The sequence below is a fragment of the Bufo bufo genome, chromosome 5, assembly GCF_905171765.1.
Source record: "Bufo bufo chromosome 5, aBufBuf1.1, whole genome shotgun sequence".
Lineage (NCBI taxonomy): Eukaryota > Metazoa > Chordata > Amphibia > Anura > Bufonidae > Bufo > Bufo bufo.
Genome location: NC_053393.1, coordinates 551,247,541 through 551,391,719, shown reverse-complemented (window position 1 = coordinate 551,391,719; position 144,179 = coordinate 551,247,541).

The following is a 144,179-nucleotide window of genomic DNA, read 5'->3' as shown; positions in this document are numbered from 1 at the left end:
GCTTATGCCGCTGTACAGAACACTGGTGAGACCTCACTTGGAGTATTGTGCGCAGTACTGGAGGCCATATCTCCAGAAGGATATAGATACTCTAGAGAGAGTTCAGAGAAGAGCTACTAAACTAGTACATGGATTGCAGGATAAAACTTACCAGGAAAGGTTAAAGGACCTTAACATGTATAGCTTGGAAGAAAGACGAGACAGAGGGGATATGATAGAAACTTTTAAATACATAAAGGGAATCAACTCGGTAAAGGAGGAGAGCATATTTATAAGAAGAAAAACTACCACAAGAGGACACAGTTTTAAATTAGAGGGGCAAAGGTTAAAAGTAATATAAGGAAGTATTACTTTACTGAGAGAGTAGTGGATGCATGGAATAGCCTTCCTGCAGAAGTGGTAGCTGCAAATACAGTGAAGGGGTTTAAGCATGCATGGGATAGGCATAAGGCTATCCTTCATATAAGATAAGGCCAAGTGCTATTCATAGTATTCAGTATATTGGGCAGACTAGATGGGCCAAATGGTTCTTATCTGCCGACACATTCTAGGTTTCTATGTTTCTATGTAAAAATATAAATTACAATACCAATGGCAGTGGCAGGAAAAATAATGTATTTGTGACTCAATACAGTACAGAGTATCTCCAAATCTGTCACATTATAAACAAGCATTTTCCTGTCCTGGCACATAATAAAGAATGGACTGACATAGTTGCAGATGGGGTTAAATGTGCAGCCAGAAGAGCGCCCACCATTGCAAACTATGTCAGCCCCAGCCTGAACCAGGAGGAGAAAAAATCCCAACCAGTCTGGCTTAAGACCAAAGGGAGCTACAGGTGACGACACCACAGGTATTTGCTGTACACATATGTTAATAACTAAGACCTTTGTATCAGCATCAAATAACAGAGTCTTCCCAGTGACAGCGAACCTTAACTGCAACACAACCCACGCTGTTTATTTTATCACATGCAAAAAATGTAAACTGCAATACGTGGGCTGCACTATTAATGCAATTAAATCCAGAATACGCAAACACATCTCTCACCATGGCAGTCGCAATGTATCTGCAGCCAGTCTGCACTTGGCTGTTTGCCATGGTGGGGACACATCAGATATGGTGGTACAAGGTTTTTTGCCTAAACGTGGAGGAGACCACAGAAGAAAATTATTAAACACAGAGTCTTTCTGGATTTTTGCATTGAATACGCGCCAACCAGACGGCCTAAATAAACGTCTAGATCTGATCCTGCAGCAATAATCTACACACTATAATCCAAGTATCAAACCCCCCCCCCCTTTTTTTTTGGGAACACTTTTAGGGGGTTTCTTTTCTCCCCTCTTCTTTTTTCCAATTTGACTTTTATTATACTCCATTATATTCCAGCAAAATAATTTGTGTACATCTAGCATATACCTTATGCGTATCCTGTTTTTCCTTTTGCATAGTTATTTTTTACTACGTATATCTATGGTTTAATGCTTTTTTGTGTTTTTTCTTTTTTATTTTCATGAGAAGAGCTATTTGAAGGTGTGGCACCTTTTCTTGGGGGCGTTTGCAGGTGAAGACAATTAGTGAAAACAGGTGCACCTTCCCCTTTAAAAGGTCTCTTTTTTAATGTCTTACTGTGTCATGAGGAAGGGCTGGAATTGTCTCTGGTAGCCCGAAACGCGTAGACAAGACTGCTATTTTTGTAATTGATGGATGAGATTTTACCGCAAGCAAAATAAATTGACATTCCTTTATCAAAGTGGAGCTGGATTTCTTCAACCTCTTTTTTGCACATAACCGCCCCACGCTGCCTGACTCGGGTCCTCCGTGCTCACAGCTGAAGGAGGGGCAGGTGATTGCTGCTGGACTTTCCCTTTTCTTCACAGTTCATTATAGGAGCAGAACAACGGAAGTAACGGAAACTAGAGAAAACTGCAGCAAGCCGAGCTGAACAGACTCCACTGACTACAATTGCAGCACGCCAGACCTGCAGGGTATAGCGACAGTGAGGTCATGGTATGGGCAATCGAGGGTTACTCACTTTTCTGAGGAGAACCCTGGGCAGGCATGCGGCAGTGAATGAGAGGCAGACACTAGTTCCTCTGGGGCACACTCTGTAGATAGGGACCAGGCCTGATGGTATGTGAGGTGCCCTGGATGTTGTAGGTGTTTGGAGTGCCTTAGGTAAGGTCCCTTTAAGGTTCGTGACGCCAGTGCCTGTAACGGTGGCACACCGATTTATAGGAGTAGTAAATGAGTACACAGTTGGTGAACTAAACGTTGCTTTACTTGGTGGAAAAACAGTCCAACTTTGTACAGACAGTTACAGTTGATAAAGATGATGCAGTCCCTTGAACAATACTCCACAAGTAGGTTCACTTTCAATAATGGCAGGTATTAATCATGCAAGATACTTGGAGGGCAAACTGTTAATGCTTTGCAGTACAATGCTGCTCTATCCCCTTCAGCTATTCTAGCTGGCTGGATCCCAAGGCCCGGATGCCTAATTGCTGGCTTTAATCCTTGGTATATAAATCCTTCATCCAGTATAGACCCTTGCTCTTTACTTTATAGATCCTCTGCCCATCAGGTTACTTATCTGACTTGTATTATCCTTGCTTGGTAGGGAAGCTGCAGGTTTCTCCCAGGAGGTTCTGTCCTACTACTGGGGTATCCCCACTGAGCTATTCCTAGCCTCAGGAGCTTCAGGTTGACTAAGTGACTCCTCTGGTCCCCTGGAATACACTAACTCTCCCCTGTCTGGGCCTACCTATATATAACTAGGGCTCTCTAGCTCCCTCTAACGCCTGGGAGGCTAAACTGTACCCTGACAGGACTGACACCCAGATAACACAGGGAAATACAACACATGACAGTAAATGCAATAAACACATTAACCCTTGTGTAGTGCCCACCTTTACCTAGTGGGACACTACATACCCCCACGCTATGACGTTGCCCGTCCTCGGCGCAACATGGAGGATCCGCCCATCTGGAAGCGGCGACCTGAAAGACAAATGAGAACATGCACATACAGCAATCACCACAGTAACAATATAAAAATTGACAAACAGTGTCACTGAAAGGAGTGGTGAAAAGGGGCGTTGTTCTCTTCTCTCAGGATATGTAAGGGAACATGGGCGCTGACCTGGTGCAGCGTATCAATAAACCAGGATAGTCCATATAATATTTTAAGTGCAAATTGTCCATAATAGAACAGTAGTAAAATGCAAAACAATTAAAAGTTCTTGGAGGCTCAAAGTATCATGAGTCCGCACCCAGGCTTGCGAAGGGTTAAACAGGGGTTTCCCATGAGGGGCTACCTGGGCCCATAATGTAGTCTCCAAACCTCACAGGTGGGTTCCCCCCTGGTAGAACGGGTGGACCTCCTTACTGGCAGTGGTTCTTCCTGCCTGGACTCAGGAAGGTCAGAGGAGCCCACCGCCTCTAGGGCCACTTCAGGAGCTCTCTGGGGTAAGATGTCCTGAGGCGGAGGACCAACAGGAACGGGAGCAGGAACCATTAAGTTCAACCAGGGTGTGAGAAACCAGTGTAATGGCTCTTTGTCATGGATTAAGTTCTCCACAGCCTGCATAGGGTCCATAGGTGGAGCCGGCAACTCCGCTTCAGAAGGCTCAGGCTCCATATCCTCTGCCGCTGGTTCTCCTTCTATACAAGGCTTGAGACGGTTCCTATGAACGATTTGGGAACCTTTTCCTTCTCTGGAGACTTGATAAATATGTGTTTCAGCATTGGGGATGGCAGAAATAATATAGGGAATCCTTTCCCATTTGCTGTCCAACTTGCTGGTCCGGTGGTTGTTTTTCAACCACACCTTGTCTCCAAGAGCCAGGGGTTCCGCATGGGCAGCCTGGTCATAGTCTTTTTGCTGCCTTTCTCGAACATTTTCCATGCGTTCCTGGACGATCTCCTTAGCATTGAGGAGACGTCTTTGGTGTTCCACTACCCAATCCGTCCTTGGCAGTGGGTTGATCACATCCGGTACTTGCACACCCAGGGAGTGATCCGCAGGCAATCTCCCTTGTCGGCCAAACATCAAATAGAACGGGGTGTAACCGGTGGAACAATGAATGGTGTTGTTGTAAGTGTACATGAGCTGTGGCAACAGAGTAGGCCAATCACCCCTCGTCTCAGGGGGTACTGCTCTCAGCATTTCAATGAGAGTCTTATTCATTTTTTCGCAGAGTCCGTTACCTTGCGGATGGTAGGCAGTGGTCCGGACTTTCTGGCAGTTATGCAGCAGGCACATCTCATGGAACAGCTGTGACTCAAACGAAGACCCTTGGTCGGTGAGGATCCTTTCTGGGCAGCCGTAGGGCAGTAGAAAATGCTTCCAGAACGCCTCTGCTTTAGTCTTGGCTGTCAGGTCTTTCACAGGCACTGCTACGACAAACTTGGTGAAGTGATCAATAATAGTCATGGCATAAGTATACCCTGAGCGACTCGGCTCCAGCTTCACATGGTCAATAGCAACAAGTTCTAAAGGAGTTTTACTTACGATAGGATGGAGAGGCGCCCTCTGGTCATGGCGTTCAGTTTGCCCCACAGCACAGGCAGTGCATTCTCGGCACCATTTCTCGATATCTTCTCTCATCCCAATCCAATAGAATCTTCTGCGAATGGTAGCCTCAGTCTTCTGCACACCGAAGTGTCCAGACTGGTTGTGATACATATCCAGCACCAGGCTGGCATCCCGACGTGGTAGGAGAATTTGGTACACTCTATCACAGGACACTGGATCCAGGCTCCTTCTGAGCAACAGGCCTCTTTGAAGGAATAGTTGGTGGCGATGTCTCCACAGTCTCGCTAGTTCTGGGTCTGCACTCTTCCTGCGGATTCTCTCAGGGATTTTTCCACTGGTAAGGAAGTCGAGCAGTTCACCGAGGACTCTACTTTCGGACTGGAGCTTAATCCACCTTTCTTGATCGCCTCTGGACTCAGGACCATCTGATGAGGGAGGATCAACAGCAGGGAGATCCTCAGTACGGATATTATCCTGCTGGGCAAATTTATTGTAGAACGCTGGAATTTTCACTTCTTCCGAGGCATCTTTTGGTTCATCTGGGGCCGCTGTAGTAGGAAGCCGCGACAGAGCATCAGCGTTATCGTTGGAGCGGCCTGCCCGGTATTTCACAGCAAAGACATAGTTGGCAAGGCGGGAGGCCCATCCAGTGCCCCTAATTTGGCTGTATTCAGATGCGCCAGGGGATTATTGTCCGTGAAGGAAACAAATGGTGTGGCAGCGAGATAGTCTTTGAACTTTTCGGTCACAGCCCACACTAAGGCAAGAAACTCCATCTTGAAAGAACTGTAGTTCTGGTCGTTCTTTTCAGCTCCCTTCAGGGATCTGCTGGCGTAGGCAATTACCCTTTCTTTGTTATCTTGCACTTGAGCCAACACGGCCCCCAGGCCATTTTTACTGACATCGGTGTAGAGGTGGAATGGCTTCTGATAATCTGGGTAACCCAGAACAGGGGGTTCAGTCAACTTCTTCTTTAGGAGTTGAAAGGCAATTTCCCGTTCTTCGTTCCATTCAACAGGAATAGGAGTTTTTGGGCTCTTATTTGGATGCCCCCTCAGGAGTTCCTGGATGGGATCCGCAATTTGTGCGAAATGCGGGATGAAACGCCTGTAATACCCTGCAAAACTGAGAAAGCTTCTCACCTCTTTCACGGTCGTAGGAGTAGGCCAGTTGCGGACAGCAGCAAGTTTTTCAGGATCAGGCTGTACTCCTTCGGCACTGACAACGTGCCCGAGGTATTTGACCGCTGGTTTCAGCAGGTGGCACTTGGATGGCTTGATTTTGAGGCCATATTTAGTAAGAACTTGGAACACCTCACCCAGGTGTTCTAGGTGGTCCTCATACGTCTTGGAGTATATAATAACGTCATCCAGGTATAATAGAACAGTCTCAAAATTCCTATGGCCTAAACAACGTTCCATCAGCCTCTGGAACGTTCCTGGAGCGTTACACAGTCCAAACGGCATATAATTGAATTCAAACAGGCCCATAGGTGTAGTGAAAGCAGTCTTTTCTCGATCTTCTGGGGCCATAGGTACTTGCCAGTACCCACTAGTTAAGTCCAAGGTGGAGAAATAGGTTGATGACCCCAGGGCAGTCAAGGACTGCTCGATGCGTGGTAGTGGATAAGCATCTTTGTGGGTGATTTGATTAATTTTTCTGTAATCCACGCAGAACCTTATGCTGCCATCTTTTTTTCGGACAAGAACTAGGGGCGCAGCCCAGGGACTATGACTGTCCCAGATTATATTAGAGTCTTTCATCTCTTGTATCATCTCTTTCACAGACTGATAGGTAGTAGGTGGTATGGGCCTGTATCTCTCCTTAATAGGAGGATGAGAGCCAGTGGGTATGGTGTGTTTGATTACACTGACCTCTCCATAGTCCGTGGAGTGTTTGCTGAAGGCCTGGTGGTGCTCCTTCACCAGCTTCAGGACTCCCTCTATTTGCTCTTTTGGGGTGGATTTGTTCCCCACATGTAGTTCTTCCCACCAGGATGTCGTAGGGAGGCTGCTGCTCTGTGTGGTCTGGAACGCCTCCGTGGCAGGCAGACGGATCACATCCTGGAAAGACACCTGAAAAAGCTGAGCAACGGGGCAGTGTTTAAGGAGAGTCACGGGATGATCACCAAAGTTAATTAGACGGACAGGCACTTTACCTTGAGACACGGTCACCAGGCTCTTGGCTGTCCGTATGAAGGGATGATTTTCAATGGGAATAGGTTCCACTAAGGCCTGATAGTCCTGGCCCTGGATCCCTAACACAGCACGGCACCACAGGATGATCTGGGAATTTGGAGGCAGAATTACCAGCCGGTTATCCCGGATCTGGACAGTACAAATTTCTCCTTTCTTGTTGGCGAACCTTTGTTGAGCACACAGCACACTAATAGTCTTTTGAATAACTCTTCTGGAAGCAGGTGAGGCTGAAGATATAGTTTGATTTAATGCGTCAAGCACTTCAGAGTAACAATTTTTTAGAACGTTAGTCCCTAAGATCACAGGGTGTCCTCCTTTATCTCCTGCTGGTACCACGATTACGCCTTGCTGTGTCAGGGTGGCATCTCCCACTTGAAGGGTAGGTTTCCAATACCCATGCACTTTCACTGGCTTACCGTTGCTGGCAATGATATCTAGCCAGGACTCTGGTGGCTGGGTGAGGAGACTTGGATCCCAGAACTTGTCAAAGGCAGTATGGATTGGTGGCCGTTGAATGGTGGTGACCTGTGACCCAGTGTCCAACAGGGCTTCAAAGGATATCCCGTTGATACATATATTAATTTTCGGACGGGATCCTACATACTTAGGCATCCAGCTTGGATCCTTTGGACCTACTGTTCTACCTCCCGAGGGGCGGTCCTCTGCCTCAGGGGTTGCCCGTTTAACTGCCAGCACATTGATTCACTATGTCCATATTTCTTACAATGGTGGCAGACAGGCTGCTTTCTACTTCTGGACCGGTAACTCGGTCGCCCATCAGGTTCTTTTGGATATACATCCCTATAGGCAGGTGGGAGCCTTGGAGGAAAAGGGCCTTCATCTTCCAGTAACAATGGTCTCTCCCACTCTATTTTCTTGCACACTTTCTCTAAGCTTAGAGTAAGATGGTTCACTTGCTCCATTAGTGCTGCCACTACATCTTTGACTGGAGCCTGGGTGGCTTGACTGACTCCAGTGGGCCCATTAACAGTCTTTCGCTGACAAGCCTGAGGTTCAGGGAAGGCTGCTGACCCTGCGGCAGGGTTCTGGCCTAGTATACTGATGGCCAATTCTTTAAAGTCCAAAAATGTACAGTGGGGGTGTTGAGCTGACAACATCCGTAGCTGGCCCTTTAAATGCTCGGTACTTATGCCCGCAACGAACTGCTCTCTAAGAGTCTGGTCCTGGTCCTCAGCTTCTTTGAGATCCACTTGGACTACAGCTCTCAGTGTCTCTTGTAAGGACAGGGCAAAATTGCGGAGCGACTCTCCAGACTGCTGCTTTCTACTGAAGAAACGCATTTTAACTTCTGACACCGTTCTGGCCTCAAATGTGGTGCCCAAGCGATCAAAGATCTGTTCCAGGCTACTCTTCTCAGAGCGGGGCCACGACATGACTTCCCTGTGGGCGGCACCTTCTAACTGAGCTAGGAGGATCTCCATTTGCTGTTCGGCAGTTATGGGATAAAGCCGGAACAAGGCCAGTATCTGCTCCTTAAAGTCCTTTAACTTGTGGGCTTCCCCTGAATAACGGGGGAACCAGGGGGCCCCAAAATAATACGGCATGGTTAACGGCATCAGGCTTGGCGGTGCCGCGGCGGCAGGGGCCCTAGAGTCGGCTGTGGGTACTTCAGAAGGCACGACTGGGGCCGCCTGCCCGATTTCCTCAGGTGCGGACATGGCGTTAATATGTGGGTATGGCCCTTTAAATGTAGCGGACCGGAGCGGCAATGGTAATAACTTTTTCTAAGTAAAGTCTTTGGTCACTAAAGGGATCCTCTCCGGTGCCCTGGCAGGGGTCGGGAATGCTCCGGTAAGGTAATTGGAAGAGCCGGCAAAAGTTTAAAGTCTGTACTTACTCTGGTGATGCTCGCTCCAGATCTCGCGAAATGCGTGGCTACGGGCGCCGAGCGTTCTGCGTACAGCGTCAGCAGGTGGGCGCGGTCTCTCGTAGCTCCGGGACTCAGGTAGGCGGCACCTTTTCTTCCAGACAGGGCGGCGTTCTTCCTCCTTGTTCTTTTTCGCGCCAAAGTCCTCTTTTTCGCGCCAAACGGTTCCACAAGGCACACTTGTAATCCAACTCAGGTGAAGTGGGCAAAATCGCTGTCGATTCAATGACAGCAAGCGGTCGCTTTACAACAGTAAAACAGTCCATAAAAAGCACAGTTTCACACCGCAAATTATTACAGTTCTTTGGCCCAGCAATTTTCAATAAAGCAATTAGGGCTTGGTCACTTTAAGGCATATAATAGCACACAGTTTTTATATCCGCAATGGCGTAGGAATGATCGTATCCTGTTCGTGACGCCAATTTATGCAGCACGCCAGACCTGCAGGGTATAGCGACAGTGAGGTCACGGTATGGGCAATCGAGGGTTACTCACTTTTCTGAGGAGAACCCTGGGCAGGCATGCGGCAGTGAATGAGAGGCAGACACTAGTTCCTCTGGGGCACACTCTGTAGATAGGGACCAGGCCTGATGGTATGTGAGGTGTCCTGGGTGTTGTAGGTGTTTTGAGTGCCTTAGGTAAGGTCCCTTTAAGGTTCATGACGCCAGTGCCTGTAACGGTGGCACACCGATTTATAGGAGTAGTAAATGAGTACACAGTTGGTGAACCAAACGTTGCTTTACTTGGTGGAAAAACAGTCCAACTTTGTACAGACAGTTACAGTTGATAAAGATGATGCAGTCCCTTGAACAATACTCCACAAGTAGGTTCACTTTCAATAATGGCAGGTATTAATCATGCAAGATACTTGGAGGGCAAACTGTTAATGCTTTGCAGTACAATGCTGCTCTATCCCCTTCAGCTATTCTAGCTGGCTGGATCCCAAGGCCCGGATGCCTAATTGCTGGCTTTAATCCTTGGTATATAAATCCTTCCTCCAGTATAGACCCTTGCTCTTTACTTTATAGTACCTCTGCCCATCAGGTTACTTATCTGACTTGTATTATCCTTGCATGGTAGGGAAGCTGCAGGTTTCTCCCAGGAGGTTCTGTCCTACTACTGGGGTATCTCCACTGAGCTATTCCTAGCCTCAGGAGCTTCAGGTTGACTAAGTGACTCCTTTGGTCCCCTGGAATACACTAACACTCCTCTGTCTGGGCCTACCTATATATATCTATGGCTCTCTAGCTCCCTCTAACGCCTGGGAGGCTAAACTGCACCCTGACAGGCCTGACACCCAGATAACACAGGGAAATACAACACATGGCAGTAAATGCAATAAACACATTAACCCTTGTGTAGTGCCCACCTTTACCTAGTGGGACACTACACAATCAGGGCCGTCCAGTGTCCTGCAGGATCTGTGATAGAGGCTCCAACAATGCAGATGTGATAGACCGGATCAGGTCCAAGTTTCATACACAAATACAGCACCAGAACCAAGACCAGAACATACCAGGGGCGGACACAGGCACCAAAGGGCCCCTGTGCAAAGGATGTATCTGCCCCCTCCAAACCACACATACAAATATAAACATATATGTTCAAATATAAAACATCTTGTGAATATGTATATATAATCTTTTCATACTAGGCCACGCCTCTAACTCTGCCCAAAGCATAACTATACACACCCAGTCCCCTTAATGCCCCCACATAGTAGTTATCCCCCCTTCGTGAAAGTACATAGTAGTTATGTCCAGATATGTGCCCCCCTCACAGTAGTAATGGTCAGATATGTGCCCCCCTCACAGTAGTAATGGTCAGATATGTGCCCCCTCACAGTAGTAATGGTCAGATATGTGCCCCCTCACAGTAGTGATGGCTAGATACGTGCCCCCTCACAGTAGTAATAGTCAGATATGTGCCCCCTCACAGTAGTAATGTTCAGATATGTGCCCCCTCACAGTAGTAATGGTCAGATATGTGCCCCCTCACAGTAGTCATGGTCAGATATGTGCCCCCTCACAGTAGTAATGGTCAGATATGTGCCCCCTCAGAGTAGTAATGGTCAGATATGTGCCCCCTCAGAGTAGTAATGGTCAGATATGTGCCCCCTCATAGTAGTAATGGTTAGATATGTGCCCCCTCACAGTAGTCATGGTCAGATATGTGCCCCCTCACAGTAGTCATGGTCAGATATGTGCCCCCTCACAGTAGTCATGGTCAGATATGTGCCCCTCCTCCTCATACACAGACCAGCAGTGTGATGGGTGACACTACCTCCTGCTACTGCTGTGGAGCCAGGGCCATGTTTAGATTTGATGCTGCCCGAGGCACTTTAGTGCCAGCTTGATTTGATGCTGCCCGAGGCACTTTAGTGCCACTGCAATTCTGTGATTTTGTTTTATATGTATTGAATGTGCCTTCATCTGGCAATTGAACATTCCTTTGCACCTGGAAACCTCCATCACATGGTCTGATATGGGTGTGGCTTACAGTCTTGCTTTGTTCACATTGCACTAGTTGTCCTGCTAGGCGGTTGTATGGAAGCTTGGCTGTGAGCTGGATTACATCACCTTCAGACCGTGTTCACACCACAGTTAGCGTAGTGGTAGGACCCCGTGCCATGCTGAGTGACCGTGACGTGGTGCATGATGGGCTCCGATATTTTCCTGACAGGAATATATTGGGAAAAGTCTCAGCTTTTAATATCTGCTTGTATGACCAGCCAGTATAGTCAGTGGCATATCCATTTGGAGCATTTTCTTCAGTGATTTATATAATTGTATTTTCATCCGCACAATGCTCTGGTCTGTGTAGGATACTTTTGCGGTGCATGTGGAACTCGCTGGCGTCCTTTGTACGCATTAATTGCTGGGGATGGTCGTTTGCTGCAGTCCACATGCGGTGGGACTGCTCCCCCAATGAGAAACACGCTACAGTGTTTGGGGTTTAAGCAGCTCCCCCATATCTGCCACAATATTTCTGTGGTTCACATGCGGTGGGACTGCTCGCCCAATGAGAAACACGCTACAGTATTTGGGGTTTGAGCAGTTCCCCCATATTGGCCACTGCAATTCTGTGATTTTATCCCTCAGGACTCCACCATACACTTGGACAATTAAAGGACTGACCTGTTCCGCGTGCGCTCGGCAGCTGAAGGCGTCTGTGTTGGTCCCATGTTCTTATGTGTCCGCACTGCTGAGAAGGATGATGTTTTATTATATACAAACTGAGGCGTTACCATTACACCTAGAGGCTCCGCCCTCTCTGTAACTGCCACGCCCTCTGCACTTTATCATGACCGGGTGGGATGACGTGTTCACTGCCAGGCCCTGTCAAAGCAGCGCCGGCTGTATACACAGTGTGGTCCTCAGAGTGCCTGATGAAGGGCGATTATTAAGCCTGAAACGTTGCAACTGACATACCACCTATTCCAGCTGAAATAACATGAAATAAAATTGTGGGATTTTACAAATTTATGACGTAAAGTCAGGATTTTATGAAAGACACGGAGGCGAGTATTGCTTAACTCTTTCTTTACTCGAAACAGCAGCAAAGAAGACAATCAGAAAAACATTTCTCCAAAGAGAACATAAATCCCTCCCCCTTAGTCCCACATAAAGGGACCTCCTTCACATCTCCACTTCCTCTTTCTTTGGTAACGGAATTGCAAACCGAAACTGGAAACGCCAAGAATCAAGAAGAAACACCGGCGTGACTTCAAACGATGCCAAAAAACTGAACAATCCCCAAACGAACTCCTGGTAGGAAGTGACAACACTGGGGAACATCATTCACAGACTGCTGGGCCCTGGAATCAACCTGGAAAGAAATATAAATATAAATAGCAAGGAGCCGAGGATGAACTCCAAATAGTCGTACTGATACAGTAACAGATAATGTAAAGGTAAAAGTCGACAATCTCTATAGCATACAGAAATAGCACAAAAATATATATAATGGGGAGGGTGAAAAAAGTGGGTGGGACAATACTCGCCTCCGTGTCTTTCATAAAATCAAGACTTTACGTCATAAATTAGTAAAATCCCACAATTTTATATCAAGACACGGAGGCTCATATTGCTAGTTCAAAGCCGATTCACAATGGACGAAAACACATGCGGACCCGGTCTGAAATAGAATTCCCTGAAAGTAGAAACCCGAGACCAGTCCGCCAATCTCATGACGTCCTCCAATTTAGCCCCCGACAGGGTCAGGGACGTGGCCGAGGCTCCTCGAACCGAATGCGCCGTGAAGATGGAGGTGTCAATGCCAGACAGGGATAAGATCTATTTCACCCAACGCGATAAGGTGACACTGGTGACCGGAAGGTGAGGCCGACGGAAAGAAATGAACAGTTGCGAATGAGAAGTAGTCCGCAGAGGCTTTTACAGGAGACGAGACAAAATAAAGTAACTAACTTGGCCGACAGTTGGCGTAAAGAGAGCTCCGGATTGACCGGCCAAGTCGACAGAAAAGATAAAACTGTAGAAACGTCCCATGAACTCGAAAAACGAGGATGGGGAGGACGGGTAAGGCGAGATCCTCTAAGCAAACGACAAACAAGGGGATGACGCCCCGCCGGGCAGCCCTCGAACCCCCTATGGCCAGACGAAATAGCCGACCTAAAAACATTAATGGTACGATAGGCCTTACCATCCTTGTACAAAGAAGAAAGGAAAAGGATAATATTATTCACTGAGGCCGTAACGGGATCCAGGTTCCTGAGCAGGCACCAATCAGACCATGACTGCCATGCAGACTTGTAAGCTCTTCTGGTCCCGGGGGCCCATGCGCTCTCCAGTAGGAACCTAGCCGTTTCCGAAACATCTTTGGGTAGATTGGGGTTCCCGAAATCCTGCAAGCCAGCAGGCGTAAAGAGTCTGAGACTACTAGAGGGTGCGGTTGACCCAACGGCCCCTGTAACAGAGTCGCCGATTGAGGCAATAACAGGGGATAGTCCACCAACAACTCCAGGAGTTGCAGGAACCAACATTGAGTGCTCCAAAATGGGATCATTAAGACCATGTCCGCCAACTGGTAACGCACCATGGCCAGAACCTGTGGAATCAGGGAGAAAGGTGGAAAGGCATACATCAGGCTCCCCGACCACTGTTGTAGGAATGCATCCACCGCCTCCGCGGATGGGTCCGGCCTCCAACTGAAGTATCTGGGGAGCTGGGCGTTCTATCGAGACGCAAAAAGGTCGATGGAAAACGGACCCCAGAGGGATAACACAGAGGCGAAGGTTCCCTCGTCCAATTTCCAGTCGCTGGAATCGGACATGAAACGAGAACTCCAATCGGCCCGAGTATTGTGGAGCCCTGGTAAGTACTCCGCTACCACCGACACATTGTTGGAAAGGCAAAATTCCCAGAACTCCTCGGCAGATGGGTTAACATCCTGGATCGGGTACCTCCCATGGAGTTGATATACCGGACTGCCGAAACGTTGTCCATCCGTAGACGCACACACGCCCTGGCACTTCCGTTGACGAAACTGCGGATCGCAAAGGATCCCGCCAGGAGCTCCAGGGCATTGATGTGCAGAGTCGACTCTGAGAACGCCCAAGGGCCTCCGGTGGATACCCCCTCACAATGGGCACCCCATCCCAGGAGGCTGGCGTCGGACTCCACTACCAGGTCCGGACGAGGGCCAAAAATGGCCCTTCCATTCCAGGCTGATAGGTTGGCAATCCACCAAACTAACTCGTCCCGAGTGTCCGAGTCCAGAAGGATGAGGTCCGCATAAGTTGCTCCCACCTGCAGGTGGGCAATCTTTAGGCGTTGTAAGGCCTGATAATGCAGTGGGGCTGGAAAAATCGCCTGGATGGAGGATGATAAAAGGGACACCTGAGGTAAAGACAACGTGCGACGCAATTCCTTGCGAATCATACGCACTTTCACTGGGGGAAGGCTGAGAGTCAAAGACTCTGAGTCCACCAGGAAACCCAGGAACTCTAAAGTCCTGGACGGGACCAAGCAGGATTTTTCCCGGTTGATAATGAAACCCAAGCTGGTGAGAAGGGACATCGACAAATGCAGGTGATTCAGGATGGTGGAATAATCCCCGGCCATGATCAAGATGTCGTCCAGATAGACTATGAGCCTCACACCCCGGCTGCGGAGCCAGGCCATGACCGGGCGTAGTAACTTTGTGAAGCACCATGGGGCGGACGACAGGCCAAAAGGAAGGCACGTGAATCGCCACAGGGCGTTCCGCCAACGGAACTGTAACAGGTCCCTTGAGGATGGAGCAATCGGTACTGTAAGGTACGCATCTTTTAGGTCTAGTTTCACTAGCCAGTCGCGTGGGAGGAGCATATCCCGAAGGAGGTGGATGCCCTCCATTTTGAAATGATGGTATTTCACGAAGGAATTTAAGGCCTTTAGATTTAATACTGGCCGGAATTGACCCCCTTTTTTCTGTACGAGGAACATATTGCTGATCACTCCCAGAGGGATCTGGGAAGCTGGCTCTATGGCTCTCTTTAGGAGCAATTGGTTTAATTCCTCGTCTATGAGGGATTGGGAGGACAGTGCCGCACGAGTGAGCGGAGGAGCCATCAAGAGATATGGGTCCGACACCAGTTCTATGTGGAATCCTTGTATTGTGGACAAAATCCACGGATCCGAGGTGATCGTGGCCCACACATGGGAAAAGAACCGGAGTCTGCCCCCTACACATTGATCCAAAAAAGGGGGAAGAAACTGTTGACTTACCAAATGGACGTCGAAGGTTCGGCTGTCCTCGATAGGATCTACCTCGTCCAAAGGAACCCCGCGATGGGAAGAAGGACAAAGGTTGTCTTGGGTCCGGACCAGAGGACCGGAAAGATGATGACGAGAGGCCTCGTCCCGAACCACGGGACTGATAGGAAGAACGGCCGGCCAGACGGCCCCTTGAACTGCCGGCCCTGGAGGAAACCCGGTTACTGAAAACCTTGCGCCTTATCAAGGGCAGTAAATGTGCCCACAAATTTTCCCAGCTCCTTAATAAAGGGGTCACCAAATAGGAGCCCTTGGGCGTCTCTGCCCGACTCAGTGAGGGCCATGTTGGCTAATTTAGGTTCCATCTTAATCAAGATGGCCTTCCTGCGCTCAATGGCAATAGAGGTGTTGGCATTGCCCACCAAGCATATGGCCCATTGGACCCAGCCTCTAAGCTCCTCGGGGTCCACCAGTCGGCCCTCAGCTTTCGCCGTTTCTGCCAAATCAAAGATCTTGGCCAGTGGCCCCATAATGTCCAATAACTTGTCCTGGCACGCCCGAAGGGCTGAGTCCAGGCCTCTGCGGGGACTAAAACCCGATTTGGATAAAAATTGCACGACCTTAGGGTCGACTGCGGGAGTTTCACAAACTCTGTTTGGTATTGCCGGATGGGGGCATTCGGCCCGCAGTTTGTTCCGAGCCTCCTTGCTAAGGGGCTTGCGGGTCAAGGACTCAATGTAGCTAGCGACATGGGGGGCCGGTAGCCACTCGGATGACCTGGGGTGATGGAGAGAGTCCGGGTTAAATAAAGGGGAACCGATTGGATTCGTAAGGGATGCCTGCGCATCGGTCGTCGCAGACGACTTAGTCGCAGTCGGGCGGGTAACCGGTCTAGGTTGCCCCTCATCCAAATCAAACTCATCTCCCTCAGAGTTCACTGGGGAATGTAACTCAACCTCCTCCTCAGACTCCTGAGAGTCAGATTCTGGTTGCGGCTGGGATCTAGCCGTTTTCCAGTTCTGTGCACGTTCTGCCTGGCGCGGACAGGCTCTTTAGCGCGACCGGAGTGCGCTGTCAGATGATGGAACGAGGCCATCGGTCAAGGAGTTTCTGGAGGTATTAGGTAACGACACCGTGGTATCGTGAGTCATAGTAACTGTCTGGGCGCAGAGGACCTGAGACAGGGAGCTGGTGAGGGCTGAGGAAACAGAGCCCATAGCGGACAAAATGGCGTCCGAAATGGATTGCTGTAAAGCCCTAGCATGGGCATCTGCCGTAGAAGGAACGGCTGTCCCAGGAGGGGGCACCGCCTGGGGAACAGCACGGTTAGCCTCCAGAGTGGGGCTGCTAATTAGCAGAGTAGAGGGGGTTGGGACCAGGGACATGATGTAGATGACCCTAATGGCGTTAGGAAGAAAAATGGGCAACAAGTAACAGTACCTAGAACTAGAAAAACGCAGGAGCCAGAGGTTACTAAGCTAACCGGACAGGAGTGCGGCAAGACGAGGTGACCGTTGGCAATAGGCACTAAAGCGTCAGAAATCTCGCGTGATCTCGGACGCTGAAGGAGACCAGAACACAGCCGGGAGAGAGAGCGCCCGAAATCCCGCGATCGCGAGACTTCAGGCGCAACCCAAGATGGCCGCCGAACTCTCGCGATGCCAGGAACGCATAGAAGAAGAAACCTGAGGAAGAATAAAATGGCGCCCGGAATGCGACCGCCGATAGAAACAGGAGAACCCTCAGTGGCCGGTAAGATCCGGGAGCCGGAAAGGCTGCCAGCGACCACCAGAGGGAGGAAAACTTTCCCCGACAGAAAGAAAAAGGGGGTCAAATAGAAACTGGAATAAACCGGAATAGGGTATAGATATAAAATAAGGAAATAAGAGGGTAATAACCCAAAAGAAGAAACTAAGGGGAAAAAACACAACCCACAAAGGCACAATCCCTAAGGAAGTGTAAAACAGTAGAAAAAAGGCAATATAACATAAGACTATTCAATATATATAGACAAATTCCCACCCACAGCCCAGAGGACTGTGGTGGGGTACTTAACTGAACAGCAGCAGCAAAGAAAGAGGAAGCTGAGATGTGAAGGAGGTCCCTTTATGTGGGACTAAGGGGGAGGGACTTATGTTCTCTTTGGAGAAATGTTTTTCTGATTGTCTTCTTTGCTGCTGTTTCGAGTAAAGAAAGAGTTAAGCAATATGAGCCTCCGTGTCTTGATATAAAATCAGATGATTTTCCTATTTCATGACGTAAAGTCATGATTTTATTAAAGACACGGAGGCGAGTATTGCTATTCTCCTTCTTTACTTCTGACCAATAGCAGACAAGAAAACATTAAAATATTGAAACATGTCATCAGCCCCTCCCCATAGTCTCTCTATATCAGGCCACACCGCCTGCAGAACCTCCTCTTTCTTTGTAAGTCCAAACCGAAAAAGTCCAACAGAACCGCCAACCAGGAACCGGAACAGCCTGGAACCAAAAGCGCCATCCATCCGGAAGCGAACTGGAAATGACAGGAACAATTCTGAAGAATCTCCTGAAGCTGTCCACATCACACGATCGGCTGGAACCAAACTGCCGACCCGCCGAACCAAGATGTAGACCACAGGATAACGCCCATTAGGCCGATCTCAACCTGAAACAAGGTGAAAAACAGAACCATGATAGAAGCAAATTGTGACATGTATTCACAAAACAAATGGTTGCGACAAACCTACTCAGGAAAAAAACTCATAGAGTTAAAGCAATATGCAAATAATATACAGTCCAAATCATGTATATTTTAAAAACCCCAACAATAGGGAGGGAAAACCTAGGGTGGGCAATACTCGCCTCCGTGTCTTTAATAAAATCATGACTTTACGTCATGAAATAGGAAAATCATCTGATTTTATTACAAGACCCGGAGGCTTCGTATTGCAAGTTCAAAGTTCTCAATAATCGCTGAGAAAACGTGAGGACCTGGCCGAAAATAAAATTCCCTAAACGTGGATACTCTGGACCAGTCCGCCAACTTCAAAATGTCTTCCAGTCTGGCACCAGAAACCGCCAAAGAGGTAGCAGATGCCCCCCTAGCGGAATGTGCCGAAAATATAGAAGTGTCCACGCCCGCCAGCTCCATGATCCACTTCATCCACCTAGCCAGCGTGGGAGTGGTCACTGGGGCAAAAGGACGAATGGTAGAAAGGAAAAGCTGGGGACACTCTCGTGACCGATGAAGAGAAGTATGCGCTTCATATTCTTTGAGGCACGCTACGGGACAAAGAGAAGGCGATGCCGGGAAAGCAGGATAAGCGACCGATCGTATGTGGGTCTTAGTCCTCCTAGAGATGTCAAAGGAGACCCCCTCCGGGGTGTACGAGCGTGCATCATAGTCCAAAGCCCGGACGTCTGAAACCCGCTTGCAGGAAATAAGACAAAAAAGAGTGACTAGCTTCGCCGACAGTTGCCGCAGGGAAAGGTCCGTATTCTGAGGCCAAGAAGATAAAAAGGAAAGGACACAAGATACATCCCAAGTGGCAGAAAATCTAGGCCTAGGAGGACGAGACATCCGAGAACCGCGCAGGAGACGACATACTAAAGGATGTTGCCCCGCAGGAGTACCATCGAAACCTTGATGGGAAGCAGAAATAGCCGACCTGAACAGGCTGATAGTGCGATAGGCCTTGCCCTGGTCAAACAAAGAAGATAGGAAATGTAAGATCTCCGTTACAGGTGCCGATACGGGATCCAAGTTCCTAGCCACGCACCAGCGAGCCCAAGATCCCCAGGCTGATCTATAAGATCTTCTGGTGCCTGGGGCCCATGCATTTTCCAAAAGGACTCTAGTTGTTCCCGAAACACCTGGGACCTCCCAGGGTCCCCTGAAATCCGACATGCCAACAGGCGCAGGGATCCGTCCAGGAGAAGAGGGTGTAATTGGTGATTCGGACCTCGGAGGAGAGTCTGAGATGTCGGGAGCAGGTACGGGATCTCTATCAACATCTCCAGAAGGTGGGGAAACCATGACTGGGAGTTCCAAAACGGAACCAGTAGCACTAGATCCGCCGAATACCGTCGTACTTGAATCAGGGTCCTGGGAATCAGTTGGAATGGAGGAAACGCGTAGAGTAGATCTCTGGACCAATCCTGCAGAAACTCGTCCACCGCTTCGGCTTCCGGGTCCGGGCGCCAGCTGTAAAAGCGGTCTAGTTGTGAGTTCAGACGGGAAGCAAAGAGGTCGATGCAGAAAGGGCCCCAAACTGACATTAATGAACGGAAAACCGTTGGATCTAACTGCCAGTCGCTGGAATCGGAAAGATATCGAGAACTCCAATCCGCATGAATGTTCTGGACCCCTGGAAGATATTCCGCCAAAACCACCAACTCCTTGTCTAGGCAGTAGTCCCAGAAATCCTTCGCCAAACGAGACAAGATGGTGGAACGGGTTCCGCCCATGCCGTTGATGTACCTCACCGCTGACACATTGTCCATGCGTAATTGGATGCAGGATCTGGCCGTGTCCCTCGTGAAGCTCTTGATCGCGAAAGATCCCGCCAACAGTTCCAGCGCGTTGATATGGAATCCTGCCTCGGCCTCTGACCAACCGCCTCCAGTTGTAATCCCTTCGCAATGAGCTCCCCAGCCTGACAGGCTGGCATCCGAATCCACCACGAAATCCGGACGATGGCCGAAGATAGCCTTGCCATTCCAAGCCTGCAGATTGTGGATCCACCAGGAAAGCTCCTCCTTGGTCTCCTCGTCCAGTGAGATCCAATTCGCGTAGGAAACTCCCGCCCGTAGGTGGGAAATCTTCAGGCGCTGAAGGGCCCGATAGTGAAGCGGAGCCGGAAAAACTGCCTGGATAGAAGAGGCCAGCAGACCGATGATCCTGGCTAGTTGGCGTAAAGGGATCTGGGCAGATGACCTGGCTTTGCACAATTCCTTCCGTATTGACCGAACTTTGGCCGGAGGTAGGCTGAGAGTTCCCGCCGTGGAATCCACCAGAAAACCCAAGAACTCCATCCCGTGAGACGGGATGAGGCAAGATTTCTCCTGATTGATGAGGAAACCCAGATCCGCCAGAAGATCCATGGTCCAATGCAGATGATTCAGCAGTACTGACCGATCCTGGGCCATGATCAGGATGTCGTCCAGATATACGATGAGACGAACTCCTCGACTGCGTAACCATGCCATAGCCGGGCGCATCAGCTTGGTGAAGCACCAGGGAGCTGAAGAGAGGCCGAATGGGAGGCATGTGAACCGCCAAATCCTGTCCTGCCAAGAGAAACAGAGAAGATCCCTGGACGCGTCCTCTACTGGGACAGTAAGATAAGCGTCCTTCAAGTCCAACTTGACCATCCAATCGCCCATCTGTAGAAGGTCCCGAAGGAGATGGATGCCCTCCATCTTGAAATGGCGGTATCTGACAAACGCGTTGAGGGCGCGTAAATTGATTACGGGGCGAAGTTGGCCCCCCTTCTTTGCCACTAGAAATATGTTGCTGATCACCATGTAAGGGGACACAGGAGCTGGTTCTATGGCCCCTTTGCGGACAAGATCCCACAGTTTTGAGTCGACCAGTATGCGGCTTTCCGCTGACAGCACCACAGGATGTGGATGTGGGATGGACAGCGGGGAGGATGTCAGCTCGATGTGGAAACCCCTGACCGTGGATAGGACCCATTGGTCTGAGGTGATACGGGACCAAGCTGGAGAAAAAAGACGTAATCTGCCCCCTACACAAGCATCTAAAGAACTGGAATGAGTTGGTAGACTCACCGTAGGGGCGTCTGGAATTAGGATTTCCTCTGTATCCTCTTGGACGCCAGGAACCACCTCGTGAAGGGAAAAAAGATGACGGCTCCCGTCTGTGCTCCTGGAAGGTAGATCTCTGCGAAAAGGAGCCTCGGCCCGAACCTCGGGACTGAAACTGGGCACGGCCGGACAGGCGGCCCCTAAAGCTGCCGGCCCTGGTAGAGACCCTACCGTGAAAGACTCTTTTCATGGAGCTTTGGGCCTTGTCAAGGGCAGTGAAAGCCCCAACGAACCTCCCAAGATCCTTAATAAAAGGTTCTCCAAATAATAGGCCCTGGGCCTCTTTACCAGCCTCTGTAAGAGCTAGGTTTGATAGCTTGGGTTTGATTTTGAAAAGAATGGCTTTCCGCCTTTCTATAGCCAGGGACGTATTCACGTTACCTGCTATGCAAATGGCACGTTGTACCCATTCGCGTAATTCCACAGGGTCAACCTGTTTGTTCTCTGCCTTTGCTACCTCCGCCAGGTCAAATAGTTTGGCTAGCGGCCCAAGTATGTCCAGTAGCTTGTCCTGACAGGACCTTAACGCCGACTCCAGACCCCTACGCGGGTTCCAGCCGGTTTTTGCGAGGAACTGCGTCATTTTGGGGTCAACAGCAGGAGTCTCGCATACCCTGTTAGGGATGACGGGTCTGGGGCATTCCGCCCTAAGCTTATTGCGAGCCTCTTTGGAAAGAGGACAGCGCACTCTAGCCTCCAAATATTTGGAGACGTGCTCCAATGGTAACCACTCAGCCGAGCGGGGGTGGTGGAGCGAGTCTGGGTCGAACAAGGGTTCCCCAGAGGGGTCCGTTAATGATGCAGGCATACCTTCTGCAACGGACGTTAGGGAGCTACACCCGGGTAGGGGGTTATCATCTATGACCCCTGATGGGTCCTCCTCTGCCTCATCAAAGGCATCATCCATGGCCTCCTCATCGGATCCGATATCAGAGTCGGAATCCACATCCTGTAGTGCTCTAGCACTTTTCCAATTGCGCGTGCGTTCTGCCTGACGCGTACAGGCTCTCTTGCGTGGACCAAGCGCGCCAACATTGGTGGAAACATCATCACCTTTACTACGTTTTCTGGAGGCAGATGGCCCTGGCCCGGTGGGTGAGGACACCATGACGGGCTGCGGGGTTTGGGAGGTAGCAGGATGGGCAGCAAGGGCCTGAGCAATTGTTTGGGAAATGACCGAAGTCATAGATCCCATGGCCGCAGCAATGGCGTTTGACAATGACGCCTGAATATCAAAGGACTGATTACCAGGGGTCAGAGTATGACCATCCTCCCCCGAAGGGGTTAATTCAGCTAGAGGAATTTCCTCCTCTGCAGGGCCCTGGCCACTATGCACATTCTTTGGCATATTGACCTTATTGATGGCAAGATATGGCTGTGAAACTGTATCAGTGAACAGCCCCGTTATATGCTGCGATCGGGGAGTAGAGGGTTAATAAGCCGATGTGGAAAAAGTACTGGAGATGGGGATTTGCCCCAGGCCAGTAAGAAAGGGGATAAAAGCAGAAGGAACCTGAGAGGAGACGAGCCGAGGGACGGACCGAGGTAGCAGGCAGCTCCGATCAGTCCAGACACAGAGCGGAAGCGGAAGCGCCCGAGATATCGCGAGATCACGGGCGCGCCTGCAAGTATGAGGGGGGGAGCCGCCGCAGCCGCACTGAGGCAAGAAGCGGCGGGAAAATGGTCCGTCCGGCAATAGGAACAGGAGAAGGTCACAGTAAGGCTAGATAAGATAAGGGTGCAAGCGCTCCACATACAGAGCGGGGGGGGGGGGGGGGGGGGCGCCGAATTAACGCCTTGGTAACCCAAACAGGCGATAAAAAACCTAGTAAGAACACAGGGACAAGAAAACCTGTGTAATATACATTCTGTAACAGCCCCAGAAAGGGGGGAAAAGATAAAAATACTGATAAAATGCACCTTAAAACACTAGATATGTGGGTAACAAATACAGCTCAATAAATCACAATACTTATCTGCGGTCAGCAGCAAAGAAAGAGGAGGTTCTGCAGGCGGTGTGGCCTGATATAGAGAGACTATGGGGAGGGGCTGATGACATGTTTCAATATTTTTATGTTTTCTTTGCTGCTATTGGTCAGAAGTAAAGAAGGAGAATAGCAATACGAAGCCTCTGGGTCTTGTAATAAAATCATTAATTATCACTACTTAAGGAGTGCTGTCTAAATATTTGTGTCAAAGTAGAGACAGCAGAGCCTCTAGGTGTAATGGTAACGCCCCCGTTGCTCCTAGAGGATCATTTGCATATATTCAAATATTCTTTTTTTCCCACAATAATGCAGGCATATATGAACATGGGCCCAACACAGACCGGCACTGATGGGTGGCTTTAGCGCTGCCCCAGCCATTTTATAGGCTAAAGCATGTCCATTAGTGCCAGTGACATCACCGGGCTCACTGCCAGGAGGAAGCCTCCCCCAAATAGTATCCTCAGTGGTAATAAGGCTCCCTACAGTGCCCTCAGTACTAATAAGGCCTCCCTATAGGGCACCTCTTATAATCTATAGGGCACTTCTATAGAGCCCTCAGTAGTAGTAATGCCGTCCACCACTGCCCACAGCATTTATAATGCCTCCTGCAGTGCCCCCTGTAATTATAATACCCCCCGGAGTTATAATCATCTCTGTAGTGCCCCCATAAATTATAATGCCCATCCTCTCCCTCCAGTCTTCTATACCATGCAGTCCCATGTAAATAGCACCAGTCGTCTCCTACCAGTCTTCTATATGGTACAGTCCCATGTAAATAACCTATCTTCCTTACAGTCTTCTATACCATGCAGTCCCATATAAATAACTTCACTCCTCTCCCTTCAGTCTTCTATACCATGCAGTCCCATGTCAATAACACCAGTACTCTACCTCCTGTCCCATGTAAATAACTTCTCTTCCTTACAGTTCTCTATAACATACAGTCCCATGTAAATAACTTAAATCCCCTCCTTCACCCCCCTCCAACACATAGTCCCATATAAATAACATCGCTCCTTAGCCTCCAGTCTTCTAAAACATCCAGTCCCATGTAAATAACACCAGTCATCTCCCTCCAATCTTCTATAACATTCAGTCCCATGTAAAAAAAACATATCTTTCTTATAGTCTTCTATAAACATACAGTCCTATGTAACTGACACCCCTCCCCTCCCTTCAGCCCCTCTAACATACAGTCCCACTTAAATAACATATTTCCAGGGATCTCCAGTCTCCCGGAGGTTCAGGGAGTCTCCCTCTATTAGATAGCGGCTCCCTGACACCTGCATGTGAAACAATATATCCAGGAAAGGTTCACTGATAGCAGAGCAGAGAGATAAGAGAAGTGACAGGACAGAGTTTAGATTACAGGTTGAATTAACCCTTTAGGGTCAAATTGGCTTCTCAAGAAGATATAAAGGCATCCCTTCTTCTGTCTCATTCAGTAGCTATATAACTATTGAGAGAGATATATTTTTTTTAAATACATTTACACATTTAACCCTCCATTTTAATTCTATTATTTACCCCAGTGTTAAATTCACACCCCCTGGATGCTTGTATTTTTCCTACAGTGGGGTAGATAATTACACACAGGGTTTTAAAGAATAAACTTCCTGACTCAGACCAAGAGCCGACTCAGCGAGTCAGCAAGTGAATCCAAGCATCCGCGCATGCGCATTGCGCAACCTAAGCTTCAGTTCACTTGCTTCTTGTCAGCTCAGCGAATGAACCGATTCTTGTGAAAGATCCAAACTTCCCATCTCTAGTTTACTCGCAGTAAACCTTTCCGGCAACCTGTAGCAGTGTCCCCTTCTGGGCGCGTGCGCACATTGCAAGAAGAAGCCAATGCCAGCAGTCCGCAACGGCGCATCAGGCTGAGCCTGTGCTCATGCGCGGGATCTCAAAGCGGGAGGAGGGAGAGTGAGGGAGAGGCGGCACTGAGGAGTAGAAGGCGGCGCTGGGCACGAACGGCGATGTGTGCGGCCGGGCACCATGCATCCACAGACCTCCTCTGCTTGGGCACCTTAATTCAATGATTGACAGGTTAGTAAAAGCTGTTTTTCCGCAGAATAAAGCCACAAATAGCTTTTTCTAAGACCACCTTAGAAATCAGAATGCTACCCTGGACATGAGCATATGTTTAGCTCACAGGGCTTCTAGGTGGTGACAGAATCCCTCTAATCATATACATAAATAGGATAATTTGGGGCAGGATAATGAGCCCAGCCCTCCACACCATAGAGCAAAGTGTTTTGGAAAATGTAAAAAAAAGTTTGTGAAAGAAAAAAAAAGAAAACCTCCCTGAAATGAGAAGTGCAGCTCCCTGAAATGAGTTTTTGCAGGTTGGGATGTCTGTATTTCCCTCCCACTAAGCAGGGAGGAGGTATAATGGGGAGAACCACATCTCCCAGCATTTCTCTGACACTTACGTTCATTCCATGGCATCACAGGTCTCCACTGCTGAGCGCTGCCTCTTTCTGCACTGGTCACATGACGGTGACCTCATCACAGGTCCTACCTCCACTTCCACTGCTGAAAACATCACATGACTATGATGTCATCGAAGGTCCTTCAGCTATGGAGTGTAGACACAAATGGGCAGCAGATTCGCAGTAAGTGCTAATCAGGCCCCCCCACCCACCAAAACAGCTGAACCAGCTGCACAGGCAGTATGTCGGCCCCTGCTACATACATACAGCAACAGAACCAGGATCACTACATAAATACAGAACAAGAACCCAGATCACTACTTACATACAGCACCAGGACCAAGACCAGTATATACATACAGCACCAGAACCAAGACCAGTACATACATACAGCACCAGGACCAAGACCAGTACATACATACAGCACCAGGACCAAGACCAGTACATACATACAGCACCAGGACCAAGACTAGTACATACATACAGCACCAGGACCAAGACCAGTACATACATACAGCACCAGGACCAAGACCAGTACATACATACAGCACCAGGACCAAGACCAGTACATACATACAGCACCAGGACCAAGACCAGTACATACATACAGCACCAGGACCAAGACCAGTACATACATACAGCACCAGGACCCAGATCACTACTTACATACAACACCAGAACCAGGATCACTATATACACTCACCTAAAGAATTATTAGTGCCCCCATACTAATACGGTGTTGGACCCCCTTTTGCCTTCAGAACTACCTTAATTCTACGTGGCATTGATTCCACAAGGTGCTGATAGTATTCTTTAGAAATGTTGGCCCATATTGATAGGATAGCATCTTGCAGTTGATGGAGATTTGAGGGATGCACATCCAGGGCACGAAGCTCCCGTTCCACCACATCCCAAAGACGCTCTATTGGGTTGAGATCTGGTGACTGTGGGGCCATTTTAGTCCAGTGAACTCATTGTCATGTTCAAGAAACCAATGTGAAATGATTGGAGCTTTGTGACATTATCCTGCTGGAAGTAGCCATCAGAGGATGGATACATGTTCTCATTCTGTTTACGCCAAATTCGGACTCTACCATTTGAATGTCTCAACAGAAATCGAGACTCATCAGACCAGGCAACATTTTTCCAGTCTTCAACAGTCCAATTTTGGTGAGCTCGTGCAAATTGTAGCCTCTTTTTCCTATTTTTAGTGGAGATGAGTGGTACCCGGTAGGGTCTTCTGCTGGTGTAGCCCATCCGCCTCAAGGTTGTGCGTGTTGTGGCTTCACAAATGCTTTGCTGCAGACCTCGGTTGTAACGAGTGGTTATTTCAGCCAACGTTGCTCTTCTATCAGCTGGAATCAGTCGGCCCATTCTCCTCTGACCTCTAGCATCCACAAGGCATTTTTGCCCACAGGACGGCCGCATACTGGATGTTTTTCCCTTTTCACACCATTCTTTGTAAACCCTAGAAATGGTTGTGCGTGAAAATCCCAGTAACTGAGCAGATTGTGAAATACTCAGACCGGCCCGTCTGGCACCAACAACCATGCCACGCTCAAAATGGCTTAAATCACCTTTCTTTCCCATTCTGACATTCAGTTTGGAGTTCAGGAGATTGTCTTGACCCGGAGCCCCCCCCTAAATGCATTGAAACAACTGCCATGTGATTGGTTGACTAGATAATTGCATCAATGAGAAATAGAACAGGTGTTCCTAATAATTATTTAGGTGAGTGTACATACAACACTAAAACTAAGCATAGTCTATAAATACAGCACCCGACCCAGGATCACTACATAAATACAGAACCAGAACCCGGATCAATACATAAATACAGCATCAGAACCAGGATCACTACATAAATACAGAACCAGAACCCGGATCAATACATAAATACAGCATCAGAACCAGGATCACTACATAAATACAGAACCAGAACCCGGATCAATACATAAATACAGCATCAGAACCAGGATCACTACATGAATACAGAACCAGAACCCTGATCAATACATAAATACAGCATCAGAACCAGGATCACTACATAAATACAGAACCAGAACCCGGATCAATACATAAATGCAGCATCAGAACCAGGATCACTACATAAATACAGAACCAGAACCCGGATCAATACATAAATACAGCATCAGAACCAGGATCACTACATAAATACAGAACCAGAACCCGGATCACTACATACATACAGCACCAGAACCAGGATCACTACATACATACAGCACCAGAACCCAGATCACTACATACATACAGCACCAGAACCCGGATCACTACATACATACAGCACCAGAACCCGGATCACTACATACATACAGCACCAGAACCCGGATCACTACATACATACAGCACCAGAACCCAGATCACTACATACATACAGCACCAGAACCCGGATCACTACATACATACAGCACCAGAACCAAGATCACTACATACATACAGCACCAGAACCAGGATCACTACATACATACAGCACCAGAACCCAGATCACTACATACATACAGCACCAGAACCCGGATCACTACATACATACATACAGCACCAGAACCCGGATCACTACATACATACAGCACCAGAACCCGGATCACTACATACATACAGCACCAGAACCCGGATCACTACATACATACAGCACCAGAACCCGGATCACTACATACATACAGCACCAGAACCCGGATCACTACATACATACAGCACCAGAACCCGGATCACTACATACATACAGCACCAGAACCCGGATCACTACATACATACAGCACCAGAACCAAGATCACTACATACATACAGCACCAGAACCAGGATCACTACATACATACAGCACCAGAACCCGGATCACTACATACATACAGCACCAGAACCCGGATCACTACATACATACAGCACCAGAACCCGGATCACTACATACATACAGCACCAGAACCCGGATCACTACATACATACAGCACCAGGACCCGGATCACTACATACATACAGCACCAGAACCAAGATCACTACATACATACAGCACCAGAACCAAGATCACTACATACATACAGCACCAGAACCAGGATCACTACATACATACAGCACCAGAACCCGGATCACTACATACATACAGCACCAGAACCAGGATCACTACATACATACAGCACCAGAACCAAGATCACTACATACATACAGCACCAGAACCAAGATCACTACATACATACAGCACCAGAACCAGGATCACTACATACATACAGCACCAGAACCCGGATCACTACATACATACAGCACCAGAACCCAGATCACTACATACATACAGCACCAGAACCCGGATCACTACATACATACATACAGCACCAGAACCCGGATCACTACATACATACAGCACCAGAACCCGGATCACTACATACATACAGCACCAGAACCCGGATCACTACATACATACAGCACCAGAACCCGGATCACTACATACATACAGCACCAGAACCCGGATCACTACATACATACAGCACCAGAACCCGGATCACTACATACATACAGCACCAGAACCCGGATCACTACATACATACAGCACCAGAACCAAGATCACTACATACATACAGCACCAGAACCAGGATCACTACATACATACAGCACCAGAACCAGGATCACTACATACATACAGCACCAGAACCCGGATCACTACATACATACAGCACCAGGACCCGGATCACTACATACATACAGCACCAGAACCAAGATCACTACATACATACAGCACCAGAACCCGGATCACTACATACATACAGCACCAGGACCCGGATCACTACATACATACAGCACCAGGACCCGGATCACTACATACATACAGCACCAGAACCCGGATCACTACATACATACAGCACCAGAACCCGGATCACTACATACATACAGCACCAGGACCCGGATCACTACATACATACAGCACCAGGACCCGGATCACTACATACATACAGCACCAGAACCCGGATCACTACATACATACAGCACTGGAACTACACGTGACACTACAACTACACTACACTGGACCAGAATCAAGCGCAGTACATATATACGTCACCAACTTAAAGAACTCAATACAGATACCGTGTGCTTAGCTGTTCTCATATAAGTATGTACAGTGTGAGACTACAGCTCCCAGTATGGCCTGAACAGTAGTAAAGGGATGCTGGGAGTTGTTGTTTCACAAAACACAAGGCTACCCCCCATCATCAGCTGTAGGCCATCCAGGTGACTACAGCACTCATCAGATACAGTCAGCAGCAGAATAAACATTTCCGTTTAGTAACTTACAGCCGACGTCTCCTCCGGAGTTCTTCCCTACCTTCTGGTTCAGACCGCCATGATGACTTCTCCCAGCCTCTACAGAGTTTGCCGCCGCAATGTCTTCAGCTTCTCGCTTTGCCAACTCCTGTTAGTGACACGCTGTGCCCTGAATAGTCATGGCACACTACTATGCCCCTTGAAAATGAAATGGCACATGCTGTGTGCCCTCTGCATGTAGTGCCACATTCTTGGCACCCCCTAAAAGAGTGCCACACACTTTGTGAAACTCATATATAGCGCCTCAAGCTCTGCGCCCTTTATATATATTGCCTGTATATTGTGTCTCTATGTGCCCCCTTAATATACTGTATATCCAGTGCTTCTTATGTACCCCCTTAATATACACTCACCTAAAGAATTATTAGGAACACCTGTTCTATTTCTCGTTAATGCAATTATCTAGTCAACCAATCACATGGCAGTTGCTTCGATGCATTTAGGGGGGTGGTCCTGGTCAAGACAATCTCCTGAACTCCAAACTGAATGTCAGAATGGGAAAGAAAGGGGATTTAAGCAATTTTGAGCGTGGCATGGTTGTTGGTGCCAGACGGGCCGGTCTGATTATTTCACAATCTGCTCAGTTACTGGGATTTTCACGCTCAACCATTTCTGGGGTTTACAAAGAATGGTGTGAAAAGGGAAAAACATCCAGTATGTGGCAGTCCTGTGGGCGAAAATGCCTTGTGGATGCTAGAGGTCAGAGGAGAATGGGCCGACTGATTCAAGCTGATAGAAGAGCAACGTTGACTCAAATAACCACTCGTTACAACCGAGGTCTGCAGCAAAGCATTTGTGAAGCCACAACACGCACAACCTTGAGGCGGATGGGCTACAACAGCAGAAGACCCCACCGGGTACCACTCATCTCCACTACAAATAGGGAAAAGAGGCTACAATTTGCACGAGCTCACCAAAATTGGACTGTTATAGACTGGAAAAATGTTGCCTGGTCTGATGAGTCTCGATTTCTGTTGAGACATTCAAATGGTAGAGTCCGAATTTGGCGTAAACAGAATGAGAACATGTACCCATCCTCTGATGGCTACTTCCAGCAGGATAATGCACCATGTCACAAAGCTCCAATCATCTCACATTGGTTTCTTGAACATGACAATGAGTTCACTGCACTAAAATGGCCCCACAGTCACCAGATCTCAACCCAATAGAGCATCTTTGGGATGTGGTGGAACGGGAGCTTCGTGCCCTGGATGTGCATCCCTCAAATCTCCATCAACTGCAAGATGCTATCCTATCAATATGGGCCAACATGTCTAAAGAATACTATCAGCACCTTGTGGAATCAATGCCACGTAGAATTAAGGCAGTTCTGAAGGCAAAAGGGGGTCCAACACCGTATTAGTATGGGGGCACTAATAATTCTTTAGGTGAGTGCATATAGTGCCCCTTAGTGTATGTACCCCCTTAATATATATCTAGTGCTTCTTATATGCCCTCTTAATATACTGTATTTAGTGGCTTTATATACCCTCTTAATATATAGTGACTATTATGTTCTCTCTTAGTATATATATATACCGCCTCTTATGTGTCCCCATAATATATTTAGGGCACTTTATATAGTGCCTCTTATGTGCCCATTATATAGCGCCTCTTACTGTATGTGCCCCTCCTAATATATAATGCCTCCTATGTACCCCCTTAATATATATATATATAGTGCCTTTTATGTTCTCTCTTAGTATATATAGATACCACCTCTTATGTGTCCCCATAATATATAGACTCATTACTACCTTTAGACCCCCCACTACTCACACTGACGCTCATGCTGTCACATTCTACCCTACTAAGCGGTCTACTAGATCTATAGTCCCACCTAAAAGCACATGCTGCGCATCTTCATCTTAAACCACTTCCCTGCTGTACGCCATTGCAGAGGACTAGTCATAGTGACAGTACCCAGATTTGCCTTCTCAGTAGCCATCCCAGCGCATGCGCCGCGTTACAGCACCAGTCATGACATTGTCTGACACTATCCTTCCCCATGGGCCGTTCTGCGCATGCGTGAACAATACGCAAGCATGTGCCGTTGCCTCACAGCACTCCGTCCGCCATCTTTACTTATCCCTAGCGATTACCGGAAGTACGCCAGCTACAGCCTGCCCAACTACTTCCACCGCTACGCTAACCCTATTTAATCGGATCGGACACCCACAACATCATGGCGCCTTTTTCCTTAGGCCATAGCCTTACTACAGCACTCGCCACACAGGGCCACAGAGCCCCTGATCATCGCAGCATCCTGCTACCCACTGAGGGCTCATTTAACTCCATGCTTTTTTCCACTCATCTATGCGGCTAAAACCGGGTAAGGCCTCATGCACACAGTGGCAGTTCCGTTTTCTGTGATTTTCTGCGGACCCATTGACTTTCACCTGAGGGGTTAATTGTGCGGATCACAGCCCCCTGTAAGAGATCGGGTGCTGCCAGGCAGCAGGGGGCAGTTATTACACAGTTCTTAGTATATTCTAACTTGAAGCGTCCCCATCACCATGGGAACGCCTCGGTGTTAGAATATACTGTCGGATATGAGTTTCACAATCTAACTCAAATCCGATGGTATATTCTAACATAGAGGTGTTCCCATGGTGATGGGGACGCTTCAAGTTAAAATATACCATCGGATTGGAGAAAACTCTGATCCTATGGTATATTAACTCCTGACTTTACATTGAAAGTCAATGGGGGACGGATCCGTTTGCAATTGCACCATATTGTGTCAACGTCAAACGGATCCGTCCACATTGACTTGCATTGTAACCTGTTTGGCTCCGCACGGCCAGGCGGACACCAAAACGACTTTTTCCTTCATGTCCGTGGATCCTCCAAAAATCCACGGAAGAAAAAACGGACACGGATCACGGACCTACGGACCCCGTTTTTGCGGACCGCAAGAAAAAACGGTCGTGTGTATGAGGCCTAAGAATCACTATGTACCCTTCATCCTGTACTGTCATAATTATGCAACCAGTACCCTACTATATTATGCTTGACGGCCACCACATCTTTCTAGCACTACTATATAGCTTATAAGATAAGGTGATATCAGAAGAGGCGTACACCCAGGTAATGAACTATACCTAGGTGCTCTTGAGCTATACCCTCACAGATACTGTATAATAATGTGTATGAACACCTTTCCCAGGACATACACCTGGACACTGCTGTTTTGTATATCTCCTGTAATGTATCCTTGAGTCAGACGTGAAGTCCTGCATGCTTGTTTTCTCTCCTTAACATTACCTACCCCATCCGGAATCTGCCTATCCGCATACACTGCGACTGGAAACAACGATCTAAGGCCAGCCACTTCCATCCATCATTTCCCGCAAAATCCTTGGATCATAGCTCCTCCCCCTGGATTTTCTGTGATTTTTCGTTATTCTTTGTGACAATTATTGTCAAGGTCCAATCCGGACGGACTTGCATTCTTTGCCATATGTTATATCGATATTGCCATTTTTTCTTTTGTTTAATATTGTACCGATATACTGTGTCATTAATTATTTAATCTATGACCACTGCTGTGTACTTATTGTGATACTCTTATATGCCCTTCCAGTTGTACTGAAGAAGGCGATAAGCCGAAAAACGTTTTTTGACTGGTACCGCACACTAATAAAACCAAGTGGAGTACAGGAGTCTAAATTCTATCATTATCTGGTTTGGGAACCATCTCCTATTGCCCACGCAATCAGATTGGAGTACTATCCAACCTAATACTACATAATATATAGCGCCTCTTACTGTATGTGCCCCTCCTAATATATAGTGCCTCTTATGTACCCTTTTAATATATATATTAGAGGTGGGACGAATCCAAATTTTTTCGAATCCGAATCCGAAAAGGTTCTCGAATATATCGAATCTTTCGAATCTCGAATCCTGTACATAATTGTGTGAACGCACGGTGTAAGAAACAAAGTCAGACCGCGTCAGTTTGTCTGAAACTCCACCTCCCAGTCACGGTCACACCCTATATGACCCCTGCTATGACCCCTGCTCCTATCACTACAGAACATACAGGGTAATACAGCGCCCCATACCTCTTACATTCAGTGACGTCTCTTGTAGATGTTCTCTTTCCTCATCTTCTCCTTTCAGACCTTCAGACCAGACACCAGTTTTCAGCCATTTTTCATCTCTGCAGTTTGACAAAAAAAAATCTTAGTTTACTACTTTTCCATCATCCTCCCATCTTCTGGACAAATCATCCTAACACCCCCAATACTGTCCCGCTGTGCTCCCCAATACTATACTGCAGAAACTACCCCTGATAATACTAGTACCACACAGAGCCCCCCATATAAAATACCCCTTCTTTGTGGCCTCAGTAGATGCCCCCACAGTGCCACCCAATAATGTGCCAGTAAGTGTCCCCATAGATGCCCCCCTAATCATGTGCCAGTATCAAGTGCGGAGTGCCTCTCTCCTCCCCCAATGTGCCCGTATCATAGTGCCACCTCCCCCCATAATGTGCCCGTATCATAGTGCCATCTCCCCCTATAATGTGCCCGTATCATAGTGCCATCTCCCCCCATAATGTGCCCGTATCATAGTGCCACCTCCCCCCATAATGTGCCCGTATCATAGTGCCACCTCCCCCCATAATGTGCCCGTATCATAGTGCCACCTCCCCCCATAATGTGCCCGTATCATAGTGCCACCTCCCCCCATAATGTGCCCGTATCATAGTGCCACCTCCCCCCATAATGTGCCCGTATCATAGTGCCACCTCCCCCCATAATGTGCCCGTATCATAGTGCCACCTCCCCCCATAATGTGCCCATATCATAGTGCCATCTCCCCCCATAATGTGCCCGTATCATAGTGCCACCTCCCCCCATAATGTGCCCGTATCATAGTGCCATCTCCCCCCATAATGTGCCCGTATCATAGTGCCTCCCCCCAATGTGCCAGTAGTATCATAGTGCCTCTCACCTCTCCCCCTGGCATTCACAGACCCCCCCCACCCCATAACGGTGCCATCCACAGAACCCCCCCCCCACCCCATAACGGTGCCATCCACAGACCCCCCCACCCCATAACAGTGCCATCCACAGACCCCCCCCCACCCCATAACAGTGCCATCCACAGACCCCCCATCCTATAACAGTGCCATCCACACCCCATAACAGTGCCATCCACAGACCCCCCCACCCCATAACAGTGCCATCCACAGACCCCCCCCCACCCCATTACAGTGCCATCCACAGACCCCCCCACCCCATAACAGTGCCATCCACAGACCCCCCCACCCCATAACAGTGCCATCCACAGACCCCCCATCCTATAACAGTGCCATCCACACCCCATAACAGTGCCATCCACAGACCCACCACCCACCCCTTAACAGTGCCATCCACAGACCCCCCCACCCCATAACAGTGCCATCCACAGACCCACCACCCACCCCTTAACAGTGCCATCCACAGACCCCCCCCCCACACCCCATAACAGTGCCATCCACAGACCCCCCCACCCCATAACAGTGCCATCCACAGACCCACCACCCACCCCTTAACAGTGCCATCCACAGACCCCCCCCCCCACACCCCATAACAGTGCCATCCACAGAACCCCCCCACCCCATAACAGTGCCATCCACAGACCCCCCCATTGCCGCTCCAGTAGTTATATAATGTATAATTGTGATTAATAATCATGCTGCCCCCTCTGTCTGTAGTATTACATTCAATAAATCTTACTTACAGGGCTACTGCTATCGTAAGAGGCCGGCCGGGCAGACGAGCGGCAGCGTCACTGACTGACGTCACCTGCCTGAGCCGCCTGCTTTATGAATGAAGCGGCGCAAGCAGGTGACGTCAGTCAGTGACGCTGCCGCTCGTCTGCCCGGCCGGCCTGTTACGATAGCAGTAGCCCTGTAAGTAAGATTTATTGAATGTAATACTACAGACAGAGGGGGCAGCATGATTATTAATCACAATTATACATTATATAACTACTGGAGCGGAGGGGCCGGAGCACAGTGAACGCACCGGCCCCCAGCTCCGCCTCCCAGTCCCTCCCACCGGATTCGTAGGATTCGTTTCAGGCAAATTACGTCTGGATTCGAGTCCACGAATCCCACGAATCCAGCAAGATTCGAGGGATTCGTGGATTCGACGAATCCCCCGTCCCATCTCTAATATAGATAGTACCTTTTCTCTGCCCCGTAATTTATATAGTGCCTCTTATTTGACTCCTTAATATATATATTTTGTCTTTTATGTGCCTACTTAAATATAGTGTCTCTTATATGCACTCTTAAAGGGAACCTGTCAGCGGCAAAACCCCATCCCAAACCGCCAGCAGTACCTTCAAGAAGCCGGCAGTGAGTTTCGAATGATGATTTTCTTACTGCATTCTGATGAGGCAGAAGTATGAAAAACGTTCTTTCATCCTCCTGTGACTGACAGCTGGCTGTCGGGCATAAGCGCGGTCAGTCACAGCGAAGGGGCAGGGAAGGGAGCGCGGTTACCTTGACTTCAAGCCTGACCGAAAAATAGCGCGGACGGAGGATAAAAGAACTTTTTTCATACTTCTGCCTTTATCAGAATACAGTAAGAAAATCATCATTCGAAACTCACTGCCGGCTACTTGAAGGTACTGCTGGCGGTTTGGGATGGGTTTTACCGCTAACAGGTTCCCTTTAATGTATATAGTGCCCCATTTATATATCTAGTGCCTCTTATGTGCCCGAGTGCCCCCTGCCCCCAGTAATGGTGCGCTGTGGGGCCTGGAGCACTTGCTGAGGGGCCCTTAGTACAGTAATGGAGTTTGGTGGCAATGATGAATCCGTTCTTCATGCCAACCTGATGCATAGTGTTGATGAATCAAAGTATCTGAAGTGGACTTTGATCCGAATTTCTGAAAAACTTTGATTCGCCGAGTAGCTGAATTTCCTTGTGCTTCATAGTAATGAATCGGTTTTCCCTGAAATGGTGATAGAATAAAATAAATATCTTACTCACCTCATCCAATTGAGAGCGAAGAGACCGCCGCGGCCATCTTGATCAAAGATCCCATGCAAAATCTCAAAGACCTACAGTACAGACCAAAAGTTTGGACACACCTTCTCATTTAAAGAGTTTTCTTTATTTTCATGACTATGAAGGCATCAAAACTATGAATTAACACATGTGGAATTATATACATAACAAACAAGTGTGAAACAACTGAAAATATGTCATATTCTAGGTTCTGCAAAGTAGCCACCTTTTGCTTTGATTACTGCTTTGCACACTCTTGGCATTCTCTTGATGAGCTTCAAGTGGTAGTCACCTGAAATGGTCTTCACTTCACAGGTGTGCCCTGTCAGGTTTAATAAGTGGGATTTCTTGCCTTATAAATGGGGTTGGGACCATCAGTTGCGTTGAGGAGAAGTCAGGTGGATACACAGCTGATAGTCCTACTGAATAGACTGTTAGAATTTGTATTAGGGTCCATTCACACGTCCGTTTTTTCTTTCCTGATCTGTTCCGTTTTTTCAGGAACAGATCAGGACCAGATCTGGACCCATTCATTTTCAATGGGTCCTGGAAAAAATCGGACAGCACAATGTGTGCTGTCCGTTTCCGTTGTTCCGTTCCGCATGTCCGTTTAAATATAAAACATGTCCTATTCTTGTCCTGAAAAATCGGATCCTGGACCAATACAAAGTCAATGGATCCGCAAAAAACGGAAGACATTCGTATGTCATTACGTATGTCATCCGTTTTATGCGGATTCCGTTCCTGGAAATTAGGCTTCCTCCCCAGTATTAAATGTGCCCCCCTCCCTCTATATTCATTGGTGGCCAGTGCGGCAGTGCGGATTCCCAGTAAGTTTTCTACAGATCTGATTTTTTACTTCGTGAAAAACTCAGATCCGACAGTATATTCTAACACAGAGGCGTTCCCATGGTGATGGGGACGCTTCTAGTTAGAATATACTGAGAACGGTGTACATGACTGCCCCCTGCTGTCTGGCAGCACCCGATCTCTTACAGGGGGCTGTGATCTGCACAATTAACCCCTCAGGTGCTGCGCCTGAGGGGTTAATTGTGCATATCATAGCCCCCTATAAGAGATCAGGGGCTGCCAGGCAGCAGGGGGCAGACCCCCCTCCCTCCCCAGTATTAAATGTGCCCAGTGCGGCCTCACCTCTCCCCTCCCCATCATCGGTGGCAGTGCGGATTCCCAGTATTAATAAATGTGCCCAGTGCGGTCTCACCTCTCCCCCCCCCCTCCATCATCGGTGGCAGTGCGGATTCCCAGTAATAATAAATGTGCCCAGTGCGGTCTCACCTCTTCCCCCCCCCCCCATCATTGGTGGCAGCGGAGAGTACCGATCGGAGTCCCAGTTTAAATCGCTGGGGCTCCGATCGGTTACCATGGCAGCAAAGACGCTATTGCAGTCTTGGCTGCCATGGTTACTTAGCAATAAATACTGGCATTATACTTACCTGCGACTGCGAGCTGCGATGTGTGTCCGGCCGGGAGCTCCTCCTACTTGTAAGTGAAAGGTCTGTGCGGCGCATTGCCTATAGACCTGTCACTTACCAGTAGGAGGAGCTCCCGGCCGGACACACATCGCAGCTCGCAGTCGCAGGTAAGTATAATGCTTGTATTTATTGCTAAGTAACCATGGCAGCCAAGACTGCAATAGCGTCTTTGCTGCCATGGTAACCGATCGGAGCCCCAGCGATTTAAACTGGGACTCCGATTGGTACTCTCCGCTGCCACCAATGATGGGGGGGGGGGGGGGAGAGGTGAGACCGCACTGGGCACATTTATTATTACTGGGAATCCGCACTGCCACCGATGATGGGGGGGGGGGGGAGAGGTGAGACCGCACTGGGCACATTTATTAATACTGGGAATCCGCACTGGCCACCGATGATGGGGGGGGGGAGAGGTGAGGCCGCACTGGGCACATTTAATACTGGGGAGGGAGGGGGGTCTGCCCCCTCCTGCCTGGCAGCACCTGATCTCTCACAGGGGGCTATGATTCGCACAATAATTGTGCGGATCACAGCCCCCTGTAAGAGATCGGGTGCTGCCAGGCAGCAGGGGGCAGTCATGGACACCGTTCTCAGTATATTCTAACTAGAAGCGTCCCCATCACCATGGGAACGCCTCTGTGTTAGAATATACTGTCGGATTTGAGTTTTCACATGTTTCCGTTTTTTGCGGATCCGCAAAAAACGGATGACATACGGAAACATTTTCAGGAACAACGGATCCGCAAAAAACGGACCGAAAATCGGGATGTAGAAAAAAACGGACGTGTGAATGTAGCCTTATGGCAAGAAAAAAGCAGCTAAGTAAAGAAAAACGAGTGGTCATCATTACTTTAAGAAATGAAGGTCAGTCAGTCAGCCGAAAAATTGGGAAAACTTTGAAAGTAAGGGTTATTTGACCATGAAGGAGAGTGATGGGGTGCTGCGCCAGATGACCTGGCCTCCACAGTCACCGGACCTGAACCCAATCGAGATGGTTTGGGGTGAGCTGGACCGCAGAGTGAAGGCAAAAGGGCCAACAAGTGCTAAGCATCTCTGGGGACTCCTTCAAGACTGTTGGAAGACCATTTCAGGGGACTACCTCTTGAAGCTCATCAAGAGAATGCCAAGAGTGTGCAAAGCAGTAATCAAAGCAAAAGGTGGCTACTTTGAAGAACCTAGAATATGACATATTTTCAGTTGTTTCACACTTGTTTGTTATGTATATAATTCCACATGTGTTAATTCATAGTTTTGATGCCTTCATAGTCATGAAAATAAAGAAAACTCTTTGAATGAGAAGGTGTGTCCAAACTTTTGGTCTTACCATCCATCTTGTCCAGCCCCCATTGTACTGTCAGAGAGGATACCCCGCACAGCAGGTGATGTCATCACTCCCAAGAGTTGAGAAGAGTACATGGGAAAATCAATCAGGAATGGAGCTGTGAGGGTTTTCACACATCTCTGGCTGATGCCAATAAATCCATCTGCTACTGTGGACAGTGGCTATTTAGAAGGGGTCGTTCTGCCACAGCCGTTCACTTTAGAGGTCAAGGACCCGCTTGTGGCTCAGCTCCATTGAATGTCACTGAGCCACGGCTGACAGCTGCCACAGCTTCAAGTGATGGCTGTCCGGAACTGCGCAAAGAAGGGACACATCCCTCATGGAGCGGTCCAAGCTTTTAAACCCCAAACTATAACCTGCAGCACTGCCTCCCATTGAAAATAATAAGAGGCAAAACACACTGTGTCACGCCAAAATGTCATATGAATGGCCCCTAACCATCCCAATGATGTCGCTGCCACTGTCTATTTATCACGTTCCACGCGGTTCTGCTGCTGCCACTATTATTGCACCTACTGCGAGGACTACTACCCCTAAACAGCTGCACATCTCCTGCTTTGGTCATCATCATGTTACATACTGTACTGCTGCTACTAATTCCCTTACACAACCAGGCTCGGACTCGCCCACCGGGGAGGAGGGGGATTCCTCGGTGGGCCCCCAGTCTCCTGTGCCCGAGATAAGATGAAGGAGTAATTATTTCTCCTTTCTCAGGAGAGATAATTATTGTAGCCACTAGGTGGCAGTATCGCACAGTGATGCAGCCTCCTACTGGTGTACATCGTACAGGAGGGGCAATATCTTCTAGACTTCTGGTGCTGCTGGCAGTGAAGGAGGAGAGAACATGTCTGGTCATCCTCCTGCCCTCCCTGCTGTCAGAAAACTGTAGTTGCTGGAGAGAAGGACTCCTCTGCGGTGCTGAGCTGATTTCTCAGGTGTGTGACAGTAGTGAGCTGTAGGAGACTGTAAGGGGGAAATAGGGGATTTGTTTATAGTAGACTCAGATCTGTGTACGTGTGCTGCTCTCTGCAGACTTTAGAGTGGCATTGGGGGGACTCTGCCCTAGGTCCTCCAATGCCTCTGCTTTAGGTGCATCCCCATTAGTGCCACAGCTCCAGATGCCCCCCCAATGCCCCCACTCTAAATGCACCCCTAATATTGCCTCTTCTCCAGTTGCCCCCCTAATTCCTCTGCTCCAGGATCCCCACTATTACCATGCCTCAGGCGACCCTAATGCCTCTGCTTCAATTATATCCCTCCGTTTGTGCCCTTTGCTCACGTTTTTTCCTCTAGCACCTTTGCTTGGGCTTTCTTAAAGGTTGTGATCTGCAAAGGGGTTTGGACTTATGACTGAAAAACTCTCCAGTATTGACACGTATGGTTTACATGGCGGCAGTGATGATATTCCGTATTTACAGGCATCACTGCTGCCATGTAAAGAGATACTGGTGGTGGAGTGGTGGAGGATTTAAAGGGGTTGTCCAGGTTTTCAAGTTATCCTCTCCACACCATAGGGCATAACTATATGATTAGTAGGGTCCGATTCTGCGACCCCCCACTGATCCCAGGAACGGGTCCTGTCCCCCCCCCCTTTTGATGATGAGGCAGGCCACACAAACGCCCTGCTGCTCCATATATTCTCTTTGGGACCACTGGAAATAGTCAGCGCTGTACTCCGCCATCTCCAGCGACCCCATAGAGAATGGAAGGAGAGGCAGGGCATATGCTCGATCTGCCACTCAATCAAGAAGGGGGATCAGTGGGGGCTCCAGCGTTCAGACCCCCACGGATCACTTAGTTATCCCCGATACTGTGGATAAAGGACAACTAGAAAAGTGGACACTGGCCCTTTAACAGTCGAGCATTTCTATTTTAGTTTGACAAATATTTTGCGCCAGATTGTAAATTTTTATTAATATTTTTTTTTTTTACACCCAAAGAAAACCTTTAGGCCCCTTTCACATGGGCGAGTATTCCGCGCGGGTGCAATGCGTGAGGTGAACGCATTGCACCCGCACTGAATCCGGACCCATTCATTTCTATGGGGTTTTTGCACATGAGCGGTGATTTTCACGCATCACTTCTGCGTTGCGTGTAAGTCGCAGCATTTTCTATATTGTGCGATTTCCACGCAACGCAGGCCCCAAAGAAGCGAATGGGGCTGCGTGAAAAACGCAAGCATCCGCAAGCAAGTGCGGATGCGGTGTGATTTTCACGCACGGTTGCTAGGAGACGATTGGGATGGGGACCCGATCATTTTATTATTACAGAATACAGAATGCATAGTACAATAGGGCAGGAGGGGTTAATACAGAATGCATAGTACTATAGGGCTGGAGGGGTTAAAAAAAAATTAAAAAATAATTTAACTCACCTTAATCCACTTGATCGCGCAGCCGGCATCTCTTCTGTCTCCTTCTTTGCTGATTGCAGGAAAAGGACCTGTGGTGACGTCACTCTGGTCATCACATGATCCATTACATGATCCATCACCATGGAAAAAGATCATGTGATGGACCATGTGATGACCGGAGTGACATCACCACAGGTCTTTTTCCTGCAATCAGCAAAGAAGAAGAAGAGAACAGATGCCGGGCTCTGCGATCAAGTGGATTAAGGCGAGTTAAATTTGTTTTAATTTTTTTTAACCCCTCCAGCCCTATTGTACTATGCATTCTGTATTCAGAATGCTGTTATTTTCCCTTATAACCATGTTATAAGGGAAAATAATACAATCTACACAACCCCGATTTCAAACCCGAACTTCTGTGAAAATTTCGGGTTTGGGTACCAAACATGCTGATTTTTCTCACGCACGTGCAAAACACATTACAATGTTTAGCACTCGCGCAGAAAAATCGTGCATTTTCCCGCAACGCACCTGAATCTTATCTGGGCCAAAAATATGACGCCCGTGTGAAAGAGGCCTAAGGGTAGGGAATGTGAAAAGGTGAAACAGCTATGACACGACAGATGATAAGTGTCTGATTGGTGGGGGTCTGACTACTGGGACCCCTATGATCAAGGGAACGTGCTCTTAACTCCTTAAGGACCGGGCTTATTTTCACCTTAAGGACCAGGCCATTTTTTGCAAATCTGACCAGTGTCACTTTATGTGGTGATAGCTTTGACTTATCCAGGCCATTCTGAGATTGTTTTTTCGTCACATATTGTACTTCATGACACTGGTAAAATGGAGTAAAAAAAAATCATTTTTATTTATAAAAAAATACCAAATTTTGAAAAATTTGCAAATTTCCAAGTTTCAATTTCTCTACTTCTATAATACAGTACATAGTAATACCTAAAAAAAAAGTTATTACTTTACATTCCCCATATGTCTACTTCATGTTTGGATCACTTTGGGAATTACATTTTATTTTTTGGGGATGTTACAAGGCTTAGAAGTTTAGAAGAAAATCTTGAAATTCTTCAGAAATTTTCAAAAACCCATTTTTCAAGGACCAGTTCAGATCTGAAGTCACTTTGTGAGGCTTACATAATAGAAACCACCCAAAAATAACCCCATCTAGAAACTACACCCCTCAAGGTATTCAAAACGGATTTTACAAACTTTGTTAACCCTTTAGGTGTTCCACAAGAATTAATGTAAAATAAAGATACAATTTCTAAATTTTTTACTTTTTTGGCAGATTTTCCATTTTAATAATTTTTTTCCAGTTACAAAGCAAGGGTTAACAGCCAAACAAAACTCAATATTTATGGCTCTGATTCTGTAGTTTACAGAAACACCCCATATGTGGTCGTTAACCGCTGTACGGGCACACGGCAGGGCGCAGAAGGAAAGTATTGCCATACGGTTTTTGGAAGGCAGGTTTTGCTGGACTGGTTTTTTGACACCATGTCCCATTTGAAGCCCCCTTGATGCACCCCTAGAGTAGAAACTCCAAAAAATGGACCCCATTCTAGAAACTACACCCCTCAAGGTATTCAAACTGATTTTACAAACTTTGTTAACCCTTTAGATGTTCCACAAGAATTATTGGAAAATAGAGATACAATTTCAAAATGTCACTTTTTTGGCAGATTTTTCCATTTTTTTTATAATTTCTTTCCAGTAACAAAGCAAGGGTTAACAGCCAAACAAACTCAATATTTATGGCTCTGATTCTGTAGTTTTTTTCAGAAGGAAAGGAATGCCATGCAGTATTTGGAAGGCAGATTTTGCTGGACTGGTTTTTTGACACCATGTTCCATTTGAAGCCCCCCTGATGCACCCCTAGAGTAGAAACTCCAAAAAAGTGACCCTATTTTAGAAACTACAGGATAAGGTGGCAGTTTTGTTGGTACTATTTTAGGGTACATATGATTTTTGGTTGCTCTATATTACACTTTTTGTGAGGGAAGGTAACAAGATATTGCTGTTTTGGCACCGTTTTTATTTTTTGTTATTTACATCATTTATCTGACAGGTTAGATCATGTGGTATTTTTATAGACCAGGTTGTCACGGACGCGGCGATACCTAATATGTATACATTTGATTTTATTTATGTAAGTTTTACACAATGATTTAATTTTTGAAACAAAAAAAATAATGTTTTAGTGTTTCCATAGTCTGAGAGCCTTTTTTCCGATTTTGGCGATTATCTTGGGTAGGGTATGATTTTTGCGGGATGAGATGACGGTTTGATTGGCACTATTATAGGGTGCGTATGACCTTTTGATCGATTGCTATTACACTTTTTGTGATGTAAGGTGACAAAAAATGGCTTTTTTTAGACTGTTTTAATTTTATTTATGTTTTTATGGTATTCACCTAAGGGATTAGGTCATGTGATATTTTTATAGAGCAGGTTATTATGGACGCGGCGATACCTGATATGTATACTTTTTATTTTATTTATGTAAGTTTTATACAATGATTTCATTTTTGAAACAAAAAAATAATATTTTAGTGTCTCCATAGTCTGAGAGCCATAATTTTTTCAGTTTTTGGGTGATTATCCTGGGTATGGTATGATTTTTGTGGGATGAGATGACGGTTTGATTGGCACTATTTTGGGGCACATGTGACTTTTTGATCGCTTGCTATTACACTTTTTCTGATGTAAGGTGACAAAAAATGGTTTATTTAGCACAGTTTTTATTTTTTATTTTTTATGGTGTTCATTTGAGGGGTTAGGTCATGTGATTTTTTTATAGAGCTGGTCGATACTGACGCGGCGATACCTAATATGTATACATTTTTTTATTTATGTAAGTTTTACACAATAACAGCTTTTTTACAACCAAAAAAAATGATGTTTTAGTGTCTCCATATTCTGAGCCATAGTTTTTTTATTTTTTGGGCGATTGTCTCAGGTAGAGGCTCATATTTTGCGGGATGAGGTGACGGTTAGGTTGATACTATTTTGGTGGGCAAACGCCTTTTTGATCGCTTGCTGTTGTACTTTTTGTGATGTAAAGTGACAAAAGATGGTTTCTTTAGCACAGTTTTTATTTTTTACAGTGTTCATCTGAGGGGTTAGGTCATGTGATATGTTTCTATAGCCGGTCGATACGGACGCGACGATACCTAATTTTTCTACTTCCCCCCCACCACCCTATTTTTTACCAATTTTTTTTAACTTTATTTGGGGAAAATGACGTTTTGTTTATTTTTACTTGAAACTTAAATTTTTTTGGGGGGAAACTTTATTTTTTCACTTTATTTTTTGTCCCACTTTGGGACTTGAACTTTTGGGGGTCTAATCCTTTACAATGCATTCCAATACTTCTGTATTGGAATGCATTGGCTGTATGAGTAATACTGTGTGTATTACTCATACAGCTTCCGGGCTGTGAGATCCAGGGGTCTGGATCTCACAGGTTCGTCAACGGAAAGCAGCGCCGATGCCTAAGGAAGGCATCGCTCTGCCTTCCATGCCATCGGGTCCCCCCTACAGCCCCACGGGGACACGATGGCACCGCCGCCCGCCGCTGCACCATGTAAAAGCCGCAAACCGCAGGTCTGAATTGATCTGCAGTTTGCGGAGATCGCCGACACGGGGGGGGGGGGGGGGGTCACGTTGACCCAAGGTGCCTGCTCAATGATTTGAGCAGGCACCTTGCTCCAAGCGGCGGGCGGCGGTGATCGGATTGCAGGGTGGTCTGTAACCATGGAAACGAGCAGTGTATAATGTGATGTAAAAATTAATCCAGCCAGTAAAGGAAGCAATATGGAGAATCCCAATACATTAGCAAGTGCCTTGTATTACCTTTCTCTACATGATAAATGCCACTTACTGAAGTGAGAGGACCCCTTTAAGACCCTTGTGTACATAGAATGGCGGCAATGTAATTGAATGTCTCAGGACCCCTTTTTTCATGATCAGTGCCGGGTGTTCCAGCAGTCAGACCCCAGCAATCTGATATTTAGCACCTGTCCTGTAGATAGGTCATTATGGTAGGACAACCCTTTTAACTACAGTGGGATGCGAAAGTTTGGGCAACCTTGTTAATCGTCATGATTTTCCTGTATAAATCGTTGGTTGTTACGATAAATATATCATATAGGAGACACACACAGTGATATTTGAGAAGTGAAATGAAGTTGATTGGATTTACAGAAAGTGTGCTATAATTGTTTAAATAAAATTAGGCAGGTGCATACATGTGGGCACTGTGTTGTCATTTTATTGATTCCAAAACCTTTAGAACTAATTATTGGAACTCAGATTGGCTTGGTAAGCTCAGTGACCCCTGACCTACATACACAGGTGAATCCAATTAGGAGAAAGAGTATTTAAGGGGGTCAATTGTAAGTTTCCCTCCTCTTTTAATTTTCTCTGAAGAGCAGCAACATGGGGGTCTCAAAACAACTCTCAAATGACCTGAAGACAAAGATTGTTCCCCATCATGGTTTAGGGGAAGGATACAGAAAGCCGTCTCAGAGATTTCAGCTTCTGTTTCCACAGTTAGGAACATATTGAGGAAATGGAAGACCACAGGCTCAGTTCAAGTTAAGGCTCGAAGTGGCAGACCAAATCTCGGATAGACAGAAGCGACGAATGGTGAGAACAGTCAGAGTCAACCCACAGACCAGCACCAAAGACCTACAACATCATCTTGCTGCAGATGGAGTCACTGTGCATCGTTCAACCATTCGGCGCACTTTACACAAGGAGATGCTGTATGCGAGAGTGATGCAGAGGAAGCCTTTTCTCCGCTTGAGGTGGGATAAAGCACATTTGGACAAGCCAGCTTCATTTTGGAATAAGGTGCTGTGGACTGATGAAACTGAAATGGAGTTATTTGGCCATAACAAGGGGCGTTATGCATGGAGGATAAAGAACACAGCATTCCAAGAAAAACACCTGCTACCTACAGTACAATATGGTGGTGGTTCCATCATGCTGTGGGGCTGTGGGGCCAGTGCAGGGACTGGGAATCTTGTCAAAGTTGAGGGACGCATGGATTCCACTCAGTATCAGCAGATTCTGGAGACCAATGTCCAGGAATCAGTGACAAAGCTGAAGCTGCGCCGGGGCTGGATCTTTCAACAAGACAACGACCCTAAACACTGCTCAAAATCCACTAAGGCATTTATGCCGAGGAACAAGTACAATGTTCTGGAATGGCCATCTCAGTCCCCAGACCCGAATATAACTGAAAATCTGTGGTGTGACTTAAAGAGAGCTGTCCATGCTCGGAAGCCATCAAACCTGAATGAACTAAAGATGTTTTATAAAGAGGAATGGTCCAAAATACCTTCAACCAGAATCCAGACTTATTGGAACCTACAGGAAGCGTTTAGAGGCTGGAATTCCTGCAAAAGGAGGATCTACTAAATATTGATTTCATTTCTTTTTTGTGGTGCCCAAATTTATGCACCTGCCTAATTTTGTTTAAACAATTATAGCACACTTTCTGTAAATCCAATAAACTTCATTTCACTTCTCAAATATCACTGTGTGTGTCTCCTATATGATATATTTATCGTAACAACCAACGATTTATACAGGAAAATCATGAAGATTAACAAGGTTGCCCAAACTTTCGCATCCCACTGTATACTATAGATCAGGGGTACTTAACTTGTTTTATTAAAGGTCCTCATACCTGGGTCTGCAGTCAGGTGAAGGTCCGAGCTGAACGCCAACAGTAAAGATGCCATCTTTTAAATGTCTTGCAAACTTTGTAGAACTATTTACATTCAGATTTATAATTGTTTTTAGTGTGAAAATTGGCATTTTTTCTCTTTCACCAGGCCTTTGAAATTTGGTACAAAGGGGGTAACTGCCATTCGAACACACTGGTGCAAATGCTCGTCTGTGATCTGAGTGCGGTATCTGTTCTTCACCAGATTCATAGTGAGGGTGCATAGGGTGCTTTCACACTTGCTTCGTGAGGATCCGGCAGGCTGTTCCGTCCCGCTGGATCCGTCACACCGCATGACAACTGAAAGCATTTGTAGACTGATCCGGCTTGCGGATCTATCTAAAAATGCATTGCAAATGCGGATCCATCTCTCCGTTTGCCGTGCGGAGAGACGGATCCGTCTTGTATATTTTTTTCACTGTTTTAAAGGTCTGTGCATGCGCAGACCGGATGGACGGATCCGTCCTTCAGTCTTTTCTTAATGCCGGATCCGGCGTTCAGTCATGTGTTCCGGCATTTCAGGACGGAGATAAAACCGCACCATGCTGCGGTATTATCTCCGTCCTGAAATGTCAAAAAGACTGAACTGAAGACATCCTGATGCATCCTGAACGGATTTCTCTCCATTCAGAATGCATGGGGATAATCCTGATCAGTTTCTTTCCGGCATAGAGCTGCAGCACGCCAGACCTGCAGGGTATAGCGAAGTGAAGTCACGGTTATGGGCAATCGAGGGTTGCTCACTGTATTGGAGAACCTTGGGCAGGCATGCGGCAGTGAAGGAGCGGTAGACACAGTTCCTCTGGGGCACACTCGGTATGTAGGGACCAGGCCTGATGGTGGATGAGGTGCCCTGGATGTTACTGGTATTTTGAGTGCCTGAAGCAAGGTCCCTTTTGGATTCGTGACGCCAGTGCCTGTGACGGTGGCACACCGATTTATAGTTGGAATAATTGAGGTACACAGATGGTATAGTGAACCAAACGTTGCTTTACTGAACAGTCCAACTTTGTACATATAGATGGTAACACAGTCCTTTAGATTACAGCTTTACAAGCAGGCTTACTCCACAAGATGGCAGGTATTGATTATGCAAGATACTCAGAGGGTAATTCCACAATGCACTCAGAATCAGGTTGTACCTTTCCTCAGAAATAGCGTACACTGTTCCTTTCTAGAACTCCTGTCTGGTTTCAATCCCAAGGCCCAAATGCCTAAATGGTGGCTTAAATCCTTGGTATATATATCTCTTCCTCTCGTATTAAATCCTTGCTTTTCTTCCTAAAGCATCTGCCTATCAGGGTTACTTATCTTTGCCTGTAGTATACTTGCTTTATTGCTGAAAGGCTGTGGTTTCTCCTAGGAGGTGACGTCCTGCAAATGGGGTGTCTCTACTGAGCTAATCCTAGCCTCAGGAGCTTCAGGTGGACGAAGTAACTCCTCTAGTCCCCTGGAATGAACTACCACTCCCCTGTCTGGGCCTTCCTATATATATCTAGGGCTCTCTAGCTCCCTCTAACGTCTGGGAGGCTAAACTGCACCCTAATAGGCCTGACACCCAGTTAACATAGGGAAAATGCATACACATGACATTAAATACAATTCAGACACATTAACCCCTTTTGTGCAGTGCCCACCTTCACCTAGTGGGACACTACATACCACCACGCTATAACGTTGCCCGTCCTCGGCGCAACATGGAGGGGCCCTGCCCGGCTGGATACTGCAGCCTGAAAGACAAAATAGAGACCCGGCATGCATGGTAATAATCACAGCAACAATACAAAGATTAATAAACAATGTAACTGCAGGGAATGGTGAAAATGGGCGTCGTTCTCTTCTCTCAGGATAATGTGAGGGAACAGGGGCGCTGACCTGGTGCAGCGTATCAATAAGCCAGGATAGTCCATAAGTGCAAATTGTCCATAATAGAACAGTAGAACAATATAAAACAATTCAAAGTTCTTGGAGGCTCAAGGAACAAATATGAGTCCGTACCCAGGTTTGCAACAGGGTTAACCAGGGGTTTCCCGTGAGGGGCTACCTGGGCCCATGATGTAGTCCTCAAACCTCACAGGTGGGCGTCCCCTGGTAGAACGTGTAGACCTCCTTAGTGGCGGAGATCCTTCCTGCCTGGACTCAGGAAGGTCAAGGGAGCTCACCGCCTCTGGAACTTCTTCAGGAGCTCTCGGAGGCGAAGTCTCCTGAGACGGGAGACCAACAGGAACAGGAGCAGGAACCAGCAAATTCAGCCAAGGCGTGAGGGCCCAGTGGAGTGGCTCTTTATCGTGGATCAAGTTCTCCACAGCCTGCATAGGGTCCATAGGTGGAGCCGGCAATTCTTCCTCAGAAGGCTCAGGCTCCATCTCCTCCGCCGCTGGTTCTCCTTCTTTACAGGCCTTGAGACGGTTCCTGTGAACGACTTGGGGACCTTTTCCTTCTCTGGAGACCTGGTAAATGTGGGCTGCAGCATTGGGTATGGCAGTAATAAGGTAGGGAATCCTTTCCCACTTGCTGTCCAACTTGCTGGTCCGGTGGTTGTTTCTCAACCATACCTTGTCTCCCAGAGCCAGGGGTCCCGCATGGGCAGTCTGGTCATAGTCCTTCTGCTGCCTCTCACGAACAATCTCCATCCGTTCTTGGACAATCTCCTTAGCATTGAGGAGACGCCTTTGATGCTCCACTACCCAATCGGTCCTGGGCAGTGGGTTGATTACATCCGGTACCTGGACACCCAGGGAGTGATCCGCAGGCAATCTCCCTTGTCGGCCAAACATTAAATAGAACGGGGTGTAGCCGGTGGAACAATGGATGGTGTTGTTGTAAGTGTACATGAGCTGCGGCAACAGAGCAGGCCAATCACCCCTCGTCTCAGGGGGTACTGCTCTCAACATTTCAATGAGAGTCTTGTTCATTTTTTCGCAGAGTCCGTTACCTTGCGGATGATAGGCGGTGGTCCGGACTTTCTGGCAGTTGTGCAACAGACACATCTCCTGGAACAGCTGTGACTCGAACGCAGACCCTTGGTCCGTGAGGATCCTCTCTGGGCAGCCGTAGGGCAACAGGAAATGCTTCCAGAACGCCTCCGCTGTGGTCTTGGCTGTCAGGTCTTTCACAGGCTCTGCTACAACAAACTTGGTGAAGTGATCAATTATAGTCATGGCATACGTATACCCAGAGCGACTCGGCTCCAACTTCACATGATCAATCGCGACAAGTTCTAAAGGAGCTGTACTTACAATAGGATGGAGAGGCGCCCTCTGGTCATGGCGTTTAGCTCGCCCCACAGCACAGGCAGTGCATTCTCGGCACCATTTTTCGATATCCTCTCTCATCCCAATCCAATAGAATCTTCTCCGTATGGTGGCCTCCGTCTTTTGCACACCGAAGTGTCCGGACTGGTTGTGGTACATGTCCAGTACCAGGCTGGCATCCCGACGTGGCAGGAGAATTTGGTAAACTCTATCACAGGACACTGGATCCAGACTCCTTCTGAGCAACAGGCCTCTTTGAAAGAACAGTTGGTGGCGATGTCTCCACAGTCTTACTAGTTCTGGGTCTGCGCTCTTCCTGCGGATTCTCTCCGGGATTTTCCCACTGGTGAGGAAGTCGAGCAGTTCACCGAGGACTCTACTTTCGGACTGGAGCTTAATCCATCTTTCTTGATCGCCTCTGGACTCAGGATCATCTGAGGAGGGAAAATCAGCAGCAGGGAGATTTTCAGTATGGATATTATCCTGCTGGGCAAATTTTTTGTAGAACGCGGGCATTTCCACTTCTTCCCAGGCATCTTTTAACTCATCTGGGGCCTCTGTAGTGGGAAGCCGCGACAGGGCATCAGCATTATCATTGGAGCGGCCTGCCCGGTACTTTACAGTAAAGTCATAGTTGGCAAGGCGGGAGGCCCATCTTTGCTCCAGTGCCCCTAATTTGGCCGTGTTCAGATGCGCCAGGGGATTATTGTCCGTGAAGGCAACAAATGGTGTGGCAGCAAGATAGTCTTTGAACTTTTCAGTCACAGCCCACACTAAGGCAAGAAACTCCAGCTTGAAAGAACTGTAATTCTGATCATTCTTTTCAGCTCCCTTCAGGGATCTGCTGGCGTAGGCAATTACCTTTTCTTTGTTGTCTTGCACTTGAGCCAACACGGCCCCCAGGCCTCTTTTACTGGCATCCGTGTAGAGGAGGAATGGCTTCTGATAATCTGGGTAACCCAGAACAGGGGGTTCAGTCAACTTCTTCTTTAGGAGTTGAAAGGCAATTTCTCGTTCCTGGTTCCATTCAACAGTAATAGGAGTTTTCGGGCTCTTCTTTGGATGCCCCCTCAACAGTTCCTGGATGGGATCCGCAATTTGTGCAAAATGCGGGATGAAACGCCTGTAGTACCCTGCAAAACTGAGAAAGCTTCTCACCTCTTTCACGGTCGTTGGAGTAGGCCAGTTGCGGACAGCAGCAAGTTTATCAGGCTGTATTCCTTCGGCACTGACAACGTGCCCAAGGTATTTGACCGCTGGTTTCAGTAGGTGGCACTTGGACGGCTTGATTTTGAGGCCATATTTAGCAAGAACTTGAAACACCTCACCCAGGTGCTTTAGATTTTCCTCATACATCTTGGAGTATACAATGACGTCATCCAGATACAAGAGTACAGTCTCAAAATTCCTATGGCCTACACAACGTTCCATCAGCCTCTGGAACGTTCCTGGAGCGTTACACAGTCCAAGCGGCATATAATTGAATTCAAACAGGCCCATAGGTGTAGTGAAAGCAGTCTTTTCTCGATCTTCTGGGGCCATGGGTACTTGCCAGTACCCACTGGTTAAGTCCAAGGTGGAGAAATAGGCTGAAGACCCCAGGGCAGTCAAGGACTCTTCAATGCGTGGCAATGGATATGCATCTTTGTGGGTGATTTGATTAATCTTTCTGTAATCCACGCAGAACCTTATGCTGCCATCTTTTTTTCGGACAAGTACTAGGGGCGCAGCCCAGGGACTGTGACTGTCCCGGATTATATTAGAGTCTTTCATTTCTTTTATCATCTCTTTCACAGACTGATAGGTAGTAGGCGGTATGGGTCTGTGCCTCTCCTTAATAGGAGGATGAGAGCCAGTGGGTATGGTGTGTGTGATTGCACTGACCTCTCCATAGTCCGTGGAGTGCTTGCTGAAAGCCTGGTGGTGCTCCTTCACCAGCTTCAGGACTCCCTCTATTTGCTCTTTTGGGGTGGATTCGTTCCCCACATGTAGTTCTTCCCACCAGGATGTCGTAGGGGTGCTGCTGCTCTGTGTGGTCTGGAACGCCTCCGTGGCAGGCAGACGGATTACATCCTGGAAAGACACTTGAAAAAGCTGAGCAACGGGGCAGTGTTTAAGGAGAGTAACGGGATGATCACCAAAGTTAATTAAGCGGACAGGCACTTTACCTTGAGACACGGTCACCAGGCTCTTGGCTGTCCGTACGAAGGGATGATTCTCAAAGGGAATAGGTTCCACTAGGGCTTGATAGTCCTGGCCCTGGATCCCTAACACCGCACGGCACCACAGGATGATCTGGGAATTTGGAGGCAGAGTTACCGGCCGGTTATCCCGGATCCGGACAGTGCAAATTTCTCCTTTCTTGTTGGCGAACTTTTGTTGAGCACACAGCACACTAATAGTCTTTTGAATAACTCTTCTGGAAGCAGGTGAGGCTGAAGAGATAGTTTGGTTCAATGCGTCAAGCACTTCAGGGTAACAATTTTTTAGAACGTTAGTCCCTAATATCACAGGGTGTCCTCCTTTATCTCCTGCTTGTACCACAATCACGCCTTGCTGTGGCAGGGTGGCTTCTCCCACCTGAAGGGTAGGTTCCCAATACCCATGCACTTTCACTGGCTTACCGTTGCTGGCAATGATGTCTAGCCAGGACTCTGGTGGCTGGGTGAGGAGACTTGGATCCCAGAACTTATCAAAGGCAGGCCGTTGAATGGTGCTGACCTGTGACCCAGAGTCCAACAGGGCTTCAAAGGATATCCCGTTGATACATATATTGATCTTTGGACGGGATCCTACATACTTAGGCATCCAGCTTGGATCCTTTGGACCTACTGTTCTACCTCCCGAGGGGCGGTCCTCTGCCTCAGGGGTTGCCTGTTTAACTGCCAGCACATTGATTCAGTATGTCCATATTTCTTGCAGTGGTGGCAGACAGGCTGTTTTCTACTTCTGGGCCGGTACCTCGGTCGCCCATCAGGCTCTTTTGGATATACGTCTCCATATGCAGGTGGGAGCCTTGGAGGAAAAGGACCTTCATCTTCTAGTAACAATGGTCTCTCCCACTCCTCTATCTTCCTGCACACCTTCTCTAGACTTAGAGTAAGATGGTTAACTTGTTCCATGAGGGCTGCCACTACGTCTGTGACTGGAGCTTGGGTGGCCTGACTGACCCCTGCAGACCCCACATTCACAGTCTTGGGCTGACAAGCCTGGGGTTCATAGGACGCTGCTGGCCCTGGAGCAGGGTTCTGGCCCAATATACTGATGGCCAATTCTTTAAAGTCCAGAAATGCACAGTGGGGGTGTTGAGCTGACAACATGCGTAGCTGGCCCTTTAAATGCTCATTACTTACGCCCGCAATGAATTGCTGTCTAAGAGTCCGGTCCTGGTCCTCAGCTTCTTTAGGATCCACTTGGACTACAGCTCTCAGTGTCTCTTGTAAGGACAGGGCAAAATCGCGGAGCGACTCTCCAGGCTGCTGCTTTCTGCTGAAGAAACGCATTTTAACTTCTGACACCGTTCTGGCCTCAAATGTGGTGCCCAAGCGATCAAAGATCTGTTCCAGGCTACTTTTCTCAGAGCGGGGCCACGACATGACTTCCCTGCGGGCGGCCCCTTCCAACTGAGCTAGGAGGATCTCCATTTGCTGTTCAGCAGTTATGGGGTAAAGCCGGAACAAGGCCAATATCTGCTCCCTAAAGTCCTTTAACTTGTGAGCTTCCCCGGAATAACGGGGGAACCAGGGGGCCCCAAAATAGTACGGCATAGTTAGCGGCATCAGGCTTGGCAGTGCCGCGGTGGCAGGGGCCCTAGGGTCGGCTGGGGAGACTTCAGGAGACACGGCTGGGGCCACCTGTCCGATTTCCTCAGGGGTGGACATGATGCTGCTAGGTGGGTATGGCCCTTTAAATGTAGCGGAGCGGACCAGAGTGGCAATGGTAATAACTTTCTTTTTTTTTTTTTTTTCAGGAAACTCTTTTATCACTAACGGGAGTCCCTCCGGTGCCCTGGCAGGGGTCGGGAACGTTCCGGTAAGGTAAATAGAAGAGCCGACAACAGTTCTACGTTGGTACTCACTCCGGTGGTGCTCGCTCCAAGTCTCGCGAGATGCGTGGCTACGGGCGTCGGACGTCCTGCGTACAGCGTCAGCAGGTGGGCGCAGCCTCTCGTAGCTCCGGGACTCAGGTAGGCGGCACCTTTTTCTCCAGACAGGGCGGCGTTCTTCCTCCTCGCCAGCTGGGTGATGACTCCGCCTGGTTCTTTTCACGCCAAAGTCCTCTTTTTCGCGCCAAACAGTTCACCGGGCGCACTTGCAATCCACCTCAGGTTTAAGTGGCAAAATGGCTGTCTATTCACTGACAGCAAGCAGTGGCTCAAATAAGCAGCAAACAGTCCAGAAAACACTATCTTCACACCGCTAATTCTTTTTAGTTCTTTGGCCCAGCAATTTTGAATAAAACAATAGGGCTTGGTCACTTTAAGGCAATTTTCAGCATACAGTTTTATATCCGCAATGGCGCAGGAATGTTCCGTAAATCCTGTTCGTGACGCCAATTTATGCAGCACGCCAGGCCTGCAGGGTATTGCGATGTGAGGTCACGGTTATGGGCAATCGAGGGTTGCTCACTGTATTGGAGAACCCTGGGCAGGCATGCGGCAGTGAAGGAGCGGTAGACACAGTTCCTCTGGGGCACACTCGGTATGTAGGGACCAGGCCTGATGGTGGATGAGGTGCCCTGGATGTTACAGGTATTTTGAGTGCCTGAAGCAAGGTCCCTTTTGGATTCGTGACGCCAGTGCCTGTAACGGTGGCACACCGATTTATAGTTGGAATAATTGAGGTACACAGATGGTATAGTGAACCAAACGTTGCTTTACTGAACAGTCCAACTTTGTACATACAGATGGTAACACAGTCCTTTAGATTACAGCTTTACAAGCAGGCTTACTCCACAAGATGGCAGGTATTAATTATGCAAGATACTCAGAGGGTAAATCCACAATGCACTCAGAATCAGGTTGTACCTTTCCTCGGAAATAGCGTACACTGTTCCTTTCTAGAACTCCTGTCTGGTTTCAATCCCAAGGCCCAAATGCCTAAATGGTGGCTTATATCCTTGGTATATATATCTCTTCCTCTCGTATTAAATCCTTGCTTTTCTTCCTAAAGCATCTGCCTATCAGGGTTACTTATCTTTGCCTGTAGTATACTTGCTTTATTGCTGAAGGGCTGTGGTTTCTCCCAGGAGGTGACGTCCTGCAACTGAGGTGTCTCTACTGAGCTAAGCCTAGCCTCAGGAGCTTCAGGTGGACGAAGTAACTCCTCTAGTCCCCTGGAATGAACTACCACTCCCCTGTCTGGGCCTTCCTATATATATCTAGGGCTCTCTAGCTCCCTGTAACGTCTGGGAGGCTAAACTGCACCCTAATAGGCCTGACACCCAGTTAACATAGGGAAAATGCATACACATGACATTAAATACAATTCAGACACATTAACCCCTTTTGTGCAGTGCCCACCTTCACCTAGTGGGACACTACAGAGCCCCGAGGACAGATCTCTACGCCGGAAAGGAAAAACGCTAGTGTGAAAGTACCCTAAGGCCTCTTTCACATTGGTGTTGTGAGGATCCGGCGTGCACTTCCGTCGCCGGAAATGCCCACCGGATCTGTCACAACGCCACACACCTGAAAGCATTTGAAGACTGATCAGTCTTAAAAATGCTTTCAGTGTTACCATGGCAGCCAGGACGCTACCAGGGCCGTCTTTACCAAGGGGCAAAAAGGGCAGCTGCCCCGGGCCCAGTTGCTCCTGGGGTGCCCAAGGCAGCTGCCTCTTGAGCCCTGCTAGCCACTGCCCCGGGTGTCAGGCTGTCAGCTCTACCAGGATTCCAGGCATCATGATGGTACTGTGATTTAGGACCTTAATGACATCATCACCATGTGACCAGTAACCTAGCAATTACTGGTCACATGGCTATGAGGTCATCACAGGTCCTGTGGAGTGTTGCAGAAGATTACATCAGAAAAAGGTGACAGGGGCTGTTATGTTAATATACTGTAAACTACTGTATAGTGGGGTGCTGTATACTGTGGGGGGCTGTATACTGTGTGGGACTGTATACTGTGTGGGGGCTGTATACTGTGTGGGACTGTATACTGTGTGGTGGGCTGTATACTGTGTGGTGGGCTGTATACTGTGGGGGGCTGTATACTGTGTGGTGGGCTGTATACTGTGTGGTGGGCTGTATACTGTGTGGTGGGCTGTATACTGTGTGGGGGCCTGTATACTGTGTGGGGGCCTGTATACTGTGTGGTGGCCTGTATACTGTGTGGTGGCCTGTATACTGTGTGGTGGACTGTATACTGTGTGGGGGCCTGTATACTGTGTGGGACTGTATACTGTGTGGTGGGCTGTATACTATGGGGGGGGCTGTATACTGTGTGTGGGGCCTGTATACTGTGTGGGGGGCCTGTATACTGTGTGGGGGCCTGTATACTATGTGGGGGCCTATATACTGTGTGGGGGCCTGTATACTATGGGGGGGGCTGTATACTGTGGGGGGGGGCTGTATACTGTGGGGGCCTGTATACTGTGGGGGGCTGTATAGTGTGGGGGGGCCTGTATAGTGTGGGGGGGCTATACTGCTGTACTGTATACTGTGGGGGTCTTTATAATGTATACTGAGGGTGTGGTATAGTGTGGAGTGCTATACTGCTGTACTGTATAGTGTGGGGGGCTGTATCGTGTATTGTTTGGGGTGCTGTATACTGTGAGGTGTTGTATACTGTGGGGTGCTGTATACTGTGGGCTGCTATACTGCTCTACTATATACTGTGGGGTACTGTATAGTGTGGGGTGCTAAACTGCATACTGTGTGGTGCTGTATACTATAGGGTGCTATACTGCATACTGTGGGGTCCTGTATACTATAGGGTGCTATACTGCATACTGTGGGGTGCTGGGGTGCACTGGAACACTAGGGTGAGCCGAGCCCCGGTCTCCTTCCTGCAGAGCGGTGCCCACTTCCAGCCTGAGCCCAGCTGCCCAGAGCACTGATCCTGAGCCGCTGGAGTCTTCAGAACTGGAAGTATTTACAGTCATTCACTGGACTCTACCAGGTGTGTGGATTTTTTGTGTGTGTGTTGTGGTGGAGGGCGTGATTGCCTGCTAAGGTGTGGGAAAGCGGGATCCAGGGGGCCCAAGTAAATTTTTGCCCAGGGTCCAATCAATATTAAAGACGGCCCTGGACGCTACTAAAGTAAAGTAGTGGGGAGCCGGGGGAGAAGATACTTACCGTCCGTGCTCCACGGGGTGCTCCACAATGGGGTGCTCCACAATGACGTCACAGCGCCTCCTACGTCGCACGGATCACGTGATCCATGCGATCATGTGATCCATGCGCGTGGGGTGCACTGAAGTTATAGTGGAGCGCCCCGGGTAAGTCCCAGAATTAGTAATGGCCACATTAGTGCCCCAGTAAGAATAATGCCCCCAGTAAGAATAATGTCCCCATTAGTGCCCCCAGTAAGAGTAATGCCCCCATTAGTGCCCCCCTTCTCTGCTTTTGCAAAAAGAAATAAAAAAAAAATTAGCATTCACCTGGCTGTGGTGAACATTCGCTGCTGACTGCAAGCTCAGGACCGGTGCTCCAACGTGATGACGTCTTGTAGGTCCTGTCCTGAGCTTCTAGTCAGCAGGGAGTGTTCTCCACTGCGTCAGCAAATGGAGGTGGAGGTACCGTAATTCTATTTATTTTTTTACTAGCACAAGTAGCGGTGGAGGTAAAGGCTGTACTAATGGGCGTTCCATGATGGAAGCGCTCATTAGTAAGGGTACTTTCACACTTGCAGCAGGATGGATCCGACAGGCTGCTCACCCTGTCAGATCCATCTTGCCACTACTTCGCCGTGCCGCTGCTCTGTGCCCATCGACTATAATGGGGATGGGGGCAGAGCTTCGGCGCAGCACGGTGAGAGGCCGCCAGATTAAAAGTACTACATGTCCGACTTTTTCGTCTGGCGGCCTCACGCCGTGCACTGCCTTGCTGGTGAACTACTGGCCGGGGGGCAACCCAAGCCACAGAACAGACATATGATAGTTTTGTTCCACATCCAATTCCCATTATTGGGGGATTGGATGCTGTAACGGATCACCTTCCGTTAATGGACGCTTCCTAGCTTGCGCCGAGGACCACAAGCACCGCACTGGACACCACAACCACCGCAGACTCCACAACCGCCGTAGCTTAACTGGAGCCACGCCGTCTTCCTTCCACCCTGAATGAACCTCAAGCATTCAGGACCGTGTGGGAAAGATCTCTCCTCCAGGGAATATGCAGAGCATAGCAATCCCCAGCGTGATACAGCAATTCCCTCCAATAACGAGACGAGGCTCCGTTTTGAAGGGTTAGAAAAACATGAACTGAGCTGGACTCTTTATTGAGGGCTACCCGCCCGTATTTATGCAGGTCCCCACAATGCATCATGGTTTCATCCTCTCTTTCCTGGAGACACCCGAAGTGCAATTCAATTATCTCCCAGGACAAAGGGAGATCACCAATACACATGTGGGAACAATAGGAGAGGAATCCCCACCCGAATACACAAAATCCTCCCTTCTGTCTGGGATATAATTATGGATTAACATAACTATCACAGACAGTAAAAATACAGTTTTTAAACATACACTGTAACTTTAAAACCATACATTCCATCTCCATACATATTTAAACTCAGCATACATCAAACATAAACACTTCCAAAAATCACACAAATCCCTCCAGCGGATCAAAAGTTAAGTGGAAGTCCTTTATGACCGACCGCAAGCACAATTTCCTGCCCAAAACAGTTCCATAGATTTGGGCTGTGCGGTCGGTCAATTTCATGCAGAAAAACGACTAAGTCCCATCTTCGAACGGGACTTAGTCTCTGGAGCTGAAAGTTCCGTATGGAAGAAGGTAAGGGTCAGCGGTGTTCGTGTATCTGCGCATCCCATTCCAGCTCCACAGAATCCCCAGCATACACCGCTGACCGCGTTCGGTCCCACCAACAGTCCAGACATGCGGCACAGTTCTGTCACACTGTTCCTGAAGGGCAACATGTCCCGGGCCATAGTCGTAGGGCAGGAGGCTAGCCATAAGTCCTCTACAATGCCCAGTGGCAAATGGCAGTTTGTCACACATCTCCCCTTTGGGGGGAAGACTAACCAGGCACCTGACCTTCTGTCGGTCAGTGCCTCCATTAGTCGATCCACCAACCCACAGTAACCAGATGCCCGAGTAGCCCACCCACAACAAACAGGTACAAGGGTGACCCACCCACAAGAAACAGTTACTGCACCTGGGTATTTTGCTGTGGTGATGGGGCAACATGCTGTGGGGACTTGAGGGAGGGCAGAGGCCGACTGCACTGTGCCCAGCTGCCAGCTCTTCTGCTGGGGTGCTGAGACCATAGTCCGGCTCAGTAGTCAGAGGAACATGGGAGTCAGCAGGGGTTAACATCGCCTCTGTTAACCCTGAGGCCAAGTTAGGAGTTAACTGGGGGGGGGAATTTGTACTTACCCCCTCCTCCTGTTGTCCTGGTGAGGGTAGTGGGGGATCTGGACAGGCTGTCCAGCATCCCGGTAGGTCAAGCGCAGAGACCACGGTCCCATCTGCGCCGTCTGGGCGATTGGTGTCTCCCCTTGTTATGGTAAGCTGCCGCTGGGAGAGAGGGTGGTTCGCTCCTCTCCCTGAAACACAGGCTGCCGCTGGGGAGGAAGGACGACACCTTCAGCTCCCTGGGGTACACACTGCCGCTGGGGGGGAAGGAGGACACCTTCAGCTCCCTGGGGTTCACACTGCCGCTGGGGGGGAAGGACGACACCTTCGGCCCCCTGGGGTACACACTGCCGCTGGGTAGAAAGGACAACACCTTCAGCTCCCTGGGGTACACACTGCCGCTGGGGGGGAAGGACGACACCTTCGGCCCCCTGGGGTACACACTGCCGCTGGGGGGGAAGTACGACACCTTCAGCTCCCTGGGGTTCACACTGCCGCTGGGGGGGAAGGACGACATCTTCGGCCCCCTGGTGTACACACTGCCGCTGGGGAGGAAGGAGGGCATCTTCAGCTCCCTGAAACACAGGCTGCCGCTGGGGAGGAAGGACGCCACCTTCAGCTCCCTGGGGTTCACACTGCCGCTGGGGGGGAAGGACGACACCTTCGGCCCCCTAGGGTACACACTGCCGCTGGGGGGGAAGGACGACACCTTCAGCTCCCTGGGGTACACACTGCCGCTGGGGGGGAAGGACGACACCTTCGGCCCCCTGGGGTACACACTGCCACTGGGGGGGAAGGACGACACCTTCAGCTCCCTGGGGTTCACACTGCCGCTGGGGGGGAAGGACGACACCTTCAGCCCCCTGGGGTACACACTGCCGCTGGGGGGGAAGGACGACACCTTCGGCCCCCTGTAACTCACGTTTTTGCTGGGGAGCAGGGACGGAATACTTCGCTATCTCTGCCCGATATTCTGCTTCCTGCTGCAGATACTCCGCCAGTTCTCTCCTCACTTCCGGTACAAGTTCCTCTGTTAGGTGGGGCCCGTAGATAGCCAACCGCCTCTTCAGCATAGCGTCAAACCGTACGTGACTATACCAATAATCCAGCTCTGCTTGGTGTTCCCAGGATGCTGCTCCTCGCACTAGGGAAGCCATCCCACCGCTTGCCACCAATGTAACGGATCCCGTTCCGTTGTCGTCCTTCCTCCCCAGCGGCAGCCTGTGTTTCAGGGAGAGGAGCGAAGCACCCTCTCTCCCCAGCGGCAGCTTACCATAACAAGGGGAGACACCAATCGCCCAGACGGCGCAGATGGGACCGTGGTCTCTGCGCCTGACCTACCGGGATGCTGGACAGCCTGTCCAGATCCCCCACTACCCTCACCAGGACAACAGGAGGAGGGGGTAAGTACAAATTCCCCTCCCCAGCTAACTTGGCCTCAGGGTTAACAGAGGCGATGTTAACCCCTGCTGACTCCCATGTTCCTCTGGCTACTGAGCCAGACTATGGTCTCAGCACCCCAGCAGAAGAGCTGGCAGCTGGGCACAGTGCAGTCGGCCTCTGCCCTCCCTCAAGTCCCCACAGCATGTTGCCCCATCACCACAGCAAAATACCCAGGTGCAGTAACTGTTTCTTGTGGGTGGGTCACCCTTGTACCTGTTTGTTGTGGGTGGGCTACTCGGGCATCTGGTTACTGTGGGTTGGTGGATCGACTAACGGAGGCACTGACTGACAGAAGGTCAGGTGCCTGGTTAGTCTTCCCCCCAAAGGGGAGATGTGTGACAAACTGCCATTTGCCACTGGGCATTGTAGAGGACTTATGGCTAGCCTCCTGCCCTACGACTATGGCCCGGGACATGTTGCCCTTCAGGAACAGTGTGACAGAACTGTGCCGCATGTCTGGACTGTTGGTGGGACCGAACGCGGTCAGCGGTGTATGCTGGGGATTCTGTGGAGCTGGAATGGGATGCGCAGATACACGAACACCGCTGACCCTTACCTTCTCCATACGGAACTTTCAGCTCCAGAGACTAAGTCCCGTTCGAAGATGGGACTTAGTCGTTTTTCTGCATGAAATTGACCGACCGCACAGCCCAAATCTATGGAACTGTTTCGGGCAGGAAATTGTGCTTGCGGTCGGTCATAAAGGACTTCCACTTAACTTTTGATCCGCTGGAGGGATTTGTGTGATTTTTGGAAGTGTTTATGTTTGATGTATGCTGAGTTTAAATATGTATGGAGATGGAATGTATGGTTTTAAAGTTACAGTGTATGTTTAAAAACTGTATTTTTACTGTCTGTGATAGTTATGTTAATCCATAATTATATCCCAGACAGAAGGGAGGATTTTGTGTATTCGGGTGGGGATTCCTCTCCTATTGTTCCCACATGTGTATTGGTGATCTCCCTTTGTCCTGGGAGATAATTGAATTGCACTTCGGGTGTCTCCAGGGAAGAGAGGAGGAAACCATGATGCATTGTGGGGACCTGCATAAATACGGGCGGGTAGCCCTCAATAAAGAGTCCAGCTCAGTTCATGTTTTTGGAACCCTTCAAAACGCAGCCTCGTCTCGTTATTGGAGGGAATTGCTGCATCAGGCTGGGGATTGCTATGCTCTGCATATTCCCTGGAGGAGAGATCTTTCCCACATGGTCCTGAATGCTGGAGGTTCATTCAGGGTGGAAGGAAGACGGCGCGGCTCCAGTTAAGCTACGGCGGTTGTGGAGTCTGCAGTGGTTGTGATGTCCAGTGCGGTGCTTGTGGTCCTCGGCGCAAGCTAGGAAGCGTCCATTAACGGAAGGTGATCCATTACAGATGCGGACCCCTTAATTACAATGGGGCCACAAGAGATGCAGACAGCACATTGTGTGCTGTCTGCATCTTTTTCCGCTCCATTGAAACTAAGGGGTCCGCATCCAATGCCCCAATAATGGGAATTGGATGCGGAACAAAACTATCATGGTTTGATGGGGCTTAATCACTTTATTTAATCAGGTTACCTTTAATTTTAAGAAGATGGCCCAGGAGAGATGGGAACACGACACTGACTGGAGTCCTTTCCTGCAGTCAGTGACGTGTTCCCGCCTCTCTGTAGCCCTCTCCATGCCCCTCTTCCTTCCCAAATGTGACATTTATTTCATTGGTGGCAGTGATGTCCCTCCCCTCTCCAGCAGCAGGTAAGTGTCCTTTGGAGCTTGAAGCTCCCTTACCTGCTGCCGCTGCTGCCGGGGAGGAGGGACCTGTGAGCGCACTGAGGGAGAAAGCACTGGTGCCTGCATGTGGAGGGAGCCGTCTCTCACTGCGCCCCTGGGGCAGGAAGAAGTGCGCCGGTGAGCTCCGCCTCCTGCACGTACCAGCGTGTGCAGGAGAGGAGGAGCGCTCTGAAGGATGGCCGGAGTCCAGACAACTGGCAGCCGTGGTCCGTATTTGGACCGCGGTCCGCCAGTTGAGTACCCCTGCCATAGATTATGTGCAATCTGAGGAGGATATGATCTAATACATTTCATCCCCAGACATTTATGCTTAAAGGAGTTAAAGGGGTCCTCTAACTTCAGTAAATGGCATTTATCATGTAGAGAAAGTTAATACAAGGCACTTACTAATGTATTGTCATTATCCATATTGCCTCCTTTCCAAAACATTATACACAGCACGTATCCGTGGTTACGACCACCCAGCAATCCAGCAGCGGTGGCCGTGCTTGCACACTATAGGGAAAGGCTGGAAGTGTGCATAGGCCAACACCTTTACCTATAGTGTGGGCCCTAGGTACCCCAGTCCAACACCCCAGTCCGAGCATTTTCATAAAACACAAAGGGGTTAGGGTTCTTCTCAGCCCCTACTACACCTACTGGAGCCGATGGACAGGTGAGGCTGAGGATACCTTCACCTGCAGAAAGGGTCCTGTGCAATAGACCATATACATGAACAACCATCAAATACATCCTTGGCCTAATCCATATGTAGGCGGTGTGCCCCCTTATGTTGGACTCAGGCCCTTTACCGGCATCACTTGTGTCAAAGTCATATCAGTCAGGCTGTTGTATAATGTAGTAATTAAGGCACTCATCTAATACTGCCTCTAATCCCTCCATGTTTGATAGGCACATGTGCGGGACATTATGAGGGTTCGGATGAAGGTAGTATGAAGTCGCCATGATACTCACAAGAAAATATATCTTAGTGGAGAGTTCGAGTCAAAACCTTTGTTAAGCCGACCTCATAAACTGGGTTATAAAAGGCCATTAGCGTAAACAAGAGCCTCTCCATGACACCAGAGGAAGGGGCTAGTAGTGGAGTCTGCAGACCTTCTTAGTATATCTGTCTCGTTAGCAAATCGTCATTTGGGTGAGGGACAAACCGTTTGATGATCTTACCGACTTTTATGCAACCCCCAGGGAACCAGACATCTACGACTTGTAACATATTAAGTGCTGTTTATTTTATCCTATTTATTTATTTCTTACAATTGTTACATTGTATTTGCTACATTGTATTTGCATGCCCTTGTAGTTTTACCTTCTGGTAACTGGAATTTTTACGCACTTTCCTGTGGATATTAAAATTTCCCTTTAATGAGAGCTTTTTTGCCTTCTTTCTATGTTAACCCTGTGAATACTGTAGAGCATAGAGAGAAAGAGCTCAAGTTCTCGCGGGAGAAGGAGCTGCGATTCTCGAGAGAACTTGAGATCCTCCTCCCTGGCTAAGAGCGGGGCGCTCTGATTGGATGCGCTCACAGCCTGGGAGAAGATAACCACGCCCAGGAGAAATACAAGTCCACGCCTAGTATAACCAAGTCGCCTCATTAGCATATGAGGCGCCAAAAGAGATGGGGACCACAGCGGACGAACGGGGGGTTCTTTAGAAAAAAAAAAGTGCCAAGACATTAGTGGGGAAAAAATGCGTATAGCAGCACAACGAAAAATTAAAGTCTTATCTTGTGGTGGTGCCAGCCGTGTTGGGAGCCAGTCAGAAGTTCCCCCTTGGATGCGTCATATAGAAGAAACCGCAGCACTCTCCTGTCTTCAATTCAGTGGAATTTATTTCACCAGCAAAAAAATGCGACGTTTCGACCGTAAAGGTCTTTCTCAAGCAGCTTGAGAAAGACCTTTACGGTCGAAACGTCGCATTTTTTTGCTGGTGAAATAAATTCCACTGAATTGAAGACAGGAGAGTGCTGCGGTTTCTTCTATATGACGCAAGACATTAGTGGGGGCCGCACTATAAGGAAGGATAATAATCTGATTAAGGGTATCCAGGTGAAAGGTCTTCTTTAAGATCTGGATGACCCTTCAAGTTCACATCCTGACAGGAAACATACAATTTCCAGACAGAGAGCGCTCCATGTAGAGAAGATACAATGCCACATAAAGAACATACAAACTTCATGTAGAGCACATAAAGCACATGTAGGGGGCGTGACTTAGAGAAAATGGGGTGTGGCTTAAGAAGTGCCACGTATAGCCAAGAACTTTTAATAATTTCCCTCGAACAAGTCCAGTTGTAGATATGAATAATTGATATGTAAATCACAGCTCCATAGTCATAGAATGTAACACGTGTAAATTATAATATATTGCGACATGATTAATTGGAATTTATTGTGGGAGGATTCTCACATTGCGACAGAACCTCTCCAGTAAATGGACTACTCCCTAGAATGAAATAGCAGGAAGACAGGCGCCGTATATAAAGAGATTACAGCCTCCGACTAAACACAGGAACCATCTCCAGCGAGAAGAAGACATGCAGGCCCATCACAGAGGGACATCTACTGAGCGTCTCCACTCACAGGGGAACCAGAGCACTCAGCAGCAGGTAAGTGCTCTCAGGTATCACATCATGTCTCTGTGTCAGTGTGCTACATAACCAGGGACCTACCTATAGGGGGTAGAGGAGGCAGGAGCTCTCAGATATCACATCATGTCTAGGTGTCTCACGGCTCCCAGCTCTAGGGTGGCAGATGGAGTCAAGTGGGCAAAGTTCTACTGATCTCACATGAGGAACCAGCTTGGTAGTTATAGTCTTATGGGAGGCACTGGGCTTGCTGGTGTCAGTCTCTCATTGTAGGCACACTCTTAGAGGCAACAGGCGTATATGACACTGTTCCTACAAGAGGCAAAAGCTTCCTCGTCCTCTGGCTTGTTTTGTAGCCAAGTCCCTGAGTATCGATGCTCTGGTTCCAGTCTCCTCAGAGTGGCAGCAATAAAAGCATCACCACTAGGGGCGCACTGCAATTAGGCGAGGTGAGGCGATTGCTTCAGGTGACATGTGGGAGGCCATAGAAGCGCTCATCTCTCTACAATCAACTGTATCGCCATCCTCAGGACAGCAATACAGTTGAAAGCTGCTGCGGGGCACAGGAGCGATGTATCCATGCCCCACCATTCCCTTGTCCTACTGCCTGTAGCCACTGGAGGCCACTGCAGGCCAGTACAGGCAGCGTGATGACATCATCATTGCGCCATCTGAGCCACGCTGCAAAACAGCTCAAGAAACATACATTACATTACTTATCCTTTACTGACCCTGAGTTACATCCTGTATTATACTCCAGAGCTGCACTCACTATTCTGCTGGTGCAGTCACTGTGTACATACATTACTTATCCTGTACTGACCCTGAGTTACATCCTGTATTATACTCCAGAGCTGCACTCACTATTTTGCTGGTCCAGTCACTATGTACATACATTACTCATCCTTTACTGACCCTGAGTTTCATCCTGTATTATACTCCAGAGCTGCACTCACTATTATGCTGGTGCTGACACTGTGTACATACATTACTTATCCTGTACTGATCCTGAGTTATATCCTGTATTATACTCCAGAGCTGCACTCACTATTCTGCTGGTGCAGTCACTGTGTACATACATTACTTATCCTGTACTGATCCTGAGTTACATCCTGTATTATAATCCAGAGCTGCACTCACTATTCTGGTGGTGCAATCACTGTGTACATACATTACTTATCCTGTACTGATCCTGAGTTACATCCTGTATTATACTCCAGAGCTGCACTCACTATTCTGCTGGTGCAGTCACTGTGTACATTACATTACTTATCCTGTACTGATCCTGAGTTACATCCTGTATTATACCCCAGAGCTGCACTCACTATTCTGCTGGTGCAGTCACTGTGTACATACATTACTTATCCTGTACTGATCCTGAGTTACATCCTGTATTATACTCCAGAGCTGCACTCACTATTCTGGTGGTGGAGTCGCTGTGTACATACATTACATTACTTATCCTGTACTGATCCTGAGTTACATACTGTATTATACCCCAGAGCTGCACTCACTATTCTGCCGGTGCAGTCACTGTGTACATACATTACTTATCCTGTACTGATCCTCAGTTACATTCTGTATTATACTCCAGAGCTGTACTCACTATTCTGCTGGTGCAGTCACTGTGTACATACATTACTTATCCTGTACTGATCCTGAGTTACATCCTGTATTATACTCCAGAGCTGCACTCACTATTCTGCTGGTGCAGTCACTGTGTATATACATTACTTATCCTGTACTGATCCTGAGTTACATCCTGTATTATACTCCAGAGCTGCACTCACTATTCTGCTGGTGCAGTCACTGTGTATATACATTACTTATCCTGTACTGATCCTGAGTTACATCCTGTATTATACTCCAGAGCTGCACTCACTATTCTTCTGGTGCAGTCACTGTGTACATACATTACATTACTTATCATGTATTGATCCTGAGTTACATCCTGTATTATACTCCAGAGCTGCACTCACTATTCTGCTGGTGGAGTCATTGTGTACATACATTACTTATCCTGTACTGATCCTGAGTTACATCCTGTATTATACTCCAGAGCTGCACTCACTATTCTGCTGGTGCAGTCACTGTGTACATACATTACTTATCCTGTACTGATCCTGAGTTACATCATGTATTATACTCCAGAGCTGCACTCACTATTCTGCTGGTGCAGTCCCTGTGTACAGACAAATGATGCAGCATGGAGAGTCTGATGCTGTACTGCACTCGGCTGATGTAAGGCGAGAGATGAGACACAGCGCAGCCTCCTCGCCTCTCATGGACACTTCCTCAGTTATGTATGACATGGTTAATATTACATTCTTTATTTTACAGCCACATCGCGGGTCATTTACATCTGGAGGAGACCAGGGAAAGAGCAGAAGATCTGAAGATGGTGGAAAGTGGTATGAAGATCCACAAGGCGGACATTCTGCTAATCTGAACCGCGATCTCCCAGCGTCTCCCGGTCAGCGGGTCTGCGCTGCGACGACAGAGACACCAATGTACCTGTATTATAAATCTGTGGTAATGAGCAATCAGCAGCAGGACGGGAATAGGGATTACGGCATCCTAGGTGGAGGTGGTGTAATAGATGATATGTTGTGTAGACTTAACCCAAACTGCAAGCCTAGGGTATAGAGGCTGCCCGCTATATACCTGTCTGTACAGTGCAGTGCCCGCTATATACCTGTCTGTACAGTGCAGTGCCCGCTATATACCTGTCTGTACAGTGCAGTGCCCGCTATATACCTGTCTGTACAGTGCAGTGCCTGCTATATACCTGTCTGTACAGTGCAGTGCCCGCTATATACCTGTCTGTACAGTGCAGTGCCCGCTATATACCTGTCTGTACAGTGCAGTGCCCGCTATATACCTGTCTGTACAGTGCAGTACCCGCTATATACCTGTCTGTACAGTGCAGTGTCCGCTATATACCTGTCTGTACAGTGCAGTGCCCGCTATATACCTGTCTGTACAGTACAGTGCCCACTATATACCTGTCTGTACAGTGCAGTGCCCGCTATATACCTGTCTGTACAGTGCAGTGCCCGCTATATACCTGTCTGTACAGTGCAGTGTCCGCTATATACCTGTCTGTACAGTGCAGTGCCCGCTATATACCTGTCTGTACAGTACAGTGCCCACTATATACCTGTCTGTACAGTGCAGTGCCCGCTATATACCTGTCTGTACAGTGCAGTGCCCGCTATATACCTGTCTGTACAGATGCAGTAATCTAGCCAAAATGAATAAAATACTTTGGATATTACAGGAAACATTGTATATTATTGTGGAACTTAAAGAAATATAACAATGTAACACTCATGAACTGTTTCCATCAGGGAAGACTTTTAACCCCTAATCCGCTGTTACAACACAACCATTTACATGTTTGTTGTTACCGGATGCTTATACAGTAGATTTTTTTCTTTTGCTGAGGTGTTAACATCCGAATGCACTTCTTAATATTTACTCTGATGATGGAAACCCTTGCTGATTGTTTCCAGGTCACATCTGCAGTCGTTGGTAAAACTGATTAGAGATAATAAATAGTTTCCACCATTTTACAGACCTGAAGACAGAGAAGATGTAGAAGGATCACAAGCCCCCGAGCCCAGAATGCCCTGCGGCGCCCTCAGCTGGTGGTGAGGGGTTACAGCTATCTATCTCTGTCTAGTGCTGCCCAAATTTTACATATTGTACTGTAGCTTCAGGGGAGATATTACAGAGCGCTGCACCATTCCTACCCCCCTTCCCCCCCCCCCCCCCCCCCCGGAGTTAGGCTTTACCGCTCGGCTCGGTCACACAAGCGTTTTCACAATTCATTATAGGAGCAGAACAACGGAAGTAACGGAAACTAGAGAAAACTGCAGCAAGCCGAGCTGAACGGACTCCAGTGACTACAGTCAGGGCGTCCAGTGTCCTGCAGGGTCTGTGATAGAGGCTCCAACAATGCAGATGTGATAGATCGGATCAGGTCCAAGTTTCATACACAAATACAGCACCAGAATCTGGATCACTACATACATACAGCACCAGGACCCGGATCACTACATACATACAGCACCAGAACCCAGATCACTACATACATACAGCACCAGAACCCGGATCACTACATACATACAGCACCAGGACCCGGATCACTACATACATACAGCACCAGAACCCGGATCACTACATACATACAGCACCAGAACCCAGATCACTACATACATACAGCACCAGAACCCAGATCACTACATACATACAGCACCAGAACCCAGATCACTACATACATACAGCACCAGAACCCAGATCACTACATACATACAGCACCAGAACCCGGATCACTACATACATACAGCACCAGAATCTGGATCACTACATACATACAGCACCAGGACCCGGATCACTACATACATACAGCACCAGAACCCGGATCACTACATACATACAGCACCAGAACCCGGATCACTACATACATACAGCACCAGAACCCGGATCACTACATACATACAGCACCAGAACCCAGATCACTACATACATACAGCACCAGAACCCAGATCACTACATACATACAGCACCAGAATCTGGATCACTACATACATACAGCACCAGAACCCGGATCACTACATACATACAGCACCAGAACCCGGATCACTACATACATACAGCACCAGAACCCGGATCACTACATACATACAGCACCAGAACCCGGATCACTACATACATACAGCACCAGAACCAGGATCACTACATACATACAGCACCAGAACCAGGATCACTACATACATACAGCACCAGAACCCGGATTACTACATACATACAGCACCAGAACCCGGATCACTACATACATACAGCACCAGAACCAGGATCACTACATACATACAGCACCAGAACCCGGATTACTACATACATACAGCACCAGAACCCGGATCACTACATACATACAGCACCAGAACCCGGATCACTACATACATACAGCACCAGAACCAGGATCACTACATACATACAGCACCAGAACCCGGATTACTACATACATACAGCACCAGAACCCGGATCACTACATACATACAGCACCAGAACCAAGATCACTACATACATACAGCACCAGAACCAGGATCACTACATACATACAGCACCAGAACCCGGATTACTACATACATACAGCACCAGAACCAAGATCACTACATACATACAGCACCAGGACCCGGATCACTACATACATACAGCACCAGAACCAGGATCACTACATACATACAGCACCAGAACCCGGATCACTACATACATACAGCACTGGAACTACACGTGACACTACAACTACACTACACTGGACCAGAATCAAGCGCAGTACATATATACGTCACCAACTTAAAGAACTCAATACAGATACCGTGTGCTTAGCTGTTCTCATATAAGTATGTACAGTGGGAAACTACAGCTCCCAGTATGGCCTGAACAGTAGTAAAGGGATGCTGGGAGTTGTTGTTTCACAAAACAGAAGGCTACCCCCCATCATCAGCTGTAGGCCATCCAGGTGACTACAGCTCTCATCAGATACAGTCAGCCGCAGAATAAACATTTCCGTTTAGTAACTTACAGCCGACGTCTCCTCCGGAGTTCTTCCCTACCTTCTGGTTCAGACCACCATGATGACTTCTCCCAGCCTCTACAGAGTTTGCCGCCGCGATGTCTTCAGCTTCTCGCTTTGCCAACTCCTGTTAGTGCCACACGCTGTGCCCTGAATAGTCATGGCACACTACTATGCCCCTTGAAAATGAAATGGCAGATGCTGTGTGCCCTCTGCATGTAGTGCCACATTCTTGGCACCTCCTAAGAGAGTGCCACACACTTTGTGAAACTCATATATAGCGCCTCAAGCTCTGTGCCCTTTATATATACTGCCTGTATATTGTGCCTCTCATGTGCCCCCTTAATATACTGTATTTAGTGGCTTTATGTGCCCCACTTAATATATAGTGACTATTTTGTTCTCTCTTAGTATATATATACTGCCTCCTATGTGTCCCCATAATATATATAGTGCCTCTTATGTGCCCCTTATATAGTGGCCCTTACTGTATGTGCCCCACCGAATATATAGTGACTCTTATGTTCCCTCCTGATATATTGATACCACCTTGATACCACCTCTTATGTGTCCCCATAATATATATAGCGCCCCTTACTGTATGTGCTCCTCCTAATATATAGTGCTTCTTATGTACCCCCTTAATATATATATATATAGTGCCTCTTATTTGACTCCTTAATATATATATATTTTGCCTCTTATGTGCCTCTTTAAATATAATGCCTCTTATATCCACTCTTAATGTATCTAGTGCCTTTTATTTGCCCCATTTATATATCTAGTGCCTCTTATGTGCCCGAGTGCCCCCTGCCCCCAGTACTAGAGCGCTGTGGGGCCTGGAGCACTTGCTGTGGGGCCTGGAGCACTTGCTGAGGGGCCCTGAGTACAGTAATGGAGTTTGGTGACAATGATGAAATAGTTCTTCATGCCAACCTGATGCATAGTGTTGATGAATCAAAGTATCTGAAGTGGACTTTGATCCGAATTTCAGAAAAACTTTGATTCGCCGCGCAGCTGAATTTCCTTGTGCTTCATAATAATGAATCGGTTTTCCCTGAAATGGTGATAAAATAAATAAATATCTTACTCACCTCATCCAATTGAGAGCGAAGAGTCCGCCGCAGCCATCTTGATCGAAGATCCCATGCAAAATCTCAAAGACCTATACAGTTTGTTAGTTTTTTTACCGGATTAGCCCCTCATTTTTCATCTCAGATGCTGCGATCAGTGATGAACGCGGCATCTTAGGGGTTCAATGATGGGGGGTGGCACAATCGCCATTCCCAGTCATTGTGTCTACTACTTATAAAGACATGCACTTTGTGACAAAAAAAAAAAAATCTCGAAACGAACTTCTTTGTGAAATTTGGCGAAGCAGCTGAATCAGATTTTTGTAAACTTCGCTCATCTCTACTGACGCACATGAATAAATAGATACACATCCCCTGAGGATCTAGGCTCAGCCAAACCTGGACTGTGCCCTTTGTCTGGAAAATACCCTGAGCCGAGACCCTCAGGACTTCTGGGTCAGCAGACTGGAGCAGTGGCAGGAACTGGTTTCGTTTACCATCCATGTGCCATCTTGTCCAGCCCCCATTGTACTGTCAGAGAGGATACCCCGCACAGCAGGTGATGTCATCACTTCCAAGATTCGAGAAGAGTACTTGGGAAAATCAATCAGGAATGGAGCTGTGAGGCTTTTCACACATCTCTGGCTGATGCCAATAAATCCATCTGCTACTGTGGACAGAGGCTATTGAGAAGGGGGCGTTCTGCCACAGCCGTTCACTTTAGAGGTCACGGACCCACTTGTGGCTCAGCTCCATTGAATGTCATTGAGCCACGGCTGACAGCCGCCACAGCTTCAAGTGATGGCTGTCCGGAACTGCGCAAAGAAGGGACACATCCCTCATGGCGCTGTCCCAGCTTTTAAACCCCAAACTATAACCTGCAGCACTGCCTCCCATTGAAAATAATAAGAGGCAAAACACACTGTGTCACGCCAAAATGTCGTATGAATGGCCCCTAACCATCCCAATGATGTCACTGCCACTGTCTATTTATCACGTTCCACGCGGTTCTGCTGCTGCCACTACTATTACACCTACTGCGAGGACTACTACCCCTAAAACGCTGCACATCTCCTGCTTTCATCATTATCAAGTTACATACTCAAAATAATAGTTGAAATGGCTGCAGCTCTCACCTCTGACTTAAATCCACGAAGCACGGAAAAAAAGCCAGAACTGGGCCTTGTAGAATATCCAATAGAAAGAGAAAATCCAGCTTCTAGTGGAGTAAAAATAATTCTTTATTGGCTCATCGTATAAAATCCACCAAAATCACAGAAAAAATATGTACAGTAACGCGTTTCGGGCTACAGAATCCAGCCCTTCATCAAGACACTGCTGCTACTAATTCCCTTACAAAACTGCACATTTCCTGCCTTTTTCCTTAGATTCTATATTGTACTGCTGCTGCTGCCACTACTACTACTCATACACAACTGAAAATCTCATGGTTTGTTCATCATGTTCCATACTGTGCTGCTGCCACTACTACTACCCCTACACAGCTATATATCTTCTGCCTTCTCCATTATGTTCCATACTGTGCTACTACTGCCACTACTACTACCCCTACACAGCTATATATCTTCTGCCTTGTTCATCATATTCCATACTGTGCTGCTGCTCATGCTGATGCTTACTGTTACTACTAGCTCAAACATCCACACATATCCTGCTTTGTCGATCATTTTCCATACTTTACTGCTGCAGAGAACCCTACCTAGAATGATATAAAAAACCTTAAATTGCTCCCCCAAAAAAGTATAATTTTATTATATATTTTTCCTTAACATAACACCAATCTGTTGCTACTCCACCAAAAGGGCTAGTTTTTGGATGAAAAAAAAAATCATAAAAAAATCAAAAAGTGTAATTTGTTAATTGATAGGCTATTTATCACCACTGGTCTATAGCTATATATGTCACTGTCACTTTGACATTGGTGCTAAAGACCTTGAAAGGGGCTGGAAACAGTCCTAGGAGACCCAAGAGTGTGGTACATGACTTTTCAGGGCACTCTCAGCACTTTTAATTTGTATCAAATCAATTCTTATGGCAGATTAAATAATAATTAGCAATTATATCAACTCGAATAATAACATTCTGCTGCCTGCAAAGACTACTAGAGAAAGCATAGAAGATTACTGCATAGAGATATATAACGCCAATACTAAAGGGAGCTTGGGAGCTAACTGAATAAGGATTTACACCATTACAGAGAGATATGAAACATGCGGATACATACATATATGTATATATATATATATATATATATATATAAGGGGGATTATGAGCTCACTGCCTACAGATACATACAGCCACTAGTAGTCAGTACTAAAGGGAGATCAGGAGTTACTAAATACAGATATATACAGCCACCACTAGAGAAAGTTTAGGAGATTACTGCATACAGATATATACAGCCACCACTAGGGGAGCTCAGGAGCATACTGCATAAAGATATATACAGCTACCACTAGAGGAAGCTCAGGAGATTACTACATACAGATATACACAGTCACCACTAGAGGGAGCTCAGGAGATTACTGCATACAGACATATACAGCCACCACTAGAGGGAGCTCAGGAGATTACTACATACAGATATATACAGCCACCACTAGAGGAAGCTCAGGAGATTACTACATACAGATATACACAGTCACCACTAGAGGGAGCTCAGGAGATTACTGCATACAGATATATACAGCCACCACTAGAGGGAGTTCAGGAGATTACTGCATACAGATATATACAGTCACCACTAGAGGGAGCTCAGGAGATTACTACATACAGATATATACAGCCACCGCTAGAGGGAGCTCAGGAGATTACTACATACAGATATACACAGTCACCACTAGAGGGAGCTCAGGAGATTACTGCATACAGATATATACAGCCACCACTAGAGGGAGCTCAAAAGATTACTACATACAGATATATACAGCCACCACTAGAGGGAGCTCAGGAGATTACTACATACAGATATATACAACCACCAATAGAGGGAGCTCAGGAGATTACTACATATAGCTATATACAGCCACCACTATTGGGAGCTCAGGAGATTACTACATACAGATATATACAGCCGCCACTAGAGGGAGCTCAGGAGATTACTACATACAGATATATACAGCCACCACTAGAGGGAGCTCAGGAGATTACTACATATAGATATATACAGCCACCACTAGAGGGAGCTCAGGAGATTACTACATACAGATATATACAGCCACCAATAGAGGGAGCTCAGGAGATTACTACATATAGCTATATACAGCCACCACTAGTGGGAGCTCAGGAGATTACTACATACAGATATATACAGCCGCCACTAGAGGGAGCTCAGGAGATTACTACATACAGATATATAGAGCATCACTAGAGGGAGCTCAGGAGATTACTACATACAGCTACATACATCTACCACTAGAGGGAGCTCAGGAGATTACTACGCACAGATATATACAGCCACCACTAGAGGGAGCTCAGGAGTTACCAAATACAGTTATATACAACCACCACAGGGGGATGCTCAGGAGATTATTATATACAAATATAAAGATCCAACTCTTGATGGAGAATAGGAACTTACTACATAAAGATATATACAGCCACCAATAGGGGGAGCTCAAGCGATTACTACATACAGATATATACAACCACCACTAGAGGGAGCTCAAGAGATTATTACATACAGATATATACAGCCACCACTAGAGGAAGATCAGGAGATTACTACATACAGATATATACAGCCACAACTAGAGGGAGCTCAGGAGATTACTACATACAGATATATACAGCCACCACTAGAGGGAGCTCAAGAGATTACTACATACAGATATATACAGCCACCACTAGAGGGAGCTCAGGAGATTACTACATACAGATATATACAACCACCACTAGAGAGAGCTCAGGAGATTACTACATACAGATATATACAGCCACCACTAGAGGGAGCTCAGGAGATTACTACATACAGATATACACTCACCAAAAGAATTATTAGGAACACCTGTTCTATTTCTCATTAATGCAATTATCTAGCCAACCAATCACATGGCAGTTGCTTCAATGCATTTAGGGGGGTGCTCCTGGTCAAGACAATCTCCTGAACTCCAAACTGAATGTCAGAATGGGAAAGAAAGGTGATTTAAGCAATTTTGAGCGTGGCATGGTTGTTGGTGCCAGACGGGCCGGTCAGAGTATTTCACAATCTGCTCAGTTACTGGGATTTTCACGCACAACCATTTCTAGGGTTTACAAAGAATGGTGTGAAAAGGGAAAAACATCCAGTATGCGGCAGTCCTGTGGGCGAAAATGCCTTGTGGATGCTAGAGGTCAGAGGAGAATGGGCCGACTGATTCAAGCTGATAGAAGAGCAATGTTGACTGAAATAACCACTCGTTACAACCGAGGTATGCAGCAAAGCATTTGGGAAGCCACAACACGCACAACCTTGAGGCGGATGGGCTACAACAGCAGAAGACCCCACCGGGTACCACTCATCTCCACTACAAATAGGAAAAAGAGGCTACAATTTGCACGAGCTCACTAAAATTGGACTGTTGAAGACTGAAAAAATGTTGCCTGGTCTGATGAGTCTCGATTTCTGTTGAGACATTCAAATGGTAGAGTCCGAATTTGGCGTAAACAGAATCAGAACATGTATCCATCATGCCTTGTTACCACTGTGCAGGCTGGTGGTGGTGTAATGGTGTGGGGGATGTTTTCTGGGCACACTTTAGGCCCCTTAGTGCCAATTGGGCATCGTTTAAATGCCACAGGCTACCTAAGCATTGTTTTTGACCATGTCCATCCCTTCATGACCACCATGTACCCATCCTCTGATGGCTACTTCCAGCAGGATAATGCACCATGTCACAAAGCTCCAATCATTTCAAATTGGTTTCTTGAACATGACAATGAGTTCACTGTACTAAAATGGCCCCACAGTCACCAGATCTCAACCCAATAGAGCATCTTTGGGATGTGGTGGAACGGGAGCTTCGTGCCCTGGATGTGCATCCCTCAAATCTCCATCAACTGCAAGATGCTATCCTATCAATATGGGCCAACATTTCTAAAGAATGCTATCAGCACCTTGTTGAATCAATGCCATGTAGAATTAAGGCAGTTCTGAAGGCAAAAGGGGGTCCAACACCGTATTAGTGTTCCTAATAATTCTTTAGGTGAGTGTATATAGCCACCACTAGAGGGAGCTCATGTGATTACTGCATACAGATATATACATCCACCGCTAGAGGGAGCTCAGGAGATTACTGCATACAGATATCTACAGCCACCACTAGAGGGAGCTCAGGAGATTACTATATACAGATATATACAGCCACTACTAGTGGGAGCTCAGGAGATTACTACATACAGATATATACAGTCACCACTAGAGGGAGCTCAGGAGATTACTACATACAGCTATATACATCCACCACTAGAGGAAGTTCAGGAGATTACTACATACAGATTTATACAGCCACAACTAGAGGGAGCTCAGGAGATTACTACATACAGATATATACAGCCACCACTAGAGGGAGCTCATGAGATTACTGCATACAGATATATACATCCACCACTAGAGGGAGCCTAGGAGATTACTACATACAGATATATACAGCCACCACTAGTGGGAGCTCAGGAGATTACTACATACAGATATATACAGCCACCACTAGAGGGAGCTCATGAGATTACTGCATACAGATATATACATCCACCACTAGAGGGAGCCTAGGAGATTACTACATACAGATATATACAGCCACCACTACAGGGAGCTCAGGAGATTGCTATGTATAGATATATACAGCCACCAATAGAGGGAGTTCAGGAGATTACTACATACAGCTATATACATCCACCACTAGAGGGAGCCTAGGAGATTACTACATACAGTACAGATATATACAGCCACCACTAGAGGGAACTCAGGAGATTACTACGTATAGATATATACAGCCACCAATAGAGGGAGTTCATGAGATTACTACATACAGCTATATACATCCACCACTAGAGGGAGCCTAGGAGATTACTACATACAGTACAGATATATACAGTCACCTCTAGTGGGAGCTCAGGAGATTACTACATACAGATATATACAGTCACCTCTAGAGGGAGCTCAGGAGATTACTGCATACAGATATATACAGCCACCACTAGAGGGAGCTCAGGAGATTACTACATACAGATATATACAGCCACCAATAGAGGGAGTTCATGAGATTACTACATACAGATATATACAGCCACCACTAGATGGAGCTCAGGAGATTACTACATACAGATATATACAGCCACCACTAGAAGGAGCTCAAGAGATTACTACATACAGATATATACAGCCACCACTAGAGGGAGCTCAGGAGATTACTACATACAGATATATACAGCCACCAATAGAGGGAGTTCATGAGATTACTACATACAGATATATACAGCCACCACTAGAGGGAGCTCAGGAGATTACTACATACAGATATATACAGCCACCACTAGAGTTATGAAAAATTTGATGTGGCAACTTCACTGAAGTTCACCAAGAAATTAAATTTGTTCCAAAATTATTCATCACGAATTGCTATAAATCAGGCCACTCTGCCTTAGGGTATGGCAACAAAGAGCGGCCATAGAATAGATCGGCGTGGCATGTTAACCCGCAGCTGCCTTTGATTTAATAATGAAGACCGCACTGTATAGCCCTTATTCATTGTTGGCTGCGCAGCATCTTTACACAGGGGCTGTTACTGTTATGAGGTTTGGCTGGTTATGTGGGGGGACAATATGCAGATTCTTGCTGTTCTAGCCTGCAATCTCCTGCAGGTTATTTGACAGAAATCGACTAAGAACATGCTTGTTCGAAACGCGTAAACGTTCATTTGGAACACTGAGGTGATGCTGTCACTGTATGGATCCGTACTACACTCAATAAAGGAACCCACAATATTTTCTAACTTCGATGCTGGATTCATCGCTTTATTTCTATTTGACAGAAAACATAGAATATTAATCAGCTCCGACATACCCACTTCTCCCCCCAGCGCTCTCCTGCCCTACAGGTGGGAGCCCTTCTTCTGCCATCTGCTTTTCCTCCTTTTCCACATCATATAATATCAATGAGAATTTGTCATCAGGAACATCCAGCTCCTCCTCCCTCTGCATCTCGCTGACTTTTCTAGGAAATGGAGACCAAGAAGCATGATTTGGGAGAAGTAAAGCCAGTAAGAGATGAGGATGGTCATCATTAAAACCTGGCCCCCCTAAGAGCTACAGACTGGATGGTATTGGTTGGCATGCTGGCACCAGAATAATAAAAGTTTCCATCCTATTGGTATTAAATTTCATATCATAGTTTATGGCTGATGTAGGAATATAAAACTGATAAGTAAATAAAACTTCAGTCTCCCTGCGAACTCCTTTCACTCTTCTGGCACTCTCCATGTACTCTCCCTGCACTCTCCCTATTATCTCCTTGCACTTTCTCTGCAGTCTCCCTGAACTTTCCTTGCAGTCTCCCTGCATTGTCTATGCACTCTCCCTATGATCTCCTTGCACTCTCCCTGCACTCTCCTTAAAATCTCCTTGCACTCTCCCCACAGTCTCCCTGCAGTCTATATGCACTCTCCCTGCAGCCCCACTGCATTCTCCCTGAACTCTCCCTGCAGTCTCCCTGCACTGTCTATGCACTCTCCCTATGATCTCCTTGCACTCTCCCTGCAGTCTATATGCATTCTCCCTGCAGCCCCTCTACAGTCTCCCTGAACTCTCCCTGCAGTTTATATGCACTTTCCATGCAGTCTCCCTGCACTCTCCCTGCAGTCTCACTGCACTGTCTATGCACTCTCCATATGATCTCCTTGCACTCTCCCTGCAGTCTATATGCATTCTCCCTTCAGCCTCCCTACAGTCTCCCTGAACTCTCCCTGCAATCTATATGCACTTTCCATGCAGTCTCCCTGAACTCTTCCTGCACTGTCTATGCACTCTCCCTATGATCTCCTTGCACTCTCCCTGCAGTCTATATGCATTCTCCCTGCAGCCTCCCTACAGTCTCCCTGAACTCTCCCTGCAGTCTATATGCACTTTCCATGCAGTCTCCCTGAACTCTTCCTGCACTGTCTATGCACTCTCCCTATGATCTCCTTGCACTCTCCCTGCAGTCTATATGCATTCTCCCTGCAGCCTCCCTACAGTCTCCCTGAACTCTCCCTGCAGTCTATATGCACTTTCCATGCAGTCTCTTTGAACTCTCCCTCTCCACTATTCTTCTATTAATAATTTTCAGCAACACAGTCTCTATCGCTTGTCATGTCTCTCCCTGGGCTCAGCTAACAGGACAATGGCGGAGACCATGCGGGATCAGGGTTTTATAGGGCTGTGACATCACAGGGGAGGGCTATCTGCGGATTGGCTGGCTGCACAGCATTATGGGTGATCTTGCATTCCTGGGCTTCTTACTTTCACTTTGTAACACGTGTAGCCACCATTTTAGGAAAAAATTATTCGTTACCACGAAGCACGAAGAAATTCGACATGTATGTTAGAAAAAAAGGATTTAAAAAGGCAGCACGAACAAATGGCACTTTACGGCATCAGTCTAAGGCAGTTGTTCAGCAGATCCGTTTCTTGTATACGTTAAACGGATGGTAAAAAGGTGATGTGACCCCGGCCTTAGTTACAAATCGAAGCTTCTTAAACGTTGAACCGAATTCCGTTTCGAATACTTCGCTCAGCACTAATCAGGATGCTGATCCCTGAGGTCGTAGAAATTATCTGCAGGGTGATACTCTTCCCCTCCACACTACTACCCCTATCATCCTCTACAGACAGTCCTCTTTTGCAGCCATCAGCAGTTTCTACATTCCTTTCCAATAGTCTAATGATACCGGTCTGGGAGGTTTTTCCGGATTATAAACACATTGATAAATGACATCAATCACGCCTCGTGACCCAGACGCTCATTCCCAGAATTCCATTCATTCTCATAAATGAGAAAAACTCGTCCATCCGGCGGCTGCATCGCGCTCGTGCCCTGTGTTCTGATATTCACAAATGAGGTGACAAAAATCATCAGACGATGAATGGCGAGTTGTCTGGCCCCGCCTCTAATTATCATGAATATTTATTGTTTGCCGACGTCTGGTATTCTGATTATTCCTGTCTGGATTCGTAACCTTCGGGTTATAATTAGCAATACTAATGATCAGGTGTCACCGCGACGCTTTAGCGGCACGATCGGATGCACGCGTGTCATGCACATGAGGATTCCAGAACACAGAGTCAGTCCCAGACATTGGAGCGTGCGGCCGATCCAAGCGTCTCCGGGTTCTCTCCAGTCGGATGCATACGGAAATAAATCTGCGTCAAATCTTTAAAATATGTTTTCTCTTTACAAGATATCAGTGTATGATGAAAAAGTGCTACTTTCTGATAAATTGTATGTTTACATTTCTAATCACTTTCAAAATCTCTGCTTTATGTCAACGAATTAGAAACATTACGGTCGATATCCTGAGCTAGTCCTGCTCTCACTACTGGAGGTTCGTCCCAATGTAAAATACATTTATTGCATAGTATCTTCCACTGATGGAAGCTTAGTCAGCAAGTCTGTGAATAGATACAATGTAACTGAGCTCTAGCAGAATAGTGAGTGCAGCTCTGCAGTATAATACAGGATGTAACTCAGGGTCAGTACAGGATAGGTAATGTATGTACACAGTGACTGCACCAGCAGAATAGTGAGTGCAGCTCTAGAATATAATACAGGATGTAACTAGGTGATTTTCCTAGTCTATGACGGAAAGTCATGGTTTTATTAAAGACACGGAGGCGAGTATTGCTATCTCCTTCTTTACTGTCCACCACATAGCAGCAAAGAAAAAACTTTACATAACATGACGTAACCATAGTAACATCACCCTCCCCTCACAGTCCATATAATAGACGGCTCCTCCTATAGATCCTCCTCTTTCTTTACGAGCCTGACACCATGACCAGAGCCACCGCACACGAAACCGGAACCTTGAATCGGGAAAACGACCAGCATGGAACCACCGGAACATCCGAACGAACATCATCAGCTGAGATCACTGGAACCCTTCTTCCTTGAAAGCCAACATGGCTATAACTGGAGCAGAGCAATTGAAGCCCGTAACGAATCAACTTCCTCCTGAAAGTAATAAACAAATTAAGCAATGGGCAGAAAAATACATCGCCAGTCATACGCGATCCTGCCATAATAAACATCTTAAGCCGACTATGCAGACAAAGCATGCCAATCAGAGTGAAAACCACAGAAAATACATTATAAGGGAGGGAATCCCAGGGTGGGCAATACTCGCCTCCGTGTCTTTAATAAAACCATGACTTTCCGTCATAGACTAGGAAAATCACCTAGTTTTACAGCAAGACACGGAGGCTCCTATTGCTAAGTTTAAAGTTGAGCAATCACAGCAGAAAACAAATGTGTAGGCGGTCTAAAATAATACTCCCTGAATGTCGATGCCGAAGACCAGTCCGCAAGACGTAGAATATCCTCCAATCGTGCCCCCGAAACAGCCAAGGCGGTAGCAGAAGCGCCTCTAGCGGAATGAGCTGTAAATATGGAAGTATCAATTCCTGCTAACGACATAATCCACTTCATCCAGCGCGCCAAAGTAGGGCTGGACACAGGACCAAACGGATGCCGAATGGACAAGAAAAGCTGAGGAACCGAAGACAACCGGTAAGTACGCGTCCGGGATTCATACTCCTTCAAACAAGCCACCGGACAAAGAACCGGCGAGGCTGGAAATGATGGGTAAGAGACCGACCTAATGTTGGTCTTAGTACGTCTGGATATATTGAAGGTGACCCCCTCCGGAGTGAAAGATCTGGCGTCGTGATCAAGCGCCCGAACATCAGAGACCCGCTTACAAGATATCAAGCAAAATAGAACCACTAATTTGGCCGACAACTGCCGTAAGGTGAGATCCGGGTTACCTGGCCAGTTGGATAAAAAGGACAAAACTAAAGACACGTCCCAAGTCGTGGTAAAGCGAGGACGGGGAGGACGAGACATGCGGGAACCGCGAAGCAAACGCGATACGGAAGGGTGCTGTCCCGCAGGGACACCATCAAAACCCTGATGCGTAGACGAAATAGCGGATCTGAACAAATTAATTGTCCGATAAGCTTTACCCGCTTCGAAAAGTGAAGTAAGAAAGTCTAGAAGATGGTTCACAGGGGCCGAAACGGGATCCAAGTCCCGTTCCACGCACCAACCAGACCAAGATCGCCAGGCTGCCCGATAAGATTTTCTGGTGCCGGGAGCCCACGCGTTGTCCAAAAGGCGTCTAGTTGCCTCTGAAATATCACCGATTTCTCCAGGCGTCCTGAGATCCGGCAGGCTATCAGACGTAGGGATCCGTCCAACAGGAGCGGGTGGTGTAATCCTCGAGGGTCCTGGAGGAGATCCATCCGATTCGGGAGAAGAAACGGCACATCTATCAGGAGACCCAGTAGTGACGGAAACCAAGCCTGAGTCCCCCAAAAGGGGACCACCACTACCAATTCGGCCAGATGACGACGAACATGCAACATCATCCTCGGGATCATAGCAAATGGCGGGAATGCATACATCAGCGGACCGGACCAGGATTGAAGGAACGCGTCCACTGCCTCTGCCGCCGGATCCGGGCGCCAGCTGAAAAACCGTGGAAGCTGGGTGTTCAGACGTGAGGCAAATAGGTCTATCGCAAAAGGACCCCAATTCCTGGATAACTCTGAAAATGTCTCTGGCGTTAGCATCCAATCGCTGTTGTCCGTAAGGTATCGAGAGCCCCAATCTGCCCGAATGTTGTGGAGTCCCGGGAGGTATTCCGCTTGAACCATGACCTCCCTGGAGAGACAAAAGGCCCAGAAATCTTTCGCTAACCGTGCCAAGGTAGCTGAGCGCGTACCTCCCAACCGGTTGATGTACCGTACTGCAGACACATTGTCCATCCTCAAACGAATGCACGCCCGAGCCATCCCGTTGGTGAAACTCCGAATGGCAAAGGAACCGGCAAGAAGTTCCAACGCGTTGATATGAAGTCGTGCCTCTTCTGCGGACCACCGGCCACCTGTGGAGATCCCGTTGCAGTGGGCACCCCAACCGTGAAGGCTGGCGTCCGACTCGACAGTGAAATCGGGTTGTAAACCGAATATCGCTTTGCCGTTCCATGCTTCCAGGTTGTCGATCCACCAAGCGATCTCTTCCCGAGATTCCGGGTCCAGGATCAGAGTGTCTGCGAACGCAGCGCCAGAGCGGAGATGCGCTATCTTCAAGCGCTGAAGGGCCCTGTAGTGCAATGGGGCCGGAAACACTGCTTGGATCGATGAGGCGAGAAGACCTATGATCCTGGCCAAATGGCGTAGGGACAGCCGAGGCATAGACAGGGCATGTCTGAGTTCCTTGTGTATGGCACGCAGCTTCGTTGCGGGTAGGGAGAGGGATTCGGACACTGAATCCACGGTAAACCCCAAGAACTCCATCCTCTGCGATGGTTCTAAGCACGACTTCTCGTGGTTGACGAGAAAACCTAGACGGGATAGAAGGTCCATCGTCCAGCGGAGATGTATCAACAGAGTCGAGGCTGACTGGTGCATGACAAGAATGTCGTCCAGGTATATAATGAGGCGGACCCCACGACTGCGAAGCCAGGCAACCACTGGTCGCATAAGTTTCGTGAAGCACCACGGTGCTGAGGAAAGGCCGAAAGGGAGGCAAGAGAACCTCCAGATTTCTCCCCTCCACAGGAACCGCAGTAAGTCCCTGAATGGGGCGGACACAGGTACTGTTAAGTAAGAGTCCTTGAGGTCTAGTTTTACAAACCAATCGCCTGGCATGAGGAGATCTCGGAGTAGATGGATGCCCTCCATCTTGAAGTGGCGATAGCGGACAATCGCATTCAGAGCCCGTAAATTGATAACAGGGCGCATCTGACCCCCTTTCTTCTGGACCAGAAAGATAGAGCTGATGACACCCGTCATGCCTGGTGGTGCCCTCTCGATCGCCCGCTTGTGGTAGAGGGAAGTGAGTTCTAGGTCTACCAGCGCGGCGTCGGGGCGAGACAGCAGGGAGGTGGGGGGGGGGTAGAAATCTGGTCTGGCGAAGCCACGAGTTCTACGTGGAAGCCTACTACAGTGGATAAAATCCAAGGGTCGGATGTTATTGCCGCCCAAGCAGGGGAAAAATGTAGGAGTCTGCCCCCTATGCAATGCTCCAAAGAAACCCCCATCGGGGGAGGACTTACCGAAATGTCGTCGTGAGGACTGATTTCCTCTGTAGGGTCTGCCACGCCATTGTCCACCTCTGGCCGGGAAGAACGGGGATGGAAACCTCTGTTCCTGGAAGGCGGGGCGTTGATGAAAGGAGCCTCTGCCCGCGTTGCGGGTTTGAAAATTGGAACGGCCAGACAGACGGCCCCTAATACTGCCGGCCCTGGTGGAGACCCGTCCCTGGAAAACTCTCCTAATTGAAGATTGGGCCTTATCTAAGGCAGTGAAAGCTCCCACGAACCGACTCAAATCCTTAATAAAGGAGTCGCCAAAGAGATGACCCTGAGCATCTGCGCCTGATTCAGTAAGGGCCAGGTTGGCCAGTTTCGGGTCTATTTTAAATAGAATTGCCTTCCTTCTCTCGATTGCTAGAGAGGAGTTGGCATTGCCCGCGATGCAAATTGCACGCTGGATCCAGCCTCTCATTTCCTCAGGGTCAATAGGGGACCCATCTGATCTGGCATTCTCAGCCATCTCAAATAATTTGGCCAGAGGACCAAACACATCCAGGAGCTTGTCCTGACAGCTACGCAGAGCTGAGTCTAACCCCTTACGGGGATTCCAGCCTGACTTGGCCAGGAATTGTGTGACCTTGGGGTCAACCACCGGGGTGTCACATACCTTATTAGGTACAATGGGCCTAGGGCATTCAGCCTTCATCTTATTTCGCGCCTCCTTGCTAAGGGGGCGGCGGACCCAATGTTCCAGGTATTTACCAACATGGTCCGTCGGTAGCCACTCCGCCGATCTGGGATGGTGGAGGGCGTTAGGGTCAAACATAGGCTCTCCCAAAGAGTCAACCAGGGAGGAGGCCGGAGTAGCCCTGGCAGAGGGATCCTTCACCTGAGAAGTGGAAGGAGTGGGGCAGTGGGGGGAACTAGGCCCCGCATGCGTTTCATCCTCAGAATCAGCATTTGTATCAGCAAAGGCCTCCTCATCTGACCCAATATCGGCGTCAGAATCGCTCAATTGTTGCGCTCTAGCGCATTTCCAAGGCCGCGCCCGTTCTGCCTGGCGCGGAAAGGCTCTCTTACGCGATCTATGCGCGTGTTCAAGGGTGGCCGGGGGCGCACCAGTCAATTGTACCTGTGACACAGGACTATTCATAGGAGGCTGCTGAGCTGTGGGGGCCGCAGGCTGTACAGGCCCTGAAACAGGGTGACCAGCCAGTGCCTGTGCTATCGTATGAGACAGCACAGAGGACATGGAGTCCATAGCAGCAGTAATTGCGGCCGAGACAGAGCGCTGCAGCGCTACTGCCTGAGTGTCCCTATCCATATATGAATCTCTCACAGGAGATGAGGGAGCTGAGGCCTCAGGGGTAGGGTCTGAAAGAGGCATGGTGAGAAAGTATACTAAAATATATATACTGCAGGGGAATAAAACCGATCTAATCTAAAGGTAAGGGATCGGATCTAACTAGAAAGATCGTTAAGAGAACTAGACTAAAATTGGGTTATTCACCAGCTTGAGAGAAGTGCTGACGTCAGGCGACTGGAACCCAGGAAGATGCGGTGACAAATGCCAGGGCCGCCGAAGTCTCGCGACGCCCGACGGAGATACCAGAGGAAAACAAAATGGGCGCCGAAATCCCGCGATATCCAGCGGGAGGCGGCAAAGGTGTACCAAAATGGCCGCCGCGATCTCGCGAGATCACGCGACTATGGAGAAGACTGGGCAGAGCGCGGGAAGCGATGCGGTGAAGGCGGTAAGACACAGTAATGAATAGAAAACTGTATGGGCGCAAAGTGTAAACCGCAAGAAGCGGAGGCTATGGAGGGAAAAACAAAACGATCCCCATGACACAAAATACCAGCAGTGGAGATGGCCGCAGGGGGACTAGCCCCAAGCAATGCCCTGCACCATAAACGCTAAGAAAAGCGTGCAGTTAAAACAAAAACATGAAATAAAGCATATCTAATAAATGCACAATCAGAATACAGCATATATAAATCAATGCACAATATGAATAAAACAGGAGCTGTCAAAATGAGTACTTATCTTGGTGGCAGCAGCAAAGAAAGAGGAGGATCTATAGGAGGAGCCGTCTGTTATATGGACTGTGAGGGGAGGGTGATGTTACTATGGTTACGCTATGTTATGTAAAGATTTTTCTTTGCTGCTGTGTGGTGACAGTAAAGAAGGAGATAGCAATAGGAGCCTCCGTGTCTTGCTGTAAAACTCGGGATCAGTACAGGATAAGTAATGTATGTACACAGTGACTGCACCAGCAGAATAGTGAGTGCCGCTCTGGAGTATAATACAGGATGTAACTCAGGATCAGTACAGGATAAGTAATGTATGTACACAGTGACTGCACCAGCAGAATAGTGAGTGCAGCTCTGGAGTATAATACAGGATGTAGCTCAGGATCAGTACAGGATAAGTAATGTATGTACACAGTGACTGCACCAGCAGAATAGTGAGTGCAGCTCTGGAGTATAATACAGGATGTAACTCAGGATCAGTACAGGATAAGTAATGTATGTACACAGTGACTGCACCAGCAGAATAGTGAGTGCAGCTCTGGAGTATAATACAGGATGTAGCTCAGGATCAGTACAGGATAAGTAATGTATGTACACAGTGACTGCACCAGCAGAATAGTGAGTGCAGCTCTGGAGTATAATACAGGATGTAACTCAGGATCAGTACAGGATAAGTAATGTATGTACACAGTGACTGCACCAGCAGAATAGTGAGTGCAGCTCTGGAGTATAATACAGGATGTAACTCAGGGTCAGTACAGGATAAGTAATGTATGTACACAGTGACTGCACCAGCAGAATAGTGAGTGCAGCTCTGGAGTATAATACAGGATGTAACTCAGGATCAGTACAGGATAAGTAATGTATGTACACAGTGACTGCACCAGCAGAATAGTGAGTGCAGCTCTGGAGTATAATACAGGATGTAACTCAGGGTCAGTACAGGATAAGTAATGTATGTACACAGTGACTGCACCAGCAGAATAGTGAGTGCAGCTCTGGAGTATAATACAGGATGTAACTCAGGATCAGTACAGGATAAGTAATGTATGTACACAGTGACTGCACCAGCAGAATAGTGAGTGCAGCTCTGGAGTATAATACAGGATGTAACTCAGGATCAGTACAGGATAAGTAATGTATGTACACAGTGACTGCACCAGCAGAATAGTGAGTGCAGCTCTGGAGTATAATACAGGATGTAACTCAGGATCAGTACAGGATAAGTAATGTATGTACACAGTGACTGCACCAGCAGAATAGTGAGTGCAGCTCTGGAGTATAATACAGGATGTAACTCAGGATCAGTACAGGATAAGTAAGGTATGTACACAGTGACTGCACCAGCAGAATAGTGAGTGCAACTCTGGAGTATAATACAGGATGTAGCTCAGGATCAGTATAGGATAAGTAATGTATGTACACAGTGACTGCACCAGCAGAATAGTGAGTGCAGCTCTGGAGTATAATGCAGGATGTAACTCAGGATCAGGACAGGATAAGTAATGTATGTACACAGTGACTGCACCAGCAGAATAGTGAGTGCAGCTCTGGAGTATAATACAGGATGTAACTCAGGGTCAGTACAGGATAAGTAATGTATGTACACAGTGACTACACCAGCAGAATAGTGAGTGCAGCTCTGGAGTATAATACAGGATGTAACTCAGGATCAGTACAGGATAAGTAATGTATGTACACAGTGACTGCACCAGCAGAATAGTGAGTGCAGCTCTTGAGTATAATACAGGATGTAACTCAGGATCAGTACAGGATAAGTAATGTATGTACACAGTGACTGCACCAGCAGAATAGTGAGTGCAGCTCTGGAGTATAATACAGGATGTAACTTAATGATTTTCCTATTTCATGACGTAAAGTCATAGTTTTATTAAAGACACGGAGGCGAGTATTGCTTTCTCCTTCTTTACTGAACCACCAATAGCAGCAAAGAGAAAAAATTTACATACAAGGAACCATAGCAACCAAGGTCCCTCCCCACTGGCCCCTATAATAGGCCGCACTTCCTCTGTAACTTCCTCTTTCTTTGAAAACTGATGCTGACATCCCGAACATCCACACGAAAACGCCGAACTTTAAACTGGAACGGAACATCCAACGCCCATTTAGCGCAACCAACTAGCCAACCTGGCTAAACTGCAGAAGACCTCAACCGATAATACGGCCACCGATAGCGGAAGTAGCTTCATCCTGAAAAATAAAACAGACCATAGGCCTAGGTGAAACAAACGTGTCAGGACAGCATGTACGGGAGCCATCTACGCAACTGACTCAACAAGTGTAAAATGTCAGAAGACAATATAAATGGCTAAATAACATGCAAACAATGGCAATGAAACAAACATTAGGACAATCAATACCTAAAACAAAATAACTTAAGGTTAATAATACATAGAGGTAATGATGCATGACCCCTGTAACAAAAACCGCGAGACAAAACCCCAAGGGAGGGAATAGGGTGGGCAATACTCGCCTCCGTGTCTTTAATAAAACTATGACTTTACGTCATGAAATAGGAAAATCATTAAGTTTTACATCAAGACACGGAGGCTTCGTATTGCAAGTTCAAAGCCCGTCTAAGATTGCAGTGAACAATTCAGATGGAGGCCGAAAGCAGTACTCCCTGAACTTGGAAACCTCGGACCCATCAGGAAGACGTATAACATCCCCAAATCTAGCCCCCCAAAACCGCCCAAACGGTGACAGAGGTCCTATACGCAGAAGGGGCCCTGAAGATAGACGTGTCTACACCCGCCAAGACCTGACCCCTAAAAGCCAGCGTGCTAACGTAGGGGAAAAAAAAAACCCCCTCCGGAAAGATGACAATAGGAAAAATAAATGAAAAACTGGCCGAATACCAATGTGCCAGGGTCCTGGACACGTATTCCCCAAAGGAACGCCCTGGAACAAAAGATCAGGGAAGAATAAAACTGGGAAGGACATAAGACAATGCTAGTCATATAATAACAAAATAACGCCAGGAAAAAAGCTGACAACTGCCTAAATGTGAAAAGCGCCACAGCAGGGATCCGTCGAGGCTAAAGGGAATGGCGCAGCCCCCGAGGGTTGTGTGGGAGATCCAACCGGCTCGAAGAAGGACCGGGGTCTTCTTCCTAATCTACAAAAATGAAGGGAAACAGACCTGGGACCCCTAGAACAGAACCACTATAACCTGGGCCCCCCGAAGGCGGAGAACCTGTGTAAGTGTCCTCTGGGTCAATGAAAATGGATAAAACCTGTATAGTCGGGACACAGACCCGTCCTGGAGGACTGCGTCCGTCGACATAGCCTTCGGGTCCGCACGTCCGCTGAAGAAACCGGGTGCGATGACTGTAGAGCCGAAAAGCGAAGCGAACGACGGACCTCGGACCCATAAACCTGAAGTTGTCGTGAACACCCCGTCAGGAGCTCCAACACCAGATGTGTAGGAGGGCTACATCCGCCAACCAGGGACCCCAGTGGAGAGCCCGTAGCCCTGGGTACCCCCGCCCTGGAGGTTCGCATCCGATTAGATAGCCAACTTCGGTAGAGATCCACAGACCACAGTCACGATCTATGTCTCTAGGCTGACTATCCCCCAACTCAACTCCTCCCGAACCCGGAAACACTGCGTCCGCAAGGAGGCACCGTACCGAAGAAGGGCGATCTTCGGTCGCAGGAGCGCCCGATAATGCAGTGGGGCATGGGAAAACAACCTGCCATGATGAGACCAACCGGACCGAAATGCGGGCTAGGTGGCGAAACGGGAGATGAGGAGCGCATGTTGCAACCCCTAGCGGAAACCTCCGCCACTTCGCCGCCGGCAGACTGAGGGACCCTGAGGGTAAATCCAAAGGATTCCAACCTTTGGGTCGGAGTAAGGCAGAATCTATCCCAGTTGAGGGGGCAACCGAGATCAGACAATAGGTCTGCCCTGGACGTTTCAGCGACCCCGCTGGATCCCCTTCATTTCGAAGAGATGGTAAGAAATTACCGCCTTCAAAATGTGAAGGTTGATGCCCTGTCACATCCGCCCATCTTCCTTCTGCACGAGGGAGATAAAGCTGATCCCCCCCGCCCATGCCGGGTGTGCCGGCTCTAGGGACAACCTCTGTCAGATGGACTGCAATTCTGCGTCCACCGATGCACGAACCGTGCTACCGGGTGCACTAGCGGAGGGGAAGGAATTAGATAAGGGGACCTCCTGAGGTCTATGTGAAATCCCCTCCCTGGTAAGTACCCATGGGACCGTGGCAATACGGCTTCAAGCGTGGGAACAAATCGGCAGTCCGCTCCCTGGCCAAGGCAACATAGAAATGTAAGAGGCTGAAAAAGGGGGGTAAGAACACAGAAATACTGGATATGAGTCAATTGCTATAACACTGAATTAATAGCTTATGCGCTAGCATAGAAATCCCCAAACCGGGGAGCACTTACCCAATGGTCTGCGAATGTTCGGGTTGCCCCGGAAGGAGCGAGAACGCCATTGATGTCCTCTTGTGGCGAAGAACGGAGCTGCGTTGCCTTGGTCCTGGAACTGAGGACGATGTCCACCTGGACCTCTGTATGCTCCACGGGCCTGGAAATTTGCACGGCCGGACATGCGGCCCCTACCACTGCCGGCCCGATGAGAGGCCCTTCCCTGGAAGACCCTACGCATGGATGCTTGGGCCTTGTCTAGCGCTGTAAAAGTGCCCACGAACCGGCTCATGTCCTTGATGAAGGACTCGCCGAAGAGGAGGCCCTGGGCGTCCTTCCCTGCCTCAGTGAGCGCCAAATTGGCCAATTTGGGGTCTATCTTGAACAAGATAGCCTTGCGCCTCTCAATTGCAACGGCCGTATTAGCGTTGCCAGTAAGGCATATGGCCCTCTGGGCCCAACCCCTCAATTCCATAGGGTCAATCGGGGTACCCTCAAGCCTAGCCGCCTCAGCCATCTCCAAAATCCTGGTCAATGGACCAAAGACGTCTAAAATCTTGTCCTGGCAGCTGCGGAGCGCTGAATCTAGGCCCTTTTTTGGGTTCCAACCCGTTTTAGCTAGAAACTGCGACATCTTGGGGTCCACCAACGGGGTGTCACACACCTTATTGGGGACCACTGGACGGGGACACTCGGACCTAAGCTTATTGCGTGACTCGCGGCTGAGCGAGTGACGCACCCAATGCTCCAAATACGCTCCCACATGAGGGGAGGGGAGCCATTCCGCCGAACGAGGGTGATGAAGCGACTCGGGGTCGAACATCGGTTCGCCCAAATCATCCAACACAACCTCAGAACGGGTAGCAGCGGAAGTCGACGCCACCTCCTTGGCAGAGGAGGCCGCCGCAGCGGAGGCCGAAGGTCCCTGACCTGGGGGGGTGAGATCCTCATCTGTGCCGTAATCCAAATCCGCTAACTCCTCCTCGTCTGAAGCTCGTTCCGAGTCAGACAGGTCCGGTAATTGCGCTCTAGCGCATTTCCATGTCCGCGCCCGTTCTGCCTGGCGGGAAGAGGCCCTTTTCCGTGATCTAAGCACGGCTTCTGGGGTGGCAAGGTGCGCACCAGTCAAATTCCCCTGTAATACAGGGGGTTCAATAGAGGTAGGCTGCGGTACGGCAATGGGGTCTAGCAAGGGAGCACTAGCAGGACGTGCGGACATAGCCTGAACAATAGTCTGTGACAACACCGACGACATGGAGCCCATGGCTGCCACAATCGCGTCAGAAACTGATCGTTGCAGGGCAAGTGCCTGCGCATCAGTGTCAGTGGGGTGACGTCCCACCGGAGAGGATGGGGGGCGACTGGCAGTAGGAGGTGGGGTAGGGGCAGACATGGCTGAGGTGAATGCCTAACAAAGTTAGCCTAAATGCCTAACTGGGGCAGCGTTGGGGCAAGATTAACCCAGGGGACCAGGTCTGATGTCACCTGAAGCGTTAGGAGCCGATGAGCCGAGGAGCAGGAGCGCAGGAGCCGCCGACCGTGCAGGGAGTCGGAATAAGTGACCGGAAGCCGGAACTGTGGAAGGACCGCCCCCGGAAGCCCGCGCAATGCGATCGACCTCACCAAGATGGCCGCCGAGATCTCGCGGCCGGCCGATCGCAGAGGGCTTCCAAGATGGCCGCCGAGATCTCGCGAGATCTCGCGGCCGGCCGATCGCAGAGGGCTTACAAGATGGCCGCCGAGATCTCGCGGCCGGCGGTCACAGAGGGCCATCGAGATGGAAGGAAACGCCGGGAATGGCGCCGCCGAAATAGAGGGTGTGGCGCCAGCGCAGGTAGGAATGCATCTGGGGGGTGGGGAAGCAATGAGGCGAACGGCCATACTAAAATACCTCCAGCAGAGTAATCTGAGGAATGAGCTAGGGGAAGTTCTGGACACAAGTGGAGTACAAGGCTGGTTGTCAGGACCTGAACCTAGAGAACGCCTGTGTCCTAGGCTGTAACTCATCAAGCTGGGCATTCAGATTTCTGGACAAATGAAAGCCCAGAATGAAAAGAACCCGGTTGGGGGGTGGGAAGGAGGGAAGGAGGGAGAGCCTTAATGCGGCCGCATGAATATCCCCAAAGCGCGAGGATAAGCGCAGAGGTACATAAACCCCCCACCTGCAAAGCAAGACGCAAACGCAAGCGGAGCGCTGAGCAGCAAACAGGGTTAGTCACCCTATGTGCGCAGCTCAAAACTACAAGAGATAACAATACAGTAGCTAAAAACAGCAGAGAATAAATGATGTACTTAGCTTGGCAGCAGCAAAGAAAGAGGAAGTTACAGAGGAAGTGCGGCCTATTATAGGGGCCAGTGGGGAGGGACCTTGGTTGCTATGGTTCCTTGTATGTAAATTTTTTCTCTTTGCTGCTATTGGTGGTTCAGTAAAGAAGGAGAAAGCAATACTCGCCTCCGTGTCTTGATGTAAAACTCGGGATCAGTACAGGATAAGTAATGTAATGTATGTACACAGTGACTGCACCAGCAGAATAGTGAGTGCAGCTCTGGAGTATAATACAGGATGTAACTCAGGATCAGTACAGGATTAGTAATGTATGTACACAGTGACTGCACCAGCAGAATAGTGAGTGCAGCTCTGGAGTATAATACAGGATGTAACTCAGGATCAGTACAGGATAAGTAATGTATGTACACAGTGACTGCACCAGCAGAATAATGAGTGCAGCTCTGCAGTATAATACAGGATGTAACTCAGGATCAGTTTTGCGGCGAGCTTTGCGCGTTCGCGATTCACTGAACATGCGAACATATGGCGGTATTCGCGCCCGCCGTATTCTTTTACATTGTGAAGAACTTTGACCCATGAGACGTTTCAGCACATGGACACACCCCCTACCTTATAAATAAACCTGATCTGGCCGCCATTTTACCTTCAGTGTTTTGCCAGTGTAGGGAGAGGTTGCTGTGCGGAGCAGGGACAGGCTGTTAGGGACACCAAACGCTAGCTAATAGGGCCACAAAAGTCATTTTAAGGACTGGTATAGGTGTGCTATCGATAGGTGTGATACACAGAGGGGTGCGATATACTTATAATATACTTTCTGACACAGAAAGTATATTATAGTGCATTTGTAGTGTGCGGCAGTCGTGTGCGGCTCTGCTGCGATACCGCAGGTATATAGAGGGACAAGCGTTATTGGAACAAATAATTTCAACTGGTGTCTTATGCGAGTCGCCCCCCCCAAAAACCTGATTGAGGCAGTGGTGTTATATACCAGTAATATGCATTCTATATAGTGCATTTGGGTAGTGCAGCAGTTGTCTGCGGTTTTGCTGAGTTATCTCAGCTACACAGAGGGACAAACACTATTTGAAGAAATAATTTCAACTGGTGTGATATAGCAATTGCCCCCCCAAAAAACTGATTGAAGCAGGGTGTAATATACCTTCTTCCCCAAATACTGCTCTTCTATAGGGACTTTTGTCACAGGGTCATTTTGAAAATGACAGACAGAAGAAGAGGCCGGCCTTTCTGCAGGGGTGGTAGGATCGGGCAGGAGCACCAGGCCGGAGACTAAGTGGGAAGTTGCAGAAGGCGCGTTCGATTACGTCAGAGGACGCACCAGAGTTGGTTGAGTGGCTCACTCAGCCTTCCGCTGCTGCATCCTCTTCATCCTCTCTATCTGCACCCTCCTCATCCTCTCTATCTGCACCCTCCTCACTCTCTGCTGTGATCAACCCCAGGGGCGTAGATAGAAATGCCTGGGCCCATAGCAAAAAAAAATTATGGGCCTCCCCCCCTCCCGGATCTCCCACCCCCACATACCTCTCGGACCTCACTGTGGACACTCCTGGCTTGAGGGGCCCTGCCAGTGTATAGCTACGCCAGTGTCCACCCCCAAAGACACCACCACCACCATATCCCCTCCACTCGAGTCAGAGGAATTATTTTCCCATCCATTCCCAGACCTTACCGATGTGCAGCCATTCTTGACATCGGATGAGGAAGAGGAGGTAGCAGTGGCTGCCACCCAGCAGTCTGACGACAGTACCCAGATCAGCCCACGGAGGGTGGTCCCTGCTGTTGCTGCCTACTCCGAGATCTCTAATGTCAGTGGTGGTGAAGGTGACGATGATGACGTGTCGATGGTGCCCACAAGAGAGGAAGAGGAGGGGAGTTCAGAGGGAGAGATGGACCAGCAGATAGGGAGGAGAAGGAAGAGTCCACAAGAGGGAAAAAGCAGACTGCTAATGTATCTGGAGCGAGCCATCCACCATGCACGGTCACATCTGCCGCTCCCAGGATGCCGGCACATGGCTCCGCAGTGTGGGCTTTTTTTAATGTGTCTGCTGCTGACAATAGTGTTGCCATCTGCATCCTGTGCTGTCAACGCATAAGTTGCGGTAAGCCCAACACTCACCTAGGGACGTCCGCCTTAAGAGGGCACCTGGCCTCCCATCACCGAGCCCAGTGGGAGCAACTTCATCAGAACCCACAAAGCCACACTCCAGGCTCTCACCGTCTAGCCTCTTCTCCTTCTCCTCTCTCCTCCCAGTTGTCCTCCACTCCACCTTTCACCATGCCATCGTCGTGTTCATCTCGCAGAAGGCAGGCCCAAATGTTCGAGCGAAAAAAGATGATGACGCCGGATAATCCTCTTGCCCAACGGAACTGCTAGCCCGCCAACTACTGCCATATAAACTGGAGGACTCGGAGGCCTTTAGAAAATTTGTGGCCATTGGCACACCGCAATGGAAGCTCCCCGGAAGGAAATATTTCTCCCAGGAGGGCATCCCAGAGCTATATGGCCATGTTCAGCGGAAAGTGAAAATATCTCTGGCACACAGTGTCGGTGCCAAGATACATCTGACCACAGGCAGGGAAGGTACATAAATTTTACTGCCCACTGAGTGAACCTTCTGACGGCCGTCAAGCATGCAACCTGTGGCACCCGTGTAGATTTGGTGTTACCGCCAAGGATTGCATGCTGGCCTGCCTATTCTTCTCCTCCTCCTACTGCATCCTCCGTCTCTTCCTCGACAGACTCCTCCTTTTCCGCTGCTACCGCCTCTTCCGCTGCGCCCCTCCAGCTCCCCAAAACCTATTCGACGTACCAGGTGAGACGTTGCCATGCTGTGCTGTGGCTGTTGTGCCTGGAAGCCAAGAGCCACACCGATCCTGCACTGCTTTCAGCTCTGCGGTCACAGGCCGATCAGTGGCTCACACCGCTCAATTTGAAAGTTTATAAAGTGGTGTGCGACAACGGTGCCAATCTGCTGAGCGCGATGAAACAGGGCAAAATGACACACATGCCGTGCATGGCACACGTCCTGAACTTAGTCGTGTAGCGATTCATTGCCAAATACCCCGGGGTCCAAGACGTCTTGCGGCAGGCCAGGAAAATCTCTGGCCATTTCAGAAGATCTAACACGGCCATGGCTCGCCTTGCTGACGTTCAGCAGCGACACCACCTGCCCGTCAGACACATGGTTTGTGACAGCCCGACGCTATGGATCTCCATCTTGTGTATGCTTGATAGGCTGCTCCAGCCAGAGGCGTATCTAGTGAAAATGGCGCCTATGGCAAGCACTGAAACTGCGCCCCTGTCAAAATATTTTAAACCCATCTTTCAGATAACCTTAACAAAAAAAAAAACACGATAGCTCTTTTGTAGAACCCCCATAAAAACTTACAGTTACTTGACTTGGCCCTTGGGGATCTCGGACGCCACTTCAACACTATGGCCGGGGGCTCGGCGGAGCTGATGTTGTGCTTTAACCTAATGAGAAAGATTTCATAATAAGGATTTGGAGAAAGGGCAGAGGGATAGCAGAGCAGGGAGAGGCTGGTGCTGCTACTAGGGGGTCATACCATGGGGGAGTAATAAAGCCCACCATAATGCCCCCCCAGTAGTAATAATTCTCCTTATAATATGCAAAACATTTGTAATGCCCCCAGTTGAGCTAATGTTCCCATAATGTGCCAATATAAAATACCCCTTCTCAGTGCCCCCGTAGATGACCCCCATAGTGCCCCCCCTTCCCCATAGTACCCACCATAATGTGTCCCAGTATAAAATGCCCCTATACAGAGCCCCCATATAAAATATCTTCTTTTTTAGCCTCAGTAGATGCCCCTATAGTGCCCCCCAATAATCTGCAGTAAGATGTGCCCCCATAGATGCCCCCAATCATGTGCCAGTAATAAGAGCCCCCCCACCATCATGTGCCAGTAGCCAGAGCCCCCCCATATCATGTCAGTAGCCAGAGCCCCCCCATATCATGTGTCAGTAGCCAGAGCCCCCCATATCATGTGCCAGTAGCCAGAGTGCCCCCAATCATGTGCCAGAAATAAGAGCCCCCCCACCATCATGTGCCAGTAGCCAGAGCCCCCCATATCATATGCCAGTAGCCAGAGCCCCCCCATATCATGTGCCAGTAGCCCCCCATATCATGTGCCAGTAGCCCCCCTTATGTGCCAGCCCAGTAGTCCCCCCTTATCATGTGCCAGCCCAGTAGTCCCCCCTTATCATGTGCCAGCCCAGTAGTCCCCCCTTATCATGTGCCAGCCCAGTAGCCCCCCTTATCATGTGCCAGCCCAGTAGTCCCCCCTTATCATGTGCCAGCCCAGTAGCCCCCCTTATCATGTGCCAGCCCAGTAGTCCCCCCTTATCATGTGCCAGCCCAGTAGTCCCCCCTTATCATGTGCCAGCCCAGTAGTCCCCCCTTATCATGTGCCAGCCCAGTAGTCCCCCCTTATCATGTGCCAGCCCAGTAGTCCCCCCTTATCATGTGCCAGCCCAGTAGTCCCCCCTTATCATGTGCCAGCCCAGTAGTCCCCCCTTATCATGTGCCAGCCCAGTAGCCCCCCTTATCATGTGCTAGTAGCCCCCTTATCATGTGCCAGTAGCCCCCCATATGATGTGCCAGTAGCCCCCCATATCATGTGCCAGTAGCCCCCCTTATCATGTGCCAGCCCAGTAGTCCCCCCTTATCATGTGCCAGCCCAGTAGTCCCCCCTTATCATGTGCCAGCCCAGTAGCCCCCCTTATCATGTGCCAGCCCAGTAGTCCCCCCTTATCATGTGCCAGCCCAGTAGCCCCCCTTATCATGTGCCAGCCCAGCCCAGTAGTCCCCCCTTATGTGCCAGCCCAGTAGCCCCCCTTATGTGCCAGCCCAGTAGCCCCCCTTATCATGTGCCAGCCCAGTATTGTATTGTACCTATATAAAAAAATAAAAAAAAATAATACACTTATACTTACCTCCAGCAATGCGATGCGATGCAGGCCACCTCTTCCGTCTGTGTGTCCCTCGCTATACGGCTCAGGCGACGACGCGATGACGTCATCGCGCCATCACCGGCCTCTGATAGGCTGCCAGCACTAAGCCGGCAGCCTATCAGAGGAACAGGAGGGGACACACCTCTCCCTCCTCTGCCGCAGCACAGACAGGCATCTGTATTGCCGTCCTGAGGACGGCAATACAGATGACTATGGAGATGAGCGCTTCCGCAATGGAGGCGCTCATCTCCTGCTCTGCCCTGCCGCCGGCCGCGGCCCGGCGGCCGCCCCCACTTGTCACCAGGGCCGCAGCGCTGGGGTGCGGGGCCCGGGCACCCACTGCACCCCGTGTAGCCCGGCCCTGGTCGCCCCCCCCCCGCTTGGCGCCTATGGCACTAGCCATGGCTGCCATAGCTTAGATACGCCACTGGCTCCAGCAGAAACGTGCAGTTAGCGACTACCTGTACGAACTCTGCGGCAGGACAGGTTCTGGGGAGCTTGGTTTCTTTTCACTGCGCCAGTGGCTGCCCATGTGCGACGCATGTAGACTTCTGCAGGGATTTGATGAGATCACCAAACTGGTCATTAGCAGCCAGGACACCATCAGTTACATCGTACCTTACGCCTTCTTTCTGCAGCGTGCATTGCATTGTGTCATTGATCAAGCCATCGAGGAGCAGGAAGATGAGAAAGTCGCAATGCTGGATGAATTCCCAGGGGGGCTACTCCATCTGAGACAAGTCAGCAGGAGTCTGAAGAGGAGTCAGAGGAGGATGGTGCCGGGGCGGAGGAGAAGGAGCAAGAAGAGCATGCTTTAAACCTTTCTGGGATCCCTGGTGCTGTCCGTGGCTGGGGGAAGAGAATGAGGACGACATTCTCCTGGGGCCCTTTATGCTCCAGTGTTTGAAGAGGGACCCCGTATAAAAAGCATAAAGGGCAAAGACCAGTACTGGGTGGCAACGTACTTAGACCCCCGGTACAAACACAAAATGGCGGAGATGTTACCAGCATCACAGAGGGCTGTCAGAATGCAGCATTTCCAGGCCTTGCTGCGAGAGATGCTGTATTCTGCTTTTGCGTGCGCTGGCAGAGGAATTTCCACCCACAGCGAAACAGTTGCGGGTACCAATCCTACCGCGCATGCAAGAAGAGGGCGGTTTGAAGATGTGTTGGTCACTTCGGATATGAGATCATTCTTGCAACCAACCCATCAACAGCCGCCCTCTGGATCCATCCTCAGGGAACACCTAGACCGACAGGTGTCCGACTACATCGAGTTAACGGTTGATGTGGACTGTCTGAGAAGCGATGAACCCCTGGACTACTGGGTGTGCAGGCTTGACCTGTGGCCAGAGCTGGCACAATTTGCCATGGAACTCTTAGCTTGCCCCTCGTCCAGTGTCCTGTCTGAAAGGACGTTCAGCGCAGCAGGGGGGACCGTGACCGATAAGCGCACTCGCCTAGATCACGACAGTGAGGACTACCTCACATTTTTAAAAATGAATGAGGCATGGATCTCGGAGGAATTCAACACATGTGACGAGTCGACCACGTGTAATTGAATTTCCTCATGCCAGCCCACACATATCCGCCACCACCCAGAACAAATCATGGTCCCTGTCTTAGGTAAATACAGCAGCATAAAAGGCCTTTTATATCCGTTGAATGCCTAATTTCTGAGGCCTGTACTGGACGACAGGTACATATTTATCCTGTGACCGCCTAATGTCCCTCCAGCCACAGAATCCTACAAAGTTCTTTGCTGTCAGGTGAATGCCTGTTGGCTAATTTTTGGGGCCTGTACTGGCAAGTTCTCACAACAATACTAGTGCACCAATCACTAATATCTCATGAGACCTTATAAAATGTGAAGTTGCACGTACCGCGAAAAAATAAATTGCATCATTAGGGATTTTCGCAATGGCGCTTTTTTTTAACACGCAATTGTTATAACATGCATTTGAAATGTAATCAAATACACGGCTTTAATGTCAACTTACAGTGATCAGAAGTTCTTCCTCAACGTCGCGAAAATTGTTGCCAACCATCTTTTCTGAACGCATCCAACTTCGGTCTGGTGGAAACCCAGTTGCTGTAGTAGGCCGCGCCTATTTTGCGCATAGGCGAAAATTACATTGCCGATATTTTGCATTGAAAAAAATAATGAATGGAGATCACAAATTCGAATAATACATCTGGTATGTCACTGTCCATGTTGTGGGATGATTTGTGCACTTCTAGTAAGTATTTGGTGGCTGCAAATATGACCTGAAGGTTTTCCAGGTTCGCCTGCCTTTAAAGTGAATGGGGCCTGCCGCGAACTTGCGGTTCGCGAATATTTGATCGCGTTCGCGAACCGTCCCGCCCAATGTTCGTCCATCACTATCTGCCGTGCCAACCATTTTCTCCAGTTTTAGGAAACTTCTAGCAGCTTGGAAAATGTAGCAAAAAAGACCCACTCCTGTATTTTGCGTGTATTACGCGAATATTACATTGTTAATTTTTCGCAATCAAGAAAAGAATTTCGAATTCGCAAATATATGATGAATAGGGATGAGCGAACCCGAACTGTATAGTTCGGGTTCGTACCGAATTTTGGGGTGTCCGTGACACGGACCCGAACATTTTCGTAAAAGTCCGGGTTCGGGTTCGGTGTTCGGCGCTTTCTTGGCGCTTTTTGAAAGGCTGCAAAGCAGCCAATCAACAAGCGTCATACTACTTGCCCCAAGAGGCCATCACAGCCTTGCCTACTATTGGCATGGCTGTGATTGGCCAGTGTAGCATGTGACCCAGCCTCTATTTATGCTGGAGTCACATAGCGCCGCACGTCACTCTGCTATGATCAGTGTAGGGAGAGGTTACAGCTGCGACGTTAGGGCGAGATTAGGCAGATTAACTCCTCCAAAAGACTTCATTCTGTGATCGATCTGCAGCTGTGGATCATTGAAGTGCTATTATTGACTTGCTCACTTTTTTGAGGCTGCCCAGAGCGTTTTTAGATCACTTTTTTTCTGGGGTGATCGGCGGCCATTTTGTGACTTGTGGTGCGCCAGCACGAGCTATCACCAAGTGTATTTAACCATCGATAGTGTGGTTATTTTGTGCTATATCCTACATCAGCTGCAGGCTGAGCCTGTGTCACCGAAGTGCATTTAACCATCAACAGTCTGGTTATTTTTTGGCCATATACTACATCAGCTGCAGGCTGAGCCTGTGTCACCCAAGTGCATTTAACCATCAACAGTCTGATTATTTTTTGGCCATATACTACATCAGCTGCAGGCTGAGCCTGTGTCACCCAAGTGTATTTAACCATCGATAGTGTGGTTATTTTGTGCTATATCCTACATCAGCTGCAGGCTGAGCCTGTGTCACCCAAGTGCATTTAACCATCAACAGTCTGATTATTTTTTGGCCATATACTACATCTGGTGCAGGCTGAGCCTGTGTCACCCAAGTGCATTTAACCATCAACAGTGTGGTTATTTTTTGCCCATATATTACATCAGGGGCAAGTTGAGCCTGTCACCCAGCGCCTAAAAAATAGACCTGACATTTCTATTCAACCAAATCTGTACTGTTTTAGCTGGTCAAGTTATTTGTATTGACCGTAAAAGCACACTTTTTTTTCTGGGTTGAAATAGCATTCCCAAATTTCCCATTCTCAAAATAACTAGTTTCTGGTATTTGAGGCCTACTTGAAATCTATCCCAAAAAGAAAATCTTACATTGAAGGTATTGATAGTGTCATTCAGAAAAACCTAAGACACACGCTAGCGTGCTTATAGAAGTGTCATTCTGTGATTAAACCTATACCTGTCACACAGCGCAAAAAAAAACAGGTCTCACATCTCTATTCAACCAAATCTGCACTGTTTTTGCTGGTCAAGTTATTTGTAGTGACCGTAAAAGCAGAATTTTTGTTCTGGGTTGAAAAAGCATTCCCAAATTTCCCATTCTCAAAATAACTAGTTTCTGGTATTTGAGGCCTACTTGAAATCTATCCCAAAAAGAAAATCTTACATTGAAGTTATTGATAGTGTCATTCAGAAAAACCTAAGACACACGCTAGCGTGCTGATAGAAGTGTGATTCTGTGATTAAACCTATAACTGTCACACAGCGCAAAAAAAAACAGGCCTCACATCTCTATTCAAGCAAATCTGTACTGTTTTAGCTGGTCAAGTTATTTGTAGTGACCGTAAAAGCACACTTTTTTTTCTGGGTTGAAAAACCATTCCCAAATTTGCCATTCTCAAAATAACTAGTTTCTGGTATTTGAGGCCTACTTGAAATCTATCCCAAAAAGAAAATCTTACATTGAAGGTATTGATAGTGTCATTCAGAAAAACCTAAGACACACGCTAGCGTGCTGATAGAAGTGTCATTCTGTAATTAAACCTATACCTGTCACACAGCGCAAAAAAAAACAGGTCTCACATCTCTATTCAACCAAATCTCCAGTGTTTTAGCTGGTCAAGTTATTTGTAGTGACCGTAAAAGCAGACTTTTTGTTCTGGGTTGAAAAAGCATTCCCAAATTTGCCATTCTCAAAATTGTGGTGAACGGGAACAATGAGGAAAACATCTAATAAGGGACGCGGACGTGGACATGGTCGTGGTGGTGTTAGTGGACCCTCTGGTGCTGGGAGAGGACGTGGCCGTTCTGCCACAGCCACACGTCCTAGTGAACCAACTACCTCAGGTCCCAGTAGCCACCAGAATTTACAGCGATATTTGGTGGGGCCCAATGCCGTTCTAAGGATGGTAAGGCCTGAGCAGGTACAGGCATTAGTCAATTGGGTGGCCGACAGTGGATCCAGCACGTTCGAATTATCTCCCACCCAGTCTTCTGCAGAAAGCGCACAGATGGCGCATGAAAACCAAGCCCATCGGTCTGTCACATCACCCCCATGCATATCAGGGAAACTGTCTGAGCCTCAAGTTATGCAGCAGTCTCTTATGCTGTTTGAAGACTCTGCTGCCAGAGTTTCCCAAGGGCATCCACCTAGCCCTTCCCCAGGGGTGGAAGAGATAGAATGCACTAACGCACAACCACTTATTTTTCCTGATGATGAGGACATGGGAATACCACCTCAGCACGTCTCTGATGATGACGAAACACAGGTGCCAACTGCTGCGTCTTTCTGCAGTGTGCAGACTGAACAGGAGGTCAGGGATCAAGACTGGGTGGAAGACGATGCAGGGGACGATAAGGTCCTAGACCCCACATGGAATGAAGGTCGTGCCACTGACTTTCACAGTTCGGAGGAAGAGGCAGTGGTGAGACCGAGCCAACAGCGTAGCAAAAGAGGGAGCAGTGGGCAAAAGCAGAACACCCGCCGCCAAGAGACTCCGCCTGCTACTGACCGCCGCCATCTGGGACCGAGCACCCCAAAGGCAGCTTCAAGGAGTTCCCTGGCATGGCACTTCTTCAAACAATGTGCTGACGACAAGACCCGAGTGGTTTGCACGCTGTGCCATCAGAGCCTGAAGCGAGGCATTAACGTTCTGAACCTTAGCACAACCTGCATGACCAGGCACCTGCATGCAAAGCATGAACTGCAGTGGAGTAAACACCTTAAAAACAAGGAAGTCACTCAGGCTCCCCCTGCTACCTCTTCTGCTGCTGCCGCCTCGGCCTCTTCTGCTGCTGCCGCCGCCTCGGCCTCTTCTGCTGCTGCTGCCGCCGCCTCGGCCTCTTCCTCCGCCTCTGGAGGAACGTTGGCACCTGTCGCCCAGCAAACATGGGATGTACCACCAACACCACCACCTGCGTCACCAAGCATCTCAACCATGTCACACGGCAGCGTTCAGCTCTCCATCTCACAAACATTTCGGATCCCGAACCTGAACATTTACGGGATGTTCGGCTGAACTTCTCGAACCCGAACATCCAGGTGTTCGCTCAACTCTAATGATGAATATTCGCCCAAATATTCGTGAAATATGGCCCCTGCCGCTCATCACTAATAAACAGGAGCAACCTTGGGTATTTATATTTTTGTTATACAGGTTACTGAAGGAAATAAATAAGAACAACCTTGAGTGTATATATTCCTCATTGGTTATTTCTCAAATACATTCACATTTCAGTTTATTATCTGTATATATTGTTCCAAACTATCAGCTTTATCTTTATGTCTGTATATATTGTTCCAAAGTACTCAGCTCCTATGTCAATTCCTGATTAGATAAACAGTTATCATGGTAAGTTTGTGCTCAGTTCCTGCATCAACTCCTGATTAAACAAACAATTCTCATAGTAACTATGTAGCAGTTTGAGTCGATCTATTTGCAATAAAGAAAAGCCGGACTGAGGGCTATAGCCTAGGGGGAGGCGACCATGACGGGGGGGGGGTTTAAGGAGACCCTGGGTGGGGATTGGGGGATTTGTGGGGTCAGGGAGGAGTTAAATGAAGAGTGCGGCCGGTAAGAGGGGCCATTTTGTGGAGCAGGAATAACTAGACACAACTGCGCTTACCGGAGATAGAGGCCTTGCTGGCAGAGTTACGGGCGGCAGCAGCGGAGCGTGGCAAGGGATTGCTCCAGGAGCGGGTGCAGGAGCTGCTGAGAGGGGCGGCGGACACCCTCGGGCTCAGCGCTGGAGACGTAGCCCCAACAGGGACCCTCCACGCCTGCAGGCGGCGGGCCCCGTTCCTCCCCGCACGCCCAGGCGTGGGAGGAATCCGGTTAGTAGGCGGAGTCCCCATGAAGGCCGTGCCAGGTCTGCCCGGCCAGTGTCGCAGTGCAGGGAGTCGGGACCAGGTTCGGCGGGCCCAGTCATGGGAGATGTGGCTGGGGCCCCTCAGCGCGCAGGAGGAGGAGAAGATGTCGGAGCTGCTGCAGGCCGCGTGGCAGGAGGCAGCAGGCTCTTGTCCAGGATCGCCAGGATGCAAGAGGGGGTTGGTTCTGCCTCCCCTGAAGATGCAGGAGAAGATGTGCCGGCTGACGTCCCTGGCTCCAGCCTAGCCAGGGGACTCATAGGAGAAGTCTGTCCAGGAGGATCCGCGCAGAGGACTGGTCGGGATGCAGGATCTGCGGCTGGTGGGGTCACAGCACTCACGCAGCCAGGTGAGCAGCAATGGGGACCTTTAGTGCAGTGGGGTGCTAGCTTAGCGGGGGGAGGGGGGCCCCAGACAGAACTGAGTAAAGGTTTGGGGCAGTTGTTGGGGGGGGTTAGATGGTTTGGTAGCAGGATGGTGCATGGGGGGGGGGCGTCCCCGTTACCGGCGTGGGGTGTTGGGGGGGGGCTCTGGTGGTGTTGGGGGTGCTATGTCGGCGGTGTCGGGGGTGAGGGCCAGCACGGTGTCGGTCCAGACGCAGACGGGGTGCGCAGGGCAGTAAGATGCGACGCGCTTGGACGACAGGGCGAAAGGGGAGGTATATGTATGTTTTTAGGGTCCCCTGGGGGCGCATCTTAAGCAGGAGGTCAGGGAAAAAATATGGAAGGGGGAGTACGTAGATATTTTTTCCTTGCTCCCTTTGGAGAAGTTTAACTTAGATAAAATTCAGAAGGACGAAAGCAAAAAGGAGAGGAGAAGCGCAGGCACGGGCTGATACTGAGGTCGTTTGCAAACTGGTTACAGGCGTTCACGATACTGGCGAGCATGATAGGGGAAAAAGAGCCGGAATGTTGTTCCGCTCTTTTTTGCTACCTGGATGCCGTTGGGGAAGCGTATAGGGTATATGGGGGTTTAGCGTGGCTGCGATATGATGAGCAATTCAGGCAGCGGAAGGCAGTGCGTCCGGGTATCAGATGGGATCACAAGGATATTGCCTTGTGGTTGAAAGTGACGGCACCGGTTAGGTCAGGACAGTCCTTTCGGGGGGAGGCCGGGGGCGGAGGACAGTCCGGTTTTGCGGCAGCTTCCGCAAAAGGACTGTTCTTCTTGTTCAATGAGGGTGGATGCAAGTTTGGGGCCAAGTGCAAGTTTAAGCACGAATGCTTCAACTGCGGGGGATTGCATGGGGCTGCACGGTGCTTTAGGTGCGGTAGGCAAAGAGGCGGAGAGGGTTCTTGAAAAGGGGTAGACGCCGGTTAGGCTGGAAAAGATGGAGCCGTATCTCGATAGGTATCCCGACAGGAAGGCAGCGGAGATGCTAGGGGAGGGTTTTGCACTGGGTTTTCGGATTCCGTTTGTTCCGTCTGGCGCTAGGTTAGTTACAAAAAATTTGCGTTCGGCAGTTGAGCACCCAGGGGTGGTTACGGAAAAGTTGGAAAAAGAGGTTAGACTAGGGAGGATGGCTGACCCTTTTGAGGGGCCGCCCTTGTTGGATTTGCGTGCGTCCCCGTTGGGGGTGGTCCCGAAAAAGGAGGTCAATAAGTTCCGGCTGATTCACCCCTTGTCCTTCCCTAAGGGATAGTCGTTTAACGACAGCATTGACCCGGCTTTATGCTCGGTGGTCTATACGTCGTTTGACGCAGCAGTGGCATGGGTGAGACGGTTCAGTCAGGGAGCGCTAATGGCGAAGACCGACATCGAGGCGGCGTTTAGGCTTTTGCCTGTACAACACGATAGACTGCACCTATTGGGCTGTTTTTGGAATGGGGTATTTTTTGTGGATAGGTGTCTACCGATGGGCTGTTCATTGTCCTGCGCACATCTTGAGATGTTTAGTTCCTTTTTGGAGTGGGCGGTTAGGGATTCAGCTGGGTGTGATTCGGTTATCCACTACCTGGACGATTTTCTTTGCGTCGACCCTAAAGAGTCGAGGGTTTGTTCGGTTTTGTTGCATACGTTAGAGGGGTTGTTCGGGTTGTTTGGGGTTCCTTTGGCTAGGGAGAAGACGGTGGGCCCCACAACTAAATTGAGCTTTCTCGGGATAGAGATTGATTCTGAACACATGGAATGTAGGCTTCCTCTCGATAAGTTAGTAGACTTGAAACAGGAAGTGGCACGGGCAGGGCGGTTACGGAAAATTCAGTTGCGGGAGCTTCATTCGCTTCTAGGAAAGCTTAATTTCGCGTGTCGCATTATGCCCATGGGCAGTACTTTCAGCAGACGATTGGCGGGGGTCACGGGAGGGGTTCAGGCGCCCCATCATTTCATTAGGTTGGGGCGGGAGCTAAAGGGGGACTTGTTGGTTTGGGGGGCATTTCTGGAAAAATATAATGGCCGTTCCTTGTTCATGGACGAGATGGTGGATTCGTTCGATTTTGACCTGTTTTCAGATGCGGCGGGGGGTTGTGGTTTTGGGGTTTATTGTGCAGGGGAATGGTGTGCGGGGAAGTGGCCGGACAGTTGGGTTCTGAGGGGCTGGGTTAAAAATTTGGCGTTGTTAGAACTGTTCCCGATAGTGGGGGCGGTGATGTTGTGGGGGCGGGTGTTTGAGAATAGAAAAATTCGGTTCCACTGCGACAACCTGGGGGTAGTGCAAGCGATTAATGGTTTGTCGGCCTCGTCATCATTGGTAGTTCGGTTGTTGTAGAAATTAGTGTTGGAGTGTTTGTCAATTAACGCATGGGTAGTGGCGGTTCATGTGCCTGGGGTTGACAACTGCATTGCTGATGCTCTCTCTCGTTCGCAGTGGGACCGTTTCCGTCAGCTGGCTCCAGGGGCAGCGGAAGTGGGGCTGGAGTGTCCAACCTGTCTTTGGGAAGTGCTGGAGTGACAGTAGCGGGTCTTATCTGGTCTTCATTGGCGCCTGGTACGTGGGAGCTGTATTTGAAAGCTTGGCAGCAGTGGGAGGAGTGGATGGGTAGCTTAGGGGCTGGTGAGAGGGATGGGGAGATTGCTCTGCTGTTGTTTATAGGCCACTGTAGGGATGAGGGTTGGTCTGTCGCGAAAATGAATGACTGTATAGCGGGGTTAGCTTTTGGTTTTCGGGTCAGAAAGTTAGTGGATTTAACAAAGTCATTCTTGGTGGCGAGGGCTTTGAAGGGTTGGCCCCGGGAAAAAGGGGGAGGTGATGATCGGCGGCCGGTATCTTTCACATTACTTTTGCAGTTAGGGGAGCAGTTGGACGGGGTCTGTAGTTCAGTGAGGGAGGCGAGGTTATTTCTCTTGGCTTTCTCAATGGCGTTTTTTTGGGCGTTGCGGTTTGGGGGAGTTAGTTTGTCCCTCGGGTCATAGAGTGGGAAGGTTATTGAGAGATAATGTAGACATTTTTTCGGACAGGGTTGAATTCGTGATTAGACTATCAAAAACGGACGTGGAAGAGAGAGGTCGTAGAGTAGTGTTGTTTGAGATTCCGGATTGTTTATTGTGTCCGGTGCGTTGCATGAGGGCGTATTGTCCGGAGGTGGGAACGGGGTGGGCTCCGTTGTTGGTTCATCAGGATGGGTCGTTCCTCTCGCGTTATCAGTTTACAGCTGTGTTTAGACGGTGCTTGGATCAAATAGGAATGGGGGGGAAGGGGTACTTGGGTCATTCGTTTAGAATAGGGGCGGCAACCGAGGCTGCCAGATGGGGTTTGGGCGATGACGTTATCAGGAGGATTGGGCGGTGGGAATCTCTACGGTTCCGGTCATACGTCAGGCCAGAGAGGCTGTGAGGTGGAGGGGGGGGGGGGGGGAGAAATCTTAAGGTTGGTCAGGGATGTTTTTTTATTTATGGGAGTGGCGTGTGGGTTTACTCCTAGTGTTTTTCTGTGTTTTTCTCGTTCCAGGTTCAGAGCCGGCGTTGATTTGGGTTCTAGGACACTCATATGTTTTTTGGGGTGCTCTCAGGGCAGCGGTCAGGCCGGATGGTCAGCAGCTTGGTTTCACTCGGGAGGTGGCGGTGGTGAGATGGATAGGTTGGCGGGGCATGATATGGAGTGGGGTCTTACCGGAATTTCACAGGGATGTCAAGCAGGATAGGGCCCAGGACGAATTAGTCTTGCATGTAGGAGGGAATGATTTGGCTGCCCGGCCGTTTACGGAGCTAGTACGGGATGTGAAATTTCACTTGCTACGGTTATGGGCGATGTTTCCAAAGATGGTAACGGTCTGGTCGGATATCGTTCAGAGAACGGTGTGGCGAGGGGTGCGTTCTGTTGACGGTATTAACAAGGCCAGAGTGAAAGTTAATAGGGTTATTTGTCAGTTTATGTCTAGGAATAGGGCCTTGTCGATTCGACACAGGGAGCTTGAGAAAGGAGTTGGGGGGTTTTGGAGTAGTGACGGGGTACATCTTAATACTCTGGGTTTGGACATGTGGTGCTTAGCGTTGCAGGAGGGAATGGAGATTGCTGTGCGTGTGTGGAGGGACGCACAGGCTTAAGGGGTCAAGCCGGTGCATCTGTGGCAGTGGGAGGTCCTTGGAGTTGGTGAGTTTATCAGGTGATGAGGATGGGAGGGCCCCACGGTGGGAGCTGGACTCCCATTGGTTGGTGGGCGGCTGTGGCTGAATTGTTGGGGTGAGCCGGCAGGGGTGCCTCCGAGCCAGCGGTCAACGGCTGGAGGTAAGTTGGCATACCCCATTATGGTTATTCAGTGGTTTTGGGGCTTCAAGGACCTCCCCCTCGGGGACTGAACATTTGTAATGTTGGTATCTGGAAAAAGGTTATTTTTGTATGTTTGTTAATAAAAGGCTGCTGTGGCCAAATTAATCCAAAATGTGGTGTCTGTGTCATTATTGTGTTAAGGTGGGGATGCTAAGGATATAGTGGGGTGGGTGAGTTAAGATAAAGGAGAGTGAAGGGTCGAGTGAAAATAACCAGTACCCCGTCAAGAAAAGCCGGACTGAGGGCTATAGCCTAGGGGGAGGCGACCATGATGGGGGGGTGGATTAAGGAGACCCTGGGTGGGGATTGGGGGATTTGTGGGGTCGGGGAGGAGTTATAGGGTTAAATGAAGAGTGCGGCCGGTAAGAGGGGCCATTTTATGGAGCAGGAACAACTCTCACCCACCCTCCCCCTTTTTTCTTTTGTGGCAGGTGGCTGCAGTGGTCGTATATAAAGAAAAATTTAAGATTACACTTACCGGTAATCACTTTTCCATAAGCCCATGACAGCACCCTTGAGAGACCGCCTCCATCCAGGACAGGAAACAGGAACTTTCGTGGAGAGCTCATAAGGAGGAGCATGGCCCCAAGACCACCAGTTAATCGCAAGAACTTGTCCTAGACCACACTCTTACACACATTTATTTTTATTTTTTTTATATATATCTATATATATTTTTATTTATTTTTTTATTTTTTCCTTTTTTAATTAGTATTAATTCTATATAGGGTGGGAATAAACCCCGGTGCTGTCATGGGCTTATGGAAAAGTGATTACCGGTAAGTGTAATCTTAAATTTCCCTTACGCCCATGACAGCACCCTTGAGAGACGAATAGAATAGAAACCCCTTTTCTTTAGGGTGGGACTACTGCCTGGAGGACGTTCCTACCGAAGGCTAGTTGTTCTCTAGAGCCTAGGTCTAATCTGTGGTGACAGAAGAAGGTGCCCGGCGACTGCCATGTGGCTGCTCTACAAATCTGTTCTAGAGTAGCGTCGGCCCTTTCTGCCCAAGTGGTGGAAACTGATCTTGTGGAATGAGCACCAAAACCCCCCGGGGGAGCCTTTCCAGTTGAAGAATAGGCCAAATTAATGGCTCTCACGATCCATCTGGAAAGGGTTTTAGTAGAAGCTGGGAGACCCTTATTTTTCCCACTAAATTGAATGAAAAGTTTTGAGGTTTTCCTCCACTGACTAGTAACCTCCAGATAATGGGATAGACATCTTTTTACATCTAAACAATGGAGTTTTTCCTCTTTTTTATTTCTCGGATTTTGACACAGGGAAGGAAGGATAATATCCTGTGTTCTGTGAAACATAGAAACCATTTTCGGTAAGAAGGAAGGGTCTGGTTTAATGAGTACCCTATCATCTAGGATGTTAGTGTAAGGTGGTGAAGTAGAAAAAGCCGAAATCTCACCAACCCTCCTTGCTGAGGTAATTGCCACAAGAAAAGCTGTTTTGAAGGACAGGATTTTTATGGGTAACTCTTTAAGTGGCTCAAAGGGAGGCTCCATGAGGCTAGTGAGGACCAAGTTTAGGTCCCAGGGGGGAACTGAAGGTCCAGATATAGGTCTAAGCCTGCTGATGGCTTTAAAAAATCTTCGGACCCACGGGTGGTTAGCGATGGGAGAGTCAAAGAATGCACTCAAAGCGGATACCTGTACCTTAAGAGTACTTGGCCTCAAATTCTTTTCATGACCTGCTTGCAGAAAATCTAAAACCTTACACATAGGTGGAGGATTTAAAGGATTGACCGGATCTTTGGCAAACTTTTGGAAGGTGTTCCAGATTCTGAGATAAATGGACGATGTGATGTCCTTTCTGCAGGATAGTAAGGTGGAAACTACCTTCTTGGAGAGTCCTCTACTTTCTAGGATTTCCCCCTCAAGAGCCATGCTGTTAAGTGTAACTGCTTCACATTCGGATGGTTGACCAGTCCTTGGGACAGAAGGTCTTGCCTCTCCGGGAGAATTCAGGGGTCTGTCAAGGATAGCTTCCTTAACCAAGTGAACCAGGTTCTTCTGGGCCAGAATGGAGCAATTAAGATCACTGTCGTTCTTTCTTGTCTCAACTTCTGTAGGAATCTTGGAAGAAGTCTTAACGGAGGAAAGGCGTAGAGGAGCTGGTTCGGCCAGTGAAGGGAGAAGGCATCTATCCCTGTTGGTGAATCTCTCGCGCTGAGGGAAAAGAAAAGATGACACTTTCTGTTTTCTCTGGTAGCAAATAAGTCCAGATGAGGGCGACCCCAAAGTTAAATTATTTGATCGAAGACCATTTGATTCAAACACCATTCCCCCTGGTCTAGTGTATTTCTGCTTAAGAAATCTGCCACCTTGTTTTCTGTACCTTTTAGATGTACTGCCATAAGGGACGGGACAGAGGGAACTATAAGGGAAAATATATCCGTTGTTAACTGCATAAGATTTTCTGATCTGGTTCCTCCTTGCTTGTTTAAGTAGGAGACAACTGTGGCGTTGTCCGATAAAACTTTTATAGCTTTTCCCTGAAGTAGAGGAAGAAATTCTTTTAAGGCGAGAAAAACCGCTCTCAGTTCCCTCATGTTTTGGGAGTCTAGACTCTGCTCTCTTCCCCAAACACCTTGCCTTAAGTACCCTAGGCAACAGGCCCCCCAACCGGAAGGACTTGCGTCGGTGGTAAGGGTAACAAAATTTTGTTGGATCCAAGGGAGTCCCTGGGACAGGTTTACAGGATTCAGCCACCAGCGAAGAGACTGGATCACTTGGGGGGTGAGTGTGAGGGGTGTGTCTAATGGGCGTAGGGTACCCTGCCATTCCTTCAGAATTTGCCACTGTAGGGGTCTGGAGTGAAGATGGCTCCACCTGACCGCTGGTATAGTGGAAGTCATTCTACCCAAGACCGCCATTGCTTGTCTGATAGTGTTTTTTTTTTGTAGATATCAGGGAGTGAACCTGTTGTATTAATCTCTGAATCTTGTCTTGGGGTAGGATACAAAGTAGTTTCTTTGAGTCCAGCATCATTCCTAAGAAGACACGAACTTGGGAAGGTATTAGATGTGATTTTTCCCAGTTTATTTGCCAGCCGAGGTCTTCTAGGATCTGCACTACTTTTTTGAGGTGTATTTCGAGAAGGGATTCTGACTCTGCTACCACCAGGAGATCGTCTAGGTAAGGAATCACTAGAATGTCTCTTTCTCTTATATGAGCCATGACTTCTGCCATGACTTTCGTGAAAAGCCTTGGAGCTTGAGAAATCCCAAAGGGAAGGGCTGTATATTGTAGGTGCTGAATGTGACTTCCTATGGAGACAGCGACTCTGAGGAATTTTTGACAGTCTGCCTGAATAGGGATGTGATAGTACGCATCTCTTATATCTATTGTAGCCATGAAACAGCCCCCGAAAAGATGTTTTAAAACTGATTGGATGGATTCCATTCTGAATTTTTTGTAGGAGAGAAACTGATTTAGATCTTTCAGATTTATGATTGTTCTGAATGTTCCATCCGGTTTGGGAACCAGAAAAAGGGAAGAGTAGAACCCCCTGCCTCTCTCCGCCTCCGGCACCGGAATCAGAAATTTTTTTTGAAGTAAGGATGCAATCTCCTGTTGTAAAGCTAGATTTTTCCCTGAATTCCCTAGAAAATTTGTAATTTTGAATCTGTCTGGTGGGTGAGAGACAAACTCTAGACAAAACCCTTCTCTTATCACGCTTAAAATCCAGGGGCTTGAGGAGATTTTCTCCCAAGCGTAAGGGAAGAGAGAGAGTCTGCCACCCACGGGAGAGAAACCGTCATTGCTGTGATGGTTTAGAGGTTGAGGAGGATTGGGAACTAAAGAGGAAACCCTTACTTTTCCTATTCTTGTTGTCTGCTCTGAAGTCTTTCCTCTGGCCCCTAAAAAAATCTTTCTTGTTTTTGCGAAAAACCCGTTGTTTTCTCAGGGGTCTGGAGACAGGGAATCCTTTTTTATTGTCCGAAGCTTTATCCAAAAGGTCGTCCAAGACGGACCCAAAAAGATAATCGCCCTGACAAGGAATTGCACAAAGCTTATTTTTTGATCCAGTGTCTCCTGACCATCCTTTTAGCCAAAGAGCCCGTCTGGCTGAATTAGAAAGAGCAGCTGACCTAGCATTTAATTTTAGAGCATCTGCCGAGGCATCAGAAATAAAGTCTACTGCTTTAAGTAGAGTGGGAAAAACGGATAACAATTGATCTCTCGGGGTTTTATTCTGAATGTGGGATTCTAATTCTTCCAGCCATAATTTCAGAGACCTAGCAGTGGATGTGGCGGCAATATTTGGTTTGAACGCTTGAGCTGAGGTCTCCCAAACTTTTTTAAGGTAAACCATAGGGTCTTTAAGAGTACCCAGGTCCTCAAACGGTAGAGCAGATTTTTTTGAGATTTTTGCAACCGGTGCATCCAACTTAGGAGGCCTGTCCCATTTTACTGAGTCTGCCTCATCAAAAGGATATTTCCTTTTCACATTTTTAGGGACAAAAATTTTTTTATCTGGTCTTTCCCATTCCTTCTGTATTAAGAATTTTATATTCTCGTTTACAGGAAAAACTCTAGATTTTTTCTGCCCGAGGTCACCAAACATGATATCCTGAACGGATTTTGGGTCTTTGGATTCGTCTAGCTTCATGGTCGCACGAATCGCTTTCAATAAAGCTTCCATATCATCTGGGGAAAAAAGTGGCCTGCCCGTGGATTCTTCATCCTGGGAGGAGTCTGGGCTATCTAGGATTTCTCCTGTATCACTATCTTCTAAGGGATCCGAGTCAGATTTATTAGCTGTGCCTGATCTGGTTCCAAGGGAGCTTGAGGCTACAGAGGGGAAGCTCTTTTTGAAATCTTTCAAAGAATCCGAGACCTCTGTCTTCACCATCTCCCTAATACTCTGCAAAAGGGATGGGGACTCCTCCTCCACTAGTTTCTCAATACAACGTTGACATAATTTTTTCGACCAAGAGGGGGCAAGTTTCTTTTTACAGACGGCACATTCCTTCCCTCTGGTTTTTGAAATTGCCTTCCTAGGGCCCTCTTTTATAGTCTAAAAAGCAAGAAGGAAAAGAGGGAAAGGAGATTTAGCCTGACTACAAACAACAAGTGATGGGGAATGATCCCCCTTACCCCACCAGGAGTACCGGTCTGCTCTCATGACCCTCCTGCTGATCGGCGCGTTGGGCACTCTCCTCCTCCATACTGCTGTGGGGTAGAGTAACTCCCAGGATCCAAAAAAACCGGCTTCCAATAAGGCTGGCTGGGCTGCTGCTGACCGTGCGCCTCCTTTGGGTTCGATTCCCTCGGTCGGGTCCTGCTGAAACCATCTGCGGCCATAAGTAGGAGAAGCACTTCCTACTTCCGGAACGCACGCTACATGCGTTCCAAATACCGGAAGTCTCGACGCCGAGACCGGATCTCGCTTGGATCGCGAGATTTTCTCTCCCCAGAGAAGGATGGTGAGGAGGCCCCGGCCCGTCTGAACACTGTCAGGAGGGACCAGCGTGTCGGGCGCACCTCTCAGTGCGGCCGGGACTGCAGAGTAGCGGCAGCGCGGCGAAAGCCAGACCCCAGCAGCAGCACCAGACTCCGGCCGGCGGCTCCTAGAGGAGACTTACGCCGGAACAGGTAACCCCACTTCGAAATAGTTCTTCGGGGCCCTGCAGCCTAACCTTCTTGTTTTCTCCACGAACCGTCCCTGTCTAGGACAGGAAACAGGAACTGGTGGTCTTGGGGCCATGCTCCTCCTTATGAGCTCTCCACGAAAGTTCCTGTTTCCTGTCCTGGATGGAGGCGGTCTCTCAAGGGTGCTGTCATGGGCGTAAGGGAAAAAATAAAAATAAAGTGGGGCATTGGGTTGCCGGATATAGTTGGGATTGTGCAACTTTGAGGGTTGCTTTGGAGGACATGTTGGGGGTAGTTGTCACGGCGGCGTGGGCGGTGGGAAGTCCTTGGAGTTGGTGAGTTTATCAAATGATGAGGATGGGAGGGCCCCACGGTGGGGGCTGGACTCCCATTGGTTGGTGGGCGGCTGTGGCTGAATTGTTGGGGTGAGCGGCAGGGGTGCCTCCGAGCCAGCGGTCAACGGCTGGAGGTAAGTTGGCTCACCCCAATATGGTTATTCAGTGGTTTTGGGGCTTTAAGGACCTCCCCCTCGGGGACTGAACATTTGTAATGTTGGTATCTGGAAAAAGGTTATTTTTGTATGTTTGTTAATAAAAGGCTGCTGCGGCCAAATTAATCCAAAATGTGGTGTCTGTGTCATTATTGTGTTAAGGTGGGGATGCTAAGGGTATAGTGGGGTGGGTGAGTTAAGATAAAGGGGGGTGAAGGGTCGAGTGAAAATAACCAGTACCCCCGTCATGGCGCTCAGTAGTTTTCACTCAGGGGTTTTTACTCACTGTTAGCCGATCAGTTGGCAGCTAAGTGATTGGCTAAAGGGCTCATGCCCACGAACGTAAGGGCTCCATACCCGTGCTGCGGACTGCATACGGCGGTTCCGCAATACACGGGTCACCAGCCGTCTGCATTCCGCATAACAGATGCGGACCCATTCACTTGATGGGTCCGCAAATCCGGAGATGTGGTGTGGAAGTACGGATCAGAACCCCACGGAAGCATTACGGAGTGCTTCCGTGGTGTTTCTGGCCGTGCCTCCGCACCGCAAAAAAGTAGTGCATGCACTAAGTTTTTTGCGGTGCGGACCGTCGCATGCGGATCGCGGACCCCATTCAAGTGAATGGGTCCGCGATTCGCATGCGGCTTCCCCACGGTCGGTGCCCATGCATTGCAGACAGCAGCACAGGCACGGGGCCCTTACGTTCGTGGGGATGAGCCCTAACAGTGAGTAAAAACCACTGAGTGAAAACTACTGAGCGCCATTATTGCAAATAGATCAACACAAACTGCTACATAGTTACTATGGGAACTGTTTGTTTAATCAGGAGTTGATGCAGGAACTGAGCACAAACTTACCATGATAACTGTTTATCTAATCAGGAATGAGCTGAGTACTTTGGAACAATATATACAGATATAAAGATAAAGCTGGTACTTTGGAACAATATATACAGATATTAAACTGAAATGTGAATGTATTTGAGAAATAACCAATGAGGAATATATACACTCAAGGTTGTTCTTATTTATTTCCTTCAGTAACCTGTATAACAAAGATATAAATACCCAAGGTTGCTCCTGCCGTACTTACTTCTCTCCAACAATCTGGCAGACAGAGGGAAATGAAGAGAAATAATTAGTCCTTTTTTGTATAATATAATTAATGAATTGCAATTCATATTTTACGCAATAATCTGTTTTTATAATAATTGTGCTTATCTTTATATATTTTTATACATATATTTTTTCTTTTTCTTTTTTCGTTATATACATCATGTTATCATTTTATTAACTAACAAATGGAATATTTGAAAAAAATAGATATGTTTTCTCTGGGGGCATCTAAATTAATTTGAATCTACAGTCCCTGACAAAAGTCTTGTCGCTTCTCTATTTTGTAGAAACTCCTGCTATTAACCTGACTTTTAATTAATCAATTGGTGTTAGAAATAGCTCATATAAAAAAGCTGAAGCCCTCCCAAATGATGTTTAATGCACTGAAATAAATTAGTTTCACTGAAAAAAGATTTATCATTTAATTAAGACAGAAAGGTCAAATTTTGGCAAGACAAAAGTTTTGTCGCCTATACAGAAATTGAACAACTTTACTGCAAATCCAAAAATATGTCAGCAAATTAAGTAGTGGTGCTGTGAGATCCAAATTTAATATCTTGTATGACTTCCATGAGCTTGAAGGACAGCATCCATGCGGTTTGGCAAGGATTCATACAATTTATTGATGAAGTCATCAGGAATAGCAAAGAAAACAGTCTTATGATCAATATTCTTTGGTTTTGTCTTCCATGCTTCCTCTTTCATCCTACACCACATATGCTCAATGATGTTCATGTCTGGTGACTGGGCTGGCCAATCCTGGAGCATCTTGATCTTCTTTGCCTTAAGGAACTTTGATGTGGAGATGGAAGTATGCGATAGAGCACCATCCTGCTGCAGAATTTGGCCTTTTTTATGGTTGGGAATATAAGAGGTAGCTAAGATTTCTTGGTATTTTAGACTATTGATGTTGCCTTCCACCCTGCAGATCCCTCGCACACCCCCATACTGGATGTAACCCCAGACCATGATTTTGCCTCCACCAAACTTCACTGTTTTCTGGGTAAATCTCGGCTCCATGCGGGTTCCAGTAGGTCTCCTGCAATATCTGCGGCGACTGTGGTGTAATTCAACAGAAGATTCATCTGAAAAATCCACCTTCTGCCACTTTTCCAGCGTCCATCCTTTTAGCAGGCTGTGGGCCTTGGCAAATGCCACACGGTTTTTCAATTGCCTTTTGTTTAGTGCTGGCTTATGGGCACTGATTCGACCATGGAGGCCATTTCGAGACAGAATCCGACAAACTGTTCTGGTTGACACAGGGACTTCAGGTGACCAGGTCTCGTGGAGCTCTGCTGCAGTGGAAATGGGCTGGCCTTGGATTTTCGAGCCAACAAACGGTCCTCTCGAGCAGTTGTCTTGCGGGGTCGGCCTGACCTTGCCTTGTCCAAAACGTCTCCAGTCTCTTCAAATCTTTTTTTATCCTCTGAACTTGACGCTGAGACACATTGAAGGTGTCTGCCACATCAGCAGTAGATCTGGTTTTCAGCCTCTTGATAAACAACACTTTAGTCTCCGGGTGAATCTTAGGCAAGTTTGCAGAGGTCTAGTTGCAGTTGATGTGAAGGTCTAGTGTACTGGGGTTCTTTTTATACACACCTGAGACCAAATTGATCCATTATTAGTCACAGGTGAAGCTCATATGACAAGGCGACAACACTTATGTCTTGGGAAAAATTTACTCAATCGGCTTTATCAAGCTGTGATTATTAGAATACTTTTTGTCAGTTTCGTTTTGCACTGAAACATTATTACAAAAGCTGTTGGGATTAAAATGACCCATTTCTTGTAACAAAATCTTGATTAGAAATATATTTTAGCGGTACTTCAGGTCAATTTGCACACAAGCGACAAGACTTTTGTCAGGGACTGTAGGTATATATATATAGGGTGAGTCATACAGTCAGAGCACATTATACATAGTGGAGAAGGGAGGTGAGTAGAGTTGAGCAGACACCTGGATGTTCGAGTTCGATGGGTTCGGCCGAACTTCACAGAAAAGTTCTAGTTCGGGACCCGAACCCCATTGAAGTCAATAGGGATCCGAACTTTGGAGCACTAAAAGGGCTGTAAAAATGACATGGAAAGGGCTAGAGGGCTGCAAATGGCAGCAAAATGTGGTTAAGAGCATGGCAAGTGGATATGGAAATGACTTAAAATAACATAAAATACGTAAAAATAAAAAATAATCTTGATCTAGGAGGAGGAGGTCCATATGGAGTAGGAGGTTGAGTTCTTTTTTTTGTTTAAATTAGGGTACACCCCAAAACATTGGGAAATATAACCTGTGATGACGCCCCCCTCCAGTTGTGCTAAACACACGTTCAGACAATACACTGGCTGCAGGGCAGGCCAGCACCTCCAAGGCGTAGAGGACAAGCTCAGGCCATGTGGACAATTTGGAGACCCAGAAGTTGAAGGGGGCAGACCCGTCATTCATTACGTGTAGGCGTGTGCACACATACTGCTCCACCATGTTGGTGAAATGCTGCCTCCTGCTAAGACGTTCCATATCAGCTGGTGGTGCTGGTTGTTGTGGCGTGCTGACAAAGCTTTTCCACATTTCGGCCATGCTAACCCTGCCTTCTGAGGTGCTGGCGGTGCCCCAGCTGCGTTGGCGACCTCTTCCTCGTCCTCTGCCTTCGCCTTGTGCTTCCACTGTGCCTCCGCTGTCAGGTAGGAATGCCACCAGCAGCTTGTCTCCCAGTGTGCGCTTGTACTCGCGCATCTTACGATCACGCTCCAGTGAGGGAATTAAGGACAGTACGTTGTCCGTGTAATGGGGATCCAGCAGCGTGGCCACCCAGTAATCAGCACAAGTTAGAATGTGGGCAACTCGGCGGTCGTTGTGGAGACACTGCAGCATGTAATCGCTCATGTGTGCCAGGCTGCCCAGAGGCAACGAAAAGCTGTCCTCTGTGGGAGGTGTATCGTCTGTGTCCTCTGTATCCCCCCATCCACGCACCAGTGATGGCCATGAGCTGGTCTGGGTGCCACCCTGCTGTGAACATGGTTCCTCCTCCTCCATCTCCTCGTCCTCATCCTCCACCTCGTCATCCTCCAGAACTGTGCCCTGGCTGGCCAATTGTGTACCTGGCATTTGGAGCCACTTGGGAATGACTGGCCGGAAACCCTACAAAATGATCCCTTTTCCTCCTCCTCCTCCTCCTGTGCCACCTCCTCTTCCATCATTGCCATCAGCGTTTTTTCAAGGGATAGTAACGCTGAGAACGGCGTTATCGGCACTGGCCATATTGGTGGAGTACTTGAAACAGCGCAACAGGGCACACACTTCCCGCATGGAGGCCCAGTCACTGGTGGTGAAGTGGTGCTGTTCCGCAGAGCGACTCACCCGTGCGTGCTGCAGCTGAAACTCCACTATGGCCTGCTGCTGCTCGCACAGTCTCTCCAGCATGTGCAAGGTGGAGTTCCACCTGGTGGGCACGTCGCATATGAGGCGGTGAGCGGGAAGGCCGAAGTTACGCTGCAGCGCAGACTGGCGAGCAGCAGAAGTGTGAGGACGCTTTCTGCAGCAGCTCTGACATGTCGGGGTAATTTTTAAGGAATCTCTGCACCACCAAATTCAGCACATGCGCCAGGCAAGGGATGTGCGTCAAACCGGCTAGTCCCAGAGCTGCTACGAGATTTCGCCCATTATCGCACACCACCAGGCCGGGCTTGAGGCTGACTGGCACCAACCACTCGTCGGTCTGTTGTTCAAGGCCCGTCCACAGCTCCTGCGCGGTGTGGGGTTTGTCCCCCAAACAGATAAGTTTTAAAACTGCCTGCTGTCGTTTACCCCTGGCTGTGCTGAAGTTGGTGGTGAAGGTGTTACGCTGACCGGATGAGGAGCTGGTAGAGGATGAGGAAGCTGAGTAGGAGGAGGAAGCAACAGGAGGCAAACTGAAGCGCCCTGCAATCCTCAGTGGTGGAAGGACATGCGCCAAACTGCTATCCGCCTCAGGCCCAGCCGCCACTGCATTTACCCAGTGTGCTGTTATGGAGATATAACAGCCCTGACCGTGCTTACTGGTCCACGTATCCGTAGTCAGGTGCACCTTGCCACAGATGGTGTTGCACAGTGCAAACCTGATTTTGTCCCCTACTTTGTTGTGCAGGGCAGGGAAGGGATGGCTCTCCTGGAAAAGTAGTGGCGGCTGGGCACGACGTACTGTGGGACAGCCACCGCCATAAGGCCTTTAAAACTATCCATCTCCACCAGACGGAATGACAGCATTTCAAAAGCCAGTAATTTAGAAATGCTGGCATTCAGGGCTAGGGATCGCGGGTGGGTAGGGAGGCACTTCCTCTCCCTCTCCAGCGTTTGGGATATGTAGAGCTGAACACTTCCTTGGGACATTGTGGAGATGCTTGGTGACCCAGGTGGTGGTGTTGCTGGCAGATCCTCTGTTTGCGGGGTGCCAGGTGGCACTGTCACTCCAGAGGTGGATGAAGAGGCCGCGACTGCAGCAGAAGAGAAAGCAGGAGGAGCCAGAGACCTTTCTTGGTTTTTGAGGTGTCTACTCCACTGCAGCTCGTGCTTTGCACTTAAATGCCTGGTCATGCAGGTTGTGCTCAGGTTGAGAACGTTTATTCCTCGCTTCAGGCTCTGATTGCACAGCGTGCAAACCACTCATGTCTTGTCGCCAGCACATTGTCTGAAGAACTGCCACGCAGTGAACTCCTTGGAGCTGGCTTTGGTGTGCTCGGTCCCTTGCTGCGGTGGGCAGTAGGAGGCGTACTGTAGTATACGGGAGTTGTAATACCCGTTACTACCAAAGGTCACTTGGTGTGCTGTCGTCCCTCCTAATTATGGGAAGTTGCTTTATGTCAGTTTTATAAAATGTAATGTAATGTGTGTATTTTCCTGTCACTGAAACTTGCACTTACAGGCCTGCTAGGGGTGTCATTCCTACTTCTAGTCCATAGAGGGAGCTAGGGAGCCCTAGTTTATATAAGGCCAGACCAGGAAGTGCAGGGGAGACGGAGTCTAGTATCTGTAACCTACAGTTGGAGTTTAGACTATGTCTGAGACAAGCCCAGGCCTGAAGCCTGCTGTTCAGGAGAAGATTCCCTCCTGAATACCCATATGCAGAAGCAGGAACATCTTAGCCTAAGGGCCTGAGGAACCATTCAGAAGCTAGGAGAGACTGAGGCAAAGATCAGAGGAGCCAGAGGTACTAAGAAAGACAGAGGAGGTACTTATCTAAGCCCAAATCAAGGATATAAAGCCAGACTTAGGTTAATGGGCCTTGGTGGAGGATTGCTACATTCCAGGATCAGACAGAGTTAGAGTGCAAGCTCCTTTGCTGCAAATCCTGTGTTCAACACTCTGTAATAACCCTGCTGTACTGAATTGCCTGCATCGACCGAATTGCCAAATCGACTGTATGCTGAGGAACTGCGTTTCCAATATTGTCTCTGCCTGCAAACTACTAAAGTTGAAGTTCTGTTTAAGACTACGTTTCCTCAATTTATTCCTGCATCCGCAAACGGCGTGCCACCGTTTACTTGGCACTGGCGTCACGAACTATTCCCTACCTATACCTGCCCTTGCAGAGAGTCAGCTGTACCAGGTTAGTGTATATTGCACTACTACACCCAGAAACACCTACTGCACAACTTGAGTACACTGCACCTCTCTTTTGGCGTCACGAACAGGATACGCACGCTTTCTAGTGCAAGAAGCGTGAACTTTGTGCCTTATACCGTTGCCCTGTGACCAAAGTGACATTTTCCTGTTTTATTCAAGTGGACTTTGTGGATTAAAAATCATACCCAAAGTGTGTCAAAAACTTCTAAAAAGCGCTGTACAGTATTGCGCTGCACAGAGGAAGAAAATCGCCGCATTGGAGTGTGGTTTTGTGGACTTTAAACATTCCTGCTTGCCGTCAGTGAATAGACAGCGTTTGTACCTAAAGATGGCCGCTGGGCTTGCTGAATTTACTGCTGCGTCACCTTCATCCCGAAAAGGCGGGAAAAATTGGCGCCTTTCTGAGGAAAAAGCGGGAAGAAGGTCAAGGGCAGGCGCCACGGCTTATCTGGACATTTGCATGTCTGCCAGCATGGACACCGCCCTCCATATACTGGAATACCTGGGGGGCGGCTCCCCAGTGCAGTGGGAGGAGCTGGCTACTCTAATTGACGCGACCCTATCGCTCTCCTCAGTAGGATCGAGCATGTTGGATTGTGAGCAGAGTGTTGCTGCAGCGTCCGCACCTGTAATTGAAAAAATGACCGACACCGGTGTAGAGCCAGAAGAGGCTCCACCGGCCTACGCTCCGGGACCGGAGCAACCTGCCTGCCGCACCAGGGAGAAAGAACCCGAGCCCTACTATGGCTCATGGAGGGACTTTTTTCAGCCATCGTTCAAATGGTCTTCCCTGATGGCGGAGATCCGAGAGGCCGCTATCAAGCGGAACATAAAGACTAAGATCGTGTATGAGGAATTGACCAAGACCATCCACGAGAAGCATACGCACACCCAACCCCGCCTGGAAAGGAGAAAGGGAGTGGTGCTGTCGTTTGACAAATCCCGTGGCTACGGGTTTATTCAAGACTATCTGACTGGCAGAGACCTCTATGTCAATCGAAGGTCTGTCAAAAGAGACTACCTCCCTTCGTACCAGCACAGCCTCCGCGAGGGAGAGGAAGTGGAGTACACCCCTGCCGAGGGCCTGCGAGGCCCATATGCGACTGCTGTGACCCGTCCGAAGCGAGGACCTGAGGATTGGGAGGCAGAAGAAGGAGAAGACTACTCTGGCTGCGAGCGAGAACCGGAACGCTCTCCAGAGCCGGCCCATCATGCCTTTCAGGAGCGGAGCTCCTTCATCGGGCCGAACGTCTTCTGGCAGCCAACCGTGTTGGAGAAATGGGTGAGCCCCTATCCTTCCCCCGAGCTGCCTCGTCGGGAGAAGACAATATCTGAGCTGGAACAGTTAAAAGGACTTAGTGCTACCTTTGAGAACATCCGGATGGGACGGAGACCAGATGCAAGTCCAGAACCTGAAGAGGCCGAGTCTGCGTCATCGGTGACTGTACCTGCGCCGGCGGCGCCAGCAGAGAACAGCGACTCCGACACAGAGAGCATCGGTGAGCAGATCGTCCGGCTGGAGGAGAAGTTGCGGGAGTTGCGTAAGACCTACACCGCCAGGATCCAGACACCGCCGAGGAAGGATGAGGTAAGGGTGCCTGTCACCACCCGCCGACCGCCTTCTGTTGTCACCGCTCCGTCAGTGCCCCAGACCGGACCCGCGATTGCCGTGAATTGCTGCACCCAGAGCACCGGAACGCTTGCTGCGGCGGCGCCAAGCATGTCACACCCTGCAGTGATTATGCCAGGGCCGGCACGGCCCACCAGAGGGTTCACCCCTAGGCCTATGGGGCCGATACCTATTAGGGGCCCCTTTACCCTGCAGCTACCCCCTGATACTGTTATGTGGGCCCATCCTCCTGTAGAGGAATACTACAGACGATACTTGCCAGCAGAGCAAAGTGGATATGATGTGCCACTGTAGTCAGCCTGCTAGGCCCTTGATTTATTTCTTCAGAAGGTGATGTTAACCCTTCCAGGACAGGAGTCCTATGTTGCTGGTCCTTTGTTGCAGCTGCCAGTTTGTCCACGGCTCAGTGGTGGGTGTTGACCACTGAAATCACAAAGTCAGCAAGGCCGCGTTTGTTTCCAGGACCTCCTGCCTGCTTTTGTTACCCACGCCAAGTTGTGCCTGTTCCTTTGTTGCACCTTTTACCCTTCACCCCCTTTTCAGGTTGATCAGGGGTATTACAGCACTTGTCTTTGCTGTCCATATTATTGTGCAACCAGTTACCAAGGAACCGTGCCCGGAGACAGACTCAAAAGTACCTGAGCCTCTGAGATTTTTATTCTTTTAAAAGTATTGTGCCCAGAGATGGACTCCACCGCATGAGAGCCTCTGTGATTTAATAAGAAATAACCTGGGTACGGACTCATGTTTGTTATTTGAGCCTCCAAGAACTTTTATACCGTTTTCTACTGTTTTATCATGGACTTATTCATTGTCATGGACTATCCTGGTTCTAATGTTACGCTGTGCCAGGTCAGCGCCCCCGTTCCATTCACTATCCTGAGAGAAGAGAACGACGCCCCTTGTCACTACCCTGCACCTTTGCCAATTGGACCTGATGTAAATGTAAATGCAGATGAATTACATGTATCTATGCCTGCATGTCTCTATTTTCTATTTCAGGTAGAGATTCCAGTTGGGCGACCCATGATGGAGTACGAGGTCGTACTCAGCTTAAAGCAGTGGGGTATGTAGTATACGGGAGTTGTAATACCCGTTACTACCAAAGGTCACTTGGTGTGCTGTCGTCCCTCCTAATTATGGGAAGTTGCTTTATGTCAGTTTTATAAGATGTAATGTAATGTGTGTATTTTCCTGTCACTGAAACTTGCACTTACAGGCCTGCTAGGGGTGTCATTCCTACTTCTAGTCCATAGAGGGAGCTAGGGAGCCCTAGTTTATATAAGGCCAGACCAGGAAGTGCAGGGGAGACGGAGTCTAGTATCTGTAACCTACAGTTGGAGTTTAGACTATGTCTGAGACAAGCCCAGGCCTGAAGCCTGCTGTTCAGGAGAAGATTCCCTCCTGAATACCCATATGCAGAAGCAGGAACATCTTAGCCTAAGGGCCTGAGGAACCATTCAGAAGCTAGGAGAGACTGAGGCAAAGATCAGAGGAGCCAGAGGTACTAAGAAAGACAGAGGAGGTACTTATCTAAGCCCAAATCAAGGATATAAAGCCAGACTTAGGTTAATGGGCCTTGGTGGAGGATTGCTACATTCCAGGATCAGACAGAGTTAGAGTGCAAGCTCCTTTGCTGCAAATCCTGTGTTCAACACTCTGTAATAACCCTGCTGTACTGTATTGCCTGCATCGACCGAATTGCCAAATCGACTGTATGCTGAGGAACTGCGTTTCCAATATTGTCTCTGCCTGCAAACTACTAAAGTTGAAGTTCTGTTTAACACCACGTTTCCTCAATTTATTCCTGCATCCGCAAACGGCGTGCCACCGTTTACTTGGCACTGGCGTCACGAACTATTCCCTACCTATACCTGCCCTTGCAGAGAGTCAGCTGTACCAGGTTAGTGTATATTGCACTACATCACCCAGAAACACCTACTACGCACAACTTGAGTACACTGCACCTCTGTCTAGAGGATGGCCGCTCCACTTTTGCACCCTGCTCCCTCTTCTGCTGTGCTGGTGGCTCTGTGCGACCACCGCCTCTTCCTCCGAACTACATAGGTCACTCGCGTGACCTTGATTCCATGTGGGGTCGAGGACCTCATCGTCCTCCACATCATCTTCCACCCAGTCTTCACCCCTGCCTTTCTTGTCGATCTGCACGCTTTTGAAAGCCCCAGCAGTTGGCACCTGTGTTTCGTCATCATCCGAGACGTGCTGCGATGGTCCTCCCATGTACTCATCTTGAAACATAAGTAGTTGGGTATCGGTGCACTCAATCTCTTCCACTTCTGGGGCAGGGCTAGGTGGATGGCCCTGGGAAACCCTGCTAACAGAGTCATCAAAAAGCAGAAGAGACTGCTGCATGACTTGGGGCTCAGACTACTTGGCTGATTTGCAAGGGGGTGAGGTGAAAGACTGATGGACATCGGCTGCAGCTGCCAACTGTGGTCTTTCAGCAGGAGACTGGGTGGGAGACAATGTGAAGGAACTGGATCCACTGTCAGCAACCCAATCTACTATCGCCTGTACTTGTTCAGGCCTCACCATTCGTAGAGCCGCATTAGGCCCGACCAAATACCGCTGCAGGTTCTGTCGCCTACTCGCACCTGAGGAAGGGTTTTCACCTGTGCGTGTAGCTGGCACAGATCGACCACGTCCTCTCCCTGCAACAGGAGCTCCACCAGCAGCACCACGACCTGGGTCACGTCCCTTATTCGACGCTCTCCTCATTCTCCGCAAATTTAGTATTCTTTCGAAAATGGGTGTTTTTTTAAACCCAGAATATAATTGCAGTATTTTAAGCTTCTATTTGACTGTCACAAATGCACATATGCAGTGCTGCCGCCCGCCTAATTAACAGACGGATAAAAGTTCTTTTTCTCTGTCACTGCGCTCAGGGCAGGGTAAAAAGATTGTGTCCTGCACCCACACAACTAAATCTAGGTAGATCGCTGAGTTAACAAGCACTTCAGAAAAAAAAGATTCTCTCCTATTCTCTCCCTCACAGCAGCAGCAGCAGCATCCTCTCCCAGCGCTACGTGACCCAAGCTTATATAGAGGCTGGGTCACATGCTGCACTGGCCAATCACAGCCATGCCAATAGTAGGCAAGGCTGTGATGGCCTCTTGGGGCAAGTAGTATGACGCTTGTTGATTGGCTGCTTTGCAGCCTTTCAAAAAGCGCCATTTAATCGCCGAACACCGAACTCAAACCCAAACTTTTACTGAAAAGTTCAGGTTCGGGGTCCTAAAATCCTAAAGTTCGGTACGAACCCAAACTTTACAGTTCGGGTTCGCTCAACCCTAGAGGTGAGCCACCAAGTTGAAATATCTTATTCTATAATACAGGATGTAACTCAGGATCAGTACAGGATAAGTAATGTATGTACACAGTGACTGCACCAGCAGAATAGTGAGTTCAGCTCTGGAGTATAATACAGGGTGTAACTCAGGATCAGTACAGGAGAAGTAATGTATGTACACAGTGACTGCACCAGCAGAATAGTGAGTGCAGCTCTGGAGTATAATACAGGATGTAACTCAGGATCAGTACAGGATAAGTAATGTATGTACACAGTGACTGCACCAGCAGAATAGTGAGTGCAGCTCTGGAGTATAATACAGGATGTAACTCAGGATCAGTACAGGATCAGTAATGTATGTACACAGTGACTGCACCAGCAGAATAGTGAGTGCAGCTCTGGAGTATAATACAGGATGTAACTCAGGATCAGTACAGGATAAGTAATGTATGTACACAGTGACTGTACCAGCAGAATAGTGAGTGCAGCTCTGGAGTATAATACAGGGTGTAACTCAGGATCAGTACAGGAGAAGTAATGTATGTACACAGTGACTGCACCAGCAGAATAGTGAGTGCAGCTCTGGAGTATAATACAGGATGTAACTCAGGATCAGTACAGGATAAGTAATGTATGTACACAGTGACTGTACCAGCAGAATAGTGAGTGCAGCTCTGGAGTATAATACAGGGTGTAACTCAGGATCAGTACAGGAGAAGTAATGTATGTACACAGTGACTGCACCAGCAGAATAGTGAGTGCAGCTCTGGAGTATAATACAGGATGTAACACAGGATCAGTACAGGATAAGTAATGTATGTACACAGTGACTGCACCAGCAGAATAGTGAGTGCAGCTCTGGAGTATAATACAGGATGTAACTCAGGATCAGTACAGGATAAGTAATGTATGTACACAGTGACTGCACCAGCAGAATAGTGAGTGCAGCTCTGGAGTATAATACAGGATGTAACACAGGATCAGTACAGGATAAGTAATGTATGTACACAGTGACTGCACCAGCAGAATAGTGAGTGCAGCTCTGGGGTATAATGCAGGATGTAACACAGGATCAGTACAGGATAAGTAATGTATGTACACAGTGATTGCACCAGCAGAATAGTGAGTGCAGCTCTGGGGTATAATACAGGATGTAACTCAGGATCAGTGCAGGATAAGTAATGTATGTACACAGTGATTGCACCAGCAGAATAGTGAGTGCAGCTCTGGGGTATAATACAGGATGTAACTCGGGATCAGTACAGGATCAGTAATGTATGTACACAGTGACTGCCCCAGCAGAATAGTGAGTGCAGCTCTGAAGTATAATACAGGATGTAACTCAGGATCAGTACAGGATAAGTAATGTATGTACACAGTGTTAGCACCAGCAGAATAGTGAGTGCAGCTCTGGAGTATAATACACAATATAACTCGGGATCAGTACAGGATCAGTAATGTATGTACACAGTAACTGCACCAGCAGAATAGTAAGTGCAGCTCTGGAGTATAATACAGGATGTAACTCAGGATCAGTACAGGATAAGTAATGTACGTACACAGTGACTCCACCAGCAGAATAGTGAGTGCAGCTCTATAGTATAATACAGGATGTAACTCAGGATCAGTACAGGATAAGTAATGTATGTACACAGTGACTGCACCAACAGAATAGTGAGTGCAGCTCTGGAGTATAATACAGGATGTAACTCAGGATCAGTACAGGATCAGTAATGTATGTACACAGTGACTGCATCAGCAGAATAGCGAGTGCAGCTCTGGAATATAATGCAGGATGTAACTCAGGATCAGTACAGGATAAGTAATGTATGTACACAGTGACTGCACCAGCAGAATAGTGAGTGCAGCTCTGGAGTATAATACAGGATGTAACTCGGGATCAGTACAGGATCAGTAATGTATGTACACAGTGACTGCACCAGCAGAATAGTGAGTGCAGCTCTGGAGTATAATATAGGATGTAACTCAGGATCAGTACAGGATAAGTAATGTATGTACACAGTGACTGCACCAGCAGAATAGTGAGTGCAGCTCTGGAGTATAATACAGGATGTAACTCAGGATCAGTACAGGATAAGTAATGTATGTACACAGTGACCGCACCAGCAGAATAGTGAGTGCAGCTCTGGAGTATAATACAGGATGTAACTCAGGATCAGTACAGGATAAGTAATGTATGTACACAGTGACTGCACCAGCAGAATAGTGAGTGCAGCTCTGGAGTATAATACAGGATGTAACTCAGGATCAGTACAGGATAAGTAATGTATGTACACAGTGACTGCACCAGCAGAATAGTGAGTGCAGCTCTGGAGTATAATACAGGGTGTAACTCAGGATCAGTACAGGATAAGTAATGTATGTACACAGTGACCGCACCAGCAGAATAGTGAGTGCAGCTCTGGAGTATAATACAGGATGTAACTCAGGATCAGTACAGGATAAGTAATGTATGTACACAGTGACTGCACCAGCAGAATAGTGAGTGCAGCTCTGGAGTATAATACAGGATGTAACTCAGGATCAGTACAGGATAAGTAATGTATGTACACAGTGACTGCACCAGCAGAATAGTGAGTGCAGCTCTGGAGTATAATACAGGATTTAACTCAGGATCAGTACAGGATAAGTAATGTATGTACACAGTGACTGCACCAGCAGAATAGTGAGTGCAGCTCTGGAGTATAATACAGGATGTAACTCACGATCAGTACAGGATAAGTAATGTATGTACACAGTGACTGCACAGCAGAATAGTGAGTGCAGCTCTGGTGTATAATACAGGATGTAACTCAGGGTCAGTACAGGATAAGTAATGTATGTACACAGTGATATGGTGTTGCACATTTTACCAGGATTTTCCATGGCTCTTTAGATCTCATAGATTTAATGATATATATATACTGTGTCCTCCCATCCTGTAATACTCTGCAGATCTGTTTATCATGAATACAATAATGACAGTGACAGGTTGATGCACAGAGATAACTGTGTAACTCTCAGCGACTGCCTGGGAAGTCAAGAGGCTTCCATGTAGGAGCTCAGCACAACCCACACTTGGATAAATTTTATAGGAAACCTATTTGTTTATTTTTTATATTTTTGGAGTGTGGGAGAACATGGAGGCAACCCACACAAACACGGAGATTCAAATCCGGGAACCCGATGCTAACCACTGATCCCCGGTGCTAACCACTGATCCCTGGTGCTAACCACTGAGCCTGGTGCTAACCACTGATCCCTGGTGCTAACCACTGAGCCTGGTGCTAACCACTGTTCCCCAGTGCTAACCACTGAGCCTGGTGCTAACCACTGATCCCCGGTGCTAACCACTGATCCCCGGTTCTAACCACTGATCCTGGTGCTAACCACTGACCTCGGTGCTAACCACTGATCCCCGGTGCTAACCACTGATCCCCGGTGCTAACCACTGAGCCTGGTGCTAACCACTGATCCCTGGTGCTAACCACTGAGCCTGGTGCTAACCACTGATCCCCAGTGCTAACCACTGAGCCTGGTGCTAACCACTGATCCCCGGTGCTAACCACTGATCCCCGGTTCTAACCACTGATCCTGGTGCTAACCACTGACCTCGGTGCTAACCACTGATCCCCGGTGCAAACCACTGACCCCGGTGCTAACCACTGATTCCTGGTGCTAACCACTGAGCCTGGTGCTAACCAATGATCCCCGGTGCTAACCAATGATCCCCGGTGCTAACCACTGAGCCTGGTGCTGCCCAATAATCACACTCCAGTGAAGCAGGATGGCGTGTGCTGTGGTGTTACCTTATTAGACTGTGTAATAACTGCGGCTGATTAGTATATTTTGCGTGTAATGTAACAGAGTGACTCGGTGGCTGATGTGTGTATTTACATATATATATAGTAGATTCATCTTGTAGATTGTAAGCCTCGCTGGCGGGGTCCTCTCTCCTTCTGTACCAGCCTGTAACTTGTCTTATTCCTGTTTAGTGCACTTGTCTGTAGTATGTATGTGCACCGCTTATCATGTGTACAGCGCCAGGGAAGGAATGGCGCTATAATAATAATTATATAATGAGGATCCAGTGTTTGCTCTCGGATAGTCGATGATTCAGCTCTGAGCGCCATAAATCCCTTTATAGAAAACTGATCACAAAGTAACACAACACACGATTCCCTCTTAAAGTCACATAAATCTCCGCTCCCCGTGTGACGGCGTTCCTGCTGCGGGGCGCGGCCGTCCGTGGCTGACAGCGCTGCGTCACTTACCGCTCTCGGGCGGGGGTGTGGTCTGTTTATTGAGAACACACATAAAACCAAAGGGAGAAAACAGCAGAAGCTTCATTATCAAAGAAGAGATAATTATCTGTTCACACAATATATTCCTCCCATAGAGGAGGCGTCCCGGGGCGTGAGGACTAACGCGATGCTGGACACCAGATAAGGAGAAAGCTGGGCATTCTGCCACCAGAAATCACAGCTGAGGGTTTGTTACAGTTGTTTCCAGTCCAGCAAATCCCCTGAGAAACACTTGCTCGTTTGTTACAATGTATCCATCTGGAGTCCTGGCTATGACAGAGGATTGTCTAGAGTAGATACAACTGTAACAAACCCTCAGCTTCGAGGACTATTAGGTTAGGCTGTTTTTTTTTCTGCAAGACGGTTCCGATTCAGTGACAGGAAGCAGAGATCTTGAAAGCAGTGAGGAACTGAACTACACAATCTACTCAAACGTCGTAGATATTTTTGATTATGTAAAGACAAGTCTTTGTCCCTTTACAGTTTTCCTAATAAATGGTAATAATCCTAGGATAAAGCAAAATGATATCATCTATTATACTGCACTACTGTCACATCTAGAGCTGCATTCACAATTCTGCAGCTTCAGAGCTGAAGTCTCCCAGCATTCCCCTCTTGTTCAGTGTGTGCACAGGGATTGCTCTGGAGATTCACGTTCCATGCAGCTTTTACACTGGGCCCTGTACTGTCATCTGCTACTGAAATCTAGATGCAGCTCTTGTTGTGACTGGAGTAATAAGACATGATAGAATAGCAGAATTTTAAATGAAGCTCTGGATGTAACTGGATTGTAAAATATGATATAATAACAGAACTGTGATTGCGGCTCCGGCTTTGACTAGAGCAGGGATCAGCAACCTCCGGCACGCCAGCTGTTATGGAACTACAACTCCCAGAATGCTCCATTCACTTCTATGGGAGTTAGAAGAACAGCCGAGCATGTTGGATGCTAGGAGTTGTAGTTTCACAGCAGATGGAGTGCGGAAGGTTGCTGATCCCAGGACTAGAGTAGTAACAGTATTGTGAATGCAGCTCAGGATGCGACTGGAATATAAAACAGGATGTAATAACAGAATTATGAATGCAGCTCTGGATGAGACTGGAGTATTAGACATCAGGGACAGACACAGACAGGAGAGGGCCCCTGAGCAAGACCAATATATAGGCCCTTTGCACTTAAGCTACTCATTATAGAGCACCCCAAAAGCTTCTAAGCTGACAGTAAGCCCCTGACCTTGTGCAGCTGCACAGGTTGGACATACAGTATGTTATATTCATTCCCGATCAAAAAAAATGGAAAAGCAGAACTGTGAATGCAGCTCTGCAGTTGATATAACAGTAGAATAGTGAATTGAATACAGCGCTCGATACAGAGTATAGGATATGAATCATATGATGTAGTAACTGAATGTATAATGTAGCTCTGGATGTGAGAGGAGCATAACTTATGAGAACTAGGATTGTGGATGCAGTTTTGGATGTGACTGGAGGCATGGGGTATGAGAAGTAAAGCCTCGGCAAGGTCTCCAGTGACGCGCTGGTAAGTCGGCCTGTCGTGTTACGTCCTTTGTGCTCTCGCTGGGGAGGATTTATATAAGTGTTTGCTTCTTGTGGCCTCCTCATTAGGCTAATCTCTGGAAATACCTGCATCTTTTATAAGGTATTATTGAGATCAGAATTGTGGTGCGGCACGAAAAGTACCAGATTACTCTGATGAGGAGTACTAGCATTCATTAGTAACATTATTACCTCATTTCCTTGATACTTTCTGCTTAGGATGAAACACAAACATCTTATCTATTTTGATGCACAGGAAAATCAGCAAAGACCATCGGAGACCGCCGGGGAAGAACGGAAAGGGGGTTGTTTGGTTGGGGGCGGTGGGCGCGAAGGGTTAAGATGTGGGTGCGTTTTGGATTTATCGGCTTCTGTTTTCTTCTCTTTAGCTTCATTTCTTCAAATTCTGGAAAATTATTTTACAGAAAACGGAGACAATAAGACAAACATTTCTGGTAACGAGTGACCAATGAAAACTCATCATAACAACCGACATCAGTGGAGATCAATCATGCGATGAAGAGCGGGACATTTATCTCTTTTTTAGTACCTGCGTCTTTGAGAGCCATGACGTTTTCCGTTTGGTTCTGGTCACCTGCTCCTCCGCTCCCATGCTCCTGCCGCCGGGGTAGCGGACTGATCCCGCCTGCAGGTCGCCACCTGCTTCTAGGTCATGTGCACGCGCCTTAATCTTCCCCAGCCTGTTAGAAGGTTCCTTCCCCTATGGGTTCCAGTTTGTTTGATGTTTCTACATTTGTCTGCCCATGTACCAACTTCTGCCCGTTTCCCAGATTCGACCCTTCTGTGTCTGATCCCTATCTGTTCTCTGTTCTGACCCTGAGTGGCCCAACTTGACCTCGGATTCTTTACCGCATTGCATGGACTCTGCCTGCCCTGACCTCAGCCTTTCCCTGATTTCAATTTTGCCTGATCCCTTGGTGACTACTCCAAGAAGTAGTGGCCTGTTGGTTCCCCTGCAGTGGAGGCTAGATCCATGTATAGGGGTTAAAGGGTGAACACCAGGAGGGCCACTTCCATAACGTCCTTAGGAGTAACTCCAACCCAAATCTGTTCAGGTCTTACAGTGGGCCCACATGTCTCCTTTCCATATTTGTCATTTCGATGTACTGTAGGGCAGAGGTAGTCAAGTACTTTTTGTGAAGGTCGACATACCTGGGTCTGCTGCCGGGTGAATGTCTGAAAAAATTATGTAAGGAGGAACTTTATCAGTAGCTGTCTAATCCCACCCAGTCTTCTAAGGACCCCAACACAATAAAAATGTCCCCTTAGTGCCACCTCACAATAGTGATGCCCCTTAGTGCCCTTCAGACAGTAAGATGCCCCTTTAGTGTCCCCTACAGAGTATGATGCCCCAAAAATGCCTGTGATGCCCCATTAGTGCCTCCGCTTCCTTAGTGCCTTTCCTCACAGTACGATGCCCCCTTTGTGCCTCCGCTCATAATATTATGCCCCCTTAGTGCCTCCTCTCACACACACGGCGGCATCCCGTCTGCCGCAAAGAGCCACAGACAGCACAGCGGGAAGCAGACCCTCCACTCTGTGCTATGTTGTCTGTGGCTCAGCGCGGCAAACATGATGACATCATCACATCGCGCCTGCCAGCGGTAAATCACCGGTAGCGGGGGAACGGTGAAGCTGACATCCCCCTGCTTCACCACTGTACTCAATTGTATCTGCACCCCGAGGACACAGATACGGTTAACAGGAGGGGGCTTATTTTTTTGTTTGTTGAAATTGTTTTTGGTTTATTTGTTTTATCGATTTAGTCTTTATTCACTTTTTTTATTTTCCTATACAGTCACACAAGATCTTTGGAGGCATTATAACATTACATGTTTTGTTGCTGATTTCTCCTGTAACTGGGGCTGACAAACAGTATTGCACTGGTGAGGACAAGGATGGTAAAAAAAAAACCCTGTCCCTGCCTTCTCTCTGGGGAGCAGACAGTCACTGAAAGCAAGCTGGATGCTCTTGCAGCTGCACGAAATGTCCTTGCACAGTTATATGCTGATCTCTTAGACATGGAAAGTCTATGAATGGTCGGCAAGTGGTTAAACAACAAAGTAATAACAGGCAGAGTTTGTGCACATTTCTTAAAGAAATTGTGCTTCTGTCTTTTTCATGAGCTTTTTTGGGTGGAGTTGAGCTTACTATGTGTCATGATTTGGTATTGAAACATTGGGAGGTAAGTGGATACATTTGTTTCCAGTGTAAACAATGCTCTGTGAGCTGTACAAATTGAACTGTCACATTGTAGCAAACTATCACAGAGATTCAAATGCTGCTGAAGTGTCTAGACTGGATACAACTGTAACAGACCCTCAGCTGGTGTACAGGTTTACTGTCTCTGAATGTAAACCAGAGTGTTCTCATTCATTGACAGCATGCACTGAAAAGGTGATAAATTGAAACACATCTTTATTTTAAAAAACTTGTAGATCCTATAACTTATACAGAAATGAAGCTTTATTTTCATAAAACGTTAAAATTCTTTAAAGGGGTTTTCCAAGAATATTAACTATTAAACGGGTATTCCCATCTGGGACATTGAAGGCTTATCACTAGGATGTGTCATCAATATTAAAAAGGTGCAGGTCTCACCTCTGGGACCCACTCCTATCTCCAGAATGGGACCCCCGAAGTGAAGCAGAGTTCACCGACATGCCTCTCCATTCACCTCTATGGGACTGCTGGAAATAGTGAGACAATGGACAAGAGGAACCTGCACTGATCAGACATTGGTGGCATAGCCTAGTGATATGCCATCAATGTCCCAGATGGGAATGCCCCTTTAACAGAAGACCTGTAGCCTGCATCGCTTATTGACAAATATTTAAATAGATTGAAGGGAAGAATCATCACCCAAAAAAAATGTTGTTTCAATTCCACCCCCTCTAGAAGAATTCAGCACTTGTGTCATTGATAAAGTGAGTCTCCACTGTATAAAGCAAATTTACATAGGTAATCATCTGAGACTCTCCAAATGAGCATAAGATAGTCTACATAACATTATGTTGTAGTCTCCAACATTACTTACTAGGTTAGTATATCTTAAATTTATTATAATTATATATAATTTATATAGATATAGAAATGTGCATATTTTGGGGCAAGCCAGGTACCCATGGCGGTGCCTCAATTTATTTTTGCATAGTGAGTATGAAATCAATGCAACCTATAATGGATTTTGTCTGAGCACTTAGCATCATCAACAAAAAAGATCAGAACATGACCTTTGACTAAATGGAAGCTTTTAAAGAAGAATATTTGTTACGGTGGACTGAATGACAGAATATTCACAATGATGCATCAGCTCCCATTCCTTTGCAATTACTATGTGGCATCTAGAACCTTGGTGAAAGCAACACGTGTATGATGGACAGTTGCCATGACCCATGCATCTCCTAGCCCTGACAGAAGTCCTCATTCCTAGCATTGCTTGTGTCACTTCTGGCTCTGTCATATCCTCTCCATATTGTTTGCTTAGTGTCTGGGTGTGATGCTTCGGCCTCACCTGATGCCATTCAGCTTTGTAATCTGCCTCTTACACAGTATGTTGTGCAGAGAACAAAACATGGGAGCTGCTCCTCATAATGACAGTGAGCCTGTGGAGAATGAATGGTTCAGATTCGGAGCTCCCAGACAGCCGTGTAATTAAGATGATGATATTACATTATAAGTGTATTATAGGCTTCCAGAGGACAATACAAGTCATAAAAGATTCAATCCCATAGAAATAAGAGTCACGAAGCCTGCACAAACAATACATACAGGGCCGGGACAAGGCGGGAGAGACAAACAAGTGTGAGAGAAAAAGTCCACACTCTAAAAGTATATACACTGCGTGCAGAATTATTAGGCAAATGAGTATTTTGACCACATCATCCTCTTTATGCATGTTGTCTTACTCCAAGCTTTATAGGCTCGAAAGCCTACTACCAATTAAGCATATTAGGTGATGTGCATCTCTGTAATGAGAAGGGGTGTGGTCTAATGACATCAACACCCTATATTAGGTGTGCATAATTATTAGGCAACTTCCTTTCCTTTGGCAAAATGGGTCAAAAGAAGGACTTGACAGGCTCAGAAAAGTAAAAAATAGTGAGATATCTTGCAGAGGGATGCAGCACTCTTAAAATTGCAAAGCTTCTGAAGCGTGATCATCGAACAATCAAGCGTTTCATTCAAAATAGTCAACAGGGTCGCAAGAAGCGTGTGGAAAAACCAAGGCGCAAAATAACTGCCCATGAACTGAGAAAAGTCAAGCGTGCAGCTGCCAAGATGCCACCTGCCACCAGTTTGGCCATATTTTAGAGCTGCAACATCACTGGAGTGCCCAAAAGCACAAGGTGTGCAATACTCAGAGACATGGCCAAGGTAAGAAAGGCTGAAAGACGACCACCACTGAACAAGACACACAAGCTGAAACGTCAAGACTGGGCCAAGAAATATCTCAAGACTGATTTTTCTAAGGTTTTATGGACTGATGAAATGAGAGTGAGTCTTGATGGGCCAGATGGATGGGCCCGTGGCTGGATTGGTAAAGGGCAGAGAGCTCCATTCCGACTCAGACGCCAGCAAGGTGGAGGTGGAGTACTGGTTTGGGCTGGTATCATCAAAGATGAGCTTGTGGGGCCTTTTCGGGTTGAGGATGGAGTCAAGCTCAACTCCCAGTCCTACTGCCAGTTTCTGGAAGACACCTTCTTCAAGCAGTGGTACAGGAAGAAGTCTGCATCCTTCAAGAAAAACATGATTTTCATGCAGGACAATGCTCCATCACACGCGTCCAAGTACTCCACAGCGTGGCTGGCAAGAAAGGGTATAAAAGAAGAAAATCTAATGACATGGCCTCCTTGTTCACCTGATCTGAACACCATTGAGAACCTGTGGTCCATCATCAAATGTGAGATTTACAAGGAGGGAAAACAGTACACCTCTCTGAACAGTGTCTGGGAGGCTGTGGTTGCTGCTGCACGCAATGTTGATGGTGAACAGATCAAAACACTGACAGAATCCATTGATGGCAGGCTTTTGAGTGTCCTTGCAAAGAAAGGTGGCTATATTGGTCACTGATTTGTTTTTGTTTTGTTTTTGAATGTCAGAAATGTATATTTGTGAATGTTGAGATGTTATATTGGTTTTACTGGTAAAAATAAATAATTGAAATGGGTATATATTTGTTTTTTGTTAAGTTGCCTAATAATTATGCACAGTAATAGTCACCTGCACACACAGATATCCCCCTAAAATAGCTAAAACTAAAAACAAACTAAAAACTACTTCCAAAAATATTCAGCTTTGATATTAATGAGTTTTTTGGGTTCATTGAGAACATGGTTGTTGTTCAATAATAAAATTAATCCTCAAAAATACAACTTGCCTAATAATTCTGCACTCCCTGTACATCTCAAGATGTCAGCTTTGACCCCCTGACGACTATGTGACTCCTGTCTTGACTCTGGGTCTTCAAGGTTCTCAGTGTCCTAATTATGATCCCTCACATTGTCTCCATCTTATCGGCTGTAATACTTAGTAGGTTTTCTGGTTTTATGTAAGTAAAAAGTTCTACAACTTTCTAATAGACTTTGTAGTTGAAGCACTCATTTCCAAGATCTCACTTGCTGTCAGTGAATGAGGACACTTCTGTTTCCATTCAGAGGCAGTAATCCTGTACATAGCACTGCTCTCAGTTGAGAAGTGGATACAATGTATCAGTCTGGACAATGATCTGTGAGAAAAAAAACATCCTGGACTCCAGACTGATACATTGTAACAAACTACAGAAAGGTCTTTGCAGATGCTGCTGATGCGTACAGCAACCACACCTAGACTGGACACAATTGTAACAAACTCTCAGCTATGTACAGGATTACTGCCTCATTCACTGACAGCAAGCAGAGAGCTTTAAAATGGCAAGGAATTAACACTATTAGAACTCTGTAGAACCTTTCATGACTCTGCATTTATTTAAACCTGAAACCCCTTTAATGGAGGCTCTAAGGCAGGCATCCTCAAACTGCGGCCCTCCAGCTGTTGCAAAACTACAACTCCCAGCATGCCCGAACAGCCTACAGGTATCAGCCTACAGCAGGGCATTGTGGGAGTTGTAGTTTTACGACAGCTGGAGGGCCGCAGTTTGAGGATGCCTGCTCTAAGGGCTGAGTGTGAATGGACATCCCGCCTGTAGGTCTCACTGTGCGGCTGCAGTGCGTGCACAGCAATATCCATGGATAATTAAAAGAAATGTTCTCACAGAGGACGCCATAAAAGCTCTGTGGTGGCAGAAATCTTCACATGAGCATTCCTTAATGTCAGATAATTGCACATAAAGAATGAGATGGGTGGAGAGGAGATCCGCAGAGGAGCTGAGGTCAGCAATGCTGCGAACCCCAAGAACAGCGGCCGCTCCCGAACCTGCGAGAACCGAGAAATGCTCTGCTCTCCATTAAAACAAATCATTAGTGCCGTCTCTGAAACAGAGGGTGGAGCACATCTCCTCCACTGCCCGGAGGGGTCACCCCGAGCGGACAACAGCGACATAATTATTGCTGCCTAGTGTCATTATATTTAATTAGGATGATTATTAAAAGGGGTTGTGTCGCTTCAGCAAATGCCACTTATCATGTAGACAAAGTTAATACAAGGCACTTCTTTAATTTTTTTAATTGCTGGCTTAATTGAATGGAAAGAAGGATCTACCAATATAAACGTAGCACATTTTAGTGCGCCAATATACCATTATGAAGTTAGTGCATTTTGGTGCGTCAAAATCCCAGTTTATATTCAGCCTATTTCAGTGTGTCAATACCAGTGTGCAGAGTGTTCATAGTAGGACATGTTTAATTGCACCTATGTTAATTGTCTGCACAGTGCACAATTGTTCTTCGCAAGTGTAGAAAGCACATTTTGTCAAAATGAATGAGGTATGGATCTGTGAGGTTTTTCACACACCAGCAGCTGAGACCAAGGAATAGATCTGCCATTGCGGACAACAATTATTTATCGCTGTTCTGATGCTCCATACTGTAAGGCTGCTGCCACTAACAGTACCACCACTACTACCATCACCCCTACATATTTTCCACCACCACTACTACAGCCCCTACACAGCCGCACACATATCTACTGCCTTGTCAGTCAGTCTGCATGCTGTGCCGCTACTGCTAGTATTGCTGCCACTACTACCCCTACACCATTTCCACATCCACACTGTACTGCTGCTACTGCCAGAAAAAGGGAGAATTTTTGGACTCTTGTTCAGAACAAGCCACTGGTTCTTCTGACATTACTGTGTGTCCCAATAAGGGAAATTTTTTAACTGATTTTAGTTTTAAAAAGCTATTTGTTAACGATGTCAGCCATGCTTTTACCCATGGCATGTATGTCAGTGTCACTCTGATATTATCTGCTATTCAAGAGCATAAAAGGGAGGAGGAGAGAGAGAGCAAAAATTCTAAAAGTGTAAAAAAAAAAAGAAAAAAAAAAAAAAAAAAAAAAAAAAAAAAAAAAGAGAGAAAACACAGATAGATACACAGCTAAGCAAACAGTATCACACATAACAGGATTAGATGCTCATCAGACAGTATCACGTATGATTGGATTACATACACAGTTCAGTAGACAGTACCGCACATGAAAGGCTTAGATACACAGCTCAGCAGACAGTATCACACAGGATAGGATTAGATACACGGCTCAGCAGACAGTATCACACAGGATAAGATTAGATACACAGCTCAGCAGACTGTATCACACAGGATAGGATTAGATACACAGCTGAGCAGACAGTATCACACAGGATAGGATTAGATACACAGCTCAGCAGACTGTATCACACAGGATAGGATTAGATACACGGCTCAGCAGACAGTATCACACAGGATAAGATTAGATACACAGCTCAGCAGACTGTATCACACAGGATAGGATTAGATACACAGCTGAGCAGACAGTATCACACAGGATAGGATTAGATACACAGCTGAGCAGTCAGTATCACACAGGATAGGATTAGATACACAGCTGAGCAGACAGTATCACACAGGATAGGATTAGATACACAGCTGAGCAGTCAGTATCACACAGGATAGGATTAGATACACAGCTGAGCATTGTGCGGGATGTTTTATTAGTAGTAATTAGTGCAGCGCCGGAGCCGCGGAGCTTTCCCTGCAGATCAGAACACGCCTGCACATTGCTGAGTGATGAGTCGTCTTATACATATATACCGTGTCCTCTGACTCCCCACACACTGAGAGCTGCTGACAACCAGCATGGAGGCGACTATGAAGTACCGGACCCAGGGCTCACTGCCTATCAGCACCCAGCATAAAAACCAGTACATCCCCAAGATCCCGGAGGAGCCCAAAGCTAAGGTAACCGCAGTGTGTGGAATAATCCCCTGCTGGACCTGAACACAGGACCAGCCCCGGTCCCGGAGACAAAGGGGGCGATCAGGAGGGCGAGCTGATCTAAGCTGTCATTATAACAATGAGGGGGGGGGAATATTATAACTGTAGAGAAGCAGAAACAGGTGAGCAGCTCGTTACAGTGTGTCAGTCCTGCACCTGTGTCTGATAGATGTCAGGACGAAAGAGGTTAAGACTTTGAAAAATAAGCTGCTCTCATTCACTGACAGCAAGAAGAGGATTTACGATTGAATTACAATCTAATTTACAGAACATCATTTTATTTCCATATGACGCTAAATCTACTAAATCAGAAGTGACTTTATCTTAAACCGAACTGCAGATGAAGCAAAGACGAAATTGTCACTTATGTTTTACATAGGACTGCAGGTGACATCTACTACATTATCTGTACTCAGAGCGTTATCACTGTGTTATCTGTGGTGTTACATAGGACTGCAGGTGACATCTACTACATTATCTGTACTCAGAGAGCTATCACTGTGTTATCTGTGTTGTTACATAGGACTGCAGGTGCCATCTACTACATTACCTGTATTTAGAGTTATCACTGTGTTATCTGTGTTGTTACATAGG